We start from the raw sequence: 132,701 nt of genomic DNA, 5'->3' as shown, positions 1-132,701 counted from the left end.
TATAATAGTATTAATAGTATTTATGAGTTGTAGTGAATCAATCATTTGCTCTGTAATACGGTGCAAAATGACAATTTTTAATGAATGTGTCCAGACTAAAAAGAGCAAATTATTTCCCATCTTTATGGGGATAAACAGATGCAGTACAATGGCAGAGGAGAGTTGTTGTTTCGTTTGATGAGTAGGAACCGTGGGATTCTTTGCAAAGTTTCTCTTTAAAGAAAGAAATTTATCAGGAGATGTTCCAGGGAAATATTTTGGACAGCCTTTATGCTCTGGAACGACTTGTCTGTAACAGCTTTTAGAAAGGCTGGCCATGGGATCTTGGCTCGTTCTCAGGACTTTGGTGATGATGCTTATCATTCTTATTACTATTATTATTTTTATGCAGCTGATTAAATGTCATAACACTTGGAAATTAGTGTCCTGTTTAATTACAATAGAAGGACAGCTGTTAGGTGTAGTGATGACTGGTCTTTATTTCACTGCCTTTGAAGTTTAACTCCACCCTACAAAGCACCCTCTTCCTGATTTATACCCAGGATTTTCCCTGTAAAATGCTTGCACAAGGCTGGTGTTTGTTGCCATCGACTCAAAACAACACCAGAGTTACAACCAAAACTGTTTTGAGTCTGAGCCACCCGTGAAGTTGCCTTGTCACTTCTCTCTCCCAATGCTTTGGGTAAGATAATTCTGTAATACCCCCGTTTCTGCTCTGATCTGTAAAGAAATTACACAGCCTGGTCTGTGCTGTTCTGGAGTTATCTGACTAGAAACATTTGAATTATGAAACTAAATTACATAAACTTATTTTATTAAAATTAGCCAGATCACTTATGTGCAATACTATTTTATTTTGTAATTTTTCTATATTTTTCTATATAAATACCTTCATGGTAATTTCTGCCAGCTCACTCACTTTCCCTCTGTGTTGTATTTTGTCCAGTTATTGGCCCAGTGAGTAGTGACAAAACTACTTCAAACTCAAGACTTGTTTTCAAAGTTTGTTTGTATTTTAGAAATCCCAGGACCAGGTAACTTCTAGAAATTATAACACAGAATTAATCTCAGCGAGAGAAGAAAGGTGCAGAACACAGAACATAATCCATAATTTGTAAAGGTAAGGAAAAAAAGTTGAAGGTTCTCAACCTTGTGTTTTATTGTTTGTCTAAGGGTACTACAGAGAGTACAAACTATCTCCATTATAAGGATGCTGTGGGTTTGTTTATGAGATTATTGAATTTGATGTCTTACAGTCTTTGTGAGAGGAAATAGCATTTTTCTTTCTGTTTACCCCTAACAGTTCCAGAAATAATGGTCTTAAGTGGCAGCAAGGGAAGTTTAAGAGAAACCTGCGGAAAATATTCTGATGCCAAGAGTTAAGCTGTGGAATAGACTGTCTGCAGAGGTTATGCTTTGCTAGAAAGGGATTGCCAAAGGTTAAGATGCATTTAGGTGTAGCTGATCCTGCCTTGGCACGAGCCCACGTGGGACAGGACCTCTCAAGGTCCTTCCACCTTCCATTGTCAGGGAATTAAGACAGAAAATAAAGCTTGTCTCGTTCCTTTTTGGCCTCAGAGAGGCTGGATTAGATTCCTTTCCTTTCCTTGTCAGAAGTTATGACCCTGACATGCTTTTATTCTGTGGGTTTCTTGGGTTATCCCCTCTTCAGTTAGTGTGGCTGGAGAAGCAGGTTTTGCAATGGCCCGTGACAGAGACTGTCACGGTGCTTTGGAGTCGCCTTTCACTTTTCTTCCAAGGCTGACAAAGGATTTTACAGCATGAATGGAATCATAACGGGCATTCTTACAGGCTTGGGATGCCGCAGTCATAAAATACACACCAACAAACGTAAGCCCACACAGAAATGTTGAAGGACAGAGATGAGATTTCCATCTGCAAAATCCTGTCCCTCAAAACAGGACACTGGGGGCGAAAAAAAAAAAAACCACCAAAGTTTGTCCCTGGGAAGATATTCTGCATTTTTTTCCTTGAAATATCTGTCATAGGCAAATTCAGAGTTTGTCATTTCAGCTCTGAAATCCTGATCTGTGAAGCCAGCACAGTTTTTTCAGGTGCAAAGGTGTCCAGGTTGCTGAGGATGGGGGAATGGGTGGCTGAGCTCGTTTGCCAGAGAGCTCTCTCTTGTCCGAAATCCCAGAATGAAATTCTTTGCACGTGTTTGTGCATTCAGTGAAATCAGAGGTCTTTGTACTGTGTTTACTGAACAGCTTTCCTGAGATATAAATACCAGCACATTCTGGTGGGTTTCTAACAAACAGAATGGTCTGCTCAGCCCCAATATGGTCCTGTGTTAGAGCAGATTGGATGGTACCCTTCCACGATGGGAAATGCATTTAAATCCCATCCAATGGCAGGGATGGGTTATAAATTTAGAGGGGCTGTGGGTGTAGAGGAGCTGATTGTGTAGCATTATTCCTTACGTGCCTTGTATCAAGTTTTGGCTCCTATCCTGTTCAGTGATTGCACATTAGCATTCTTCTTGATCTTTGGTGCGTGACGCTTCCTGCAGGACTGGTTTGAACGAGTCCTCCTGCTTGAAGAAGATTCTTTCTTCTGCTCCTGTCATTAGAAAAACTTATTATTGATAGTTGATGGTTTTCCAGAACTCTTCCCAGTTCCTAAAACTCCAGACTGGATACTCAGAGGCCAGCCATGTCTCTGGAACAGTGTTGATAGTGGAGAGATGAGGGATGGATGGATCATTTAGGAAAGCCTCCTGATTGTCACCTTCTGCTTTGGCCACAGGTAAAAGGTTCTCCTGTGTCTTTCTGGCTGATCAGTTGGGTTGGCAGCTGAGTTGTAATTAAAATAATGAGACAATTACTAAATTGAGTTCTGGAAGTGATAGTGGAAATTGCACTGACCACAGAATTAGTAGCTTGTGAGGAACACAGTTCTCCCTCTTCACTCTCACCGACTGCAAAGCACCTGCCTCTTTCTACCACACTGGGTTTATTCCAACCCTGTGCTCTGTGGTGTAAAATACCTTCTTTTCCACTTTGAGGATAATCTTCCTTAGAGACAGAGAAGCTGGGCTGCAAGGAATGGGGAAACACCTTTTCTGACACAGTTAAATGGTGGTGGTGGTCACTGTTGTTAGTATTATTGAGCCAGATTTTTAGCAGCAGCTGTAACATGTGATAAGAATAGCTGAGAAGTGAACAAAGCCAGATATGGCACAGACAATCCCCAAGGACAAATACCTAGAGAATGAAATTTGCCACCTCTTATTTATCCTTTAAAAAAAAAAAAAACCAACCAAAACACAGCAAATAATTCCAATATTCTTATCTTACAATAATAAATCTTGTTTTTCAGACGGTATAAATTAGCATGGAAGACCAAAGCAGTGGAAGTAAAATGCCAATTTCCATTGCAAAGGAGGTACAAATGTCTCAAGCTGATTACTTCCAGCAGTCTCCCAAGCAAGGACCGTTCTCTTTTGGGTATTACCAAATATCCAATGTTGTCTTTAAGATTTATGCAAACAGGGTAGTCTTAAAATAGCCTCTTTAAAAGTTTTTAAGCCTCTCTTAATTTGCCTCAAAGCCCCAAGCTGTTTATGACTGAAGATCCCAGCTTGTTCACTGGTTTAACAGCAAGAGGAAGTGAGGAAGTTGCCCGATATTGTTGATTATTCGAGATATTTGTATCGATTTGTGTTCAGTGTCTGAAGTGACTAAATAGGAGTGAAAACTTTGCTGCCAACTCCAGCTGCCTTAAGGTCACTTCCTTCAGCACTGTGGACAGAACAAAGGTCTAACACAGCCCTTCAGTCAAGAGAAGCAGTTTAACTCCTGGTGAATAAATTGTCTGTGTAACAGATAAATTGAGATGGAACATGTGTCTTCCTGAACGCTGGAATGTGCTCCAGGCAGAACAGAACTGCAAAGTGCTCCAGAACCTGCTGCTGGCTGAGCAGTTGGTAGGAAGGGGTTGTGTTATTCAGGTTGTTATTTCAGGACAAAAGAAACTGAGTGTTAAAGCAGGTTCTTTAGAACTGAACCAATGCAGCAATTGCACATCAATAGGACATCAATAGGACATCAGGCAGAGGCTTGTTTTATGTCTCTGTGTCGGTAAACTTGCTTTTTAGTGTGTGTATGCCTGAGAAATTATGCAAGTGAAGACTATTCTTGACAAATACAATAATGCACAAATAAAAACCGCTGTAAAAGAACAGTTCTGTGTGAAGCAGTCAGCTGAAAGCAGAGCAGGGAAGCTGAAGTGTTACCTGTGTGTGAATAAGGAATTGTAGGAAAACACAATCTGGTGGTGCTTAAATGCATCTTTGTCAAATGGAAAAATGTTTGAGGAAACAGTAAATCATCTGATATAAACATAAAAGCACCAGCTAATTCAGGCTGAAGTAACAGAACAAAATGTTGGTGTTGTGCCCATGTAGACTCGTAAACCTCCATAATTCATCAGCAGTTCCACCACAGGGAACCTCTCCCGAGTGCTGCTGGCTTAGAACACCAAAATCCAGGGATGAGGGGAAACTGCTCGTTTGTTAAGCTGCTGTAAATGAGGAAAGGGAAGGCAATTAGTGAAAGCCAAGACTCTTTAATCTCTCACTGCTCCATGGACTTTGTTCTTCCTCTGTGGCTTTTATAGACACTGTGTGTGTCTAGACCTACCTGGGAGGAAGGTGCAAAGTGTAAGCTATTCCTAATAAACAAATAATCCTCCACATCACCACACCATGATCCTCCAGATCACCAAAGGGTGTTTGAAAACGTCATTTATAGCCCAGCTGAATGTGTTTGTCTGGGCCAGGAGGAAATTTATAGAGTCGAGAAAAAGAGTGATCAGATTGAGAGGTTAAAACTAGAAAGCGCTTTGAGTCAGGGGCGATACTCCCCAAAACGGTGAGGTGTGTGTCACCCCACAGGTGCCAACCGATTCCTGAAGAGTTAATGAGGGGGAAATAGTGAAGGAAGGCTGCTTTTGCCGCCAGCATTGGACAGGGGTGGCTTTGCTGTGGTGCAATTAATTGTTTATTCTAGTTTGGGTAGAGGGGCAAAAAGCAGACTGGGCAGCTGCTGTGCTTGCAGGGGGCACCAGCAAAGCAAGGGTGAGAATAGACAGTGGAACTGGGTCACAATAAAAATGCTTTCCTCAAAAACCCCAGCAGTCACGGGTTTAAACTGCAGTTGTTTGGATTGTGAAATTAAAATCAAAATACACATTTAACTGGAATGGTTTGATTTTGATTTTTTTTCCAACTTGAAATGTAAATAGAGTGGTTATAAAATTAAGTGTAACAGCACACTCTGTCCCTATCAGCACAAGGATCTCACTTTTGGAAGAATAAGTTAAAACTTGTCAGTTGGCTTGTGGGCTTAAAAAAAAAAAAATAAATACAAAACACACCACAAATCATCCAACACAATCAGGAAACCAAATATTCATCACTTTACATGAGGCTCCGCTCTGAATTCCTTTTTGTGCTAAAAGGTTTTAAAAGATAACAAAAACTTTCATGCTCAAGTGGGTGATAAAAGCCTTAAAGGGAGCTCTGGTAACCAAAACGCGGAGTCCCATTTAAAGAACTGTTTCGTGTTTACTCTGCCAAGTTGCTGATGGTGCATAAAGTTGTTCTCTTAATAATGAGCTGGGTAGAGGAACGCCCAGCACCCAAAAATGTGTTACCTCCTCGGAGATCTACATTTTAATCAGCTGATGAAACAGATGTGGGAGGATTGTCAGGAGCTCTGGCTCTGAAATCCCCGAGAGGCAACTACAGATCTAGAGGGGGGAGGGGGGGGAAACAAAATGATCAGGTTGGTTTCCTGCTTTCTATCTGCCCGGTAAGAAATAAACCAGAAGTTCAGCTTTTTCACAAGTGAAAGTCCTAATTTAAGGACTCAAATTGAATATGTATTTTTTAAATTGAATTCTGCGCAATGTTTTACTCCAGCAAAACCAAAAACTTGGTAAATGCATCCACAACCTGGAAACTTTTCCATGTTTGCATAAAGACTGTACTCAGGGAAAATTGAAATTTCAGGTATAAATTCTAGGAATATAGCAAAACTTTCATCACTCACAGGGAGAGGAACTATGGAAAACCCCTTGAATTTCATGACAGAAGGATGATGTTATGATATTTAAAATATTTATCCAAATAATCTGGTGTAGAAGAGAGGCCCTCCAGGTCCCAACACGGGACAAGGTATGTCAGTCAGCCTGTCTGGATGCTACAACTGTTAATAGTTACTAATGGCAGCATGGAGCAGGTTAAACCATCCCTATTCCTATTCCAGTTTCTATATCCAGATTGCCCAAAATATTCAGATATTTTGATCTAATCTGTGTATATCTGGGACATGCATCGAGCAAAGATTTCCTCATTACACTTTTGTTATTTTAAATTCCAATCACCCCTCATACTTGGCCATAGAAATCTTACAGCAGTTGAATAACGTGGAGATAGATGATGATGCATCAGAAATTAAGTATACCTTAAGCCATTCTTTCCTCTTGATAAGATTTTGGGTGGGAAAATAGCCTATGAAATCTATAGTAGATTTTATTTACAGATGTTAAGAACTTATTCACTTGCTTTTCACAACTTTATATTCTAACCATTTTTCTCTGTTCCTTGCTTAATGATTTCAGATTTTCTTTACAGACAGACCAGCTGTTTCTACCGTACATTTTAGTCATATCCAAGTAACAGCAATGAGAAATAAATACCCAAATACCTGCCTTGTTTGCCTAAAGAAATGCAGGGTACCAACCTCTATTTTAGTGTGTCACAATCCCAGCTCCTTTATCTCCTTTAATAAAGAGGATTGTTCCTCGGGGAGTCTGTCCAGGAGAGGGAAATGCAAATTGTTGCTTTGGAACTGAACTTGTTTCCTGCTCTTTGGTCATAATGAATGCAACGTCTTGGCGTGAAACTTGAAATATCTGAGTGCTCAGCTCAGCTGTTGTGTTCACATGTCTGCAGGCCCTGTCCTTTATCAGTCTGCTTGGAGCATCCCTGAACTAGAAATTAGAACTGACAGCATAACAGAGACACCACTGCTGGCTGCTCAGAGGGCTTCTGCAGTGCCATGAGGAAAGTGTAGCATCATCTTTTTATTCTGTACTAAGCCTTATCGAGGGGTAAAATCTTGTGTTTATCACACAGTGTTATCTCCCTGAGGTTTGGGGTTTTTCCTCGGTCAATATTTGGTAAATGATAACTGGCAGTGTTTTATTAAACTGAGGCTTTCACTCCTGAGGATGCTGAATAAGGTCTTTAATGGGTGGGAGAAAAGTTGCTCAGTGAGGGTTTTTTTCTGTTTGATCACCAATGTCCTGTGTAGGATCAATTATTTGAAACCAAGTAAACTGACTGGTTAAATAACCTCAATAATTCAAACAGGTAAATGGTTAGGAAAAAGGAGTGACTTCTGCTTCAGGGTAAGGACAGCAGGGTATTGTTTCACTTCCCAGAATGATGTTCCATCTTCTGAGCAGCTGAAGATCCTGACAGCCCTCACACAGTGTCCTCATGAAACAAAGTCATTTTATTCCATCTTGGCACTCCAAGTACTGTTGTTATAATATAATACAAAGATTATTTTTCCTCTCTGCTGGTACAGAAAAAGTAGAAAGGGTGTATGTGCATGTTCCTTGACAATTTTAGATTATAATCATCCTAGCTATTAATCAATAGATGCAATTTTTAAGTCTAGATTTTTTTTTTTGTATTTTCCAGTGATTTCTCTTTCTTTTTGAAGTGTATAAACTTCAACTGATATCACAATTTATTACAAGGAATATATTAATGGGATAAGAGAGTTTTCCTTCAAACTTCGTGGTCTGATAATGAGTTGATGCCATCAAGGTAAATAATAGTCTTTAAGCCATACCCTAAACTCTGCTCAACCCTTATTTTCTTACTACTGAATGTATAAAGAGAATTAAAATTCTGAAATCACATAAGAAACATTTCAGATCCAATCCTGCTAGCTGTACTGTGAGATATCTTGTTAAAATACATTACTAAAGAAAATCTAAAATGATACAGCAGATAAAAAGTCGTTGTGGGGGAGTGCACAGTGATGCTCGTGTGGAACATGGGAAATGATGAGCTCTGAGCAGCCTCTTGCTGCTCCAGTGCAGGACTCTGTGGTCAGGACAGATAATTCCAGGGAAAAATCGAAAAATCAAGAAAATAATAGAGAACAAAAAAAGTAAACATAATTGAACCATTGTGTAAATCCATGATTTTTCAGCACCTGGAATACTGTTCAAGGAACAATATTAGAACAGGAAAAGGGTCATGATAAAGACATTAATCATCCATTATATGGAATAACATATCTGTGTAGAAGATTGATTAGGGCTGTTCTTTTCTAGACTGGAAAAGAGAGGACTTAGTGGAGAAATTATGAAGTTGTGTGGAAGAACTGAACTGGGAGTCAGGATCAAAAGGAGGTTCTTAGTGGCAGATCTGCTGGAATTCCAGAGGACTGTGTGGGTGCCAGGGGTTTACATGAATACAAGGAGTGTACTGAGCAAGGCCATACATGTGAGACCAGAGGTTATTGGTGAGAAAAAGAACATATTGTCCTTGTGGAATACCCAGAGCTGAAAATAATTAATGAATGGGAAAGTACTGAGAGAGAAGTGTTACAGTGGCTCTTCCTCTTTGGACACTTTTTGGAATATACTGGTGGTTCTTTAGCTTGAGGTCTAGGTGGTATCTTGATCTGAACTGGTAGAGTTGTTCCTTTGTTTTTAATTAAAATATAAATAGCCAACTCCTGCTGTCCTAAAACAATTCGAGGTATTCCCATTATGCGCTTTTAAATTTTTTTCTTGTGGGAAATACAGTATGCTGTCACTGCAGAGGCACGAACCAGAAGGGCAAAGGATGAGGCAGTATGAAAAACAACTTGTGATCCTTTCTCTCAGCATTCCCTACCCTGAAATTGCCGTGGAAATGCGGCAGATGGGGCTCCAGGTGCCACAGAGCCAACACTCCAACACTAGCCGGGTTTTCCCCAGCCAGACCTTTGCTCTGTACTCATCTGGTGTTTCCCCTTCCCCACTCACCTCCTGCTGGCTCCTCTAAATCCCCTCTGCCCTGGGATGGACCCCAGAAAGCACAATCTGCTTATCGAGGCAGCTCCAGAGAAGGCAAGGTCAGGAAGCCTGAGCTGCAGAAGGGGGGACGTGGCCATCACCAAGTCACACAACTTCTGACTGAACAGAGCTCGGCTTTTTAAAAGCCAGTGATGTGCTTGTGATTAGAACAGCGAGTTCTTGACACCTGCTCTCATGTCTGGAAATGCCTTGCATCGTCCCTACAGGCATTTGATGTTGTTCAGCTTTAGCTGGTCCCAGAGCAGATCCCTGGAGCCAGGCTGTCCCAGCCACCTGGAAGGAGGAGAGAGGAATTCTCCTGCTTTGATTCCCCCTCTGCCAGGTGTTGTCCCACTATCAGCACAGCCCGATCCAGGTAATCCAGGGTTAAGAGGTTAACAGGGACACAGTGGCTGCACTGGGCTATCTGGATCAGTGACAGGCACCTTCCACCAAACCTCAGGTGCACTGATGGCTCTGCCTTCGAGGGGAGGATCACAACAAAGCCTCTGCTCACCAGCTGGTTCTGACTGCACTTCCATCTCTCAAGCCTTCCTTTCAGCTGAAAGCAGATTTATATCTCTGCCTCATCAAGCTGCTTAAGGGGTGCAGCTGCCTGCCAGGCTTCTTAACCCTCCCTGCCTCAGTCCTTCAGGCAGCTTCTCACCCCCACGTGACAAATAACTTAAATAATGGAAGTGTAAGTGGTCTGAATATTGTTTCTTGTAGTGGTCTTCCCAGGTGAGTACTTCCCCCTCCTATTTTATACCCAAACACAGTTTTATTCCTCCCAGCCCCAGCTGTCCCAGCCAGAACTCCTCCAGAACAGGCAACACCCCGCAGGACACAGTGCAGTACCACCCCAGGTTTGGATGTCACTTTGGTCACATTAAAATTCAAAAGCTTGCTTTGAGGTTCTTTTCATTACCTGGTAGGGACGTTCGTTACTTTTGTGATTTACCACTCCAGTAATCCTCCACATCTACAAAGCCTTCCGGAAGTTGTTCCGTATTTCCATTACAATGGGATGACTTGGGGCTTGCTTTGTGCTGACCCTTGTAGAAATGTCTTTATTAAGCAGGGCAATATGCTGCACACGGGGAACATTCCTGAGCTGGCAAACCCACAGTGTTCCCACATTTTATATTACAGCGCCTTTCTTTCCCCTGAGGAGCATTCCTGCAGTTTCTGTAGTTTCCTACTGAAGGATAGAATAGTTTCTTATGGTCTGTGTAAATAAGAGACTGGGCTGTTGTAACCATATTTTACTCCTTCAAAGAAATGGCCTTTTTTAAAAATTGTTTTGTGAAAAAACGTCAACAGCTTTTCCAAGCTGGTGAACCAAAAATAGGGGTTTAAGAGAAGGTTTTCTTTGCATGTAGTTCCTTTGAAATCAGTAGGATAGAATTTACCTCAAATGCTTTTTATACACACTCCTATGTAAAGTAGGATGTCTGTTTGGGTTTAATGCCTGAAGGAAGAGGAGAACTTTGTATATATGTGATGAGCATGTCTCCAGATTTCACACTGCCTTAAAATATTGAATTGTTGTAGGCCCTCACCCTAAAATACATGCTTCCCACAGCCCATTGAACAGATCTGGTGAGCACTTCTTAATTTCAGAGGCAGAGCTTCAGTGAGTGGCCAGTGTTGCTCTATCACCTCAAAGGAGTTTTGCCCTAACATGGTCCTATAGAAACTACTTTTTGTTCTGTGTGACTGTACTGTGTGACCTTACAGCACACTAAGCATGCAGGGGAAACAAACTGACAAAATTAAGAATCTTAAGGTTTATTATTAAGGATAATATTTATTACACAAGATTGTACTTGTATGTTATTGCTACATTACCTTGCAGAACAAAGTTATGTTCTCAGTTAGGGCTTGCCTGACGCTGCCAAAGGAACCCAAACCAAAATATGCTGGATTGAGAAACTGAGCTCACAATCTTGTCTGCACAGTGAGATTTTGAATTAGTAACCAAAGCCATCCTTTCTAGATAAGTGCCGAGTTGTATTCCATCTGTGATGATGAGGGACTTCTGACAAGGGCCTGGAGTGACAGGACAGGGGGAACGGCTTCCCAATGCCAGAGGGCAGGGTTAGATGGATATTGGGAAGAAATTCCTCTCTGTGAGGGTGCTGAGGCCTGGGCACAGGTTGCCCAGGGGAGCTGTGGCTCTGGCTTCCAGGGGTCTGGAAGTGTCCAAGGCCAGGTTGGACGGGGCTTGTAGAAACTTGGGATAGTGGCAGGTGGAACAGGATGGGCTGTAAGGTGCCTCCCAACTCAGCCCATTCTGTGATTCTGTGAGCAGCACCGTTCCCGAAGGTGGCCTGTGCTCTCCATGCAGGTGCAGGGTTTCATTTAGAGAACATTCTCCTTTCCCAGGCAGAGTTTGCTGCATGGAGGCCAAGGTGAAGGGCTCTGTGGGGAAGTTCATCACCTCCTGTGAAAAGTATTTAAGTCATTTAACTGAGCAGCAGACAACTAAGAATTTACACTCCCCCCACACACGCTGTAAACAGACAATAACAAAGGGCTTCACTGAATACAGCGGCGCTTTATTTTATTAATTTTTTTGCATTAGAGGTGCTCTACCAGAAGCTCGGGACCGTGGCCAGTCCCGGGGGAGGGTGGCAGGTAACTGTGCTGCAGCCCCAGCCCGGGACCCACAGCGGCCCCGCTCCGGCGCCGTGTGCCGTGTCCCATATCCCTGTGCCGTGTCCCATATCCCTGTGCCGTGTCCCACATCCCTGTGCCGTGTCCCATATCCCTGTGCCATGCCCCATATCCCTGTGCCGTGTCCCACATCCCTGTGCCGTGTCCCGTGTCCCGCCCGCGGAGGGGGAGCGGCCGGCGCTCCCCGCCCCAGGTGCGTCCCGCCCAAGGCGCGGCTCTGCAGGTACTAATCGCGTCCTGCCGCCCCGCCGCAGTCGCCGCCGCCGCCGCCGCCGGGATGTTCGCGGGGCAGCAGCAGCCGCAGCCGCCCGCGCTGCCCCCGCACCTCCCGCAGCCGCATCAGCAGCAGCACCACTACTACCGGCGGCAGCAGCACTACAGCACCCTGCCCGCCCGCCGGGCCTGCCCGGAGCCGCCGCCCTGCCCCGAGCCCCCGCCGTGCCCGGAGCCGCCGCGGCCGCTGCCCTGCCTGGACCAGCCCCCGGACGGCGCCGTCCTGTACGACCGGGTGCTCACCTACGGCCCGGGATGCCGCCGGCTCAGCACCTCCTGCTCCTCCCGGGCCACTTCGCCGCTGGACTGCGGCTACGGCTGCGACCCGCCGCAGGTACGGCCACCACTCTGCTCCCGCAACCCTGGGCTCCGCTCCCACACCCCGGCACCGCTCCCGCAGCCGGACCTGCTCCCTGCCCGGCCTCGGGCGCTGCTCCCGGACAAGCCCGGGATGAGCCGTTCCCGGGCTGCGGGCCGGGGCTGCGGGCCGGGCCGGGCCGGGCTCCCCGCGGGGGTGGTTTGGTTCCAGCCCCTCACAGCCTCGCGGGTTTCCTTGTGGAAAATCCGCTTGAGCGGCTCCTCGCCGTCCCCAGACCCGCCGGGCTGTCCCCGTGCAGAGCCCCTCTCGCCCCCGTGCCCGCCCCGCTCCGCAGCTCCGTGGCCCCTTTTGCCCCAGGACGCCGTTTTTGCCCGTTTTCCCCGTGGAACAGCAGCAATCCCGGCGGAGCCGCCGCGGGCACTGCTCCCTTCCCACGCCGGGTTGTCCCCAGCGCTGCTCTCCTGACTCGGTGCTGCCCATGTAAATACAGCGTAAACCTGAGTGCTCGGTAGTGCTCTCTGAATCGGTGATGCTCATGAGGTCCGCACCGAGGTGTTGGAGTTCAGGTTGGAAAGCCCTCACCATGCAGTTCAGCAGGTTTGCTCTGTGTGCGCGTTTCAGGACGTGGCTTGAAGGTATCGATGGAATTTAATGTAATTTTAACACATACAGTTGGTGTCTGAAAACTAGAAGCCAATAGTTTAAGAACAAATTTGACTATGAAAACAGAAAAAGAGAGCAGACTTTATTCTCAAACCACTTTTTCCTCGTACCTCAGTCTGTCATTAACATCAGTAGGATTGCTCTGCTATACTCATATGGCAATGTACAGTTGCTTCAAGATGAACTTCTACTGAATTTTCTTTTGTGTGGTAACTGTCAAAAAGAATAGGGATTAAGACCGATACAAGGTCTGATTTCCTTTCAAAGCAGTGTTTGCCTTCCTCTCTAGGATGGCTCAAGGACAAGAGGAAACAGCCTCAGGTTGTGTCAGGGGAGGTTTAGGTTGGATATTAGGAAAACTTCCTTCATGGAAAGGATGGTCAAACATCGGAACAGGCTGCCCAGTGAAGTGGTGGAGTCACCATCCCTGGAAATGTTTTAAAAACCATGTTGAGGATGTGGTTAGTGGTGGCCTTGGCAGTGCTGTGGGAACGGCTGGACTCGATGATCTTAGTGGGTTTTCCAACCTGAATGAGTTTGTAATATTTTTATCTGACTTGGTTATGGCAGAGCCATCCCCGCTGTTTCCAAGCTGTTAATCCCTCTTTTGCAAGATGTAGGGCAGGAGTGTAAACACTGGCGTCTCACCTCCCAGATAAGTGATCTGCTCACCTAGGCTGGATGAAAGTCTGAATTGCAATCAATTAATTAAATATTCATTGGAGTAAACACAGCAGTCCCAGGCTTCCTCTGCCTAGATAAGTCGAGCAGTGATTACAGACTCCAATGCTGTCGCTGCCTTATGAAGGATGTTTAATTTTCAACACCTTTTAGTCACTGAATCCATTAAGTCCTGCTGATGAAAACTAATTTCTTGCTGAAGTGTTTTGCTGGACGAGACTTTAAAGACAAGAGGGTGTAGTTCAGGCTCTGTGTGGGTTGCAGTTTCAGTGGTGGAGAGGGAAGGTGCCTAAATACAGATTATTAGGAAGTTAATAAAGAAGAAAACAGTAACAGGGAAGTCACACACTTGGTGCTGAATGGGAGTTGGCAGGGAGAAGCCCTGGGAGGGGTGTAGGACATTCCCAAGAGCTGGTTCAGTTGCCCTTTGAGCTGATTGAGAAGTGAATAATGGAACAACACCAAACTCACATCCGTGTTTTAATGGAACACGAGTGTTTTTGGGCAGTGACAGCCCAGAGCTGTACTTGAAGCTTTGTACTGCTGGAAAACCAAAGGGCTCTTGGAGCAGTATTTTATTTTCTCCTGCAGACCTTGTAGGGGATTAATGGTAAATATCTACATCCTTGCTGATATGGCCCTGCTGTTTAGTCGCGTGGTTGGTGTGTGCTCCTGGGTTCATGTATGTTTTTAGGGAGAATGAGAGGGAGGGAGAATTTGAATTTGAAAATTGTTGTGTGCACAGAGTACGAGTGTGGGCATTTTTTGGGGTTCAGGGTTATTTTTTTTTTTTTTTTTTTTTGCTTTTTTGGTGTAACTTTGTAGAGGCCAAATCCTGCTCCCAGCCACGGCAGGCTTCATCTGGTCTGATTCACAGCTAATTTTGCTCTGCTTGATCTAACTGCAGAATGTTGTTCAGAATGATTTCTCTTCCAGTATGGCTTATATGTATGAACCCCTTCACCATGGTCATGAAAAGACAATATATGAAAAGGCACATGCCAGTTGTTTGCTGTCAGTGCAGAGGGCAAAACCCTGACAGGCTTTGTAGGGGTTGTCTGGTTGTGTGAGAAATGTTGTCTTTCCCCATCAGGGCTCAGCTCTGTGACGTGCAAAGCACTCTCGTGAGAGTGGTGTAACATTAACCAGCTTTAAGGGTTGGTCTGTGTTGTAACAGCCCTCAAACACAGCCTGCCATTTCCCCATTTCACCTGCCAAATGGAACTCATAAATCCTGATGAGATGACTGGATTGCTTGTAATTAGCGAGACAATGTGTTATGGATAAAGGGTTTTGACAGAGGTGGAATTCTGACCTTCATCGCTGGGTTGGCTGGAGTGAAGGTAGAGCTGTTGAAATAAAAGTGAATTTACTGATTGCTTCTGCAGAACATTGCACACGCTAAGTGGATGAATCTATCAAATGCTTCTTTTAAAATTTAAAAATCTTAAAGACCAGCAAAAATATTTATGAAAGTGTTAATGTTACCTTTTGAAATTATCCTTATAAACCCGATGGCAGGGGGTTGGAAATGGATGATCTTTAAGGTCCTTTCCAACCGAAACCATTCTGTGATTCCATAAAATAGACCCAGATTGATTGGTCAGGCTTGTTAAAAATTCCAAACCCAGTTATGCCACTGAAACACCCAGCAGCACTGAGCTCTGCCCTTTGGAATGCCACCTTCCCCTTCCTTCTCCCATGTAGAAAATACTGCACCCCCAAAGCATTGCTGGAAATGGGAGAGTAGCCAGAGCTGTGGCCCTTGGGAATGATGGAAAAGGAAGTGGTCTGAGGTCCCCTCCCATGGTCCTGCCGAGGGAGCAGCTCCAGAGGCCTTGGAGCTGGTTGTGCAGAGTGAGGAGCCACGTGTGGGGCAGTCCAGGCTGGCACAGACACAGGGTCCCCTCCCAGCCTGCGCCAGCCCAGCCTGCTCGGCTGGAATGGGAGGAAGGGCAGGCAAATCTGTGTTTGTAAAGCGGCGAGGGAAGTGTATCTGCATCAAAGTTCTCTGGAAATGAAAGGGTTTGGGTATCTCAAAAATAAGCATAATTTTATCCAAGCAAAACATTCTTAGGTTCTGTATATTATTGCACATAGGATTAGGGTGTCCTTGTGAATATTATGAAGGCTTATTTAAACTTAAAATGCTCCAGTCTTCTCTGCTCTGGATGTGTTCCTCTGGGAGCACACAGGTAACGAGGTAAAATAACTTCCCTTGGTGTCCTCTCTAAACCAGTGAGAGTTACGTATCCCAGGGCCCTGTGGCAGCGTGGTTTACTCCAGACAGGTTTGTCCAACTTCTCAGTGAATTCAGAAAGTGTTTTTTGTGTGACACACAGTGGTTACCTGGTTCCCATGTGCCGTTCTGTCAGCGCTGAGTGGAACCAGTCCCTGCTCTCCCACGGCTCTCGAGTGTCGCGGCTCCGAGTGCTCCGGGATGGACGGAGCCAGTGACAGGCTCTGGGATCTGGGCTGTGCCTGCTCTAAGCTGGGCTGGAGGAAGGACCAGTGGGCGTTCATTTGTTGGGTATTTCGCTTTTCAGTTCAAGTCCTGCAGGTGTCAGTGGGTGCAGGACTGGGCTGTAAATTCTAGAGCTCTGTGTTGTGTCCTGGTACAGTCTGAGGGTTCCCTTCCATGCCAGACCTCCCTCTGGATGGTGTGAGAGGAGCACTGAGCAGCTTTCTAAGTTTCTGCAGCAGTTACTATTTTTAATGTTGTTCTAGCATTTTAATTTTGAAATGTCTTAATCACTATGACTGCTGCTAAAACAGTTTCTTTTCTACTTGGGCTTCTCTTTCCTGGCGCTGTTATGATTCACTTTTGGGAGGTTTGGAAAACTGCTCCAGGCTTCCTAAACTTATGCAACAGTTCAGGAAAGCTGACCTACTTCAGAGCTGCTCTCACCTAGTTGACAATGTCTCCAAGACAACTGCAGCCACATAAACTTCCCCATGGCTTTGGGAAGAAGTGATTTATTATGAAAATTGGAGGGTTTTGCTGTGAGGAAGAATAACCAGGATGCTCTAAACTAACAAGTTGCCAAATCCTTAGATTGGATTAAGTGGGAATTTTGCTTGCTTGGATAAAGTATTGGTTGTGGAGACTTGAAGCAATATGTGCAATTTCTTAGAACTGGTGGTGGCCCTCAGCATGGGAGATGATGCCTAAAATTGCTTCTGGACAGTGCTGGGGAAAAGGGGAAAAAATATGCTTGGAAAAATGCACAAAGCTGCTGCCACCTATGGATTTCTGCAATTTAAAAAGGCACTTCTCATTTTTTCCCCTCAGGACTGTGCAGATGTTCCATGTGGGCACCATTTCCATAGCTGGCATTTGTGAAGTTGTGCCCTCTGGATGTGAGCCAGTGGGGTTGGTGGGCAGCTCCTCTGCCCCTCCAGTTCTGAATTTAGGCAAATTACAAATTTTCTTTGTGAAACGTTTTCAACAAAAAGTGTTGAAGATGCACCTCCATTTACACCACCTGACCTTGGTATGTAAAATGAAAAATGACAAGTGAAGGAGGGTGTCTGTGGAACAGGGAGATGGAACCCATGGAGACCTCATCCAGTTTTGATCTGTGGCCTGTTCTGCTGCACTTAGAGAAAATAAGGACTAATTCCATCATACCTGCAGGGAAGTGATTGAGAAAATCCAAACTAACAAAAAGGAGACTGATGGAACGTGTGTTGCTGTGCTGTGTATGGGCTAATTCCTTTGGGGGGGGAAGGCTCTGGATTTAAAACATCTCCAGGTTGACTGTGGCCTGTGGATCCCAATATATTTACAGCCAGTGACTCCATCCAGATACTTTGGGAATCCATGTGATCCTGAGATCTGCCAGAAATGTTTCAGAGGTGGAAGTGCAGGAATACTGAACCTTTGCTTATTTTCCTCCTTGCAGGGCACTATTCGAAGGATCATCATCGAGAATCCTGATCAGGTAAGGAAGTGTTCAGTGCTGGAGTTCCCTCAGTTACCCTCATTCCAGAAAGTCCTCTAGGGATGAGAAATACTTTGGGATCACACAGCTCACACCTCTGATGGTGAGAGATGGCATTACTAGAGGTTGAAAGTGCTGGAGAATGGCCAGTCAGGCTGCCACCCCTCAGCAGTGAAGTTTTATTAAGATTAATTACTAACTGTTCCACTGCATTTATTTCACATAGTCTCCATGGAAATGGCCATGCACTCAAATGGACACATCCTAAAGGAATGTCTCACAGTGCATGTGTCTTCAAATCACAAAAACCCCTCGTCGTTTTTTAGTCAGAATTACACTAATCCCGAATTTGCTGTTTGACAACACTGATGGATGTGTTGATTTCCATGTTTTGCAGGAGTCATTATCCCCGTTTCTCAGAACGGGGAGTTTTGGTCCTGGAAATAATGTCATCTATGAAAAGACAATAAGGAAATATGAGCTATTAAATCCCCTCCAAGTAAGTTGGGTGTTTATATTATCGATTATTGATATTTCTGGACTGATTGGGTTCTGGTTTTTTGTTTGGTTTTGTGGGAATAGCTGCCAGTCTGAGAATTACCTTGCTGTGGTACAGGCCACAGTCTCAAAGTAAATGAACCAATATTTAAGGAGAGCAGAAACTGGAATGTTTGCTTTATATTTCCTGACAATTTATTCTTTCAGAGTAACAAACTGCTGTTGTATCTCTAATACTATCAGTAAACCTCTGAATATTGACTGAGAATTGTTTTCTTGCAGTAGCTCCACAACAGAACAACAAGGATAATTGTTTACTAAAAAGACATTAATAAGACAAATTTTTTTCTCAGTCTTAAAAAAATGTATTTGGCAAAACTGTATGAAATTTCCTCTTAGAACTGTTGTTTTGTCAATAGCAAAATAGTACTCTTTTTTTTTTTTTTTTATTGCTCTGAAACATTTCCCAAGGAAAATAATTGAAATGAAGGGTATTTCAGAATGGTTTAGATTTTTTTTTTCCACTTTGATATTTAAAACTGAAGTTTTCATGCCACTCTGGATTTTAATAGGTGAATGAGGTGTAATACCCATTCTCTGAAGTGGAAAAGGTGTTGGGGGGAGGTAATTATAAATTATAGTTTTTTCTTTCCACAGCTGGTGTGTAAAAAAATCATAAAAAATTGTAGTCATATTTTTTACTTCTGGGTTGTTGTTTTGTTTTTTTTTTTTTTTTTTTTTTTTTTTTTTTTTTTTTTTGTTTTTTTTTTTTTTTTTTTTTTTTTTTTTTTTTTTTTTTTTTTTTACCTGGGGTATATCTAGATTTAAGTCAAATCAGGAGTGTACTTTTGAAGAAAATTTCCACGTGTAGTGGAACACACCATGGGAAAGGTGTCTTTTCTCTGCTTCTCACTTGCAACCTCTAAAACATGAGGGGCTGATGAATTCCAACCCTGAAGTGTGAAAGTGTGAGGCAAACTCAGGGGAAAAAAAAAGCAGTTTTATTGGGATTATTAAAATATCTGAACCTGCCATCAGCCTTGCCGGTCCCAAACCCATTTCATTCCCCTCGGTGTGAGCTCCCTGAGCACACTGAGACGTGTCCAGCGGCTGCAAACACCCCTCTCTGTCAGCAGGAGAAGCAGTACCAGGTGTCCCAGCTGTGCCAGCAGGCAGAGCAGTGCCAGCCCTGCCCGGAGCCCGCCCCGGTCACCCAGCAGTGCCAGCACACACAGACCAGCAGCCCCAGTGACGCGTTCCCAGTGCCGGGTGGCGATGACTGCCGGGGACATTCCATCAGGAGGGTCTCCCTGCACTCCTGCGAGCAGGTGAGGGCCACGGGCTGGGGGTGCTGCTGCTGGGTTGGTTTGTGTGCAGAGGACACACCTTGGGGGGTGAACAGGTTTGTGTGTCTGTGATCTGTGGTTTTGATTCAAACTCAGTGTGTGGTGCTGAAACAGCAGCGTCCGGGCGGTGCTGCAGGTAACTTTGTGTGCTGATTGCAGACTGGCCTGGGACTGTCCAAGGCTTTCTCCTGTGCTGTTGTGGGGGGAAAAAGGCTGGTTTAGGTGTTGTATCCTATTTCTCGTTTGCACAGACCTGTGCTCAGGTGTACTGAGCATCATTCTGAGGTCCTTTAACTGGGTGAAGTCTTGCTGATTAGTTTGGTTTTGTTTTTCTTTATCTGGGAGCATTACCATTGCCTGAGTCAGGTTTCCTCTGTCAGTCTGTGTAACAAAGACTTGAGGGATGCACAACTTCTGCCCCTAGTTTTGGAGAAAAGACATGTTGTTCTCTAACCTTGACAAGCATCAGTTCAGGATTTCTTTCCCCCTGCAGTGATCTACAAGGGCTTTAAAATGTATTTCAATTCGATGCAGAGGTTTTTGACACAGACCCACTGGAAACACTAAATGAGTCCCTCCTGAGCACCCAGTCAGTGTTTGGGTGACGAGACAAACATCCTGGGGACCTTCATTGCCAGGCACTCCCATAGACCAGCGCGGGCACACTTGGCCTGTGCTGCCTCTGGAATTCTTTTATTGTTCACACAGGAAAACATTTGGACTGTGCAGTGCAAACCCCACTGCTGCCCTGGGGGATCCTGCACCCACCTGGTCCCATCTGGGTGCTGCCCACGGGTGTTTTATCCACCTCAGCTGTGGCAGCAGGTGTCTGACAAGATTTCCTAGTTCCCAACACTTCCCATTTTAGCATCCTGACGTTTACGTTGCTGTGGTAGAGAATACTTTGCCTCCTCCTTGTTGCTGTAAAGGGAATCATTAATTTTTGTACAGTTTACTGAGAACCAGGACACACAAAAGACTCACTAGCAAGGAAAAGCACAGTGTAAACAAACTGCAGATCAGTCGGAGCAGAGAAGCCCAAATCCATCACACCTGTAGCATTCTCATGTTCAGCTTTCATCCCAAAGGAGGGAGGTCCATTCTGACGGCCCTGCCTGTGTCCTGCCAGGTGAACTGCTCCCAGGAAAGGCCGGAGCAGCTGGACTGTCGCTACTTCGGGGAGCTCCTGGCTGAGCTGCACCGCAAGGGCAACGACCTGTACAGCTGCTTGCTGCAGCACGTGGAGAAGATTGGAGGCAGGTACTGCCATTGGATCTGTGCTGCCATTCCCATATCCCATTAATCTGTGCACTGCACAGCTGGGAGGACAGCGTTGGTTGAGAGTTGTACTTTTTTTTTTTTTTTCTTTCCTGATGACTGGAACTGACTGGATATTTTACACATGTTCATAATTTGCAGAGTAACTGAGGGTATAAAAATGCTGCAAGCCAAGGAAATTTATTGAATTTGATGCTTTTTCAAATTCATTAAGGAATATGTATCCTGTGCCCGTTTGCACATCGAGCAAACAAGTACTTACAGCACTCTCTGACTTATATTTAATGACATGATTCCACTGCTGTGTTCTGAGAAAACGACCCAAATATCCAAACTTCCTCTGTCCTGTTGTGCTGTTGGGTCATGGATTAAAAGACAGCCACCATGAGGCATAAAGCTCGGTCTCTACATGCAAATTAACACCAAGCATGTTTTCTGCAGAGCTCTGCAGACTGTCTGTGGGAAGAAATGCAGAGTCACAGCAACCAGTGCTCTGGGGCTGCACAGCCTTCCCACCCTTCCCTCCCAACCCCCTTCACTCTTCCCCCCCACTCCCAGTCTTCGTGCTTCCCAAAGCCACTGAAATAAGAGAAGTGGTCCCTATAGCAGGGAAAAGGGGAACTTAACCATCACAGAAACCCTGACACTGCCAAGTAAACACTTTTGGCATGTCAGTGGATTGCAGCAGAGTTGTGGGCACACCATTACCCAGGCAATTAATGTAATTGGGTTAACTGCCCATAATTGAGGTAACTGCCCAAAGAAATGGGCATAGTCAGCCTGTGTCAGCTGTGCTGCTGTTGGTACTCCAGGCTCCTCAGGAATTTCACCGTGGAGTGGTGTTTAACAGGTCACATTGCCTGGCACCTCCGAGGGAAGGAAACGGCTCTTCAGCTGATGAAGACCCTTCCCTGCTCAGTGTTTTATTGACAGTCTTTCAGTGTTGAATGCGGGTGTGGATTCTTAAGGTTCTCAAGCAGCTCCTTGTTAATGGATCCTTTGGATTTTGTGTTTTACAGGAACCACGACATCGAGTTCACATCTCAGGTGAGCACAGGCTGATGTCAGTGCTGATACCAGTGTGGGGGTGGGCTGCAAGGGAGTTAAGCTCAAGCCACTTCTCATAAAGCAGGCTGGTCTGTGTTAGTGAATGATTCCTGCTTGGCATTAACATTCAGAGCCTGACACTGCCAGGCAGGTATTTGCAAATGTGATAATGCCGAAAGAAAACTTCAGTAATTTGCATTATTCCAGTATGAGAGACAAATTTTGGAAGTCTTCCCTGCAGTGTCAGTAATGGTTTCAGAGGAAAACAACTTGCACAGGTTCCTGTATTTCACAGTGTGCTTTTGAAAAGGATCCTTCACTCTCTTGCCAGTAAAGCTGTGCTGAGCAGCACGAGCTGCACCTTTAAAGGCACTGTGTGTGTGGCAGAAATACTTGTCCAGGGTTCAGCTGCAGGAAGCAAATGCCACTGAACAGCTGGCACAACCTGCTGCTGGTCACCTCGTGGTCAGTGACAGTCTGTTCACTGCTCAAACACGAGATTTGCCCCCACCATAAACTGCTGGGAGTTGCTGTAGCATCAGCTGTTTTCCCTTGGGAGAGGATTGGTTTGAATACTGCTTTTAAAATCAACGAGAAACTTGAGGATTTGAATATATGCTTCATGTACCACTTCATCTCACTTTGTATCTGCCCCACATGTAAAAGACTGGAAATTTTTTGGATATTCTTTAATCTATTTTCATTCTTATTTGCCTTGTTCTAAACATGTTTTTCATAATAGAGCTGTTAATTAATGAAGAAACCACATTACTATCTACCAGGCAAAATTCTTAATCAAGATGTCTCCCCTTTCCTCCCTTCTTTGCTCAGACTGAAGATATTGAAGAATTAATTCCCAAAGGACTGTCTGAGGCAACAAAGCAGCAGATTCGTTATCTCCTCCAGGTATGAGTGTGTGGAAGCCAAGAGGAACTTCAGACAGCACTTGGCTTACTCATAGCAGGGCCTTTGTACGAAAGATACCTGAGAGTTCCCTCTGTATTCCCCTCATTCCATTTTTCTGGTGTGCAGGGGATGGGATGGTACAGGTAAGGGAAGTGTGGCAGCTGCACCCACAGTCCACATTTTTTAAACTGAGCTTTTGCTGGTGCTTTCCTGTAGTTTCACTGGAAACTGTCTTGGCTTTTGATCACTGACAGCAGAACTGAGACCTTTCATCTTTCAATGTTGTGTATTAGTACTTTGCTTTAAAAGCCAAAACCAAATAGCAGGTGCTCAAAACACATGGCAGAAAGTATTGCAGTGCTGGGAAACAACTAAATGCCAGGCAGGAGCAGAGCCTGCATCCCAACTGCTCACAGCCCAACCCCATGGCTGGGGAGGGACCTAAAGAACCAGATCAGGAGGACAAAAACCTTTCTAAATGGAACCACAGCAGGAGTGGGGCTGTTTGTTCCCCAGTGCCACAAGCACAGTCAGCACTTAGTGCTGCATTTGCCAGGCAGGAATGTTGGGGCAGGATCCAGAACAACCTGCACTGCTCTGCAGGTGTGTCCTGAGCCAGGCTCCCCGAGGTGGGGGTAGGGTGATCCTACCTGGAGCTGCACCTTGGAATTGCTTCCTGTTAGAATAATATCCATTGAAATGAAGTTGAGAAGCAGCAGCCTGGTCTGAGCTCGGAGCTGTCCTGCTTTAAGCAGGAGGCTGGCACAAGATGAGCTCCCAACTCCCTTCCAGCTTCTCTTAGAAGGGAGATGGACATTGACACCCAAGTCATTGCTGAGCGGGGTTTTACTAAAGTTTTTATAGTCTAAATTCAACCTTTTTGACTTAATTCCTTCTTTTAAACTGCTCTATAGTGTATTTCACAGTAAACCCAACAAAACCAGGAGTCAAAACTGAAATTCCACTTTAATTAAAAAACAAAGAGGTGAGTGACACCAGAAATGTGATTTTTTTGAAGCCTCAGTCTCACAGTGGCACCAGTGGGGATAAAAAAATCACAGAAAGGCCAGTGCCCACATGGATGGAACTGCAGCACATCCTGCAGTTGGGATGAGCAGCAAATCAAGGGAACAGACAGGAAGGATCACTTTGTCCAGACAGTAAAGAACAGCTTTTGCACAGAATATTCAGCCCTTCCAGGGGAGTCACAACTTAAGGATTTACTTGGGTGTCCTTTCAAAGTCTGTATTTCTTCTTTCAAATACCAAAAATGTATCATGAAATGCAACAACTTGTGTTTTCACCTGAATCAATTGACAGCTCTTACAGGCATTAAAATTAACATTCCAAAGGAGAACAGTGCTTGGCTGTGATGCACTTCTGCCTTTCTCTTTCATCCAGGTGACTCCTTTCATCTTTGGGATCTTTCTCCTTCTAAGGGGAGGAGTTGGTTGTATGAACTTTTTTAAATTAAATTTTTGAAAATGTTAATTAAATTCCCTCACCCTTGAGCCCAAAGCTTTGCAGATCTCAAACATGACTCATTCCATGGCTTCTCAGGCAGGGCAGTCATTTTTTTTGAATCAGTGTAAGCACAAAGCTTTGAATGCTCAATGATTGTGCAATATTAGCACGTTCATTTTTCCCTTTATTGGTATACAAAGGCAGTTCCTTACTCTCTTATTCCTTCCATTTTAGAATGTTGTCCTGTGTTGCAAGGTAGCAATTTAAAACTGTGGCACTTGCAGAACAAAGTGCATGAAAATGTGTTTCTTGTAGAAACTGTGGGCACTTCAAAGCATGTGCAGTGTTTAAAACTTATTTTCAGCTGTACAGCAGTTTCTGTTCTACCTCTTGTCAAGCATATTGTAAACAGAGCTAATGAATCCCAATTATCCATTTCATTTTGTAAACAGGGCTAATTAATCCCAATTATCCATTTCATTCTTTCCCTCCTAGATGAGAGCGACGTCGGATAAATCCCTGAGACTTGTGCTTTCCACTTTCAAGAATCTCCGTGAGGAGCTGTGCCATTTGCAGGATGACCTGGGGGTGAGCGGGTTCCTCCCTTCCCAGGGCTCATCCACTTGTTCTCCCTGGCAGCAGGAGTCCAATCTGACATTCCAGTGCTGGATCCAGGCTGGGGCTGCTCTGTTCACACAGCAGAGGAGATTGGATGGTTGCTGGTGGCTTTGGCAGCTCCAGAGGTTCTGTGGGTACAGCATCCCAGTTTGGAAGCTGGAGGACGTGGCTGTGGATACAGAGAGCTGTTAGGGAAGCAGGAATGTTCCCCACACCAGCACAAGTGCTTGGCACTGCTGGGAATGTCCCAGGATTCTCCTGTAAAATGCAAAGTTTAGGGAGAAGGTATTTTAACTGACATCTTTAACAGAGAACAAGATCTTAGTTTTAGGTTCCTTTTTTTTAATTTTTTTTTTTGGGGGGGTGGGAGTGGGCTTTGTGTTTGTTTTCGGGTTTCTGTTTTGGGGTTTTTGTTTGTTTGAGTTTTTGCTTGTTTGTTTTTGTTGGCTTCTGTTTAAATTCTTTCTGGGGCAGACTGGAAGGGCAGTGTCCAGGATCCCACAAAGCCACAGGCACTCCAGCGTGGGACTGTTTTCTCAGTTCTAGAACATCACTTCACTAGTGACTCAGTGTGTTGCACTTCATGGGAAGAGTTGACTGAAAACCTGCACCTGTTGACTGTGAACACTTTTGTCCCACAGAAGCTGGAAACGGACAATGTCTTGCTGAAGAAGGATTTGGCTTTTAAGGATTCTCAAGTAAAAGAATATGAAACTATGTTGGCTTCTCTAAGGGAGAACAATCGTCAGCAGCAGGTAAATCTAAATGTAATTCAGATTTCAGTGTAATTCTAGTCAGCAGTTTCCTGACTTTTGGGTATCCCCTGCTGCCTGGTGTGTGTGGTGCTGCTGCTCCCTTGAGGAACTTGTGCCCTCATTCCCTGTGTGTTTTCCAGCAAGGGCTGAGGGACAGCACTGCCAGGTGCCGCTCTCTGGAGGAGCAGCTCCTGTCCCTGCGGCTCAGTGAGGGCGAGAAGGACTGTCAGCTGAAGGAGCTGGAGTACGGCAAGAGGGCCCTGGAGCAGGAGATCCAGAGCCTCAAGCTGCAGGTAACACTCACCTGCTCCAGGGGCAGCAGCTGGTACTCACAGATAGATTCAAGTATGACAATAAAAATGTTTATTTCCTGCAGAGCTGCTCCAGCCCCACACTGCAGACCACCACGGATGAACTCTCCAGCCGATACGTGGAGATGATCAATAACCTGAGGGAGGACAAGGACCGGGAGATCCGCAGTCTCAGGGTGAGTGGTTCCACCTGGCACCCGTGTGGGAGAAGGGAAAGAGCTGCTCTTGCCCTTAACAACAGCAATGGATATCTTTTGGTTCTGCAGTTCCTTGATTCATAGACACTAATGATGGCTCAGAAATCCTTATATAGGACATAAAACCTTGATTGAAAAAAAACCCCAACATTCGTTAGATGTCGAAATTAGGGGTCAGTTCAATTAGCAGGGTTTCCTAAGGGGTTATCTTGTGTGTCCTGATAAGGTAAGAAATTAGTCAAAAGACTGAGTTATTAAACTACTGAACTGATACTGGGTTGAATTCAGTCCAGTCAGCACTTTCTGAATTTACTGTGCAGCTCATCTTTCTGAGTTGGAAATCACTGGGTCTTACTGTTCATGGTGGTAATGAAAAAATACACCCTTCCTGCCTGGAGTACACACTCCTGACTGCTCCCTGTCCTGTTCTGCAGTCCCAGTTATGCCAGTTCCAGCAGGACATCTCCAGGAGGGAGGGGAGCAACAGTGACTTGCAAATGAGGCTGCACGAACTGACATCGATGCTGGAGGACAAAGAGGCTTTTATTAAACAACAGCAAGAGGTAAAATAGTACAAGTTGTTTCTCTTTTAAGAATTTGTATATTAAAAACTCCAAGCCCTGCGTAGGTGGAAGCTCACTGGGAAGTCACTTGTCCTCTCCTGGCTCAGGAACTGGGGTTGGGATTTGTTCTAACTGAATCCTCTGCCAGCCTTCTGGAAGGACAGACTTTTCAGACTGTTCTCTGGGGGGAATTTCTGCAAATATTTTGTAGTGACTCTGTTGAACTGATACTTCAGAAAACATTATTTCCTGTGAATGTTTTCTGTTGGTTTTCTCAGGAGCTCTTCAGACTGAAGCAGGAGAAGTTATCGGGCAGTCAGTCCCCTGGAGTGACAGCCATCATCACTAAAAAGTAACGTGCTTATTCACCTTCCTTAAAAATACATCCTTTGGCTTTTCCTTTCTTTCCCCTCTGCTAACCAAGCTGTTCCTGCAAATGTCTTCATCTTGCCTGTTCAACCTAAAGGGGTAAAAGACAAGAGAGGTTTTCCTGTACAGGGAGGGTTCAGCACTGTAACTGCAGTGGGAGAGAGGTCCAGCATGTCATGGTGACACTGAGATGTCTCTGCTGGCTTTGAGCAGGTTTTTGGGGATTAAGGACTGGCGGGGCTGTGGGGCAAGGTCAGAGTTAGGGATTTGGACACAGGCCTGCAGGTATCACTCTACCAGTTGGCAATTCTCTTTTACAGGTACAGGAATCAGTATCCTATTCTGGGCCTCCTGTCTGATGACTACAAGGTCACATCACCTGTCAATAAATCCCAAACTATTGTCATTGAGAGGACTGGGGAGATATGGAAACATGTAAGTTTACCTGGAGGTGGACTATTCCCTCCCTGCAATCCCCAAGTGTTCAGTTTAACTCCAAACTGGCAGCTGAGAGAGGCTGTCACGTTAATTTAACTCTGCAAAAAGCAAAGTGACTGATTACAGTCAAGGAACTGTCCTGGCTCTTGCAAGCTGCAGTAATTGGTGGGTGGGGTACAAATAAAACCTTTTGTTGTTTTCTCTGGCATGTAATTACCTTGAACAAAAGCAGCAGCGCTGCTCTAACACCAGTCCCGAGGGTGTTGCTGTACTGGGCAGGGGGGAGGGACTGTGTCCCTGCTGTGCTCTCAGGTGAGGAGGGTTTTGGGTGGGCAGTGCTCTTTTGAATCAGCAGCATTAATGACTCCAAGCTATTACTAAAACATACTAAACACCACATCCCTGAAACTCACCTTGAGCCAGGGCAGTGGCTAACCCAGGAATGCAGAAGAGTGGGGACAGTTGAAGCAGTGATTCAGAGTGCAAACAGAAAACAGGGCTGCAGAAGCTATTTCTGTTTCAGGGCAGGGGCTCGTGGTGCTGAGTCTCGTTACACCACACTGCTGTAAAGTCCAAGGCTGGAGAAATATCAAAGTGCTGGTCCCCAACCAGGTGTTCTGGTGCCTGCAGGTGGAATGACACAGCAGCACAGGGACACAGGGTGGTTTTTGGGGGATACAACCAAGAGAAAGTTGAAGGGTAACACACCTGGTGTGCGTTACCTGCAGGAGGATGAAGTAAGTAAAAGGCAGAGGTCACTGGCAAACAGCAGAGTTTTATTACTGATGCCTAGAACTCACTCAGTTGCACTGCAACCTGCAATGTCAAGCAATTGAAAAATAAAGAGTTTGGTACAAAGGAAGGGCTCACTGGTTCCCACAGACACTCAGGCTGCTGGAGAAAATGAGTAAGATGCTTTATAGCAGGTAGTTTTGTTTTAAAACAGAAATAAGTTTGTTTCTAACAAGCTGCTTGTTTCTTTCAGGAATGAAAGAAACCTCTGGGTCATCAGAGCTGTTTGAAGGAGTTCACAGCCACTACAACTGCTTTACTTTCTGCTACTCTGCACCCAGAAAAGGTTCAGTCTGAGAGTGAGGAGGGCTGGGAACACATTGAGGACTCACTTTTCCCTCAGAAGAGCAGGATGCCATCCCTCTGTGGACTTCAGCTTTTCTTGACTAACTCTTGTTCTTCAGCCAGTCCTGAAGTGATCTAAGAGACAAAAGGAACACACCTGAAACCTTTTCCTCTTCGTCCTGGTACCCACGTTCCTCTGTCCTGTCTCCTCATGCCGAGAGTGGGAATGGCACCCATGTCAGTCCCACACAGCATGGGACTGCTTCCAGTGCAGTCCCAGGCTGCCCTCTGGAGATGATACAAATCCCAGAAACCACCTTCACAGGGAACTTCAAAAATACCTCACTGAAAACTGCTTACCTTCACCTGCCTCTGTGTGGGAAGCTCAGACACAAAGGACAATAACTTACACCAGCCACACAACTCCTCAAACCCAGCTTCTAAACTGGGTTACCAGCTGTAAGTATTTATTTGCTGTGCTTGAAATTTTCAAGAACTTGGTATATTTTTATATACAAGAACGTTGTATGAAAATAGCTCATGGACTAAATTTCCTTATCAGATCAACCTGCCTTTTACAATTTCTGCTCCTTCCAGGACCACAGAAATTCTTTCAAAATAATTTGGTATTCATGAGTAAGTTGTTGTCTGAGCAATACAGCACAGAGAGTCACAGGGCAAAGTTTAAACCAAAGGTGCTCTTTCTAGTGGGGTTCTTGCTTTGCTTTACTTCTGCAGCCATGTATTTCTGTTCACAAATACTATATAGCCCAGGCAATGCTGGAGGATACCTGTAACCATGAAATAAACCCAAGTGTAACTTTCTGAATCCCGTCTGTCTGTCCTGGAAACAGCTGGAGGGGGGAGTGAGATGGTGCCGTGTTCTTCCACCTGAATCTTGACAAGTGAAGGACCAGTGCTGGGTCCCTTCCCTGGCCCCTGATCCCAGGCCTCCCCAGAGGTGATGCAGCATGTCCAGCTGAGCTCGTGCTCTTCAGAAGTGGAAAGAGCCACAAGTAAAACCTCCCCCTGATGCTGCTCTTTGAGAGTGTCCAGGCTGAGATGGGCCAGGAATTTCAGAAACTAAGAGTTTGCACCAGCAACTGTCAACCACTTCAGCCTTACTCAACAGAAAGAGGATTTAATTACTTAAATCCCATCCTTGGAATGAAGATGGCCATGCCCATCTGAAATCAGTTATTATTCTAAAATAACCCCCCATTTCTGTATGAGAGGTGGGGTACATCTACAGAGCTAACAGAGTGACACAGAACTGACACAGAACACTGTGTCTTCTATCCCAATAAATAATCTTCCTCAGGCTGTCCTTAAATGACTTTCCACCTTTGGTGATCTACAAAACAGAACAAAAAAAGGCTTAAAAGAGGCAGAAGGCCATGTGTGTTTAAAGCTATCACTTACCTGTGCCTGACTGTGCAGGTGTCCTGACTGCAGGTGTCCCAGCACCATGGGTGTCTCGCAGCCCTGGAGAGGCTACAAAGAGCAGAAATGTGAGTTACTGATGGACACAGTTACTGGGTGCTGGTGTCAGCCGTGCCAGGGCTGTGCAGATCTACTGACCATGCCCTCAGTGACACCAAGCCCGTGTTTCCTCAATCCCTGGCACAGCACAACACGCTCAGGGAACGCCCCTGAGGACACACAGGCTCTCAACAGGAGCTCCTGGGTGTGGTGGGACAGTTCCCTGACAAAGGCCACCATTAGCTAATGATCTGTTTTGCATATGCAGCTGGCAGGATGGCAAATCCCAGTGAAAACACCGTGCCTGTTCCCCACACAGAGAGGAACGTGCAGCCTGTTTAACACCAGCCCAGGTTTGCTGCTCAGAACAGGTGGCTGTACTGGAGGTGCAGCAGCCTCAGCTCCTCGAAGGCTTGGGGTGTAATTGAAGATTGTGCACTGTAAATGCAACAGAGCACAGGTCATAACTACACACTGTACCCACAGAGGTGTTAAAAAGCTAAACTAGACCAGTAGGTAAAGCATATGACTGTTCATTTTTGTTTTCAAACCAGATTTATTTAAAAAGCAAATTTAGTATTTTTCATTATAAAGTACCTGTTACTTGCTGTGGTCTCAGCTGTTGCCTCTTTTCTGTTGCACTGGACCTGATTTACCTAAAAATGCTTTCTGCTGGAGTTTACAGAAACACATTTTTCTCATTTACTCAGCTCTGTAAATGCTAGTTGTAAACACTTTGCTTGAGATAATTTCCCACCTCAATGTCAGGGAGGTCCACCAAGACTGACATTTTTTTCAGGAACAAATTAGAAAAATCAGACAGCATTTACTTCGTATATTTACAACAATAGATATTCTGCCCTATTTGACTCTTTTTATCAACAGTGTTATTAGATAACCTCTGCCTGAACAGAGTCTGGGTTTGCACTGAAGACCACGAGAAAACTGTCTTCTGGTTTTTATGACTGACCTTTCTTTAATAGGGAAGTTTCTCTCCCTCAGCTGTGAAATAAAAGCCAAAGAGAGCCCTGGTTCAGAAGTTCCTGACAGCTCTGGAGTCACACAGACCACACCCAGGTAACTCACCTTCACCTCCAGAGTGTTGTGCTGCTCTTCTGCCCTCTTTTCTCTCTATTTTAGTTAATTGTGGGCATTTGAAACCTGAAGAAAGAAGAACACAGATGATCAAGACATGAGTCATTTTTTTAACTGCACCTGTCAATCTGTCACTCCAATAAAACTGCACCAAACAACCCTTGCACAGTTTGTGAACTGCCCTTGCTCGAGCCCCATCTGTCCATTGTCCATCACATCCAGGGTGGCAGGAGCAGAGGAGGGACACAAACAACAGCTGAGCTCCCTGCTCGTGCTCCCAGCCCTACCCACAGCAGGTACTTCACCCCACCCCTTTCCCACTCGAGGTTCTGTGGAGTGGCATCCCATCACCAACACTGGGAAAGGGATGTGTGGAAGTACTGACAGACACCTGTTACTGTGACTTGACAGGAAGCATTTTTAAAGTTGTGACACCTCCACGGTGACAACACCACAGCCACCAAAATCCTCTTCAGTGTGAACGGGGAAAGTGCACTGAAGAGGATCCAGGGACTGTGCCTGAAACTGCTGAAGACTCAGGTGACACTGCATTTCTTCCGTTTCAGAAGACTTAAAACACCACTTTCTAGTAAAATCTTATGTCAAGAACAGCAACCAACCTCTTGCTTTGCCACAGAACTATTACCTGATTATTCTATCCATCTGTATGGTGGGGAAATGAGCCAGCAGGGCTGTGGGCTTCGGCACAGAGCCAGGGTGATCATCCTCGGGCTGCTACAAAGAAACTCCTTCAGTTCAAGTATTCAACATAATGCTCAGGAAAAAAACATTAACATGGTCAGAAAAGCACAACTTTTAAGACTTTTTGAATGCTACCTCTGACTGCTGGGCGTGCAAAGCAAAGCAGCAGCAACAAGAACCAGATAAACACATTCTGCCTGCTTAATTTCTGCTTTTTGGTGCAAAACCCACAAGTTCAGTGGCTCAAAGCCTGTGGGAAATCCTTGGATGAACTGTTCATTTAAAATCACACTTCCTTCTTCAAGTGTTTAATCTATTCCTGATGTTGTAATACAAGTATCCTAAAAAGAGCAGGAATTTAAGGGTAGCAGCATTTTTAGTATTTCACTCTGTAAGCTGTTCTTATTACACAGATAAAAAGAGAAAAACCCACCTACCTGGGTTTTCCCAAAACACGTGAGAAGTTTTATGTTCTCTTGAAGGAAAAAAAATGTCAAAGGAATGTATCACATTTGAGAATTATTTTAGAAATAAACAAAGTAAGCACATTACCTGTAAGTTTAAAGGGTTAGTCAAATCAAAGCTAATGCTCTCCCCTCAACAGTCTGACAAATATACCTCCAGTAACCTGCTTACTTGAAAGGTTATTACATACTAATGAGCAAATAATGCAATTAAAAATAACACTTAAATTTCCACAGAGTGAGACTTTCCTAAACACCACAAATGAAAAGCAAACTCCAAAACCTTTGGAGTGCAAGAGATGCGTTTTATTGTATGCCCGTTACGATGAGTAACACATTTAGAAATAATAATCCCACAGAACAGTGACAATCTTATTTTACAGCGTGTACATCATTTTTTACAGCCACATAAAACACGTATTTGTCTAAGAGATTTCCCAAATTTAACTTTCTGAAGTTTAGAAATATAAAAAAAATTTATTCTCAAGGAACTGATTCTCATCTGGTGCAAAAAAAAAAAACCCAACAAAATATGAACATTATCTGGAACACAAAGCCACAATATAGCATGAAGTTACAATTTCTCATGTGAACAGCTGTGTGCAAACATGAAGCAACTAAAAAAGTAAAAAATACACATTATATGCATAACATTTATGACCAGGTTTTTCATTAAATAGCCCTAGACCAGCTCGTTATATAAGCGCCATTGGATCTGCAGCATGCTAACACAAAGCATTGTAAAGGGATGCATATTTTAAATGTATACACTGTAAACTCAAGATCCACCTCCAAACTCTAGTGGCAGCAGATTTTTCTGGTTAAATACTGCATATATACTTTCTTACAGATTGAAAAATGCATGTTTATAGCATGGTATAGATCTTTTTATTTTAAAAAGAATCCATCGAAAGGTGCAATTTTATGTCTATATGGAAAATTTCCTATTAGGAGGTAGGACAGTAATTGTCATACCTGTTAAGAACACTGCCCTAAAGAACTTCTAAGTACTCTGAATTTTAATTAAAAAAAAAAACAAAAAAAAACCAAAAAACCTCTACAGTTTTCAACTGTTTTTAATATTCTTTTTAAAGAAGATTTTTAAAGTAGCAAGAAGAAAAATTAGTGTTGAGTCACAACACTATGAGCTGCATCCATTTTATCCTTAAAAAAAAAGTCAAATTCAAAGTTAATTTTGTTATATGTGCCATACTGAACAACATTCAACTGTAGTTTCAGATAAAAAAAGGGAAATTATGTACATATATATCTTTAAACCCTAGCACCAGAACACCACCTCTGAGACCATAACATAGTGCTCTATTTCAAACATCAAATCCTGCAATAAAATAGGTTAGCAGCTTTGAAAACCAGTAAAAAAATGCTTCTTGGACCTAAACTAATAAAGGAAACCAAAAAGTTTCCCGATGAAATGTTCAAAAACAAAAACAAAAATAATAATAATAAAAAAAAAAACCAACAAAAACAAACCAAACAAGGGACAACCCCCCCCAAATTTGAGCAGTTCTGGAATTCAGTTTCTAGGCACAATTAAAACGTTGGGATGAAGTGACTGACTAAAACCCCCCCGTTCAAAACTGCACAAGAAGTGAGGACTGGGCTCCTTTGCAAACCTTTTGTAACTCCCCCCCCCACGACTCTGAACTGTTTTCATATTGGAGACAAATGTTACTGACAAAATGGGTCACACAATCAGCTCTGCTCTGTCTTCTGTACTTAGCCATGGGAAATACTGTTCACCTGAAGACATTCATCCATCTTTCTGCAACTTTTAGACATTCATCCAACCTCTCCATTCCATAGTGCTCTTTAGGTTCTGATAAGCAACAATCGTAGGGCTATGAGATCCCCTGCCAACCCTAATACTTTTAAGACTTTTAATACAAAGAATGTAAAGTTATGGTTTAATATCAAGCTTTGAAACCAGGAGAAACAGTTCGTGAGATTTATTTTTTTTCCCCAATTAGCATTATCACAGTTTCTACACCGCCTCCTCCTGCAGCTCCTCTGTCACATTATGGCCTCCTTGTGGTGCCTCATGATGTGCTGATTTTTCTCGGAGGGCCTGCGGAAGCCCTTTTTGCAATACTCACACCTGTGGGGGTAGTCCTTGGTGTGGATGGAGATGACGTGCCGCTTGAAGCCCGACGCGTCCGTGGTGCTGTACTCGCAGTACTGGCACTGGTACACCTTCCTCCCACTGTGGGTCTTCATGTGCTTCTTCAGTTCGTTCTGCTGCCTAAAGCCTCTTTTACACCGTTTGCATTTAAAAGGCAGGTCCTTGGTGTGAACTGAGAGGATGTGCCCGCTAAGTACAAAAGGATCTGAGGTTTTGAAGTCACAGTGCCTGCACTGGTGGATCTTTTTCCCTTTGTGGGTCTCGCTATGCTTTTTGAGCTCGGAGGGCCGGTGGAAGCCCTTCTCGCACACCTCACACTTGTGGGGGAAGTCCTTTGTGTGAACCGAGATAATGTGTCGCTTCAGGTCACTGGAATTGGTGCTCTTGTGGTCACAGTGGGGACACTGGTGGGTCTTGTGCCCTTGGAACAACTCCATGTGCTGCTGCAGCTCCTTCTCGTCGGCGAAGGCCTGGGGACAGTGCTCACACTTAAAGGGCAGGTCGGTGCCGTGTTTGGTTTTGATGTGAGTTTTCAGGTTGGACTGGTCAGCACACCTGAACACGCAGTGCTGACACTGGTATGGCTTTTCCCCCGTGTGGGTCCTCATGTGCTTTTTCAGCTCCGAGGGGTGGCGGAATCCCTTCCCGCACTCCACGCACACGTGAGGGAAGTTCTTGCTATGCACTGCCAGCAGATGCCTGTTGAGTAGTCCCTGCTCTGCAGTCTCATAGTCGCAATATTTGCACTTGTGTAGCTTGGGCTCCTTGTCCCTCAGGATGAGTTTGTTGGAACTCAAGGGGCTCGCTTCTCTGTATCTTCTCGTGTACTCCGTAAACTCGTGCGTTTTATCAACCTTATTTATAAGTTTATGGCTTTCCAGATGATTGTGGAAACTTACTTTTTTGTTAGTTGTAAAGTCACAGTCTGTACACTGGTACTTCTTCTTAATCATATGATCGGGATGGTTCTTCATATGCCTTTTCAAGAATCCTCTGGATTTAAATTTTTTCCCACAAATATGACAAGGGTAAACTGTTAAGGGCTGTCCATCAGGACCTATTATAACAGCTGTTTTTAAACAAACAAAAACAAGTTATGAAGGAAACACATTTACTGATGAAGTTTTAAATCAGCCAAGTGCTGTTCAGATTCATGCACTTACACTTGCAGCAGAGAGAGTGGTTCAGTAGTTTAAAAACAACCAATCCACAGCACCTATAGTTTATATAATTTTAGGAACTGCTCCAACAGATCAGGAATTATCACATGTGCAGTGAATATAGCCATGGTTACTTTCTAATAGCTTGCAACATTCCAACGAATTGCATCAGCCCTGAGTGTACTGACTCTGAATAGCAAAAATATGACATTTTCTCTGCACAGAACTGGAGGGGGGAAGGACACAGGAAATATGCAAATCATCATTTAGAGCTTTTAATTCTGCATCAGCTTAAACAAGAAAAAAGGAATAGCACAGGAGTAAGTGGCACTCCATGACAATACCGTAGCCATCCAGTGTTTACCTGTTTGCCATTGCCTGGCCTCTCCTCTCCTCCTTTTCCTGGCTTTTTGTTTGAGCACTCTATTAGTGCCAATGCTATCACAAATCTGCAGGTACTGTGTTGCATTACCGTTTTTGTTTTCTAATCGTGTATCCAAGTTATTTCCTAGAAACAAAAATTAGACACCATAAAAAACCTTAAACAACTTGTTTCTTTGGGACTGACGACTGGAATTGCACAGCAGCATTTTAAAAACAAACACTGCCCTTTCATCTACCATGAACACACATAAAGAAGAGCAGTGCCAATATAAAGCACTATCTCTCTTTCCTGGCAAAAGGTAGGAATATAATTGCTTAAATACTGATTAATTTTTAAATATATTCCTTGATTTCTCTTACTTCTCAAGACATTAATTTCTTATGAGTTACGCTGATTGTTCCCTTTTGCTTAACTTGTTTTTACTTCCTAAGAGATGCATTATCCCTTTTCTGTCTGCAAAACTGCACTAACAACCTGGCAGTGCCTCCCAACTTCCCACCCCTCCAAAGGCCTACAGACAACTAGAACTGTTTTAACTTAAAATAGCAGAGAAAGACTGTGGAGTCCTTCAATATAGAATTCCCTGACACATAAATGCACATATTTTCAAGGACAGCACAGCAGTTTTAATGTTGTTACAAGTTCTCACCTGCCGCTTGACCATCTTCGTATCTTCGGGGAAGCCTTCTTTCATCTCCTGCAGAAAATGGTATTTTAGTCATTATAAATTAAATTTATTTTTAAACATGACGGCTTTGAAAGTCTGATAATGAGAGAAAACTAACTTATGTAATAAATAACAGCTTAACACCACCCAAAGGGAGATGTGCAGCTCACAATCAGATCAGTGTTCTGTAATCACGAGCCCCAGCAAACAAAATCTCATCTTTGTGGAGAGTTAATATCCACTAAATCTGTGCTTGCATGGCTTGCCACGCTGGCTTTCCTGCTTTTCAAAATTAACATGCTTGTTTCTGCAAACTTTCAACCTCATCTCTCAGCTCAGATACCAATCCAGAGGTTATCTGCAATGTTCCTGGGATGGAAGCACGTTATCTTTCTGGAGTAGGACCAGGCTGATGCGAGGACTTGGCCTGATCAGCCTCTCATGATCTACATGAGGCCCTGTGAAGTTTTGGAAGGTGTATAAGGAATACCTTAGGAGTGTATTCCTCATTTTTCACTGGAAGTGTTCACTGCTATGTGCCAAAGCTTTCTGAAGTAGTTCTGAACCCTTTCATCAACCTGGGCTCACATCATCACACCAACAAATTTTAACTGACTTGATTACTTAATTGTAACATAAACCACAGACGACCCAATACCCTCTTAACAAACATTTAACGCATCAAAATCCAAGAAAATCATATAAAAGAATAGACAGAATTCAGAATATATCCTAAGACAGTTCCAATATTTGAAACTCTGTTTCTAACCTGAAGGACTAACAGGCCTAGAACATTTACATAAACTGAAATTATTAGGAGCATGCTTACACATTTATTTCTACTTCAGGTTTTCCCCCCTTCCTCCCAGCTAATGTAAAATACTTAAGGCTGTTCTTGTTGTTCTAAGATCTTCAACAGCCACCATGAACCATCAAACCCCACACACGCCTGAGCTGGGATCGGGAACAGCATAAAACCTCTCCTAACAGCTTTCCTTTCTACTCCATGAAACAAAGCACCCAGCAATGCTCTCCTTATCTGACAGACATCAGGAGTTGTTTCCAAACCCCTAGAACAAGGTGAGAGATCGTCACGTTTGCCCAGAGATTCTGGAAGCTGGATGAGGGGAGGGATTTCAGGAATGGGAAGGGATTTCAGGAAATACAGATTCCTACCGTAAGCAGCAGCCCAAGCAACAGGGACAAACGTTTTATTCACGCCAGAGTCCTCGAGCTGGGTGTCTGGAAGGGATGTAGCTTCTTCTTCACCTACAATAACTTCCATATAAACTTCATCTGCTATTTCAGCACAGCCTGGATGAGGGGAGAAGAATAAATCTTTAATTTTATTCTGCTCATCCTAACTTTTCCTTTATTTAATTTGCTCTCACTCTGCTTGATACCCATTATAAATTACTTTTCTTCCTCTGGCATGTAGGACCACCCCTGCCCTTAGGGGATCACTGTTTATTCAGACATTCCTTGAAGAGAGAAAACACTTACCAATAAATATAAATCCAAACCAAATACCAACAGAATTTCAAATATGCAAACTTACAAATTTGCAACTGATAGCATTTGCTGCTTTACCAGAAAACAGCTTAATTCACAGAGGGAAAACAGAAAAATGAAAGTCTGACTAACCTCATTTATTTCATCCATGGGAACGTTAAATTTAATATAAATAATGAAATGATTGCACACAGTATGCACAAAGTGCACTATCCACAACACTTTAAAATAATCATAGACTGCTTTTTATTTTTAGGGAAGATGAGCTTAGTTTTCTACTATTCCAGGTTGAAGAATTCTTCAGAAAAAAATTAAAAATGTCCTTGAGATGATGGTTATATTGGCATACAAACAGCAAGAGAAACAAAAATGTTTCTTGTTATGCTTACTAATATCTTCATCTTCCTGAGAGGAGTCCTTAACAGCCATGTAAACCATTTTTTCTCGTTGCATTCTCCCAACACCACCTTGCTCAATCACTCCAGCTACAGAATGGCCATTGTGAAAGTCACTCTCAGTGACAATTTCTGTCCCACCTTTAACAAAAAGAAGTCACAAAGTTACACACGTTTAGCAAATGTGAACAAAGCCACCGCTAATTTCACATTTAGGTATTTTTTTCCTATTTACAACAAAACTGTCATAAAGTTCCAATTAAGTGTTTTTACATCCAGGTCTGTCATAAAACCACACAGGTTTGATACTCCAGAACAGAGGAGGAAAAAGGTCTCTCGGTGTACCCTGAAAAATTCAAGCCCAACTGATCCCTTTGTCACGTTCTACAAAACACTCCACTCACTGGGTTACATGGAATTCAGAACAACACACAAAAAGACCCTGAAACTCCTCATACTACTGGAGGAATAAACAGAATTTAAAGGTACCTATTTCAACATCATCTTCAGCTTCAGCTTTAAATATGTACACTTTGATAACTTCTGAGCCAAACCCGTCATCTTTGGCAACGTCATCGTTCGCCACCTCGGTGCTGATCTTCAAGGGAGCGTTTCCCATGTGGTCCAACTTCTCCCCAACATCATCCACTGCAAAGAGAAGAGAACAATAATGAGGTTCAAACACGTTTTTAGAAGTCAAAGTAACCAGCAGCATGATTTTCTCCACTATTCTCCCCATGCACAGTAAAGGTTTGTATTCGTAAGTGGCTTTTACAAAACAGCTCATCTCAAGGAGATTCCAGAAGTTCAGTATCATTTTACTGCAACTCAGGAAACACAGCAGGAATTACAGAATGAAGGACACAAGAGGGAGCCTGTCATCAAAAGGAATGAGGTAACTGGTTATGGCTGAAACTATCACACTTAGAGACCAAAAATGTATCAATAATTAAACATCTATCCAACAATGTTAAAAACTAACCCAGAATTTCCTGTTATAGCCTAAGAGTCCCCAAAAGTTTCAGTACTCTGACACACTGGTGACTCCAATTTAGTAGCTGAAACTAGACAAGTGTGATGACTTGGAGTATATTCCCAGTTTAAGTGTGCATCAAAAATCTGACATCTCCCTGGAGGAAATTATGATTTTATCCACTTTATCACTTGAAAACATATTAATGAAGATTATGGTATAATACAGAGCTGATTAAATGATGCAGTGACAATAAATCCAAATACTGCCACGTGAGATTGCCTTCTCATCCTTTATGCACACAACTCACTGATTATTTGGTCTACATATTCAAAATGCTCATGTAGTTCTACAACAAAGAATACACTCAAACTACTAAAAGCAGCACTATTTTGGTAAAAAGGGCATTCTCATAGATGTCCTAAGATTTATCCCAAACTGCCAGCACAGAGGCCACTGAACTAAGCACCTTTCTGACATGTGTACCAACACACTTCTCTTGGGGGATAAAATTAGCTCCTGTGCAGATGGGCAGCACAAACCTGTGCGATGCTCAACACCCACTGAAGGGCTCGACACAGAGAATTCCACAGAATGGAAACCAAACCTGAATTAAACCCATTCCAGGGAAACAGCAATTTACTGCACAGGTGACGTTAAAATATGTGTAAACTAGGAAGAAACATTGTGGAAATGAGTGTTTGGGGAGAGCTGTGCTGGTCCCAGTCCCCTCCCAGCTCCCTGCCCCAGTGCAGCGGTGAACAGCTCCCAGGAGCTGCTTCAACCACCACTGGGCTGACCTGGAGTCACTGGGGCCTTTACCACTCCAGGCAGTCCCACGAGGGGGGTCAGAGCCTGCCAGGAAATGCCCCTCCTGCAGCAGGGCAGGAATCCACCCCAGCAATCCCAAACTAAGCTCTTCCTTCCACAGAACATTATCCAGCTACTGCAGCACTGAGAAACCTCATCTCTGCTTCACTAACCCTGGACTGCAGCACATGAACAAACAAGTTACTGAGGACACAACTAGGTAAGTACAAGGAAGTATTTAATTTCAGAACCTCTGTAAGGTATATATTCCAATGAAAATTAAATGGAAAACATTTTAAAAATGCTGTGGTATATAACAGATTAGGTCCATTGCTGAAAAAATACCAAACTTGGATCAGGAGAAAAAAAAAATTAAAAATCTGCTTGGCAAATTGTTGTTTTTTTTTTTTTTAAATAAACCCCATTCTAAATCTCCACTGAAATTGATGCCAGCAACATCAACACCTTTATCTGGGAGAGTCTGACATGCAGTGCAATGGTGTTCATGTCACCTGGCAGGACAGAAGAGTCAGAGTACAAACACCAGAGCTGAGAGAGACACAGAGACTGGAATATTCTTTTGACACTCAAGTCTACCAGCACCAGTATTAGAAACCCTTTATATCCACCTGCTGTAACAACCTGACATTTGTTATGCTGCCATGGTGGAGTTATTAGAACTCCAAAAGGAAAAGTGGAGATGCTAAAATATATTTATTTTGGAAAAAGTATTTCCATACATTTACTATTCTTGAATTTATTAAAGACCATTTTCTTTTCTGCCAGGTTTTTATAATAAAAAGTTTCTTACAAAAGTTATTTATAAAAGTTTGTCATCCATATTCTTCAAAATGATAAATGTTTGATTTTAGTCCAATGACCATTTCCACTGCATGTCTGAGTCTTTGAAGGACTGGAGGTAACTCAGACTCATACAATGCTGCCCAAACCCAGAGAGAATATTTCAAAGCTTACTAACTGTAAGCTGTTCCTGTAAATCTACAACTGGGAGGTGGCAATGAAGTTATTTTCAAATCTTCAACTCCAGCAACACCAACTTTTTCAAAACTCCTAAATTTTATGATATTGTAACATTATAATTTTATAACATTCTCAGTTTAACAGAAATGACTATTTTTTTTTATTGGGAGGTTATTTACCAATGGCAACTTCCTGCAAAAGAGGGGGGTAATCCCATATGAGATAAGTTTTCTTTATGGCAAATTTTCCAACTATTTAACCACCACTGTGTGCCAGTGACTGTGCACCACTGTGGAGCTGGTGAAATCATGTAAGAAAAAACCACACAATTTCAAATAGTTGCCTTAACAGGACATCAACTGCAATGCAACAAAGATTACATAAAGGGAAAAAATGAGGATTTTTTTCAATTTTTATAAGAATATTTTCAGGAAAAAAACGCCCAAAACATGAATAGAGGACGCACATTCACATACTGGGTTCTACCGTTTCAAGTAAAGCCCCCAGATCTTCAATATCCTTTAACAAGTGAGGAGTTCTGTCTTGGAGGGGCGAACTTACAACAGTACTTAAAAAATTTATGGTTACTCCCACACCATTAACCATCAGTCTTTACAATTTAAGCTTAAAAAAATGGAAACCTATCAGGAAGTCTGGGTATCCAGGGCCTCTGGAATGACTTTTCTATGAAAACAAATGCGTAACACAATGAAATTTGGAAAATATAAACTGGACTGAGAAAATGATACCAATATAGACTTATCTACAAGATGTGCCTTTTGTTTCAAATAACACCACAACAAAACACACTGAATTGGCAATTGCTGCTGCTTAAATTGCTGTCTTAAACAAAGGGAATTTCATGGTTTCCATCTATTTTTTAAACACATTTGTATAAGAGGAAAGCAACCGACACAGCAGGACAAGTAATCTTTGTCAGATTAGAAAATACTACTTTTTTAAAAAGCAGATCATGAAAATATTCTATTGTTTTAGTAATATGACTTCAATCACTGCTACCCCATGAGTGCTAAATTATCCCTGCTTTTCCCAGGGATGCCTCACAGCAACAGGAATGTTTACTTTCTGTCAATGGAATATCAAAGTGCCTTCCAGATCTGACTTATCCACCAGAAGCACTACATCTTATTATCTTGTCACTTAAAATCGAGTGAAAAAACACAGCAGAGAACCTTAATAAATATATGCTGAATCCTCCTGAATCAACAAGGTTTAAAGGAAAACTCAGCACAGCTCCAGTGTTAAACTTACCTTCCTTGGCTGTTTTCAGGTGTGTGATGTCCAGATTCACCGTGGATTGCCAGCTCCCAATCCATGTGATGCCTCAGCATGCACTATGCTGGTGATATCACACCCACCACAGGAGCCAGAGGGGACAACATGAGGGCAAGATAAGTCCCGTGGTTTGACAATTCTCCATGTTTTTCTAATGTCTGATCTACTCGTGTCCCGTAAGATAGAGGAGCAGGAAGACTAAAATGCTTAGCAAATTATGCAACACTGTACTGTAAGACACTAAAAAGGAGGTGTTGGTGGCACAGTACCTTACCCCCGGGGCCAGCTCCAGGGTGGATCTGTGGTGGGATGGGGGTCACCAGCACAGTGCATGCGGGGCCGGCACACGGGGCGGGGGCTGGCAACCCGCCGGGGCTCTGAATATCGCAAACCTGAAAAACAAAAGAGGGGATGCTTTCAGCTCCAGCCTGCCCACTGCCCCCTGCACTCACAGGGGGCTGTCACAGCCTGCCCACTGCCCCCTGCACTCACAGGGGGCTGTCACAGCCCACAACTGCACTCATCTCCTCTCCATCAAGCTATTCTGATGACTTAAAACAAGGGATCGTGAATATACTCTGAGGTATTCACGCAGAGAGGAGTTGTGAAGGTAAGCAAATAAAGATTTTTTACTTTATGCTTATAGAGCTGGTTTAAAAAAAGCTCAATTCATCTGCACTGAGACACAGCAGAGAGGTGATAACCTTGTGAACATTTCCAGTCACAAAGTCATATGCAGCTGGTCACACAACTATCAAGACAAACTTACTGTTCTCCAAAAAAAAGTATCATTATCAAAAGTGTATAAAGTCCCTGCATGGGAATGTAACCTCAAAATGGTGAAAAATCAATTTTCAGCAAGGTCCCTTCCACCCCAAGGTTCTATCATTTGAGCTGTAACTCCCAACAAGTTAGAATTCCACACTCAGCCCAGCTCCATACCCTCAAATGCAGTATTCTGGAACTTCCCAAACAAGGAATTCTCCAAATGATACACATTCTCCAAATTATACAAATAAACTAATTTCTGTTCCACAGAACAGCTCATGGCATTCCCTAAGGACATCATCTGGCATTTTATGTAAAGTCTCCCCTTTTCAGGTGCTAAAGTTCATTAAAAGACAGCTAAGTATTTTGAGACTCTTTAAAGCTATCACTTTGATGTGATTTACATAATGAAATAGTTCAACAGTCCTATATGTCCCAAAGGAAATATCACGAAGTTCCCTTTCTACACTATTCACTGAACATTTGACAAATTAAAAATATAAGTAAATAAAAAGAGTTTTGACCTGCTTGATTTTTTTTTGAGGTCTATATATTCTACACAACAAATTATATACATATACAAAACATATTCAAGGCTAATTCACAAAAACTTTTAAAAACACACCAAAACACAACTGCATAAGAATGATTCTTTTTTGCTGGCAAAAATACAATAATACTTTGTGGGGTCAGGCTGCCATACCCAGCACAGCCTCACAACAGCAGGAACAACAGACCTGCAGATGACACCCAGCTGGGGGAGTCCTGATGTGCTGGAGGGCAGGAAGGCTCTGCAGAGGCATCTGGACAGGCTGGATCCATGGGCTGAGGACAGCGGGGTGAGGGTCAACCAGACCAAGTGCTGGGTCCTCCACTTGGGTCACAACAACCCCATGGGAAGCCACAGGCTGGGGCAGAGTGGCTGGAAAGGACCTGGGGGTGCTGCTCAGCAGTTGCTGAACACAAGCCCAGACAGCCACAAAGGCCAAGGGCCCCCGGGCTGTCCCAGCCATGGGGTGTCCCTGTCCCTGTCCCCATGGCAGCCCCTGTCCCTGTGCTGGCTCTGCTGGGGCACCCCCAGTGCTGGGGCAGCTCTGGGACCCTCAGACAAGGACACTGAGGGGCTGGAACCTGTGCAGGGAAGGCAACGGAGCTGGGAAGGGGCTGGAACAGCAAGAGGAGCTGAGGGAGCTGGGGGGGCTCAGCCTGGAGAAAAGGAGGCTCAAGGGGGGACCTTCTGGCTCTGCAAATCCCTGGCAGGAGTGGGGAGCCAGGGGGGATCGGGCTCTGCTCCCAGGGAACAAGGGACAGGACAAGGGGAAACGGCCTCAAGCTGTGCCAGGGGAGGCTCAGGTTGGGTGTTGGAAAAAATTCCTTGCCTGAAAGGGCTGTCCAGCCCTGGCACAGCTGCCCAGGGCAGTGGTGGAGTCCCCATCCCCAGAGGGATTTAAAAGCCCTGTGGATGTGGCACTTGGGGACATCATTACTGGTGGCCTTGGCAGTGCTGGGGTAACGCCTGGACTTGATCTTAAAGGTTTTTCCCAACCTAAACAATTCTATGACTGCCTAAATTTATCTAAATGATTGCTTAAAACAAAATCCCAGATGAATAACAGCTTTCATAACTGTGATTATTCAGGCACATCACGATTATAAATATTATTTCAGTAATTTGCTGAAAACCAGGTCTCAAACTGGCTTTGACTCATTGCAAACACCATGGGTGGGTCTGAGAACACCTGACAAGAGCAGGAATGTGTCAGACACACCTGAGGCCAGCAGGTAACTGGAAGTTTAGGATGCTCTGGTCAAAGTGCAGCAATCACCAGCATCAATGACACTTTCTCTGTCTCAGAAGGAATTCCAAAGAGGGCTGTACTTACAATTACAAGGGTGCAGTGGGAATAGCGCAGTTACAGAATAACAACTCAGCAAGTACTCTGTCAGAAAGGAGGAATTTGTTCAGTGAAACAACTGACTGTGAAAATGGTGCTCCTTTAGTTACAAAAACACACAGGATTGTTTTGTTGTAGGTCTAAATTGCTTTAGAGGTTCATTTTTTTAGTTCTTTTTCAAAAAAACCACACCTACTAGTGACGGTATTGCAGTAACGATAGAATGCTGTAAAAATCATTGCTGTTCATCCCATACCGAATAAGTATCAAAAAAAATTTTGCATAAGGGACATAAATGCTACAAAAGATTGAAATCATAATCATGAATTAGTTGTGTCCTCTGTCATGAAATTTTTAATAAATGCAGTTTGTTGTGAACAGACTGACACTTTGACACACTTGGCATTGACTTTTTTCAACATACTGCTCCTGACTAAATAAAATCTGTTTTGACCTACTCACATTTCAGCAACTGATTTGGAGAAGTCAAAAATTATAAAATTAACTATCATACACTTTATCAAATTTGTGTAACAGTAACAACTGGCACCTTGGGTATAATTTAACCACTGAGGACACACAATACACTCAAGGTCCTCTCAGCAGCTTGCACTCAACAGGTAGCAGAGGACCATACAACTTCCTGGAGTTAATGCTGTGTGGGAACTGGAATGGGAAGCCCCTTCCCAGTGTCAACGAACCAATCAATTAATGCACATGACCCCCTAATGCCAAGTTCAGCCCAAAACAGCACAACAGACAATGAAATGCCAATTATAACTTTTTAATACACTAAACAAACTGTAGTTTGTGGACACACTCAGAAAACTTTGAAAGTCAGAGATCTTAAAACCCCTACTTCTTTGTGGATTCTCCTGATTAAACCCAACATGCTATTTTTACAGGAATCTGCATAACATTGTAATATACCTGTGGATTTCTTTTTAAAAGTGTCATACTTAAAATAAACGGAGCGTTTAGCTTTCCAAGGTGTTTTCCTTAATTTCCTGGAATATCTTGTTCCAGAAACACAAACATACACACACACACTCACTGAACAGCATGAATGTCCTTCTCTTTCTTGCTGTATCACCAATAAGGGATTTTGCACCAAAACACCCCAAATCCAGACACCAAGAACGAACAGGGCACCAGCCTAAGTGAGCATTCCAGGATGGAGTGAGGCAACAGTCCAGTTACAGAAACTTCTCCCCACCAGACCACTTGTACTGCAGCTACTGCCTGGTTGTGTGTACCTCTGTTGAACTTACAAGATATCATTAAGTAGTCTTCAGACGTGCTCTTGCCATCATCGTCATCCTCTGCTTTGATGGTCACTGTGGAGCCAGGCACAGTCCCAGCTGCCTGGATGACCGCTTCCGAGTCCGAGTTCGTCACCAGGACCTCCTCCGACACCACGGTCGGGGAGGTGGCTCCGGACACAGAGTCCTGCACCACGTGCTCCAAATGTCCCTCGGCGCCCGTGACAAGGTCGGCCACGAACACCTGGTCGGGCACTCTGACGGTTTCTGTGATGAGGTCGGAAGTCAACACGTGGTCACTGGTGTCCAAAGCCTCTTCGATGGCAACGTCAGCCTCCAGCACAGAGTCGGGGACGATGACCCCCTCCGTGACAACGTCGGTTTCCGTGATGATGTCGGGCCCCTGGACAACCTCGGCTGCCAGGCCGTGATCCAGAGTGATCCCGTCATCCGTGACGACGTCGGACACGAGGACAGCTTCGGGCACCGACACCACAATGTGGTCTCCATCGATGTGGGCAGTGCCAGCCATTCCAGCCACTGTGGAACAAGGACGAGCCAGGAGAAAAATGTTACAATCACTGCACTAGGAATTGGTTCATGTAAGGAACTGAATTATCACAGAGACAAGTTACACACAAATGTAAGAATCTGTTAACTTCTCAACATCCACATTTCACCCAATAAATATTATCCAAAGCAGCTTTTAAATTAAGAAATTTAAATTTAATTTAAAGTACCTTTTAAATTAAGAAAAACAAAACATACCACTTCAAGATATAATGTGAAGTTTTCCCCAAACTTAGGTCTGATAATACTGATCTGTTAAAAACTACAGGCCAGTTTATAATTTGGACTTTTTTTTTAGTTTTTAATTCCAGTTAGAAAACATTTCATTACAGCAGCAATTTGAACATTCACAGAATTCTTGCATGAGGCTGGAAGTGAGGTGACAAACCATTAATTGCTGCTACAATAAAAGGACTCTTCATCCCTTAGATTGCATGGGTTTTGATATAAATAAATGCTCAGTTGTATCCAATATTTATAGTACAGTTTCCCACAATTTGCCACATCAGAAGGAATGGCCAAAGGTAGAAGCCTGGTTTTCATTAACAGACTTGACTGGCTGACTACTTTTCTAGACATAACAAAGAATGCACAGTGAATTATTTTAACACACCCATAAATAGCAATTTTAATCTTAACGAACAAAACACTCAAGAAGATGGTTCTTATCAGAATGAAAAAAATAACCAGCATTATTCAGTATTGTACTGCAAATGCAATTATCCTGGTACACTCTGAGGGGTGTTAATTCATGAGAGAACAAAGACATGGTCCTTCCTGAGAAGGTCATCTCCTGGATTTCACTCATTATTTTTAATAGTTAAAATGTTTACCAAAATCCTGCATAATCATAGTGTGAGGCATTTTGGATTCTTGTGTTTGCAATCCCAAACTTCCGCCACCTGGATCCATATTCAGCTAAGTGCATTCACAAATAACTGCAATGAAACAAAAAGGAGAATTTATGGTCAGCAACGCTATTGTGTTATCAGCTTGACTGGATTAATGTGTCACACTGACACACACACAGAAGTATTTACCCAAAAACACAAGGAAAACATAAGCAACACTTTGTACAATTCAGTTTGCTTTATTATTTTGCTTTCTACCTTAGAATAATAATATTTTTTAGCTACTGAGCACAAAGAAGTCCCCTTTGCTCTGCCTGTCTGTCTTGAGGATGCTGAATCTCTTTGTCGAGGCACAGCTACACAAAGTCACTTCCAGAGCAGGAGAAAGCACGTTACCTTTCTTTGACAGTGTTTCCACGAGACAGCAGGATAAATCAGCATTCCAACATGCTATCTGCATTGCTACTAAACACTGAAGTGTGGGGAATCTGAATTATTTTGCAATTTGCTGCAACCCAAAGGACTTTTACCCAAGTTCTCAGTGCAGATGAAGTGACTCCAGGTCACACAGAGCTCAAGGCTTTCCCTTTCCAGGTGAGAAACCTCTGGCCTAAAAAATTCTCTGTTGCACAAGACTAAAATCTTGTATTGTCCTGCCCTCTTGTATCCAAGAGTCAGAAAAAGCGACAGTATCACACAGAAAACAAAGGGTTTTAGGAGCTGCTGGAAGTGAACAGAGAGTAAGAGTTGAACTCAGAACCACGAGGAGGATCTCGGAGTGCAATTCCCTTGTGAGTCTCAAAGGCATAGTCCTTTCATTGTTGTAGCACCAACCTTGACCTTTTGCTCTTCAGGATCTCATTAAAAAAAATATTACCATTATCCTACCACAAGAATTGATTGTGTCTAAGCATCTAAATCCAAACCATGATGGAAACTCCAGTGACTTTGGGGTAGAAAACACCTGACAGTCCCAGTGCAATGAGATCCACCCCAGGAGCCCAGAGCCAAAATGACCAAGGCAGGTGAACAATAAAACAAGCCAGGCTGTCAGAATAAAGGCTGCAGTGCCCAAACCCTGAGACACCTCTGAGGCAGAACCATGGGACCCAAGAAGGATCTAACACAGCTCCTGGACTCTTGCAGCAAAGGGAGCAGCAAGTGGTGCCCCAACACGGTAATTTCAAGGGGAAGCCACTGATCCACCCCAGAATATGAGACTGAGAACACAAAAGATCCCCTGACCGTGTGCTGTCAGCCTTTCAACACTTCCTCTCTCCCAAGGCATTTACCAAACTTACTTCTCCCAAACTGGCTTTAAAGCTCCAGCACTAACTCCTGGGGACGATGGGGTAACATCCGTCTTAGAGAACTACAAGAATTCCCCAATGGAATTCCCTGATGGAGCCATAACAGAGTAAGTCAGATCCACAGATCAGGTAATAATATAAACACAAATGTGAAACATTACCAATAAGGAAAGTTGCCCAGGATTTCACTAACTCAATTCCGCTCCAAAATCAAATTCTTTCACTATTTTAAGGATTACAAAGCATCTTCAGAACCTCAGTGCAATGCTCCATCACTCCCAAATTATGCTCACAACCATCTGAAATTCCTACAGTAGCAAATGAATACCTGCTAGTACAAAATATGATATAGTTCTAGACAACAACTGGATAATTTAATGTAACTATCCCGGAATTAATGCAATGCTCTGGCATTTCCTGACCACAGCCTTTACATTCGGTTCATCCTTCTTTTTTAATGTAAATGGATATGAAGAATTATCTTAAATTATATCAACCTGAGATTACAGGAAGACTATGCCAGACTCTTCTTCCTTTTTTTTTCTTCCTTATTTTCAGATTAAATAGTTAGATGCACAACCAAATTACATATTGTGCTACATGAAAACATTCAATATTAAGTAAGACTATAATTTAAATTTAAATTTCTGCAAGGAAAGCAGTTTCACTAAAATAGGCATTTTCCCAGTAGTTAGCAGGACTAGAAAAATTCCCAAAGTTATGGGATGGCACCTTCTGTGCATGGAGACTATGTATCCCTTAGCCTTCCCCTAAAACCAGAGAGGAGGATGACACAGTGGCAACAACCACACAGAGGCTGTACCAGCCCTACTGAAGTCTCATCTTCTAGACCCTGACTGCAGACAAAGGATGGAGCTGCATCAACCACACAATCACAAATGGGTTTGGTATTTCCACCCAGGGGTCTTGCAGGACAGCAGTGACAGCAGGAAGAGCCCTTCCAGCTAAAGCTGGAAGAATCCCCCATGGATAAGGCCCAAGATTCCCCCCTAAGAGGGTGGGTTTGCTACCAGGTTGCAGCAGTGCAGGAGATGCAGTTTCACAGCCACACAGGCAGGGAAATCTTGTAATTGGAAGGAGCAAAAAAATGCAGAGCAGTGATTAACTGTGGCTCTTCACAGCTTCCTCCTGTAGTACACCATGTTACACACCCACACAACCCCAGACGGATCCAATCGTGGGTTTCCAGCAGAGAAATCAGGCACAAAGCCACAATTCCATACATAATCCAAACTTATCCATTCCTCTCTTGCCTCTAACTAGTAACATCTCAAGCTTTTCCTCTCAATTCCCCTTCTCCTCTGGGTATTTAAGACAGTGAAAACACTTGATTAGCATCAGCTGATAAAATATTCACTTTACAACCTTCCACTAATATTTGCATTGATTTTTTTTAATTACAGCATGTTATCCCGGCCTGGGAAGGAGCAGGTTCCCATCAGATCCCAAAATGAAGTATTTCATGAAACCTACACTGGGACTCCCAGAGCAGCGTCTTGATGTTAAATTTTTTAAATGTGTCTGTATCTGAAGTGGTTTTGCTTTTCTGAAAAATAACAGTTGTCTTTCTAATGAGCTTGAGCTGATTTCAACCTCTTTCACTCGTTATGCCAAAGCTCTTGCTTACGCAGGGCTCAGCTCAGACAAGCAATGAATCTGAGAGTAGAGGAAGGGGAAGGATATTTGACCCCTCTGTCTACAGACAGGAACACCACTGTAAATTACTTCTGCACATGGAATTTTTAAAAATCAAAGATAATGGCTGGCACTTTGGGACGACCTCAGAATACACAACAGCAACGCTCAACCGAAAAGCTGGCAGAAGTTCCCAGTAAACACACTGATCTATTCTTAGCTTACCCCTCCTATAAAAATATCATAGCCATTAATATTTTAATTTTTGGGAAAGTTTAAGAACGCATCCTAAATGGAGAGATCTTCAACAAAGCATTTTAAGGAGGAGGGATACAAACCATTGCTTCAGGACACACGGGGTGTCATTCATGTACCCAGAGGTGCAAGGAAGCTCCCAGTTCCTGCACTGGCTTCCAGACACTGCTGCCCTAATTGAAACGTGTACAACATGAACAACATTTCTGCAAAATGCCACTTGCCACTTAAATGCATGCTCTTATTTATGTAGAGTTCTGAATACATTTTGTTATACCCTAAACAGTGTGGTCGTGCAAATGTTAAGCCCCAGTTTACACATGTGATTATTCCCAGTGTGTTCAGGTGAGGCATTTTCACATAAAGCCTAATTCCATGGTCAGCCCTTCAACTCTCCTTTCAAGGAATAGATTTCTTCTAAATAATATTATTATTTAGAATATATAATATTATTTCTTCTAAGTAATATTATTATTTCTACTAAATAATATTTAGGTCTTGTTTACATGTTCTAAAGAAAAATGCAACACCGTGTTTTGTCGGTGTTTTGGATATTCACAAGCTGCGCAAGCTTTTGATTAAACCAAAAGGACCAGGCTCAGATACAGAGCCATGGAACAATAAATAAACCAATGTAACAATAAATAAACTTACACGCAGTTGAAAAATACAAACCAGCTGTTTCGTAATCCTCTTATATCTTAAATAGTATTTAACTTGAAAAGGAGAATTATCTTCCTCTCATGACACTTCATGGTTTGGGGATTTCCCCCCTAATTTTTAATGCAGTAACCGACAGAAACGCAACGAGAAAACCTTAAGCAGAAAACCCAATTAATAAAATAAGGTGCAGATTAACACAGACCCGTCGCAGAAAGGGTATGAAAAACCAACATATCCATTTAAAAATCCTTTATTGTGTCCACCTACAACGCACCCAGGCACCCAGGGCAACTCATACTCTTAAATCCATTTAAAACGACACAGACAAAACCAGAGAGCGAGATTTTGTCTCGCTGCCTGAAACGCCTTAAAGGCTCTTAATAAAAAACAATAAATAAAAAAAAACCCACGGGAAAAAAAAAATGTACATCGGCGGCAGTGACAAAACTTCCCCTGGTAAAGAAAAGCACAGTGACGGCCGCGGCTGTTTGAGGGCCGGGGCTGCCGGTCCCCGAAGGCACGAGCGGATCCCGGCGCATCCCTCTTTCCCTCCTTCCCTCTTCCCTCCCTCCCTCCTCCCGCGCGTGCCCGGCGCGGGCGCGCCCGCGGTGCCGCGGGGCGGGGGAGGCGGCGGAGCGAGCGCGGGGACAAAGGAGCGGGAGGGAGCCCCGCGGCCGCGCAGGATGGGGTGCGGGGATGGCGCTGGGATCGGCCCGTCCCGGCGGGAACAGCCCCGTCCCGGCGGGATCGCCCCGTGCCCCGGCGCGGAGCCTCGGCCTCCCCGCCCCGCGGGCCCGGCCCGGCCCGGCCGACATCTTGTGTTCCGCCATTTTCTGCCCGCCCGCGCGGCCCCTCCGCCGCGGGGCCCGCCCGCACCGCTCGCCCGCCGCGGCACCGCCGAGCCCGCCCGGGGCTCCCCCGCCCGCCCGCCCAGGGCCGCCCGCGGCCCGCGGCGCCCGCGGCAGCGGGCCCGGAGCGCCGCCGGCCCTGCCCCGCCGTCCCCGCGCCCGTGCCCCGGCTCACCTGTGCAGGCCCGGGGTGCGCCGGGCCCGCGGGACTCGGCGCCGGGGCCGGGCCGGGCCTGGGCCCGCTCCGCCCGCAGCCTGGGCCGGGCGGCGGCCGCGAGCGCGCGCGGCCCCGCTCCGCTCCCCGCGCACGTCACGCGCGCCCCCGCGCGCCGAGCAGGCGCAGCCGCCGCCGCCCCCTCAGACCCCCCCGCGCCCCCGGAGCCGTGAGGGGCAGCGAGGGGGGACCGGGCGGGACCCCGCACACACTACGGGGGGACCGAGGGGTGACCCCGCACACACCCCGGGGGGACCGGGCGAGACCCCGGGGGAACCCCGCACACACCCCGGGGGGACCGAGGGGGAAACCCGCGCACACACCTTGGGGGCACAGTGAAAGAATGACGGGAGACCCACCCCCCCAGACATGTTCCCTGGAGGGCAATGAAATAATCTCCAGAATAAAACACCCAACCTTTAAATAGCCCGGGGCATGGTTTTGGTTCTGTGGAGCTCTTCTATCAGCATGGAAATCCTACTTATTTTGTTAAACGCGAGGATTCAATATGAAGTTGAAACAACAGTATTTTAATATATAAAAGTAGTTAGGATACAGATATGAACCTTCTCGTGACAAGCATAACTTTTGGGAACTTTGTACTCCTGTTTGTCACAGGGTTCAGAGCCTGCTGTACAAATTCGAGCAAAGGAGGACTTGGGCAAGGCTCGGTGCCTGCTCCATACCTTTTATTCATTGGCAGCCAGGGAGAAATCCAGACCCTGGAGCTGCGTTTCCAGGTAGTTTGCAGGGTACAGATTGCAGAGGTGGATACCTGAGAAACGTGACCCCAAACCCTCAGGTGTTGATCTCCACAGGAGTCAGAGGATGGTGCCAGCGACAGGATGACGAGCAATGGCCATAAACTAAAACACAATAAGTTACACCTCAACATGAGGAAGAACTTCTTCCCACAAGGGTGGCAGAGTCCTGGAACAGCTGCCCAGGGAGGATGTGGAGTCTCCCTTTCTGGGGACATTCCAAACCCACCTGGACATGTTCCTGTGTCACCTGCTCTGAGTGACCCTGCCTTGGTAGGGGCTTGGACTGGATGATCTCCAGAGGTCCCTTCCAACCCCAAGATTCTGTGACTGCTGGGAACCTCCACCATGTCCCGGGGTCTCCATGGGGGCAGAGCCGTGGGGGTGGGATCACCTGAGCTCCTGTCACAGACCCAGCACCACAGTGGGAGCTGAGGAGCACCATGGATATGTGACAGCATTGCCTTATCTCTTCCTCCTATTCCTTTTCAAAGCTGGGGTAGAATATCAAACTGAACACTCTTGAATCCTGTGGTCACTCTGAGGCTGATAAAACAATAAAACAGCTGGATCGAGGTCATCAACAACCACAGTTTGTCAGATTCCTGAGGCTGAGAAGGGACAGAGAAAGGCAATTCACTGACACAACTCTCTGACACCTACAGATCTGAATTTATGAGGTCAAAAGGGCTTAAACTGATCACCTGGGATCTAAACAGATGTGCCAACACCATTTCTGTGTGTTTCTGAAGATAACAGAGAGGGAACCACTCTCACCTCTCCTATTTCTGACAGAAACTGAAAAGCAGCTGGATGACAGGAGGATGCTGTTATGGACACGCCTGTTAAAGGACCCTGGGTGAGACAAGGAAAAGCAGGGCCACCCTTCCCTCTTCCTCCTCTACTGACTCCAGCACAAGGTGCTGCTTCAAAGCTGGCTCTGCAGGTGTCACCACTATGAACATTCAGCTCTTTTGTGCTTTAACCTGCAACTAAATTCTCAACACTGATAAGCACGAGCATTGCTTTAGGCTGCCTGCACTCTCAGAAGACATTGCAATGAAGGTCTGCAAGCAGTCCACATCCAGAAAATCTTTGGATTCTTTTTAATGAATTTTTTTGCCTGTGATTTCAACTATCCATGAAAAGTTCCTCTGACAGCATTAGTGATTTAACAGTTGGCAAATCTGCCCTCAGTAGTTTCAGACTTGAGTGCCCACAGGTGTCTTGCAGCAGTAGAAATAACACCAGTGAAACTTGCCAACTTTGTGTATTTGTGACTTTGGGGGAAAAACAACAACCAAACCAAACAAAAAAAACCCCAACCTTTCTAAAAACCTTACGATACTTGTTTTGTCATATACTTTCACATATTACCTAATATTAAGGCAAAGAATCTTCTAATATAAATCTCAATATAATGTACTTCAGACTTTTTGGAAAATGGGCAATAAATCCAGGACTTCAGTCTCTTTAATTTGTTAGTGGCAAGGTAGTCAATCTTCCACAGCTTCATTTATTTTCATCATTTGCAGAAAAAGTTACAAAGAAAGCCACGGCAGTTTTAAAGGCAAAAACCGTTCTAGCTCAGAATTATATATAATTTGTTGTTTTCTTTCTTTAAATATTGGCTTTTAAGGGGAAAAGCAAAGCAATGTCAGTCAGGGCACAACAGACTCTACTTGCTACAATGCCCTGAAGAATCTTCAAAATTAGAGCTAAGAGAAATTCATGGCCCTGTAAACAGCATGGGTGTCTTCTGGGGCAGCTTCTTGTGCCAGGGACTTCTTGTCATTTAGGCACAGGACGCGAGGTTAATCCCACAGAACCCGTGTCCCAACAGATGTGCAACCACCTCAGCAATCCTGAGCAGCAGCTCTGGGAACTGTAATGTCAGGTATTCACAAGGAGTTCTCACCAATTACACACTAAACAATCAGGTGCTAAGATCATGCAATATCATGTTTTGGTTTATAATTATCTTTTGTACCTTTTCTTTGCAATAACTTTTAGTGCTTTCTAATGAAAGTGATGGCCATTCCCTCTGTATCCCGATCCACAGGGCCTCACTGCTCTCTCAGCTTCTGGATTACCTGGTGTTCAGCAGCATTCCAAGATATTTCTGATATAGGAAGTGCTTGTTCTTAGTATTTCTGTAAAGAGATTAGAATTAAATTAATAGCATGAAACACACTCCTGCTGGCTATTAAGATAATTGGATCTAATCAAACTACATTTATATGTATTTATTAGTATGTGCTGCTTCTGAGCGTGCACTCACCAGGAGCTTTGGGAGGTGATTTTCATGCAAATAACTGAATGTATTAGGACTGTGTGCACACAAACTGAAACAGGTTTTGAAACATTTAAAAACATTTCAGCAGGGCCAGTTCCTGTAAAATTCCCGAAGAAGGAATTTTATATCCTCAGTGGAAAAGGTGGCTTTGATTTCTATTCAGCACCAAGATAGACAAATAATCTCTATGCATAGGTATATAATTAATATGCATAGGCATGTAATTAATATGTACCTGATACTGTCTCCCCCCTGCATAATCAGGATAAGGCAAATTCCTGCTGGGATAGTCAAATCCTTCCTGCTGGGGCCTGGGCTGAGAGAAACGGTCTGGGGCTGGATCTGGTGTCCTCAGGGGCTGGGGATACACGGGACTGTGCAAAGGAGAAAAGAGTTATTAAAAACCTGTGTTATAATACCCTGCAAATTGCATAGGGTGTTCCTTTCAACTGAAATGTAAAAATATTAAAGCTCACTACTGGACTGAGGCAACATCTAAATCTTCTTTACCTTCCTGCAAACACAGAGAAAAGTGATTTTACAGAAGAATTTACAGAACGTATTCGAGTTTTTATTGTCTCTTCACTGACACACCAAACAGTGCCATGGTATCTAATTTTCTATATTCCCATGATTATTTTCAGAATTTTTTAACTGCATGATAGCTATACTTTCAGCATTTTCAGTGTTTATATTAAAAAAATCAGACCTTCTTGATGGACTGAAATATCAGCAAGCTCCAGTCTGTGCCTGCAGCAGAACCCTGCTACGTGTGAGGAAAAAGTTCTGCTGCCATTGAGCTCCAACGGGGCAAAGAAGTGCCCTGCAAAACTTGCAGGGAGGAGCTGCAAGAGTTGTCTGGATAATGGGGAGGGTCCAAGTGAGGACGCCCAACCAGGGAAACTGTGCTTCTGAAAGTAATGAAAATGAAGACATTTGGAATTATTAGAGGAAAACCATAGAAGCCCCTGGATAAATCAGTACTTTAGGATTTCTGTATGGGAATGTATGTGAATAGTCCAGTCAAAAGCTTTGCCATGTGCTGGACCTTTGCTGGTTGCTGTGCCGCTGGCAAAGCTACAAAGTCATTTGCAGCCTCCAAACCAGAACATAAAGTGAAAATGAGCAAGAAATACAGAAAAAGAGCAGCATACACGTAAGTCCCTCTTTGGCTTGGGATTGAGACATCAAAATCTTGTCTTCTCAGTGAAGCTTTTGGAATTTGTCCACTCCAGCTATCCAGATCCTGATGGAGAGGATCAGGTGGTTACACAGAGCAAAATGACAACAAATGACAAACCCCAGCTCACCAAGTACAGTATGTTGGAAGTTATAAACCAACCTAGTATTTACAAAATATTTGTTATAGACACATTTTCAAATGTATAAATTCAATTTATCTAAAAGACTCAGTAGAAAAGCCTTTATAGACTGTATATTATATAGTCTATATAGATATAACAGAGAAACACCCACCCACATAAGTCTTTGCACAATTAAGTAAACCAGTTTATTAACCTCGAAAACAGCATGAGCTGAACCAAATTCAGAACTAGTTCAAAATTAAACAGCACCATCTCCTGGTGAAGGCAGGCTCAGGCTCCTGCACTGCCAAGATAATGATGCTTCACAGACAGATTTAACAGGAAATAATGGATCAGAAGAGATTCCTTTCTTTTCTCAGGCAGCCCACAGTGTACTCTTGTCACACACTGCACACTCCTTAATATGCAAAATAATCACCTGAACTACTGAATGAGCAAATGAACATACACAAATATATTTCCTTTCATGTTTCTTTGTATTTCATGTTGGTTTTTAACTGTATTTACGCATCTTTTCTACTGCATCAAGCAATGATCTCTACTACATCTTGTCTAATGGACAAAACTGGCCCAGCAGAGCATGACCCTGGCCCAAGAGGCAGCAGCTGGTCCTCTGGGGACCAAAACTGAAATCCCACAGACTATAAAGGTGGTCCTATAAAACACTCTACTCTGTCTCACAGCAATCTTGAAGAGTTTCACCTTCTCACGTGCATTCAGTTGATCTCACAAATCAAATACTAGGGAGATTTTAAACCTGGAGTACCTTTAATTTTACCAGGTGACCTTTTCTTTTTGCTGTTCATATACTATTCTTCTGAATGCCCCCCCTGCTGGCACCCCCCAGCCCCAGGCACCCGTGGTGTCCCAGCTCTCTTACCCTGGGTGGCTGTGGGTGCCTGTGCCCCCCGGGAGCAGGGGAGTCAGCACTGAAGGCAGGGTTGTGCTGAGCCTCACGGTAGGGAGAGTTTGGCTGCTTCCTGCTAGGGGGAACAGTGGGAATTTAGAGCTTGAGCAGTGCTGAGGGTCTTGACAAACCTTTTAGTGCTGCAGATTGGTTCAACAGCCGTGGCACAGCTTCAGACGTGGCACTGGCTATACAAGAGCTATGCATTATTACAGCTGTTCTATGACACACATTACTGGGGCTCAGTGAAAGACAAACCCCATCTTGTCTATGTACTTGGGAGAAAAAAAAGTGTTGGAAGCAAAAAGCAGCTCCAATTGCCAAAGTCTGAGACCAAAGAATGGGAGGAATTGAGTTTAATCGCCCAAACTCTTGTCGATGTTGTGGCCTTGTTCCTTTTTTGTTAAACTGGTGGAAAGCAAGCCAATCCTTAAGAGCAAATAAATCACAAAGACACATTTGGTAGTCTCGGTTTTAAGTAGCAAATGGACTTATTGATCTTTAAAGCTTGTCTGGTGAGTCCTAAAGGAAAGAGGCAATGACTCAGAGTAAAGTTCTACACGTAGTAGTAAAATGCTGAGCAAGTGTTGAGTGCTCAGGGAAGATGCTTTGATTTAGTTCTAAATTGTACAAACAGTATTTTGGCAGAGGATGCTTCAGGGCAATCTTGTCCATTTAAATATCCAGAGGTTAAAAATTAACCAGAATACCAGACTCCTTTTGCTTTCTTTCCATTTGGGTTATAACCTCCCTCCTACCTGCACCCAGAGTCACTTACCGAGGTTTTTCACTTTTACAGCAGTAGAAATAGGAAAATATTACAGTCACTATGAGAACCAGTGTTAGTGCAGGAACAGTAGCCACTAAAATGAAATCTAGAGTGTTCCAAAGGTGGTTACATTTGGGGCCCATGTACCAGTAGTCCTTCCAGCCCACTCTGAAGTAATTACAACTGCAAATAAAAATATTCGTTTTCAGCAACATCATTTTAATTCAAAAGTCAGTAATACAAATAAAGGGTAAAATATTTCGCTATATAACTGTTTATTATTGAATACTGCAGGGGCCAAGAGATTCACTATTTTTACAGTTTGTCTGAAGGTGTTACTTTTCTTAGTAACACACATCTTTTTCCAGATTTGATGCAAAAGCACTTTGCCAGGCTCCAGGTTGGCATTTCAGGAGGAGATAAAAAGCTTTGCTGGGAACAGGGTGCAGTACCAAGTCATGGCATGACTGAGGGCAAAGATCCCTGTGCCAGCTCTAAGTATGACAAAAGTGCTGAGTTTCCAGACCCTGCAGATATAAGTGAAACGTGACAGTGACATCTGTCATTATGGTAGTGATTTTTTAGAAGGAAGAAAACAACTATGTAATGGAGAACAGAATATTAAGATATCCCATTTGGGTTTTTTTTAACTCTCAAGAAAATTTGATCAGCCTGGAAAAAAAAATAGACATGCCATTACACAGATAATGCAGTTCTAAAGTAGAATATCTGAGACAAGAAGGAGCATGTGAAAATTCAGGATTACAGTGATTACCTACATTAGAAATTAGTTGTTTTGAAAAAAGAAAATTCTGAGCCCAGATACTTTGTACCAGAGTTATAAACTTATGCAGATTGTGAATGAAGATCAACATTTACTTTCACAGATCACATTGCAGGGTCTAAATTTAGTTCACCGTTAAGAATATATTTGACATTTACACGGTGTATATTTAAACAAACAAACCAACCCCACACCCTACCTGCAGAAAGGCTCTTCATTTTTACACAGACAAGAAATATCGCGGGGACAGAACTTAGTTGTGTTACCCAGGCAGGCCTTAAAGTCCTTCACTCCAGTGCAGTTGGCTGTGAATTAAAACAAATCAAGTACTTAATGCAATTATCCAGTAACAGACTGTCACTGGGCTGGATTGCTAATGGCACCAGAAATTTAAGCTTCATGACATACTCAAGATGATACTAAATCATACTTTCCAGTGCCTTGCCCCTTGATATTTTTGAAATTATTTGACAAATAAGGATTTACCTGCTTTAATTACTTTACCCTGAATGTGGACCCGTCTCCCAGTTGGCCAGTAAACTGCGCGTTATTATGATTTTTATCACATCATTTAAGTGTGGTTGTATCTGAATTCCATTGTATATTATCTCTGGATTGCTGGCAAAGGCTGAAAGTCATGAAATCCATTGGAGATTCCAACCTTCTAATTATAATCCCAATTAAAACCTTTGTGTGTGCTTTGCATTGGGTTTATTCCTCATTTTGGCCTACAAAAGGATCTGGTTGGTGTTAATGTCAGTTCTCATCTGTCTCTTTTGCTCTGTAAACATTGTGGGCTGTAAATCATGATCTGGAAGCTGTTTACACATCCACAGGTGTATGACTGGCTAAAATACCTTCCCCAGCAGCCTCAGTCAGACATCAAACATCAGCAGTTTTGTCCCTCACACCCTGCACTCTTTCCTACCTGTTTCTCTCCCATGTAGGACTTGGACTCCACACCAAGCACCAACCTGAATACTCAAAAACCCCCAAAACAGCCAACATAGCTGAGTATAATTTGTCATAAGTGTTCTCAGTGAGAGGATACACATTTAGAATGAAGCCAAAGAGTCAACTGAAGGATCTCTGGGCAGATCCTTCTGAACTCACCAGAGAACTGACTGGAAGCAAGGAATGTCAGAACTTGGGGCATTACTGAACCCCTGACTAAAGCATTATTAGCTGGAGAAACTCTGCTCTGAGCAGTCTGGATTTCAAAAAGAGGTGGAAGCCTCCTGCCTGTCCAAGACAATCTAATCCAACATTTCCTGCTAAGCAGAGATAAATCTAAATGATTACACAGTGAATCAAGGCTTGCATTTGTACAAATCTATTTCCATGTACTGCAGGCCTTTCTCTCAAAAGGGCATCAGCACTGAAGCATTTTCCAAGACAACCTCAATACAGATGCCATGTTATGCCTATAAACACAGAACAATGAAGTCTCAAGTGGCATTTGGCATGGCTTGGGAGATAAGCAGCAGTAACACAGTCACAATTCTTTCAGCAACCTTAGAAAACATACTAAGGGAGCAGAAAATAACCAGCTGTGATTGTGCTGGGGAGGGAGGGAGGGAGTGGGTGCCCTCTGACATTAGTGCTCTAATATTCCATGTCACTGAGGAACTCACTGCTCTCAAAGCTGTATCAGTGCAAAGTTAGCCTTCAAGGGGGAAGTTGTTTTGGCGACTGAAAGGCTGAAGTAGCATAAAAAAGTTCCTCAGATCACAAACCAAAACTAGTAACAACAGTATCTCCAGCTGGTTTCCATCACTGGGAGGTTAGTGATGCCTAGTTACCAGTAACTGGTAGCTACCAGGTAAAGAGCAGTGATGATAAAATAAATAAATATATAAAATCAATGAATAGAAAATCCTCCCATTAAAAGAAATACCTGACCAATACTGCATACTGCAAGAGAATCAGAGACAGTTCCATATTAATTAGCTTCTTATTTAAAATTACTTTGCTTTCAATGCATTCTTGTTGTCATGCTCTTAAGTACTGATGATTTTCTCTGTTAGTATCAAAATATCTAAGAATACTTCTTATCAAAAGAATTGTGTCATTCTTTAATCTCTATACCAAGTACTTCTTCCTACTGAAAAAGAACCAAGGCATTCAACTCATTTAAAAACATCCTTTTGACCTGGAGAGACTGACTCAAAATGATTCAAAGCCATCAGAACCCTGAGTATTTCAGTTGTAACCCATATGGTTGGGCCCTTTTTGATGTGCAGAAGGACACAGTAACAGGTGACAGCCACAGCACATCTAGGCCTCCACAGAATATGCTCTTGGCAGCACAGAACTCAAGAATTGTGACACAACACAGGAAAGCAGCTGCCAAAAGTTCTCCCATTTACATTGTTTTCCTGTGATTTAAAATAAACTCCACCTAAGCCATAAGGAGAATTCCCATTGGGACTGCAGTGCCACAGCAGCACTCCCACAGTGGATGGACATGGACACGCCCCTGGCCTGACAATTAAATCAAATCCCACCATGTCTTACGTTTTGGAGCTCCTTGTTCACCCAGGGATCCGCTGGCCAGGAACAGGACACAGAGCACGACTGGAGCCAAGGACATCCTGGAGCCAACTGGGATAAAACACTGATTCTTCAGACTCTGCCAGCAGCAGAATGAACCCTCCTTTCTGCTACCGTAGCAGAGTCAAGGATCATGGATTTTGAGCCTGTTTTACAGCATCCTTCTCTATGAAGAATTACTAATTAACTTAAAACTGATAGAAGCTTCCTGATAACTTATCCAGCATATTTTCTTTTAGGAAAACTGGATAGTTCCATAAAAGTGTCTCATTAATCTTGCTACTTCTGAATTTTTGAATACATACGTAAAGTTTTTATTTAAGGACATTAAGTTTCAACAGACTGAGGTATCTGTCAGGAGTATTTATCTAATCTCCTTTGTGGGTTATGTTACCTTTTTCAGATAACAAACTTGGAATCTGAAGACAAAGTTCCTGGAACAGATATTGTTTTTAAAGACATGCCAAAGCCATGATCCTGAAGCCAGCTAACAATGAGACAGGAGCCAGGAGGGAATCCTGTCATTGTATGCATCTGCCATTAAGTTTTATTGGTTAATTTTTCACTCTTCTGAGAAAGGAATGGAAAATCCCCCTCTGGCAAGGATGAATGACAACAGAAACTGATACATTAGCACACCCTCAAACTGTCATCTGGCCTTTTTATTATTTAAAGATTGTTTCTCTACTATTCTCAACATTCACTGCAGGAGGTCCTCAATATGTGGTCGCTTCTGTGTGAATGATTTGTCATCCTGAACACTGCGTGGGACAGACCCAAAGTTTGTGGGAGATGACCTGTGTTGCAGTTTCAGTTGGCACAAGCATTGTTTTTAGGATGGTGCCCTCCAAGTTTCTCCACAACTGATAAAATCCCAGTGTGGATTTCCTAATTTGACAGGGGCTGGCTACTTATGCAAACATGCCAAACACAGTTGCTCTAACAGCAAAAGGTAAACTTTAACCTTTACCTCTCAGAGGATAAATAATGATCTCTAAAAATCAATGCCTAACAAATTCTTGAAAGAATACTGCTCTGGATGAAAGCCCAGCAGCAGTTAATTTTACAGCAAGGGATAAGAGATTCTCAGCTCTGCCAGAAGATTGCTGTACAACACCCAGGAACAGAGAAATTACACAGACCTCAGTAAAGGAAATTGCATGATCCTTCTTCAGACGAAGGCAGGAGTGTGAAGAACCAGCTCATACAGATGCTTTGTTCCTGAGGCTCACAGGGAATTCTGCTCTGGCTCCAGCTCACAGCTGCTGAGTGCCAGTGCTTCAGGCTGGGTGATGAACAAACACCTTGACCTGGGGCTTTGAGGTTTCATTCAAAGATGCAGAAACGCAATTTGCAGTTTTGACTTAGGTGAGATGTTTTAATGGAGAAGATCACAAACCCCAAACTCTTGACTTTGTTACACCCTGGCGTTTATGAACACAGCAGGTTTGGACATGGTCCCATAGAAGGGCTGCACAACCCATCAGGCTTCTCTTTTTAGTGCTCACTTGGGTAACAACAAATAGAGCCAGTGCCAACAGACCTAAACAGCTGTGAGCTTTTTATTTCACAGCACACCCATTTCCTTCTCTTGTCTGAGTTTCTGGAACACAGCAGAATCAGGTGCCAACTTAGGCATTCTCTGACTAGACTAGGTACAGTACATCTAGGCTGATCTCACTTCCTCAAATACAGAGCTACAACTAAAGCAAAATTACTGGCCAAAGTTCATGGTGAAAGATGCTCAACTGCTCATTAGCTTTACTCTTAACTGATGTCAGATCTGGTTCAAGATGGCTTTGGAGAACACCCTCCTTCCCTGCAGCACTGCAGGGGTTCTGAGGGTGGTGCAAACAGAACACGAGCTGCCGAATGCTCAGGTATTGGGAGTGCCCCAGATACGGCACAGGAGGGGTTCCCACACTTACAACCAGCACAGGCTCAGTTCAGATCCACTCCCTGCTCACAGCAAGGGAAACACGAGCAATTCCTTTCAGTTGTTGCACCAAAAATCCACCTCCCACAGCCGCTCACTAAAGAACCACGCCCTGGACAAGCGTGTGGGGACTCTGCCCCACAGGGACCTCGGGACCCCCTCTGGTTTGGACACTGGCTCTGGGCTGCAGGAAGAGCACAGCAGTGCTGTGGCAGGGTAAACAAAATCCTCATTTCTGCAATGTGTTCAATCACAGTCTTTCTTGACTGCAGTTTACCATCAGCACAGGGCTAAGCTTTGCTTCTTAGAATCCCTGCAATTTAAAATAAAAACTACACACCATCTAGTGCATACTGATACTCCTTAATAAACAGCAAAGGCTTTGTGGGACCCCACTTTCATTTTGGATTTAAAATACATTTTCAGTATTTCAGTGTGATTCAGAAACCTCCAAACTTTCACTACAATGTAACTACACTGATATCAGCATTAAAATACCTTCACAGGAATTCCTTCCTAAGTTGTTGAAGAATCACAATGACAATCACCAAGGAAAGAAAATGGAAGCATTTCTCAAAATTTAGCACACTCAGCATTAATAATTCCTGTCTGTTACTTCAGTGGTTTCTTCCAGGAATGTTTCAGTACTTCAGGGGTGAAGTTGTTTCCCCAGGTGTGACTTGGCCATGTTTACCAACTTAACTCTTAAAGAAGAAAGGAACTGACAATTCATCCTACAGATGAGACAACAGACAGAAGTTAAACTTAATTTTTAAAAAGTCTCTTATCACCCTTTATTTCCAGGTGCTTCACAGCGATATGACAAAATAAAGTATCACAATCAGTTTTATGTAAATAAAAAATTAATATCAACAAGTCCCAAATCTCCCTATATCGAATACAATCAATCATAAATAAAAAAACATGCATTAAATTAAAGCTATTCCTGTATTATAAAATACATGTGACCCAGTTCTTTAAGACACTGAATTTTTCACAAATATATAACATATAAAAATTACTGGATATGTTCTTACTTTTATGTTACTGTATTATTGCATTATGAAACAGACTTGAAGTGATACATTTGAATGGCATTTCAAACTTTCATTGTAAATTAATAAACCCATGTCTCGCAGTGCAACTTTTCCCTTGTCTTACGTTAATTTTTCATTATAACAGATTTGCCTGTTGGGTCTGAAATCTTGAGGAGATCAAGTCAGGCACATATTTACACTGAAGACTCACAAGCCATGGCATCATGGAGATCTGAATTTGCTTTTTCAAAGCCCTTGCATAGCACCTTTACTAGAAATTACTAATACAGACGTGTGGCTACAGTTGCTTGCAGTCACCTGGAACAAGTCAGCTGTAGAGTATTATACAAACCCTGGAGGCTCAGATGGCTGACCTGAAAGCACAGAACACACCACACAGAATACAAAACCTTCCAGACTTTTGTCCCACCTTCTCTGGCTGCAGACAAAGAAGAGTTTTCTTCAGCTGGGTGTGTTTCAGTCCCCAAAGCCGAGCCTCTAATCTTAGCCCAGCTTTTCAGCTGCGGAGGGACATTAAACAAAAACTGCTGACACGAATGAAACAAACAGAACATTATCCTGCCTTGTAGAGAAGGATGAGGAGAAATCTCAGCTGATGAAAAAACTAAGAAGTGACATTAATATCATCATTACCATGATGATAATGACACTTTGGGTTGGAAAGGACCTTATAGACCATCTTTATTCCATCCCCTGCCATGGCAGGGACACATTCCACTAAACCAGCTTGTTCAGGGCCCTAAAGAACCTGGCCTTGGGCACTTCCAGGGATGGGTTTCCTGGGAAACCCTGGGCTGGAATAACCCTGTGCTGGCTCCCTGCTTTTACCCACCCAGAAATGGCTGAGCACAGGGACACCATTCTGTGGGCTCTGGGGCTGCACCCCTCATCCTGCTCTTTCATCACAGCAGGCAGCAACAACAGTTCTAGGTTATGTCCCAGGAGATGTAGGTAAGACTTCTGAATGCTGAGTTAACTCTGAGATGTAGATCTACTACAGTTTTGTCCTGAGCAGTAATTTGAGACTCAAATACAGCCTGAGGACAGCTTTGTGTACCATGGCCATGCACAGCACGAACACCTGCAGGATCAGGGGGTGTAACACAAGCTGTTTGCATAGAACACCTGAGTCCTGCCTGCCCAACCAGCCAGGAGCTGAAGGACCCCATGCAGACCAGACACTGCAGCTGGAAATGCCCTCAAAGTCTGGGAAGGCCCAAAGCAGCTTTTGGCACTTCTCTTTGCCTGGAAAGGGCAGACACGCTGGTTCCCTAAGAGCTGTCCAAGGTGGCTTCTCTCCCTGCTCCCAGGAGGCTTTGTCCCAGTTATATTATTACTATTACTCTTAGTCCCAGTTTTTCACTATATCCTGAAAAATGTCACCACAGTAAACTCCTACAAAATCCAACCAAATCTGCATCACCTTACCTTTCCTGTTGACTTGTGGCAGCACATCATCAAAGGGCAGTTAGAATTTAACAGAATCGAGTAGAGGAGATGGCTTTTCCTTTATGTTTTTTATCCAGAACCTGATCACAGGGAGACATAATACAATTTCTGCCATCCAGTCTTAAAATTGAAAATGATAATTTCTTCACCATTTCCACTTCCTGCCTTATGTCTTCACCTGTTTCCCTGGAAATGGTATATGAAGCCCAGCCATCTAATTTTTCTACTCCTCTGTGATGAAACACTAAATGTGTCTTGTCCAGGAGCTCTCTGAAGATTGATTTAATATCCTCTGATTGCTGCCTGAATTCCTGGACCTTAAGAGATGATTAAAGAAACAAAACACATCAAATCCTAAGTCAGCTGTCCCAAGCAAGCTGAACTAATAGAATTCCTCTTCTTTAAACTTCACATTTACTGACTTCACCTTCCAGTGGACTCTGTGTAACGAAGTCCGACACTCTGCCTGAAATTTGGATTTTAAAATATCAATACTTATCCATTTCTCAACCATCACAAAAGATTTACTACTTCTTTTGCTCATTCACCACTTGTGCCTTGTGCACATTCCATCCTGCAGCATTTCCTCACAACTCCTGCTGGTCCCACAGGGACACTGGGAATTCTGTTTCCCTGTACGTCACCAGTTGTTTCTCTTGGCATCAGCAGCCTTGGAAGAAGGAATGAGGTTGTGAGATCTCTTCTCATGGAGAACAGGAGCAAACATTCCCTCACATCCCAGTGCTGAGAACACAGCCATACAAAGCAGCATTTCATGTTTCAGCCTTCCAACCAAACTACCTGCTTGTATAGTTTGTTCTTGCTTCCACCTCTGCTTTAGAGCAAAGCCCATATTTGCATGAAGTGACAGATAAAAGAATGAAGAGAAATGGAGGATGAACAGAATTAGAGCAATAAACACAATGAAAAATGTAATGTTTGATAGTTTCATCATTAAGGACACAATTTCTATTTTCATTCTTATGGAAAAAGAATGTCACAGAAATCCTCCCAAGGTCAATGGGTATAGCATACAAAGTTCTGGGGAGAAAAAGTTGGCTGTCTATTACTTCTGCATTTTTAGTATCTCTCAGCACTTTAAACCTTGAAATTACAGAAGGTTTACAACTTTCTGAAAGCTGCTAATGGATTTTATATAATCTCAGTATCACTTTCATGGATTGAGCAATTTACACACAGTTCTTCAAAGTATTAGAAGGAGGTGAAAAGTGATTCATGGTCTATAAAGGATGTTTAGAGATCAGTTGCGTGGTTTTCCCACCTTCAGTGACATTTAAAAACATCAGAAGGAGGACAAGGAGCTGTTTCCATTCACCTCTGTGAGAGAGGCAAACAACAACAACAAATTATTTTGCGAGGAAAAAAAGTTTACAGAAGCATTAAAAACAATGCTGTTCATACAATATCCTCACGAGGTTTCAGGGGTACTCAGACCAGTAAGAAGCTGCACTTCATTCCAGAGCTGAAAGAAAAAAAGGCAAAGAAGCCTCTGCAAACCCCATCATTCCTCTTTCAGATCAATGAACACCTGAGCCGAAGCAGAGATATGTTTACATTTCCAAATATCCTTTGTGAAGTGACATTTATTGACAAGTTTTGGCACAGAGAGACCTCAGTGGGAGAAGACACTGACAAACCTCATTTTCTCCGTGTCTCCCTTCATGGCACTGACACTGAGTGAATTCTGTCAGGAATAAAATATGCACTAAGCAGAATCATGGAAGTCAATAATGCAAACTGAGATATGAAAATGTCTGATTAAATTATACCTCACAGAGTGTGTACTGTAAGGATTATTCCTTCCCTTCTTCCCTCCCCCTTATCTGTGACATTTTGCAGTTTGTAAGCAGGCTTGGCTTAGCTTCTAGTGCTGTACATATCCACATCTTCTGGGCTGGACTGTCCATGGTCCATAAGTTTGGGATCAGGCTTAAATTTTGGTGTCTTCACTGTCCCTGTGAGAGATGTTAAAAAAAAAATAATTAAAAAATATACATGTGTTTGAGTTGTAGGGGAAAAAAGCTTACTGACACATTTTGAGAACTGCTGTATTATCAAACACTTACAAAAAGATCAAAATCTGTTCTAGTTCTGCCTCCCAAAACCAGCCCAGTCAGGATCTTCCCTGAAGCTGCTGCCAGATGGTAAGAATTCCAGATGAAGACAAACACTCTTACCTACTTTCACTTCATCACTTCCAAAAGCCATGAACTAAGTTTACTAAACATTGAGCCCTCACACTCACCCTGAATGATAATGCACAGACTGACAGATTTAATGACACTGCAATTCCAGCTTGAAGGGAATATAAAGGCAGGTTTTCCTGGGCTGTGCCTCCTGCTCCTGGGCTGCTTCTTTTCCAGTTACATCCCTTGGTTTAACAAAGGGTGTTGTGTTCTCCTGAAAGCTTTGCCCCATTTGGACTAGGGAGAATAAACATCTCTGACAACACAGATTAATTTAGGGCATGGATATTTCTGGCTGTATTAGGGACATGAACTAATTCCACTCATGAAAGCAGAGACAGAAGAGATCTACATACATCAAACCATTAAAGACAGTCTGGCCTGAAGCAAATGTAAAAGCACATCAAAGCACTCCACAAACTAAATCAGAAAAAACACAGGTGCAAAGGAAAGATGTGAATGGAACTAAAGTGAAAAAAAAAAAAAAAATAAAGCCCCCAATCAAATACATTCTGCTCCTTTTCCAGGAAAAAAAAAAAGCTTTGGTAATAAACAGATAAAGAGAATAAAGAGAAGTAACAGGTTTTGGTAACAAAACTCAAAACTTGCCCTTACAAAGGTAACAGTATTTTAAAACAATTTTAGTTCTCCTTTAATAGGCAATTCCACTACTTTTTTTTTAACCAACTGGACTATCAAATATTTGTCTGTAAATTGGCTGTCACATGATCTAGTTGATTATCTCAACCACTCGAGATGCACAAAGAACCTCTGCAGAAAACCTGCAAAACAAAACCCAATGCTTCATTTCTCAATTACACATTCCTCTTTTTCATTTCACTATGTATCACCTCTGGATTGTTGGCAAAGGCTAAAAGTCAAGAACTTATTTGAGACTTCAACCTTCTAATTATCATCCAAATTAAAACCTTCCTGTGTGTTTTGCATTGGAATTATTCCTTATTTTGGCCTGCAAAAGAACCTGGTTTGCATTATTGTCAGTCCTCAGACATTACTGAGAACAGGAAATATATAAGAATTCTGATACTGTGACAGGGTCCACAGTGAGAAAATTATCCCCTCCCTGAGGCTCTGAAATATAAATTAAATGAGAGTGTGTACAATATACCTCAAGAATAATCTGCACTGACAGTCTGCTCCATTTTGCAGCAAGAGTAACTACAAAATTAAGTCAACTAATTGGATTTGCAAGTTGCCCTGAGATTACACTTGAAACATTTAATTCACCTGATGAAGGCGCTGCATCTTTATTACTCCAAGACTCTACTGGAGAAGATTCTGTTCTGTTCAATGATCTTGACTCAACAGCAGACTCAGGTTTGGTACCAGAAACTCCTTTCTTCTTCTTATCTTCTTGTGGAACTGGTTTTGACTCTGGCTGCAGGTGTGAACCAAACATTAGTAACAGAAAGCACACCGGGCTTTGCTTCAGGCATTACTGCCAAATCAAACTTTCCATCTGGAAGCTTCTCTTTTACGAAATTATTTTCAGTTTTGACATCATCCGGTGCTATTCAGCCAGTCAGCTGCACACAAGGAACACAGCTGGGAGAAATGAAAGGCCTGAAGAAGCCCACAGATCAGACAGAATAACTTTATTATCATGTGAAAGGGAATTTGTTATGAGTATGTATTTAAGTCTGATACTGTGTTCTCACCTGAGACTCTCAAAGTCCTTCCCAAGTTCATTCACAGCCCAGGAACCTCAAGCCTTACACAGGGCTGAAATAGCATTGAGTTTTTACAGAACACTTACTACCCCTAGTTAGCAGGAGAAGGAAAGATAAATCAGGCTAACAGCCTAGTAATGAAAAATAATTTGTTTCGGGAACAGGGTTCACTCAGGGGAAAAAAAAATGAAGTTAACAGAAACTGTCTGTACCACATCAATTCTTGTTTCACTCTCAGTTTAATGCAGTTATCTGAATGTCATTTTCAAAACTCAGGATTCCATTTGTGCTCCTCAGAGGAAATAAAAGGTGAGGGTTACATAACAAAGCACTATAAATTTATAGCGAAATTCTTCTAAATGTTAATATAACTGAGAAACTTTCATTTTCTTTGAAAAGGGCAAAAAAAAAATTATGTGCAAAGCTGTAATTTTACTCAGGGAAGTGCTACTTCTATCAAGGGTTTCTAAGTTTCCACTTGAGAAAAAAACCCTTTGAGGTTGCAGAAAACCAACACATTTAATTGTGGGATTACTAACCCAAATTCCAGATGTGATTTACAGGGGGTTAATACTCCCCTCTACTTCACAAATCCTACCTTGGTGACAGGTTCCTTTTCTGCCCACAGCGATCTCACAGCCTCGTAGGTCTGACGACTCCCACAAAGTAACTTTTTCCCCGTCACCTATTTTTTTAGAAAAACAATTTTACAACAGCTCTGAAAATACAAAGATACCCAGATACAAACAATTCTTATGGAGCAGTGTGTGCTTTTCTAAATAGGGAAACACTGGAAGACTTTTCAATTTGCTTTTTGTGTAGAGAAGTACAGGGTGCAAACAATTCTTGCCTACAAAATAATAAATAAGGTTCTGCTTTTCTACATAAACAGCTGAGCCCTAATCAGGTAGACAGTGGCAAGATGACTAACTGGAAAACAAGGAATTCTGACAAGGGCTGTAATTGTGCAGCATCTCAAACTGCTTCTCTGTGAAGTTCATCAAGGCTTTATTTTTTATTTACTTTTATTTCAGCAGATAAAATAATCTTCATTTATTTGAGAAATGAGGGTTAAAAATCGAGAGACTGTACTTTTAAATTCAGTTATTTGATTGATTTTTATAGCTATGCAATTAACACTATGTATTTTAATGAAGATGCAACGTGGATTCTGACACCCAATCCCACAATGCTTGATTCAAATGAAATGGGAATGCTATGACGAAATTCAATGTTAATTCAATATTCAAATACAAATAAACTTACCTTAGCAATGACCACTGACTGAGCTGGGTAACACACAGAGAACCCTACAGTGGTAAGTCCCAATGGGTAAAAAATTTTCTTAAATCTAGAACCTGTATAAAGCCAAAAATTAGGAATAATAATTAGACAGTAATGAAATGTAAAGTTAAGTAATTGCAGCAGTTAAACACAGCTATTACTACAGACACATGTGCAGAACATCCTGATATTCTGAACTAGGCTTTCCAATACTGTGAAAAATAAGAACAACTGTGTCACTAATCTGGCTAATCCTGCTCTGTGAGCTCTTAGCCAGCTTCTAAAGGTAGTATTGAATAATGTCCCTCCAATTTACCAGGAAGGAGGCTTTTCATACAAGTTACACAGGCTTTTGGCAACGTTTCAGAAAAGTCTTCTGACCATTGAAACCCCTCCATGCTCCACATTCATCACACCAATAATGACAATAAGCAAACTCCTACCTTTCCTCGCCAGTGCCGCACCAGCCAAGCCTGAGACCGTGATTACACCGACCTTGGGGAGAAATTCTGGTGGGGGGTTCTTCAGGTAAACATAAGCATCTTAGAATTAAAAAAAAAGTAAAGAAATACAGCAATTCAATTTAAATCCTTTCATTTCCCTGCTTAAGAAATAAAGATGGAAGTAAAATTGTGACTATCCAGAACTGCAAACAGTCCATGACTGGATATTTTTAATGAATGAGAACGTGCATTTTCCAGATGCACAACATGCAGCCTGTGTTATCAGAACCAGAATCACAGCCCTCAAAACACAGCAAATTTAACAGTTTTTCTCCACAGGTACTTTTTTTTGTTTGTTTGTTTGCAAAATGTTAGTTCTTAGTAAAGAAAAAGGAAAGCTTAGTTCTAAGTTTTGACTGTACTGTGAGTTAATATAGATGAGAGATATGTGACTTGCTTTGCTTACCTTTTCCAAATTGAATTGAATCCGTTATTCCATTTTTAACAAAGACATAAACAGTCTGAAAAAACCAACCAAACAAAGAGTAAAATCTCTGCAAAAGTAGATGTTTATACATGGCTCAGCACAATGAGACAAAGAAATATTGTGGAACTTTAAAAAAAACCAAACCAGATCAGTGACCTTCTACAGAGGCTGTGCACAGATCTACCCCCTTTGGGACAAACATGTTCATACTTATAAAACTTCCAGTGGCAATTAATTAAAAAAACCCTCTTTAATGTAAGCTCACTTTCAAAATTGATTGACATCTCAGGATCAAAAGTGTAGAGTAGGAAAAAACCTGGACACTGACTGTACAACCTAAGAGAACTCAATTATAAAATACAGTCTTCTCTTCCCTAGAGAGACTTTCCCAGGAAAACTGACTTTTCCTTTTAGTCTGTAAAAGCAACAGGGAATTTGTGCCACCAGAGGTCACTGCTACTCAATGTCAGGAACTCTCCCTCAATGATCAAGGGCATGTAGAAGACTGATACAGATTTATAACCAGATTATTTCAGCCATGCAGTCACTGACAAGATTTTCCCAAACCAATGGAATCATAATTTACAGAAAATACAGGAAGACTTTTTTTTTGCTTTTTTTCAAATATTAGGGCCTAATTTGTTTTTAAGAGCAAAATACAAGTAAAAAATCTATTAACAAAAGCCAAGGTGAAGCTGCTGTTTATCAGCAGGTAAGAGAACAGTGACAGGTATCACAGTTCTACACCTCAGACATGCAGTAACAGCTGGGAGGTGTTTTGGATGACTAGTTACTAACAGCCTATTTTAACAGGTACATGGGATGCAGTTCGCCCTCCCTAAAGTCTATTAACTTGCCCTTTGGAAGCAGCTCACTCCATGGACTGGAACTGCAGACTCCTAAATGCTACCAAGTTCTGCCAAGAACCGACCTACTCCTGCCGTAGAAAAATGGGTGGTTTTCCCACTCTAAATTATCAGTGTATGCCAAGACAAGGTACTGCACAAAACCCCGCAGGGTGAACTGAGCTGCTGTGCAGGGTGTGGGGCAGCGCTGGCAGAGCAGGGAGCTGTGGGTGCAGGTGTTCCTGACCTGGCACCAGCCCAGGTAGCGGCCGGTTGTCTGTCGCACCGTCGAGAGGTGTCTCTGCAGCTGCCCCGGCTGCTCCTCCACGTACCTCGATGTCACAGGGGGTGCACTGTAAATTGGGAGCTGCAAAACAGGGAGATGGTTCTGTGTTTTCATAGCAGGTACAGTGAAGAGGGGGTTTCAAGCCTGCAGACCCTCAGTGTTCCCATTCAAGCAAACAAAGCCCCCCCTCACGGAATTACGAACTTTTAGAGTTACAAACTGACTCTGCACAAGGGTGACCTCATCTTAGTCTTTAGAAATTAAAACTGAAACCATTGTGCAGGATCTAAGAAACAGAACTACTGAGCATCACAAAATATCTTTTGTTCAGCAGAGCATGAGCAAGAATAGCTGGAAGATGGATGTGTGTATTACTAGAAACTGCACAGTAGAAAAAGACTTTTCTGGCTTCAGCCTGGATATATTGTAACAAAGAAAATGTGATAAAACTTTACTAATTTAGTATTGCAACAGTTCATGTTTTATTGTTGTTGCTTCCTAGCCCAGTGAATTTCTGGTCTGAACAGTTTCTCATTTGTTTGTACTGTCAAATTAAATATATAATGCGGTGGTTTGGTTCCCATCTCCCTTGAAAATGAGAATGCACACTTAGATATGTTTAAAAAAATTGGCTTTAATGATCCCTGATATTTAATGTACTTGTATATTTTTAAACTGTGTACCAAAATAAATGTACTTGAGGCTTTTTAACAAACAAACAAACATTGAAGGGTTGGACTTGATCTCAGAGGTCTTTTCCAAGCAGGCTGACTCTGTGATATGATTCTCTGATTTGAGCTATAGTGGTCAGCTGCTTTATTATCACATATTTCTTTGCTGTGTGTTTTATTTTCTGGGTAATACAATTCAATGGAAAAAGCTGGCACTCTGCAGGTTTTTCTAGCACTGTTTTAAAGATGAACAAACAGTAAGATCTGTACCTGATCTGGCTTCACCAGCTGACTTTTTGATCCCTTCTCTGCTGCTGCATAGACAGTGATACAAATAAAAGGCAGCCCAGAAGAAACAGCTGCCAGCTTTGCCACCTGGGACAGACAGAGGAAAAAAAAAAAAGGAAGTCTTAATGCAGAGATAAAAATTCCCCTTGGGCTTTATCAAATATTGGATTAAAAAAGTCACTTTTAAAACCTTTTATAAACTTTATGCCTTTTAGGAACTTCTGACTGATACAATGATTTTCTCAAATGACAGTGGTAAAGAAAAGGTTGAAGATCACTGACAACAGTTCTGTCTAAAATACCAGGAAGAATTCTGTGTTCAAAGCCACACTGATGCCTCCATCATCCCTTAAGGAAAAATAAGTTCTAATCCATTCAGCACAGAGGTACCTCAGGTCAACTCTCCCAGCACCCAACAGCTCCAGGACACAGAGAACAGGTGAGAGAGGAGGGGGATAATCAAAATAAGTCCCAGTTGACACAGTAACTGTCTTTCTGACAGTGTTCCTTGGAGCAAAATGCCACAGCCTGAGCTACAGAAGAGTCTCTGTAAGGAATCCAGAAAGGGATGTCCATCACAAGAAGTCTGTATTTTTGAAGGTTTATTGAAAAAAAAAAAAAAAGTTTAAAACCTATCATAATTCAGAATGCTTATTTCAGTACAAAATGCTACCAGGACAATACCAATTTTCTGGAGCTACAAGAAGAAAAACTAAACTTAAAAGTGAGAAAGCATGAAGAGATTGTATTTATTTCTCCTGTTCCTTATTTAACGATCAGGTGCATTAAAAACACCTCGATTAGCTGAGTTGTTCCTAGTATCAAATTTATTAAAATGACTTTATTAAAAATTACTTAAAAGTAAAAATTACTTAAAAGAATTACCAGCCTGAATGTTCTGGAGGGAGGGAAGGTCAATGGCAAGAGCTCAAATATTCCCTGTGACACCACTGCCACGCTCCTGCCACTGCAACCCTTAGAACCGGCAGGTTTATTTTCCCCAGGCATAAAAAGCACACCAAAGACAAACAGACATGGTGTTACTTTTGATGGGAAGAATGAATTGCAATTATTTGCTGAAGAAATGTATTACACGCTCTCCCTGCAGGAAATTGTTACAGCTACGCCTCTTAACAGTAGAACTGGAGTAAAACTAATCAAAATTGAGTAATAAAACTGTCAAAGGTACCTGGATAACTTTGGCTTTAAGTCTTTGCATTTCAAGCAATCTGCTTCAAAGTGTTGGAATCTTATCAAGTATCAAAAATACAGATTCTATTAAAGTTAAAAAGCTGCATCACTACAAAGAATTCAGAGTCTTCCACTCAAAAGATGCAGAACACAAGCTAAACCATAATAAATCCACATATTTCATTTATGCTAATCTCCAAGACATTGTTTCCCACTGAAGCTGTAAATTCTGTGTGCTTGCTTCAAGACCTGGAGCAGGAGACAGGAAACTCATCCTGAAGGGAACAACCAGGGTAATCAAAGAGTGGAGGATACGCAAAAATCTGATGCATTTATATACAGAAAGACACAAGTTCTATCACAAAAGGAGAACCTACTAGCCAGATTAAAGTAAGATTAACACTTAACAGGTACCTCATATTTTCCATGGAAATATTAATTAAAGAATAGTATGGCCAGTCTCTTCGCGAACGAAGATCCGGGGAAGGTCTTTCCACCTTCCAGCCTGCGCATTGGATTTTTTAGGTGAGACACAGTGTGCGCGGAACTGAGCCCACCCTTTAATCCTGAGGATCATCTGCCGGGGCCAAGCACGCTTGGACGGTGGCAGCGAGGTCCTCAGGACGTAGATGGATTGCCTTACAGGGCTAACGAGCTCCATCTGCCCGGGGAGCCCCCGGTGGTCCAGGGGAAAATACACTGCACTGTCACTGCAGAATTAAAGAATAAGAATCACGAGTTTATGGCTATTCTCCTGCCACTCAGATGTCTTAATGTAGATCACAAAATGGTCTCACATCCTTTTGCTTAATTATTCCCAGCAGTTACAAGAGACTTAAGGATTGCCAGAAGCTTCTGTGCCAACTCCAGTATCCTGATTTGGGTACCACACACAAGGGGAGCAGAGCATCCTCCTTCCACTTCAGCTCAACTCACTGCCACTCCAGGGATTTGTTTATAATCTTGGTGTGCCAGATGGGGACCCACAGAATGAAGTGCTATTAATTTTTCAGAGTAAATAATAAAGAGCATACGTAAGGTTATGTCACCTCACTAAAGATACTGAAGCATTCAAATTTATGTACTGAACTGTAACAGCTCAAGATCACCCAGCCAAACAGCCAAGCCAAAGACAGGTCCTTTTCCCATAATACACTAAGATAAAATGCTTATTTTCATTTCTCTGGCTGTCCTCACTTGCATCAACCTTTTCTTTGCGGATACAAACACATTTTAAATGCTCTTAGAAAGTAAATACGAAGATTCACGTGATGAGAACAACCTATTCATCAATTTAACCAGGAACACTGCAAAACCTGCAAAACACTTGAGTAAAAGCCTTACATGCACGTTTTTCTCTGTTTAAAGACACCGCGTTATCCCTACAACTACAGGTATTTCAGAAACTCGTTCGTTTGTAACAGCGCTATTTCACAGCCTTGTTTCAGTGATGCACAGCGCCACTAACACTTCACAGCGTCACTGCCCAACTATCGCCCCGCTATTCACCTCTCCGGTAAGGAGCCGCAGGTGTCTCAGGAGCTGCAAGCGGGCGGAGAGCAACCGGGAGAGAAACACTTACTTTATTCCCTGCCGCACAACTGAGCCACCCTCTTGAACCAGCCCCTTCCACCTACGGAGCCCTGCCAGCGCCCAACTCCTTCACCTGACCCCGCGTTCCGCAGCACCCGGGGCTCCTTCCCGGCCGCACCGGCGGGGCCGGGCGGTTCGGAACGGCCCCGCGGAGCGTTCCCGGCTGCCCCGAGCCCGGGAGCCCCTGAGGGGAGCGCGGCCGGGCTGAGGGCGGCGGGAGCACAGCGGGCTGAGGGCCGGGGACACTCACCTTGGCCGCCATGTCGGGCAGCGCCGCGTACGGCGGGCGGGAAGGGCCGAGCCGGGCGGGGCTCGGGGAGCGGGGCGGGATCGCCATCAGGAGGGGCGGGGATTGCCCTCAGGGGGACGGGGTTTGCCCTCGGGGGACGGGGTTTGCTCTCGGGGGTACAGGGATTGCCCTCGGCCGGGGCAGGGATCGCCCTCGGGGGTACAGGGATTGCCCTCAGCCAGGATCGCCCTCAGGGGAACAGGGATCGCCCTCAGGCGTGGCAGGATCGACTTCAGCCGGGATCGCACATAAACCCCCACAAATACCCCTAAACACACAGTCTAAGTGCAGATAATTCGTTTATTGAAGTCCAAATTTACAACTGAAGTTTACAACTTTTTTCTTTTTTTTTTCTTTTTTATTTTTCCCCTCCCCTCCCAAAACAAAAGCTTTGTTTGAATTTAGGAAGAATAAATGTTTTTTTTTTCTTCTTCTTCTTTTTTTTAATAATGTACAGACTATATCTCTTAAATAAGTTAATATCTTTGAAAAAAGAGCAATATGTTCCTTTTTTTTTAATGTTGCAGTGCAACTTACAACTTACACGTCTGTGCAATGTACCATGAGGTATATGCCCAGTGAGCAACACACAGTGAAGTTTTCCATTCATAAATTTTCATTGTAGACACACAAAAAGTTAACAAGGTAATAATCTGTGATAGAAAAAACGCAGCCAGTTACAGTAATTCACACAGAACTCATCTGGAAAGAGGGAAAAAAAGAAACCTAATGTTCATTGCCTATAGAAACTATTGGGTCATCTCTCAACATAGACAAGTATAAAATTAAAAATACTGTTGTGAAACTGAAGAAATACTGTATTATCCAGGGGTTGAAACCTCGTTTGACCTGTATTAGTCTAAGCAGTTAATTTTCTCTCTGTAGCATCTTGAGCTGAGGATTTACTGCAGTATCGGCGGAGTATCTGCTCAGGAAAGCGCTTAAGCAACACGGGCATTATAGAAAAGTTGCAGAATGCTCAAAAACTTCCAACTCCGACGCTTTCCCTGGCATGGACAGGGGGGTTGCCTTTACCTCTCAGTTCTGATTAGAAAAACAAGGCTGAAACATGGAAGATTGCTCGTATTTGAAGCCTGACACTTCAAATGTCTCAAGATGGCTCTAAAATACTTATTTTTTCTTAATGACAGAAAACATGTATTTATTTAAGACAGAGTCATCCACGACATAACTTTGTGATAAATAACAGTTCTGCCTCTAATACATATATACATACTGCTTGTAAACAAAAATGCTCACAGGTCATGGAGTCTCCATGATTTTTATACAAGGCGCTATAATTCTTTTTTTGTTTGTTTGTTTGTTTTTTGTTATTGAAAACAGTCCTAGTGAAAGTTTGGTTTACAACCTCCTATTGCTACAGAAACAGTAAGAATGTTTCTATTTACAAAGAAACAAAGACCATGGAGACCCCAGAGCGTTATTTGCTAAAGGTTGGAGTTGGTGGGGTTTGCGGAGCACACGTGGGACAGGTTGAACACCAGCAGTACGAGACTCCAGTGCTTTGGCATTTCAACCCCTGAATATACAAGGACATTACTACAGCCTACTTCACAGTTTAATGCAAGTAAAGTGCAAGCCATAGTACAAGGGTGTCATACATTTTCATACATGGAAGCGTTATCTAAAAAAGGCTCTATACAAGGTTTATTAGCTAGTTAGTAACCTAGACAGAAGTCACCTATGGCCCAGCAATTAATGGTCTTACAAGGATATTGTCTTTGTAATACAGTATGTGTCAAATGTAAAAAGTTTATTAGTACTAGTGCATTTCTCTTATATCCTAACCTGTTTTCTCATCAGATTTTTAAGCTGAAGTCCTTGTTTCTCAGTAAAACAGAAGTCTTAACTGGTAACAGGGTCTTACTGGTATTTTGGCCAGTGAACACGGTTTGTTAAGATGTATTTTCTCCGTGGTTGCTAGTGAAAAAATGCAGTAGTTAACATGTTTAATGTGACATCCTTAGTTAATCTGCAGCATTCGGACAGACGCATTTACCGTCAGTAAAAAGGTCTGTATTGATACCCTCACCAACGCCTGAGGATGAACAATATTCTACAAATGTGAGGACAGAAGCTAGAGGGCTTGGCTGGTCAAACAGCAGGTTGTCGACGTATTTTGTCATTTATACAACATTGCTTCCTTTCAAATACTGCTCATACAGTGGCATTAATGCATAAAGTCACTTCTAACACGTGTGTGTGCCCGATGAAAATAAAGATAGATCTGCCTGGCCTGCATTGAGAGTGAATGTGGTTCTTTTCCTGAAGGCAGTATCTGTCTGAATTATATAAATAACTTTATTAAGAGTAGCTCCCAGCAGTATATCACCTATCTCAAAACCTGATAAAAGCTTAAACAATATTATTCCTAATCCTCCTCCCGAATGTGCAAGTGTGGTATAACCCGTAACATGTAGAAACTAAGCTTTAAAAACCTGTTTCTTTGTTTATTAGTTATATCAAGAGTAGAGAGTCCCCTGCCTACATATTAGTGAGTGGACCTGATGAGAAACACAAGACTATGCTAGTATGTAATGGCAGTAAAGAAAATAATTATAAACATCAATTAAGAAAATACAACTTACTAGTTTTGGTTTAGATAGCTGTGTATTTTCCATACATCAGCTGATAGAGCTCAGGGGGGATTTTCAGATGTGATTTTCAGATCTGTGCCCACTTTACCCACTGAGAGCCTCAGCCACGCAGTGTGAATTCCTCTGGGATGGGACATGGGGGACCTGTCCTCACAGCATTTTGCCTGGAAAACCTACCCTGAGCCTTAGCTTTAATGGGGGAAACATTTCAGAAGAAAAAGAGCTTTTTTATTCCTGAATATAAATTAATTGGCTAATATTGCTTCTTAAGTATTTTCTGTTATTACCCATTTTGTCCTAGTGGTAAATAAACATCATTTGGCAGCAGGGAAGACGCTGTGTTGCCTCTAATGAGATTTTAGCTCAGTGGCCTAAGGCATGTGGTACGTGGAAAATCTGCCATGGAAAACCCGTGCCCTTCTGTCTTCCCTGGAAATGCATCATTTCCCTTCTGTGAAAACTAAGGAGAAATTAAAATCCTTTGCGAGACCAAGTCACCACTTATTTCTCAAACGTTTTTCTACAGGAATCTGGGTGTACCATAAAGGGGATGTTCAGGCTGAAGCCCAGGAAATCAGACAGGCCTGTGCTCTCGTCCTTAAGGAATCTCCCCAGGGCTGGATCCAGAGACAGAGTCAGGATCTCTTTGTGTTGCAGTTTGGGGGTAGTTGCCAGCTATGGCAGATGGGGCTGGTTTTGTTGATTTACATTACTTGAGACAAATGCAAGAATTTTCTCCACTCTCCTCAGATTTGTGTGAAGTTAAACAATTCTTACCAGATTCTTCATTTTTCTCCCAGAAGTCCTGTTAACATTTCAAGTGAAGCCTTTTAAAGGTCAGCAGCAGAATTCTGCAGTTTTTGAGGAGGCTTAGCCTTTCCCAGGACCTTGGAGCAGAGGGAGGGCTGGGACTGCTGAAGAGTAAGGACAGAGTTAAGGGCCATGTACACAGAGCAATTCTCTGCAACACTCCTTTCTTTTTCCTTGGAAAAAGCCAGTGGAGCACCACAATTTCCAGCTTAAAAGGCAGCAGCCTGGAGCTGAATATACAAACTGGTGAGAAACCCCTGCTCCTCCTTTGGTTCTTGTTCATATCAAATAGGGCAAACTTAGGGAAGTTCTCACTTAAATTAATGAAACCCAGAAAAAGGTCTCAGTTTTCTCAGGAAGTGATGCTGACAGAGAGCTTTCAGAGGTCTGAGATGTCACTGAATACAGACCAGTATTAAAACAAGAGGGGAATCAGTAGCTCAGGGGGAACATTAAATCAGTTGTAATAAAAAATAGCCAGTTAGAAGAAGACTCAGCTTGTGGAGTCTCAGGAGAGTCTGTGGGCTGAGACATTTTACCTGCAAGAATTCTGAATGAAGACACTAACTTTCATAAGACCCAGATCAATAAAACACATCCAAGTAGTCTCTTTGTGTAGTTGTGCATGTTAAGAACCAAGTTTAACCTGAGCATTCAGGCAGGAAATCTTGTAAATTACTAAATGTATTGTACTGGGACTGTTCATTTCCCTTCATGAGCTCAACAGCCAAGACTTGTTTTTTTCTAATTGAAAAACATGGGATCCAAACTACCACAACAGTTCCAGCTGCTTTGTACGGTGTGTTTAAGTACCTGTTGGTGCAGGAGAATTGAACATTTTCTAATACAGAAGCAGGATGTGGTGCATGGATTTTTAAGCAGAGTGTCTCTATTGCACTTTGCTTTCCAGTGATTTCAAAGGTGGTGAAATTCCAGATAACTGTGCTACAGTGATTTTGGCCATTACTTTCTGCAGTACAGCCAGATTGGTACCTACAGCCAGGAGGAAGAAGAAACTCATGGTGGGGAGGGCAGGGCTGCAGGTTGGAGCTGAGTTCATATGCAAGAAGTATGACAAGTTCTTGTGAAATGACTCCCAAAAGCCAGCTGGCATTTGGGAAAGAATAAAGTCTTTGTATTGCTTAATTTAGCAATTAGATTTTGCTTGCTCTAAGGCACAAGCAATGCCAGATAAATCTTTCAAACTTTTCTCCCAGTTAATCTTAAGCCCATTACAGGAAATTTCTCTGGTGTATCTCATTTCACCTTATGAATGCCCTGGATAATTTATCTGGCCTGTTCAGTGCAAATCACATTTGCTGAGAGCTGCTCTCCAGGAGCAGAAGGCAGACTCACGATTCTGAGAATTTCAGAGCGATCCTCTCATGACACTGAAAGATTTGAAAGATAAGCTGAGTTTAGGATGAACTCACAACTATTTATCTCTTCTACTCGCATTGCAGAAATCTCGTTTAACTTAAAATTGAGATCATCTACTTTCCTTACTATCTGTGTTAGTTCTGAGAAACAGATCTTCCCAATCATGTTTATAATTTTCAGCTGTATCTATAAGTAGCATTTTAGAGGAGAAATACCTTGTTTCCCTGTTTACTCAGCCTTCACTGAATAGACTCAGTGGACAATTGTCATTTCTGTCTTGAGTGACAATACATTGGAAAGCTATTTTAAAATAATATAGAAAACATAAACCATCTTTTGGGTTTGAAACAAAAGGCATATTTAATTTTCTTCAGGAATATTGAAAGTTCCATCTATTTACCTAATTCTGTGAGCATCCATCAGTGCTTGCATGAAAGTATGAATTGGTTTCTAAATAGAATCTATAATTTATCCAGTTGCTTGCTGGGAATGAAGGGATGAAATTGAGCCTGGAAGGAAGGGAGGAGGCAAGGGAAAGGTGTTTTTGTCTTTTTTTTTCTCACAATGCAACTGTATTTGAAACTGTCAGTAAATGAATTTTCCCCAAGTCAGGGTTGTTTTGCCCATGATAACCATTAATAGGTGATCTCCTTGTCTTTCTCTCAACCCAGGAGCTTTTCCATGACATTTTCTCCCCCTGCCCTGTTGAGGAGGGGGAGTGAGGGCAGGTGGCCAGCCAAGGTCACCCCCCATCAGCTGCTCTGTGGAGACAGAGCTAAACACAGAGGACACCTTCACCTTTAAACCATTAAATCTCTTCCTGGAATCTGGGACATCACTGAGATAACATTTTAAACTAAGTTCAACATTATATTGAATGGCATGGATTTATACACCTTGATGTATGGGAGACAACTATGGTTATCTTGAGCAAAAATTCTCAGTGAATGTCTATGTTTCAGTGAAATTACATCAGTTTTGTTCACATCCCCTTCCTTCTGCCTTTCAGAAATATTCTGGCAAGCAGAGTCAAAGAAAACTGTGAATGTGTTTGAACTTCATGTTCAGTAGCATTCAGAACAATTTTTTTTTCCCCCCAAGAATACAAGTATTTTCCCCAAAATCTGATTCTTAGAAACAGTTCTTCACCCAGGCAAGGAAGTGAAATACCCCCTGTGACTTGTGTGTCTTCCCAAACCAATCCATACAGATTGGTTTTCAAATGATGCTTTGAATCACTTCACCCACGTGCTAAAAGTACTGCTACCAGGTAAAAATTATTGCCAGACATTACATAACTTTGAATAATTTACTCAGCTATAGATGTCACAGAATGGAATTGAGTAGCTCAGGAGATTTTTAAACTTCCTTCTCATTCTCCTTTTGAATTTTGTGACTCACAGTCATGTGTCACTTAAATTCACAGTGAAGAAAGGATGAAAACCTGCAGTAGGTACCTTACTCAGAGCAGATGGTTTCTTCTTTCACCATGAAATACTTCAGATTCTATTAAAACCAGTTGAAATTGCAGCATTAGTGAACAACCAACATTGTTCCACCTCTGTGCCTCACCTGCTTGCTCCTGTTCCCTCCCTGGGAAGGCAGGCACAGCATGTTACAAACACAGTATCTAATGGCATGTACAGAGTGCCCATAGGGCTAGACTGGGGTCTATTTGTTTGATGTACAGTGTACATTTTAAGGCACACTATAGGGATTGAGTTTACATTTTGATAACTCTGTCCTTTTATTTGCAAAGATGGTCACTACCTGGAAATGTCGCAAAAATAAACGGTCAGCGGCCAATGGATTTATGCCTTCATTTTTATATATTTTTTTTTCCTCAAGGAAAAGTGTGTGAAAATGTGAACTGTAGGGCATTTTAAAAGGAAATGTCAACTACCATGTGTTACATTTTATATACATAGATATGTGTTTATATATATCTAAATATATAAAATGATTGTAGGAGCTCATACTATAAGCTTAATTTTAGTACAGTACTTTAAATATACTGGTATTGATTTTCAGTTACACTTCTGCACCACTTCTTCCTAATGCAGAGCTTGATACGGACATTGGTTGATAATAGCAAACAAAAAAAAAATCCATTTAAAAGAGTATTGTCTTCTCATGCAATGTAGGAGGCATCCTGTGGCACTATTCTCTTACCCAAGTATTTACAGTACTGCTGAGTGTGTTACCAATAAATATGCCAGTGTTTGACTCGGTGTTCAGGGCACCCAGCAGCTGCTCAGGCTGAGTCCTGTCACACGTGGGTCTCGATGAAGGAGTGTGTGTGTGTCAGCATTGGGGCTGAGCTTCCCAGTTCAGAGGCTCCGTTTTGGGATTTCCCAGCAGCACTGTACTCACAAATGTCCAGGAAAAACTCGTAGTTCTTTAGTTTCCAATCTTTGAACTTCTTTGATGTTAAGTTGGGATCGTCCAGAAGGCTGTTGATAACTGTGAGGTCTCCTTCCTTCGCCTGGCAAATTCCAGAAAGACATGTCAAAATGGAATCTTGTATTTCAGCACTTTATTTCTTCTTTCACTTTAATGCAAAGTGCCAGGAACACTTTAATATTTTACCTAAATTCAGGAACCGTTACAGCTTAAACTATTTGACAGCTCAGTCCATGGCACCTGGTACAACATGCCTATACAGAGTGCCAAATAATCATTCTTTTTTTTTGCTTAAGCTGGAACATGTTTGCTTTCAAGGATTTTTAGTTTATTTGCAACTTAATTTTAAAGCTACAGAGAAAGTCTCATCGCTGGAAACCATTAAGAGATTTAGGGCATGGAGTGACAGGACAAGGGGGAATGGCTTCCCACTGCCAGAGAGTAGGTTTAGATTAAATATTGGGAAGAAATTCCCGACTGTGAGGGTGTGGTGAGGCACAGGCTGCCCAGAGAAGCTGTGGCTGCCCCATCCCTGGAAGTGTCCAAGGCCAGGTTGGACAGGGCTTGGAGCAACCTGGGATAGTGGAAGGTGTCCCTGCCCGTGTCTCATGGGGTGGGACGGGGTAGGCCTTAAGGTCCCTTCCAACCCAAACCTTTCTGTGACTCTATGATTATACTTTCACTAGGTTGTGTTCCTTATCACAGAGCCAGTGCTAAAGCCTTACTTTTAAAGTGCTCTTGAGAACTCTGATGTGGTGAAGCTTTTCATTGATAACGGGGTCGTTGCATCGCTTCACGAAGGACTTGCGGAACTCCTGCTTGGTGGAAGGACGCTGCTCCCCAAAAGCTGACAGACTGGCTTCTTCCAGGGTTTTGTACAGCTCCTGCAGACCATCTGTGATTTCTTCAATCTCTTTCATGTTTTCTGAAAGAAAATAAAGAAACCTAACAACAAATCTAATTGCTTCAGCGAAGTCTCTAAACCCAGCAATACTGCAGCTTCATGGATAAATTAACCCTATTACACAGTTCCCCAGTGTTTGTTTTGATAAAACAACAACTTTCTGATCATCCCAACACTCTATTCTAGTGTTAGCTCCTGGAATTTCAAATATGAATTCCCGTGTAGTGATGGGTGAACTTGCCAACATCCAGCATTTCAACCACAAAAAACCTGCTGGGAATAAAGGCAATACTGGCCTGGCTTTGATGGCAGTCAAGAGGATCGTGGCACCTCCCAGAGCTTACCTTCTGCACAGAAACTGTTGTGCCTCCTAATGGGAACTTTCTCTTCCAGACTGTCATCCATCCCTTCAATGGACTTTCCCCGGCCCTTGCCCCTGACGTCTCTGTTCCGGGGGAGGCTCTGGCTGCGCTGTTTCTGGGGCCTGCCATGGGAGCTGTGTCCCCTGGGACACTCCACCAGAGGGAAAGGCCCGTCCTGCTCGAAGTTGTGTCTCCTCTGGACGGGCAGCGTGGCTTGTCTCCGCTTGTCCGGGGACATTCCGGGCCGGCCGCTCGAGTACTCGGCTTCGGGAGGAACAGTCTGCAGGAAGTGCAGCCCTGAACTGGTTAAGGGGGTCTCGATGAGGTCCTGCCACGAGCGCCGCTCTCGGTAGGGGGGTCTGCAGCCCGAGGAGTGGGTGCTGCCGCCTGCATCCTGCCGGGAATCCTCGGCAGACGACTGGGAATACGTTGACTCGCTTGAAAAGTGTCGGCCTTGTTTGGCTTCGGGGAATGGGCTGGAGGAATTCACCTGGGGAGACACAGGAACACCTGACCATGAGACAGGGCTTTGAACAGAGCCCAGCAAGGGACTGCAGTGGAGAACATGATGTGATACACAGTAATCAATGGACTGATGTGCTTGATATGTCATAACATGAACCTCTGGAAACAGAAGATAATTAGAGGAAACAGAAGATAATTAGCAGTGAGAACTTCTATGCAAGTGCTATATTTTAACCACTCCCTATTCTCCTTTTGCACATTCTCTGCCCACAATCAGCTCCTGATGGAAAGAACAGTATAACACTAGGCAGGTTTCCTGAAGACCTGCCCAGCTTACACTCATCCAGCAGTGTGCCATGAAGACATGGCAGTCTCCAAAAGAAATCATAATTGGATTTACTTTCTCTTTTTAGGGCGTATGTATCCAGCCAAAGGAAGAAAAATAAAAAACTAAAACCAAGCAACAAAAGGTTTTTGACTGGGGGACCACTGAACTTGTGGAATTATTTTAGTTAATTCTGCTGGGTCTGTGTGTAAATTTAATTGAAAAAAAAAAAAAAAGAGAAAGGCAAAAATGTGGAAAAACAGAAAGGGAGGGGCTTAACCTGTATCCCAGTTGATAAAACAGCATCACATGGGTGAAAATCAGTCTGAACTTCACCCATGTGATGCTGTTGTCTCAGTCACTCTTTCTTTGGTTCTGGCTGTGTGAGGATCATGTCATTCACGCTGAAGAAAAATCTGAAAGAAAAATAGAGAACAGTCCTATCTGTGTTTAGAAACATAGAATAATTATCACAGCCTGTCTGTGTTTTGTCTAATAGAAATGTTCTCTTTGCAATACTATCACTCCTATGGTACTGTGCACAATATTGTAACAAAAACCCCTTGCCTAGAAAGGTTTATTCTGAGAAGAAGAACTAAAACATGATTACTGCGTGAATGTGAGCTGACCTTAATCTCTATCCCCCAGTATCCAATACTGATACTTGAAAAACAGTCTCTTTTAATCCAAACTATCTCATCTACCACATTCTTTTCATGTTCTGCAGTGAAGTCAACATTTGAATATTTGTTTCTGTTATCAGGTGTAGTCTCACCCATCCTACAAAAAAAAAAAAAGGTCATATTTACAGTGTGGTGACAGATCTGTGTCAGGAGATATTTACCTCTCCTTCCTTTGCAACTGACTTGCTATGGAAACATCCAGGTCTTGGCTCATGAGGAACAGCAACAATTTCATTCTCACAATGAGATCCGGCTTTATTCCACCTTTACGGCAATTAAATATTCCGGAACGGGGAAAGCGCAACTCAAGGCACACAGAGATTTTTTGGTGACCTACTGTCAAATGCAACATTTGGGACTCACTGAGGGTGTTCGATGGTAGGTGTCACACAGTGTGGAGGAGCCCTCCTGCTTCAGGGTGAGTGAGCCGTCGATGTCGTCCTGGTCGCTCTCGCTCCAGTAATCTGCTAACAAAACATTCCTGGTTTCACTCCTGTGCTTTTCTACGACAAAGCAGGTCCCACATTTTAAAAACATCATTAGCAGGGCAAGGTAAACATTCCCCAGTCACCCACAGGGCTTGGCAGCCACAAGGAACAGGCTTGTGGAAATGTCTGGCACTGAGATACACAGATCTATCTGTATGTGAACCTCCAAACGCTTTAGGGCAGAGTTACAGAAAGCAGGTTGGGCACCTGACTCCCACTGCATGGGAACCCCAACTTCAGGCCACAGACTGTCAAAGACAAACTTCATTCCAGATGCCAAAGTAGAGCTGAGCCTGAACACTTTATTGTGTCAGCATAACTCCACCGTGGGTGGTGGGGAAAGGCAAGGCTGGCACTCGAGCTCAGGAGGCACAAAAGGCACGTGTTACCTGTGCTTGGGGTGCCTTCACTTGCTTTAGGGGGATGATCATCCCTGAGGGCTGGGATCTGAGAGATCACACCTCACCCTGAATTCTCTTTATCACTTATTTTAAATATTTCTTAAAATATTTTAAATATTTCTTAAAATTATTACTCAGGATTTTATTTTCTTTGGTAGTGGCACCAATAACTGGAGTTATTCAAGGATAAGGATTCTTATCAAAGTTGGCATTTGAAAAGATACGACCATATGTTAATAAAGGAGTCAGTTATGACATCTCCAGGTTTGCTGAGACACTGAACAGATCTGTGCTGTCTGCTCTCCTCTCCTAATTACAACCACTGAAACATTACCTTCATCTGGATGAATGTCCTTGTCATCAGGTGTGTAACCAATTGCTGCAAGACCCAAACGGTTCATCCATCTGATAGAACGATAAAAAACGAGAGAGAGACACTTAAAAGGCACATCTCATGTAAATCTGAGGGCATACAAATTCCTATCTTCTGGAAAAGCCAGAGACAATGGTTAATGCAAAAGCTGAGCACTGTTCAGGCTGTTAAAAGCACAGTCTGGGCGTGTTCAGAGGTGAATAACTGCGAGTGAAGGACATCCCAGTTCAGGCCACTGCAGATGTTCTTCTGGACTCGTGGTCACATCTGCTGGAGGTCTTTACCTTGTGCAGGATCAGACCTTGGCATTTTATTCTGCTGCCTGGAAACCTGAAGGACCAGGACATCAATCATCCCCCTGTCACCAGGAAAGTGTGGAGCTCACACACAAACATGCCAAATGCAGCAAGGAATAGGTGGAATTTTTACAGCCTGTGGAGAGCAGAGAATGTCCCCCTAAAGCAGAACCAAACCCTCTCTAAGCTGCTTCTGCAAATGTCTGGAGAATGGTTTCCAGAGACATGGTGTGCAGGAGCATATCACATTTGTTCTGATTGCTACTCCTATTAATTCCAAGAACTTGCCTGAATTTCCAAAATCCTAGAAAATAGAATTATGATAATGATTGTATGAAAACCTGTATTAGGGAATAACTTGTATTAAATTTGTATCATCAGAAAGCTAAAACAGGTGATGGCAGAATTCCACTGACTATTTGCTAGTTTGGATTCTCAATACTGGTGATATAAATATTTAGTCTTGTTGAGCTGTGACATCAACTTCATGTTCCTTTTTTTTTTTTTTTTGTCATGGAAACTTAAATTTTCTAAATGTCACTTTACCAGGTTTCTAAACCAAAACTTGGTGAATTGGCATTTCCCATTAGATGTTCTGGTTTCTTTCGTTATCCCAAAATTAATTAGTCTGATCAAAGATAAGATTTTCTGCTTCACTGGGAAAATATTATAGTTTATTTTAGGTTCAGAGTTTCTTCATGTAAGATTACTGGATATTCATACAATATATAATTGAAAAAGTAGAAAAAAGGGAAATGAACACACAGAGGGAAAGTCACTTTGTAATGTTCAGCAAATGGAAAATCAAGAATTAGCTTATTTTCATCAAAAAGGAAACATAACCAAAGAAAAAGCCCTTTAATGCCATCAGTAATGGCTGGGATGTGTTCTTAAGCATCCCCTTACTCTGTGACTAAATTATTTACCATGTGATTAATTTCCCAATATATTGCACGTGAGGGTTTTCTAGGAGCAGCTCTTTTTTCCTTTTTTAACACTGCAACATCAAATTTGTTAATAATTATGTTCTTGGTTAATGAATAAGGACAAAACCATCTTTCAGAGACTTCAAGAAAGACATTAGGGAACAACCCATGTGGTACCATGAGGACAAGTTGTTTTGCAGATTAAAACAGGGAAAATATCCAGGGTAATTCTTCCCCACTTGTAGTAGAAGAGAAAAAAGGAGATGTGTGATTATTATTGTCTAAGAGGGGCGTGTGGAAGGTGGGAGCCACAGCAAGGAGGCAGAAAATGAAGGAAGAGTGAACTGGCCACTAAAAATAGCCCCCAGTTGAGCACTATTGATCTCCTGGTGGAGGCTCTGCAGAGCTCAGAGCCACGATCCTAATCTGTGATATTGGAGAGAGCACTGACTCACTGCAGCCTTCAGCAAACCCCTCCACTGCTCTCACGGCTTTCCTAAGCAGCCAAAGGGAACAGCAACATTTCCTTCTCACAGGGAATTGTGAGAGGGTTTAGTTTACTTGCAGAACTATGAAAATATAAAGCACTGTACAATCACATTGCTTTGCCTTTCAGGAAAACAGAAGTGAGCAAATTGGAACTGAAACCGGGAATGATGATTAGTTTTCACAAATACCAACTGCAGGGTTTTAGCTCTGCTTACAGACATTGTTTGTATCAGCACATCAATAACTCATCTTTATCACCAAGGCAGTACATTTAAAATGGATTAACAGGTTTGCAGAGCAGCTTTTCCACAGTGCTCACCAGCATCATTTCACTCTGCAAACAATCGTTTGGCATGTGCTGCTCCTGCAAGGCAGATTCTTTATGGCAGGACTGGAATGACATCATTCCCTGGGCATTATTAAGGGTTTGTATTCACTAGCTTTTCAACAGTTCCCGAATTTCTGTACTCATTAGCATTGGAGCAAAATAGTTTTAGTCATACTTTGCCATATGCCTCTGGCAATTAAGCAGGATGGCTCAGTGCCTTCAACTGAGGTTCTGCTTAAGCACCAATGATAAATTAGGACTAATTACCATTTTCCAAGTTAAAACAGACTCAGCCATTTGGGTGGGCAGTGGATGGAAATTCAGATTGTCTTAAATTTCCTCACCAGATTGCTCCTGTTGCTTATTGTTAATTTGAAAGTTTCAGATCTCAGAAGCTCAGGTACTGATCTCCCAGAGCACAGGGGGATCCTTAGGATATACAGAGCATCAGCTTTGCACATGGCCAAAGCTGGAATTAGCTGAAGGTAATCTTCTTCCTCTAAGGCTGCTCAGACTTTTCTCTTTCAAAGGCCAAGATGATCCCCAGCTATAGTTACAAGGACTTTCTTACCTCATTTACCCCAGTTCAGAGTCAGCTCTTTGTCAAGCCGACATAATGGGTTATCTGATGACATTCAGTGGCTTATAATGATAAAATCTCTTCTGAGAAAAGAAGTAGAATCTCCATTTTAGGCTTTGTGTTTTAAAAAAAAAGCATGAGTGAATGTTTTTGAGGTTAATCAGGAGTTATACAAGTGCTGAGATTACAGATCATTTTCTTACAGTTAACTTTTTTTTTTTCCCAAGGAAATGCAAACTCAGTTCAAAAAGAACGCTGCATAAACTTGATGAATTTCCTTGATGAGCAAACCCACTTACATTTTCAGGAAAACTGGCAGTCAAGGTTATCAAAAGTTCTTTATGGGGAGATTGGAAACTCAGGAATTTGGTTCTGAACTGTAGGCACTGAAAGCCTTGGGGGCAAAGGGCAGGTGCCAGGATGGCAATGGGAGCATCCACGAGGGATGAGCTCCCCAGGGATGGATGGGGAGCACCTGTGGGAGTTCTGGGCACGTCTGAGGGAGGGTCAGGCAATGCCAGGCCGTGTGTGTCACACCTTACAAGCAGCTACAGCAAAACCCCAGGAGATGGTTGGTGTAATTTGGTTTCTAAACTGTACCCCAATAGCTCTTTGACTGCCCCACGGTCACAAGCAGACACACATGTTCTGGCAGGTGCCCTTTGCAGTCCTACTGGAGCTCAGCTTCTCTCCCCACCACCAAACCACACCTTTTTTCTTTGGTAATTTCAAGCCTCTTTTGGTAAATAACTTAACCAACATGTTTCACGAAGTCTGACTCTAGGCCACCCAACAGAGCACGGGGTTTGCACTCCAGATGGAAATTGTGATGACATGGAACGGCACTAAATAGCCCAGGGATCCTTTGCCTCAACATTCCACCTTCAATATTGTACAAGATCTCCATGGATGTTTAATCTCTGTCTTACCAAGGCACGTTGTAACAACCTACAGGGCACCAAGAAGTGGGTTAATTACTTTTTATTGCCCTGGTGAACCAAAGGCAGGGAAAGGTGAGCCTCAAGTAAAGTCATCAAAATGTATAAATAAGGTTTTTGCTTTGTCTCAATTAAATTCTAAATAAATCAGACTTGGCTTTAATTAATTCTGTTGGTTACAAACAGGCACTGTTGTCATCGCTTTGGGAGAAAACAGAGCTGCCTGGTAGGATGTAAAGTTAAATTTACTGAGATAATTCTGGTTAGAATGAGGGGTTCCAGCCCAGGCCCTCCAAGAGTCTGAGTGGCCCCCAGGCTGGACAGTGATGAGCACGAAGGCACCCAGGGCAGAGGGACTGACGAGCTGCTGCAATAATCACAGCCTGGTTCTGAAGAGTGAATCACTCCTGAAATGCCCCCAGTTGTCACAGGAGAACATTTGCCTTCTGATCTCCCAACAAAAACACTGGAAAAACATTAGGGTGGGACAAACAATTTCATATGGTGGGAAACCATTTCATATTGCCTTGCTCTTGAACACACTGCGTTACAAACAAGAATATGCCATCCCTCAGTGTGCAAATGCAACAATCTCTGCTGCCTGGCTGCTGGAATTTACTCCTGCTGAATGTGGGGCTGAGCCAGCCCGAGGTCAGTGAGAGGTTCTGGCATTAAAGGCAATTACAGTTTTCATAGTGGAGTCACAGTCACCCCCTTTCCCACTCTGCTCCTTTCTAACAGGCCAGAGTAAAAAAAACCCACAGTTAATAAAATAAACCAACTCGACAATCTCAGTTATCATAAATTAGAGAGAACTAACACCTTTAGTGCACAAGAATAAAAACCAAAGGCAAGAGGGAAAACTTTTTTTTTTTTTAAAAAGCAGTGCCAGAGGTTTCATAAACTGACGGAGAACAGGTCAGGAAGAGGTGGGTTTCTGAGGCACAGATAAGTTTTATTTGCTAATATCCTCTCGATATACTTACTGCACATACCAGATGGCTGGTTTAGTGAAGAAACTGTTTAATTCAAGTGGAAAAGTAAATAAAGAGCATATCCTGAGAAGGTGTAAATTCAAGAAAAATCCACTTGCTTTCACTATTTCTTTCTGTTAAATGTTCCTTTAAAAATTAAATCAATGAAATCCTGAGGCATTAAAGGATAGAATAAACAAATAGTTATATATTTCCTAAATAAATAAATAAATAAATAAATACAACTTGAATGCAAGAACTGCTTTCTTGCTTCTTTTCATCAATAATTCTTGCACTCCTTTGTCACCTCATGTTTGAGTTATACGTTTCAGAGCAGCAGTAACTCTTCCTTTACTTTTGAGATTGCTTCTAAACTTAGATTATTTGATTAAAAGGAAAAACTAGAACTGCAGTGGATGCTAACTTTCACTTGCATCAAGTTACCTTTAAGTCTATTAAAATAGAGATTCCCTTGAACCATTTATTTCATAAACAGGATTCATTCAGTGCAGTTTATATTTAATTTCTAATAGAAAGCTTTGTATTAAATTTCTTTTTTACATCAGTGGGATAATCATATTTCAGAATTCACTGCAAAATTCTCTGCAATACAGAATTAGATTTCAAAATTGATTTTGTACTTGTTATGCTGCTTCTCCCTGACCATTCTTTCCTGCTGGACACCTAAAAAATCAATACATTTCCCATTTGGGTTCCTAAGGTACATTATTTTCACTATTTCCTAAGGTTATGCAGGTAATATATTCATTTAACAGGATAAAGGTTCCTGTGATAGGGATGGTTGAAGCAATGCTTTGATTTTCCTCAACACAAAAGAAGCCCAGAAAGGTCTCCCAGTGAAATACAGAGCAGAGTGTTGTCCATGAGCTCATCCCTCCCAGTGTATCAACTCTCAGCAGCCCCTCTTTCCACTCTTCTATTTGTCACACTTGCTGGGATTTGTTAAGTAGAATCATTCATGGGATAAACTGTAAGTACTCTCTGATTTGATAATTTGACATGACTGTTGATCTTGTTTCATGCATTGTCTTCTTAGATTTGTCAGCCTGGAAAAACAGGGAAAAAAGCCCCAGACAGCTCCAGAGTTGACAAGTGAACCGTGGCAATTCATGCCCTCTTCGCCTGTGCATCCACTTCATGCACTTAGTGGGATATTTATTTTTGTTTTCAATCTTTTTTTCAGCTTCACCCTGTCAAACAAAGGCATAATTATGCCTCTCTGCTCAGAAGTCTGGTTTGGTGTGGGGCTTTTATTTTGTTTGGTCGGTTTTGGTTTTCCCCAGTGGGTAACAGACAAAAGTTTATTATTACTTCTGTAGCAAATAAATTACCCTTCTGGTAATAAAATAGCCTTTGTTGTATAAATATAGTCATGTAGCACAGAGAATATGCACACAATAACTGATAGACCATAATTCCATATAAAACCAATAGTAATCCCTAAGAAAATCTACCAAAACAGTCACAAAAACTCACTCAGCTGGAACTTTTGACTCATGTATTCAGATCTTTGCCCCAGCTTTCACCAAATGATTGGCCCAAAAGAAAGCTCTGAAGAAAGGAAACATTCCTTATAAGCAACAGAACTGAGTTTAGCATGGCCTGAAGTTTGGGTGGGGTTTTTTTGGGGGATTTAGAGGGAAATTTTTTTAAGAAATGGGATGATTTACTTGAGAAATTATGTAATTCTACTTCCACATAGTCTTGAAGAAATCAAATCGGCCAACCAATCCTCTTAAGTGCCCAACTACTTAATTATGATATTACTTATTTCCCTTACTAAATCTTTAGACTTGGCAGTGTTAGCCCAGTGTCTCCCACCCCAGTCTAGACTGGGACACAGGCAGAGCTGGAATCACTAAACCTGCAATATCAAATGCAGCTGAAGAAAACCTGCAATATTAAATGCATCCCAGAAGAACTGGATCAATTCACAGTGGTATTATTTACAGCAGAATATGATTAAGTTAATTTTGTAATTTAAATTAGCGGAGAAAACCAATGCAGGTCCTGCTCCTGCACCAGGGAGGAAATCACACCTGAATGCTAATTTGAGTGGATAATTGCAATTGTGGATTGCAAACTCCTTTAGTGCAACGCTATAAACCAGAGAGTCTCAAACTGAATTAAGGGGGGAATGGAAGTTCACAGCTCTACAGTAAGTCATCCATAAATCCTAGAAATGAGGAGCTGGGTGACAAGCAAGGAAAGGAGATTTGGAAGACTTACTGCTCACTCTTAGGAATTCCTGGTGTATTCCTCCACTATTGCCCTGCTCACTGCCATAAACATTGTGGTTTCCCCCCCTACCTGGGCCTGCAGCTCATTCTGATCACAAAATTGTTCCACTTGTGCTGCAACTTCAGAGCTTTTAATGTGAGAACAATAAATCAGAGGGCTGACATGGCCTCGGGCAGGGGTTTGAAACAAGTTTATGGGAACATAAAGGAAGGAGGGGAAAACCTGCTCTTTATGTCTACTTACAGCACCACTGGGAACTTCCATTTCAGGGATATCTGTTTGAAAAGCTCCTTCCCTGTTCTGCAGAATTCTCTCCTTGCTTTCCATGGGGTAAGAGCTCTGCAGTAACTTACTCTGCCCTATTGTTAAATTAGGTCAGGCAGATGTGCCACTTCTCCAGGAGCTCTTGGTTAAGAGGGAAAATGTCTGATAGGGCCACATATATGAAACTTTGAGTTGCCAAGACCTTTTCTGAGGTGTTGGGTTATTTAAGGTGAAGACAAAGTACATTGAAACTGTGAAAGATGTGTTAATCCTGGCTCACCATCTGATTTGGCTGAGACCTCTCAAGGAGATTAAACCACCTCAAATTTAAGCTAAACAGTTGAACAAACTTTAGTAATAAACAGGATGATTTAGGGGAAGTCTGGAGTAACTCAGTTATACCCAATACATAAAAGTAGATGGGAGACACCATAAAATTTGCTTATGAACAATAGAGACTTAATTCAGAATACTTCAATGTTCAAGCAGTTTCATTTTAAAAGAAATATTGAACTATAATATTTCAGGTCTTTCCTTGAAAAATATTGGGTAACCCCTATAAAAATCAATCATTGTTCTCTTTCAGGAGCAGATATTTGTTATGTGTTTTGAATGAATGCAAAAGATTTATGGTAGTTATTAAAACTGCAAAGTTAACCCAGTTATTCAAATCAAATGTGATCAAATTATTCAGCCTAAAATAGAAACTTTTTTAAATTTAATATTTAGAGCCCGTGAGGAGGTTGCAAATGCACTGCACTGCAGACTTCAATGACATGGAAGTTTTAAATAAAGTAGATATTGTAAAACAACCGAATATTAAATTCAATGCTAATTAAAGCCATAAACAGGTTATGTGTGGGGCGGTAATAGATGAAGCACTTCTGGGAAATAAGGCCTTTAACAAGCCTGGAGTAGCAAGCAAAAGATGAGCTCATCAATTCCATTATTAATTCATTTCCAAGAACACGGCTCTGCTCGTGTAAGACCTGACAAAACAGCACGAGCATTAATTTTGCAGAGCCAAGAGTGTCTGGACTGGAAAGCACAGCAGGAAAAGCTCAGCTCCAGCTGAGCACCTCGATCTGTACAGACAAATCAATTCCTGCCTGTTGGGTACAACCCTCCCACCAGCAATGCTGGGTCAAAGGCAGATTAAAATATTCTGGAGTGGGGAAAACTATTAAACAGTGAACCTGATGTAAGAAAGTCTAAAAAGAGCTGTTAAAACAAGAGCTGGTGGCAAAGGCAGTTGAAAAAAGAGCAAACATTCCCCACATAGTGAATAAAGGATGTTCCTCTCCATGTTAGAACTCCCTTCCTTTTCAGCATGAAGGATCTAACCTTCTGACAGCAGGGAAAATCCAGTTAAATTTTGTGGTGACAGCAGGAAAGGGAGATGCCATGCAAAGCATTTGCCCTATTTCCTCACATTACATGGTCAGCAATTTGCTGGGAAGAGGGAGATTTGTGAAATTAGTGTTTTAAATGCGCTTCTCATCTATGAATCTTGCGTCCTCATTTTGAAATTCACACAGGGCATGTGGGAGGAGGAATTCCAGGAAGCGTGGAAAAGCTGCAGGGGATGCCCAGGATTTCACAGAGGTAGCAGAGTCATCCATCATTTGGGTGAGGAGTGAATTACAAGTGTTTTACAGAAACAGCACTGCTGAAGGGAGAATACTGCACAAAATACTTGAAGTGGAAGTTCACCCTTTGCCTTCTCCCGTGGGAATCAGACCCAAAAAATCAGGAAAGCGGCTCTTGTAAATTCCAAAGTAAAGGATATGAAGTGGGGGTATGATATGAAAAGACATGCTGGCACCTTCCCAGCTGCTCCTCTGCTCAAAGGCTGTACACTGCCAGAAAGGCAGCTCCCTTGGCTCCCCATGGAAAAATCAATGGATATTATAAAAGCAGCTTATTGAGCTATGTCAAGACTTGCAGGTTTTCCTTGAGTCAGAACCTTTTATGTATAATAGATAAATGTGATAAATGGCTCTTCAGGAAAGGAGAGCTCCCACAGTAACAAAGGCCAAGGCAGAGACCACGCTGAGTTAAACAACAGAACATCCTCACTTTGGTTTAGTCCAAACAAACCTGAGCCACACAACTGGACAATGGAATGTGGACAACATGGAAAAAACACGTTCCAGCAAATTTATACCCTTAAAGGATCCCAGTAACTGAACCTCATCATCCTTCTCAGTGGACAAATATTGGCCTGAGCTGTCTCAAGCCAGCAGGTCTCCTACACCAGCACACTGTGTCCTGTAAACCTTGCAACAGAAATGGTCAATGCAATGATAATTTGTAGGCACTAATATTCCAAAGAAAAATCCAGCTGTATCCTGATGTAGCTCTGTCTTTCCAAGCTGGCAAACAGTAAGAACAAACTAAATCTCAAAGTTTTAGACAACTGTGCCAGGAAGGATTTCAGACTTCCCAGTGTGGTGACATTGTCCCACCTGTCCTTGTTTTCCACCTCAGCTGGGAATACTCAAACTCCTGGTGTAACAGGGGGAGGTAGGACATTTGACTGAGCCTTTTGGGATCAAAGGCACTGTCCCACCTTTCCTAACCTCTGCTTTCATCACTCGATCACAAGAGAAGCACAGAGTAATTTGGGCTAGAAGAGCTCTCAGGAGGTGTCTGTTCCCACACCCGCCCACAGCAGGTCCAGCTTTAATGTGGGATCAGGTTGTCCAGGGCCTTGTCCAGTCACAAGTTTGGAATGTCCTCCCAGCACATCCAAGGATATCTGAAAGCACACTGCAGCCCCCCAAATGGAACTTTGCTGGCCTCTGCTCTGTGTTGGGACAGTGACGTGGTGAACAAAATTAGTTACTTCTGATTTCCAGTGTTGGGGTTTTTCCTTTGGTGTGGGGAGGAAGTTGATTCTTATTTCTTTTCATACATAAAAAATAAATGCATGTCAATTTCAATCCCATCCCTCTTACAAAAACTACTCCAAGTTGATTTTTTTCTGGTTTTAGGTCACGTCATGTTACTGTAGATTGTCACCAGAGCTATCTTTAAAATGCCTTGTCCCATCACTGGGCATACTCTGCATGAGCCTTGGTGTGCTTGCATTGTTTTTATATAACAGAAACATTGATCCCACTAAGACTTCCAGCCTTGATTAACAAAAAATCACAAGTGTGATAAACCTTATGCCCATTAACAAAGCCCAGTTTCTAATTATCGTAGATGAGACCAACACAACTGACTCTCCTTTGCAGGAAATTTCAGCAAAGTGAGCCAGAGAATATAATGTGCTTACTAAAATTAATGGAAGCCTGAGTGGACTAAGTCCTGAGCAGCCCATCAGCCAGCATTACGTGATCTTCAAGAGTATATTCCTGTGGAGATGAAATGCTGAAGCACCAGGAGAAAGAACATCCCCCGATCAAGAGGAGACACAACTCACCTGTTCATTTCTTCAAGGCAGTCGGTTGCGAAGTAGAAGCTCTTTATTTTGGGGTGACATGCTTTGAAGGCACTGTAAAAAGAGCACAAAGAATAAAACCCACCTTTTTTCAGCTTGTCTACAAACACACAAGGCTGCCCTGCTCGGTGATTCCCCAGCATGGGGCAGGTTTCACAGGCATTTGTAACCTTCAGGCTGAATCTTGCTGCACAGATTTATAGCTGGATTCCTCCTGCTCTGATTACATCTCCATTTGTGAACCTCATACTTTGTTGTAAAAATTCCAAAAGCCCTTGAAGGACTTAGAAATATGAATCCTTTCAGTAACCGCTGATGTTTCACATCTAACAAACTCCTGAAAATCCTGAGTATATTGAAGTACATCTTAGTTGTATTCCAGAGATCAGCTGGAGGACTAAGGGTCTGATTCCCCCTCCACTGCTCATATATTTAGAAGAATGTTTTGTGTCCTACAGAAAGAAATATAGAGGGCTGCCAAGTTCTGTTAAATTAGAAATCACTGGAACAATAGATAATAATCAGTCTGACAGCATGGGTGATTATAGTTCACATAAAATGCTTTTTATTAATGCCTTTATGTGATATAATCCCTGGGCTCTCCCTCAGCTAAGAACAATAATCATATATTCACAAAATTTCTGTATGGGTATAATGAAAAGGAGCGTTGCTATCAAGGAAACCACAAACTCCCAGCTTTAAAGACTATTAATTTGATTAGCTGGCAAATGTTAAAAAAATGCCACACTATCATTCATAACATTTATGTTAAAATACTGACATTTAGGCAGTAATTGCCAGATGTAAGAATTAGATTAGGAATCATTACACGTGTAATTATGAAGAACCTGTGATGCAACGTTTCCACTATTAATAGCTTAAATGCAAATGAGTGCTTTATTAATTACTACAATTTCTTACAGTTTTCAGAGACAAAATGAAAGCTGAAGAAGCTTCCCTTGGTCACAATGATTTTCCTACATGTTTTATTGATTAAAATGCATCCAATAACAGGCTTTCTTAACAAAAGTTGTATTTATGTGCGATTTCCTTTTCCATGAGATTAGAGGTGTGAAAGGTGAGGTTATCTTTGCACAGAGGGTCATCACAAAACATCTAAATTCCATGAAGAAGACTGGAGAGGTATTTCAGTATTGTTTTGGTGTCTGGACAGTGATAATTCCAACTGCAAAGCTTCATCCCCCTGCCTACTTCTATTTTGCAAATAAAGGCAGTGAGTAAATGAGAAATCCCACACAGGGTGGAACCTTTCTGCTGCCCACTAGATGGCATAGGCTTGTTAATTATAACTACTTTGGATCATTATATAATTGGAGTTTTAAGGATACTCTGATCAAACTGAGGATTTCTTTGACCCAAATGATTTCCCCGTCAAAAATTCTTATTATTAGCGTCCTGCTTCCTGTTGCAGAACTTTTTACTCCCCTGTGCCCACCAAGCGCCAGCACCTTCAAGTGATTCTGTGGAAACAGCTGCTATCTGTCTGGGGGTGAGAAAAGGGGAATAGTTTTGTGCAAGTCTTTATACCCACGTGAATTAGAGCAGGACATTACACATCATTAATTACACAGTAATTAGCAAACACTGCACCTTCTTAAAGAAATTCCTCACAGAGCTAAATTTTTAATGCTCAAAACAGAAAATCATGATTGAACAAACACTCCTGCATAGTTATATTTTTGGTCTGAACTCTGTGCAACATCTACACCTTCTCCTGTTCCATTTGCCCGACATCTCCCAGTGCTGAGGTGTAAGGATTGGCTGGAATTGGGGAGGATTATGTGGTGGATCTAAAGATTCTAATCCTCTCAGCTAATCCTGAGAGAATATCACATGATGAAGTGCCTGCTTGTAAATAGGATTATTTTCCCAGACAGGACATTTACATACATAAAGGCATTAAAATGCCAGTATTGGGGTTTCAAATTAACCTTTTAAAAGTTAGAAAAATGTCAGAGTTAGTGTGATAAACACAATTCAATTTGGTTCCACTGTGATGTCATCTAATCTGTGATCGGTGGATCATTTTCTAGTGGAAGGTGTCCCTGACCATGGGCAGGGAGTTGGAATAAGGTGATCTTTAAATGATCTTTGAGGTCCCTTACAACCCAAACCAACCTGTGATTCTGTGATTATTTATTTCACTGCTACATTCTCACAGTAACTCTACCTCAGTCAAGGGACAGGGAAGTGATGTCAGGACTGTGCAACAGAAAAGGCACCACAGGCTCCTGTCTCAGTTGGAAAACAATTTGTGAATGGCTCATAAAATGCAGAAAGAGCAAGAATTTTGTCAAGGGCAGATAATTTAAATGCTGCAGGTCCTCCTGCAAAGGAGTTCTCACATGCCAGGTCCCAGCAAACAGACATAATTGGTTACTATATGAATGTTCCTTAAGATCTTGTTGCCTGACATTGTGTTGGTTCCCTGAGATGGTGAGAATTCCAGCTGCAATAACAGATTGCACTGTTACATGTTCACAGACTCAGAAAACAGCTCCTTATTGTTGTGACATGGAGATCCCAATTCTGTGCAAACTCTTCACTGAAATGTTTTGCAGTTCTGTGTCAGGGCTGCAAAACATGACAATAAATCCATCTTCATCATCTCCCAGCAATGTCACAGAGATTATTATTAGGGAAACATTTAGACACACCAGCATTTGGAACAAAAGAAAAGTCTCCAGGGAAACAATTCGAGATGTATAAATATGAATAATGCAAAAGAATGATATCTATATATTTTACATTTTGCTTTTTTTGGAATGCCCCAAACTGGATGCAGTGATGTAGGTGTGGTGTGATGAGTGCCAAGGATAAGGGAATAATCCCTTTTAAGGGGAAGCTTCTTCCCTGTGGGGACCCACTGGTTGCTCAAGTGGGGTTTGCTGGCTGCAAGACTGTCAAGTTCTTTGCAGAAGTAATAAAAATTACTAAAACTGTAGTAACACTTAAGCTAAAACTTCATGTCTATGTTATTTAAAACTTCATGTCTACTTGTACCACATCAATGACATTTGTGTAGAGTAACTGCACAGTTTCAATACAAAGTGCCAAATTATCCTTGATAAATTTAAGACCTAAATTTGCATTAACCAGGCAATGAAAGTTCTCACTATGTGCAAATTGCTGAAGGTTCAGGCAAAGCACTGGTTAATAATGATTAATTGTATCACTGGTTCAATTACTCTTTATATCTGGGGATCAGCTTCATCATGGGGCATTATAATTACCAGTGTCTTTGAAAATAACACGATATTCATGTCACGCCACAGCATGCAGACTGAAATAACTGTGGTTCCTCATGCAGTATGATCATTGCTAATCAGGAAGATGCAGGTGTTGCCTAAAAGCAGTGGAAAGGTTTTCAGTGTCAATGCAAAAAGCCTCCTTTCGTAGGGATGAGGTCATTCTAGGTCCAGATATAGCCCGGAGAGCTGAACCAGTCTGAGATAATAATCAGGGTACCTTCATTAAATGCATTACTGAGGCAAATCATCAAACCATACAGAATAATGCAATTACTGTATGTTCTTGTGAGAGCTTTCTTAAGGCTATTCTGTCCCCCGTGTGCTGTGGACATCAGGAGCAGTGAGGCTGCGGAACAGAACTCTCCATCCAGCACAGGAAGGGGAGAGAGAAATCCATTAATTATCCCAGTAAGGCTTCAAATCTTTTTGTTCAAAGGGGTTTGAACATTTCACATCAGTGGCTCTGAAAATAAGAGAAATCTGAGGGGAAATCCAAGCCGAGTCCCAAAACGTTCTTAGCTTTGCTTTTGAGAGAGCTGAAGGAGCGACACTGGGATTTTAGGTTTTCAGTGGAATCAGGCAATGGAATCAGGCTCCTGTCCTTGGTAAGACAGCACAGGACAGGGAAGAGCTTCCCAGTGTGCTCCCAGGGGCTGTGGGTTGGAGCTGGCTGGATACAAGCAGGACCCTCCACTCCCACATGCTGGATATACCCGATTTAAGTGAGCCTGACCCTGCACTTACATCCTCTGCAGTTTCAGAGGAGCAGATAAAGTAATGGCAAATGTAAAGTGTGGGTTTTGTGATGGGGGAAATACATAAATGATAGTCCATGAAGGAAGAAATCAAAGGGAAATTCAGCTCAGGAATAAAGGGAATATACTATGAACATCTTCATTATAGTTTTACCCCTGGACCTGCCTCTTTCTGAAAGGATTCAAAGCCCGAAGGTTCTGAGCTCTCAGCCGTGTGCAGAGTTTCGGTTAATCGGACTTTTTCCTGAGCACACACCCTCCAGAAACGGCTCTCTGAGCAGAGCTCTGAGGGATTGTGTTCTCCTGCTTAGAGGAAAGCTCTGGAAGCTATTTCTAGCTATGCACAGTGACCTCCCGTTTGATCTTGCTTAGTTCACTGAAATCTGTTAAGTGCTTCATATTCTAACAAAAGGGTATTATTTTTCCTGTATTTTTTTTTTGTTCAATATCATTATTAATATCTACTCGTTGCTCTGAGGTATTTATAGTGCTCAGTTCATGTGTAATTTCTATAGTGATACCCTCAGCTGAAAGGAGGAATAGAAGTAGAAATTGCACTCTCTTGTACTTCTCAGACACAGTAATAACATCTCCAGAAAAGAACAGGCAATGAAGAGGTTTGATTTTCTGATGAGCAGACTCTTTTGTAATGCATATCTTCAATATTTCCACTGTACATGTGTTCATAGTTGTAAGACTTGTGTTCCTCAGATCAGACCTGCATTCAGTCATTGGAAAAGCACACCAAAAATCCAAGATGCTTATTTAAAAGTAGGAAAGTGTAAAGAAAACTAATGCAAATAACTGAGGAGATACCAGCAAAGTGCTTGTCTGAAAGCACTGGAATTGTTCTGTTAAACATGTTAATTCCTATTCCAACACTGCTTGGAAGCAATTTCCAGTGAGTGTCTGTTATTAAATATGCCTTAATTATGGAAAAGCTTATAATGTGCTTTTTACTGGGAGCAAAATGTAGAAGTAGCAATCTGCACATAAGCAATAATGCAGTGCTCATTTTGCATATGGAACCTAAATATTTTAGCAGTTGAGAACAACACAATATTGGGTATGTAAAGCTTCCTCCATAAAGGAGAAAATTAAGATTCTATTTACCATCCATTGCCATGACATTTTTAATGCTGTTTCCTATGGGCATTTATTGCACACTTGATTCTTACCAATGTGGCTGTTGTGAACCTGAGAAAGTTTTATCTCTTGGGTAAAGTGTTATTTGTTTTTTACTTTACTTGCTTAGCTGAAGTTGTAACTGGGCTGTGTGGCAACCTGAGCAAAGGGTTACTCAATTCACTATAATCCAGCTATGAAGTTTACAGTACATTATATCTTCGATAATAAAGAAAATGCTGTGCAGATATCAAGGTTTTTTCAGTAACTTCCTTTGGTGGACTTTGCAAATGTTTATTCCCATGTACAGTAAACTTCCAAGAGCCATCCTTTGGTTTACAAACAAAACTGACACTTGTACTCACTGTTTTCGTCTGCACTCAATTGCTCTGTCTATCCTGAACTCGGGTAAGCTGATGAATCCTTCTGCTTTCTCATCCTGCCAAAAGAGAAGGAAAAAGTGATGGTGAGGAAGAACATGAAATTAAAGAAGCGAGAAATGAGCAGCAGCCATTTGGGTTTTACACAAAGAACAACCACCCAATCAAACAAAATATTGAACATATTTTCCCTGTACTGTTTTTACTCTGAAATGGGTTTAATTCATCACACAATGTCAATAACTTTGTGAATTAACTCAACTGACAGTTTCTTAGAGGAGGCCCAGCCATTCTAATCTCCCTTTGCTGAAGATCATAGAAAACCTTCCAACCACAGACACAGCATCCAAAAATTGCATTTAAGGCCTTACCAGCGAAAAATTCTCAGTTTCTTTGTGATATATCTGCATTTTACAGGTGTTTGGTGGATGTCTCCCTTTAAAGGCACAATTATCAGCCCATCTGCCCTGCTGACAGTAACTGAGGAGGCTCCTGCAGGGACCTCACCGTGATTAAATGGAGATGTAATACCTGGGAAGTGCATATTGTCACTTTTTTCGCTTCTTTTGAAGTAATTTAGCAGGAAAAGCAAGGAGCTGTATTAACACCTGTCAGATTTTTGAAAAGTATTGGCGAGTGCACGATGGAGTGTGGCTTGGATGTACCAACAGCCTAATTCTCAGTGGGTCCCCCCCTGTGCAAGCACCCCGTGAGTGGCACTGTCACCAACACGTACAGCACAGAACCCCAGGGCCTTCATCACCCACACTGCTTTGGCTGACAGAAAAATACAAAAACTGAGGGTAATTATTCTACTAAAATTGTTCTCCTGAAGAAAATGGGAGATAAGGAGTAAAATGCCCAATAATCACTGCACCTGCACTGTGGGGCTCCCTGCAAACAAACGGAAAAGCAGCATCCAACCATTTGGGGCTTCTCCCCTCTGTTATTTCCTCCCACATTTCTGCAGATTGTGCCAATGGTTTTCAGTAAAATTTCACCAAGAACAGCATTTTACACACGAGAAACTGCAAACTCCAGACTAATTCAGCAAAAAGCAAGAGGAGCATCTATATAAAAATAACTTTTAGATAAAGAGATCCACACATTCAGATTTTCACATCTGCTTCACACAATGCTTAACTAAGACAAATACACTTTATTCATGTCACATTTTAAACATCCCCTCACACAGCTGAAACTGAGGAGAGCTGAGTGTGAACACTGTGTTACTCCAAATAAATACTACCTGTGGAAAAGTATTAGCCACTGACCTATTGATTTCTTTGAGAGCATCAGGAACATCTGCTGTTTTATTAAGCTTGAACATGGACTCAGAGAACTTAAAAAAGAATTTCAGTTGAAATATTTCCAGCTGGAGCCACCCAGCCCTGGCAATTAAAGTGGCGGTTCAGGCTCACAACCAACAGCGCAGCAAAACCAGACTTTAGCCAAAAGAATTACAAAGCCCAAGGTTGCAGTTTTCCTTCCTGCAATACTTACATTCTGGTTTGTGTACCAGTACAAGGAGGAATCCTTCAGAATAAACCAGTACTTTTTCCATTTCTGGGTGAAGTAACCTTTGGCATCCTTTTTCTTCCAGAGCCAGCCCTCGCAGTCGCCGTGCCCCAGGTCCTTGCAGGAGATGCGTCTCCTGCTCACGCTGGACAGGGAACTCCCTGAGAACACCACGAGGGAAACGCTATAAACACACCACTCCTTTTCAGTCATGGCTCAATTCAAAGCCCTCCAAGCCAAATCCTCTCCAGCTTCTGGGAGAGGAGGTGGAATGAACAATTTCCCAAATTCCACAGCGCTCTGCAGTTTTGGTTCCAGCACGAACACGAAATAAAGGGGGTTGGTTTGTGCAATGGTTTAGTTAATCCCTTGAGGTTCATCCCTGTTAGGGCTGCACTTTTGTTTGATTAGGAGGGGCAGCATCATTCCAAACTAAAAATTTGTATTTATTTATTTATTTGTATTAATTTAGGTACTTATTTAGCCTCAGTCAGAAACTCAGAGCATGACACAATCTGTACACAAATATAAACCTTATTTTTTCATAAATATTTCCTCTTAGAAGCAGAAGGCCTGTCGAATTCTGGGATTTTTTAACCCAATTTTTATAGTCAATAAAAAAGAAAGATTTCTCACTTCCATAACAATGCAATGTTTACATATCTTTTATCCTGAGTTTAAGTGAACAGCAGTGTCTTAACTTCACAACATTCTGTTAAAGGCACAGCACCAGGAAAAGGTTTTTCCCTTGGTGTTATTTCACTAAATCCTAATGGAGAGGCATAGAACTTCAGTATGCCTTGTAAATATTAGAAATCAGGGGGTTTAAATTATAGTATCATTCTTTCCTGAAAAAAACTCTGTAGGAAATTTCATATTTTCATAGGAATGTATTAAGTTATAACTATTTTTCTGTTTATTGTTTGATGTCTCATACAGGCCACAAACAAAGAAGAAGGAAATAGAAAAATATACAAATACTACCTCTGTTCTTCCTAGGACAGAGGAAACTGTACCACCCAGCCAAGCAATATTATACCTTAGAACACATTTATTTTGCTATTTTCCTTTGGTGTTTGCTATCACACTTAGAAATATTTAAGTTGATCTTTGGCACTTGACTGAGCTCAGTTGTTACCAGAGAAGGAGCCCCGATTTGTACATTCCAAATGTTCACAGAAATCAGTTACCTTTTGACCATTTCCTGCTCTTTACCCTGAGGGAAGCGTAATGGAATGACTGCAAGGAAAAAAAGAAGCAATGATGAAACACCAAAGCAAGTAAGAGCAGCGACATGTACCAGCTGCCATTGCCTCCCATCCCCAGGCTCATCTTGGGCTTAGTTATCACAGCACCACTTATCACAGAATCTCCTTTTTTGGCATTTTCTCTTCTTACTGTTGTAAGTGTCATGAAGAAAACAACACAGTGCCAAAACTGCAAATTAAAATTCAATTGTTTTTCTAAAGTTACTTGTTACTATCACAATCAAATTGTTAAGGATTATTTGCATGAATAGCTATGAAGTAGTTTGAAAACTCACGTGCACGATACAGAAATGACTGATACTTGAAATTTATTGTAAGTATCAATCAAATAATCATATAAATATTCATTCAAAAAGAAATATGAACCCCAAACATTATCTAGGTAATGTGGAAAGTAATTTGTTCAATGACATGTTGAAGTCAGGTTCTTTAATTGTTTCCAGCCACAGAAACAATAAAGTTTGTTGGGTTGGTAGGTTGACAGAATAACTCTGAGGAGAAACAAAAATAATTCTTTCTTTCTTTCTTTTGTGGCTGAATTAGAAAATTGTTACAGATTCTGAAGAAAACCCTCAAGGCATTTCATGATTTAAACCTTCTAAAGACAGGGTTAGTACTCAAAAACTGGTAAGAATTTCCCTCAAAGATGTAAATGTTTAAACACTCTAGAAAATAAACAGCTGAAAACAAGGCTCCAAGCAACTGGAGAGACCAAGTTTGATTTTAAATAAAATGAGAGGAGGGAGGAGTGGGTTTGGACATTTACAGACCTATTTGTAATTTAATCTGTTCACAGCTTTGAACATTTTCTAGCGACTTGCAGAAATCAGCAGTTCCTGAGCACTCGAGGAGACAAAGGTTAATATTGTTCCTGTGCTGGAGGAAATGGAGTAAAATACAGCCAGCAAACCAAAAGGCAAAAGTCTGTGAGAAGGTATTAAATGTGCACAACAACAACCTTGGGGTTTTATTGGTGTATCTGAAATCACAGCAGCAGCACTGGGCAGTCACGTTGTGTCAGCTGCAGTTCTGTGGTGACTGGGACTGAAACAATCTGCTCAGTGCTCCTGCCTCTGTAAAAACGCATCAGGGCAAAGCAGAATCCTTTCTGAAAAGGACATCACCGAATTCTGACACAATTTAAATTAAAGAAATACAGTGATGGAATAAAACCCTGTAATTAGACTGCAGTTTTCATAGGTGATTAAATTTAAAGAACTGCCAGACAAACGGAACATCTGGAGGAGATACACATTAGGATACTCACCAGAAACTGGTGTGCCATCATTTAAAAAAAAAGTTTGAAAAATAATGAAAACACAAGCACAACAAAAAAAGGAGAGCTGAAAATATTAGTTCTTCTAAGGAGCCAGGTTAATTAGTCTTACTCTGTTTTGTTTCTGCTCACATACAACACATTCAAAGCAAAAAAACCGGAGGAAATGAAAGGTTTGCAATACCTTGGGAATCAGTAGTTAATTAGTACTGCTAATGTACAAAATTCAAGCTCCATATTCTGAGAGATAAAGGAACCACTATAATATAATTAACTTGGTGGCAAACACTGTAAGAAAACAGTCAGAACTCACAGACTCTGAGTGACTCAGAGTTGCCATGGGAGACAGGCAGATGAGGGGAGAGCTCATCATCCCCGGGGCTGTCAGCATCTCAATCCTGATCTCAAAGCCACTCCACAGAGGGGAATGTCACAGAGTGCCCACCCTGCCACCCCAGCCCAGAGCAGCACAGTGGGGGAGGGAAAAAACCAGAGGGGTGGAGTTGAATCTGTGCCACGTGAAGGTGAATTGATGAGATCTCACTGTAATTAGGGGTAGGAGAAGTGCTGTCACCGAAACACCAAATGAAAAGCAAAACCAGTTCCTTGGACCTCCACTAGCTTGGACCTTGGGAGTTTGTAAGGAAAACTATTAATCAGAGAGTTACCACAACCACACAATGGTTTGGGTCAGAAGAGACCTCAAAGCATATCCAGTTCCACCCCCTGCCATGGACAGGGACACCTTCCACTAGACCAGGTTGCTCCAAACCCTGTCCAACCAAATCACTGTAAAAAGTGCCAAGTCAAGGTGAAGAACTGACATCCTACAAGTGAAAGTTCTGGGCTTTGCCCTTTGTATGAAATATCTGCCAAATACTAAAAAATAAAACAATGCCTGGCTATTTTCCATCGACGAATGAGGTACCTCAAAATTGGTACCCCCAAAATAGTTGAAAATCTTAATCCCATCTCTCCCTGTCATTGTATTAATAGTGTTTAAATATTTTTAAAAGTTATTTTAAAAACTTTCTTTACCTTCAGGCCAACACCCCTTCCAGAGGTGCCTTCTAGCCTAGACATTGTGTATGGTTCTTTACCCCAAACTAGCACATACTTCAGAACTCACACTAAGGTTCCTAAATTTACCTAAAGTACTGCAGCCACACTGACCTGCTGTGGTTGCAGCAGCCAATTTTCTGAACATGGAAATTATGTCTAGATTTTTGTTTTCAGCTGTTTCATGACAGACAAATGTCAAGATTTGGGATACCTTAAATGTATTCTAAAAATATGACAATGAATTAAACAACTGAGAATTTTTTTATTTGAAGTACATTTATAAATCATTACCTTCCTCATGGATGTGCTTCCTGGATGGTCAATGGCAGAACTTGCATATCTAGGACAGAGAGATGAAAGATGTCAAATGACCACAGGAAAAAAATAATAACCTGAATATGTGGTGCATATACACAAATACTGTGCATTTACAGCATCCTGCAGTGGAGAGTTCGTAACATTTTGCTAGAGGATGCCACAAACACAAAAATTTTACCCTTCAGAATGCAAAAATACTTTCTCTGGTATATCTGAGCTTTCTCTGGAGAATGGAGAACAAAGCAGGGCAACATCACCAGAGGCCCTTCCTTGTAGAGTGCAAACAGTGTTGGCCACTGATGGAAATAGGACACTGAATCAGGGTCAAATCTGTCTGCTCTGGAACAGAAATTCTTAAACACATTTTGCCCTCGTGCTTTCAAAAGCAAGGAAAGGGAGAAGCCTTAAAACTGTGCCTGCCTTTCCCTTGCAGGCCTGGCTGGTGAGCAGAGCAGGGAGCTCTGCACCCCCGGGGGCTCCGTGCTGATGTCACGGTTACACTGAGAGCTCGTGGAAGATGTCAAGGTTTCCTGTTATCAACTACAAACGTCTCCTAAAGTAAAACGAAGATGAAAGAATACGGAGAACCCTGCTAAGCACAGAGTTCTGTGAAGAAGCCGCAGCAGTGACTCCAGGGTGTGTGCCCATTGCTCCTTTCTCACCTGTGAACACCCAGCGGGGCAAAGGCTCCTGGTAAACAGGAAAGCAAAGAGGCTGCTGCTCCAGGAACATTTAGTTCAACTCGCCTTCCTAAACCTCAGAACACTCCCACATTTAGTGATTCCACCTCCAATGGCAGACTGTCATTTCCTAAATCACAACAGAAGTGGAGTCACAGCTTCCCTGTATCATTTACCAGAAGAACTTCTTGAGAAATCTTAGCGTGCAGGAAACCACCTGCACGTTGTGGTTTGGGTTCTGCAGTGTCTTCTGCAGAAAGCAATAGCATCTCATAGTAAGAAAAGTATCTGAACATCATAGTTGGAGACCAGGAAGAGGTTTGAGGTAAAGCATGTTATATTTACAGAAAATTATCTGTTAGATAACTTAAAAATTGGTATTAGCGCAAGAATTATAAAGAGATTTGATGAAGGGCTTAAAGCACCACATTCAGTACTAAAAGGAGGTTATGCTGAAAGGGGAAATGTAATAATGGAGGAGGAATAATAGTGAAGCTGCTCTGTTGAGGTAGTAACCAGTTTTATTTTGTATTTTTGCTAAGAACTGTGGACTAAAATGAGGCCCCAAGATGGGGAAGAATGAATTCCCAAAGGGACTGCAAATGTATGAGAGGAGCTGAACTGCCTCTCTTGCAGAAATGCATTTTGATTTAGTGATATAAAGTGATGTGCCAAGTCCTGATTCAGGTAAGTAAAATGAATGTTTGCTGTCAACTCTTCAAATTCAGTAGCAGGGAAGACTCAAGTAGGACAGACCTGACTGTTTGACGCAGCCCTGGAACTTCTCCAGCCACAAGATGGGTTTAAAGCAGAGCCCAGGATTCTCTGCCTGCTGTGCCATTGAGGGGCAGGGTTTGGGTGTGACTGGACCGTGTCCTGCCCCGAGTGGGAGTGGTGAAGGTCCAGCCCCGTGCCAAGTGCTGGGCCAGCTCTGGGATGTGGGTGTGCCAGAAGGGTTTGGTGCAACCAGAGGTGGCAGGCAGAGATACCTCACTTTTATCCTGCTCGAGGCTGTCCCAAAGCTGCTGGGCTTGCCCTACATTCCACTCATCCCAGGAGTTTAAGCATCTCCCTATTCCCAGTGACACTCTGCAGTCTTGCATTCCTCACAGAGCTGCTGGTGCTTTCCCCTGCAGCCTGGGGGACGTTCTACTACGGACAAGAAATTACTTCGGTTGTTTGGCTTTTTTTTAAGCAAAGAATACAATATCACAGAAACTCAGTAGGTCTCTGAACAGTTAAAATCCCAGAATCCCAGCCTGGTTTGGGTGGGAAGGACTTTAAAGCCCATCCAGTGCCACCCCCTGCCATGGGCAGGGACACCTCCCACTAGCCCAGGATGCTCCAAGCCCCATCCAACCTGGCCTTGGACACTTCCAGGGATTCAGGGGCAGCCACAGCTTCTCTGGGCAACCTGTGCCAGGGCCTCCCCCCCCTCACAGGGAAGAACTCCCTCCTAGTATCTAACCTAGATTTCCCCTCTTTCAGTTATTGGAGATAATGTTATTTCATCCAAATATATCAATCTCTCCACACAGTTTGTCTCCCATTCCCCAAAGCCTAACTCTATGGGATAAATATCTGAGGAACTGTTTTTATTTTGGTTTAAGCTGTTCAAATCACTTAAAAGAGGGTTATTAGGGGGGAGAAGATCTAATTCTGCCTCTTAAGCTATTTTTCAACATATTGAAAAGATATAATACGGTTGTGTTTGGGGCTTGAAATCTGTGTGGGAAAGTCATTTTATAAAAGAATATAAAAGAATAGCCTTTTGCTATGAAGGTTTGCCAATATTTCATCAAGTCATATGTCCCTGGAAAGTGTCTGTTGGCAGATGTCCTGTGGAGACGTGTGTCCTGTCCACCAGGGATGTTCCATCTGGATTGTAACGTCCCTGCCAAACTGAGCATGTGCAACCCTCAGAATAACGAGACACCCTTTGCTCCGTGAAGAACAAAATTCCCTTGAAGAACAAAATTCCTTTGCAGCTCTCCCTTGTGGGCTGCACAAAACTGTGGCTTGGAGAAGGAAATAAAAAAGGGGTGAGATGTGTGAAGGGTGTCTTGAAGGGTCTGTGGTTTCTTTCTGATACAGAAAGTCGGGGTGAGGGACCCAAGGAGGGCACAGCCAGAAGAAAGGGGAGAAAAGGGAGCGACTGAACACAAGGAGAAGCGAGTGTGAGGGAAGGACAGGACAACAGCACCTGGGAAAGAGCTGAGAGACCAAGTGAAAACAGTAAATAATCTGGATTTACAGACAGCAGCAGGTTTTGAAAACTCAAGTATAAGAGATAGGAGCAAAAGGGGAAATCCAATTGTTACTTGAAAAGAGACCGAGAGCGACACTTTTCCCCAGGTAACCCTGCCCTGCACAGGATGGGGATGCTCTGGGTAGGAAGTGGAACAAAATACTAAGCAGGCCTATATTTAACTTACTGCAAAAATACCCCCCCATTTAGCTGAGGTAATGATGGTGAGATAACACAATATGCCATGGGGAGAATGGAGAGACCAGACTGGCTTTTATAAGGAGTTTTATCTGTCCCTCCCTTTCCTCTCTGATACCAGTGCTGCTTGATTAATTAAATGCCATTTTAACCACGAACAGCACCTACACCAGAGAAACACCAGCACATTCTCACCACTAGAACTGCTTTTCAACTGAACTGCTCATGTAAAGAGGCAAAAATGCTGCCAGTCCTGAAAAGTCAGGCATGAGGTGACTCGTGTTTGGTGATCAGCAACTGATCCTGTTGTACCTCAGATTTCAGCTGTAATGCAGAGGTGTTTGTAGCACTAGAGGAAATCAGCAGCAACTGTAAAACCTTTAGACTAGGCAAAGCACTCTAAATGTGATTAATTTTTTTATATTCAGTGCATGGTTCGGCTTCTTAAATAGGTTTAGGCTGTATACAGGGTAAAAATAATGTAAAAAAGAACAAGTATCTGTATGAACAGATTCCAATTAAGCTTAATTAGGATGGATGATGATACCAAAGTATCTTTTATTTCAAACTTATTCTTTTAATATGACTTATGGCATGCAACATGAATACAAACAGGCATCAGACAAACTGCAAAGGAACAAATGAAAACCAAAATCACTATTTTCTTCATTATAATTAATTGATTTGATTCAGATATAAAAGCCAAACTAAAGACCCCATTCTTAGTCTCTATCAAATATGAGCCACAAATATAACCTGTGATTTTGTACTGACTGAAGTAGCCTGTAGGTGTCCACTGAAACATTCTGCCCATTGGTTTCAAAAATCATGTTAGACACACATTGTGCTTTTCATCCTCAGAGTGAGTCTGAAATAGTGCATTTCAAAAGGAACAATAAACAGTGGGGCAAAATATATACTACTGTGTAGAGGTATAATTTCCCCCTCTTAATAATATTTTATAAACTTAAATCTGCACCTTTGTAATCTATATTTATATCAGATGTTGCCATATGAAACTTCTGACATCTACTAAATTGTATTAGTGCTGATATCTCTAACCCCTGAAAATTTATTGCTCAAATACTGCAGCAAAGCTTCTGAAAGCAAACCAGTAAGTACAATTCATAAATATATTGTGCATATATCTAAATACAGAATAACAGAAGCATTTACCTTTCGGTATCTCCAGTGACTGTGTCCCCTGCTCTCTGTAGAAGGAAAATAAATAGTATTAAGCACGACTATAAACCAGACTTCCTTGGTGCTCTGAGCACATCAGTGTCTGCAGTGAAACAAGTCACAGAGGTAAACCACAGTCATTCTGTAACTCTGAGGCAAAGGAAATGGAACATTTAGTTCAATTTCTAACTAAATGTTATTTTAAAATGAAGATCGTGTTTAAACCAACTTGTCTCTGCACCTGTAAATTAGTTTAACTGCTGTACAACTGTGAGTAAAGCTCCTCAAAAGAAGAAATTTGTTAGAATGTCAGTGTTTGCAGAAATGTTAACATTTGAAAGGGAGTTGAAGTGTAAAGGGCAAATGCCACCATATCGAATAAAGAATATCAGAAGGATGAACTGGCATCAAAAGTTTCTTTTCTGACAATCTCACACAGCTTTACAGAACTTGATTTACTACACCAATTACTCCTCTGAGGTTTGGGAGTGAACATGTCTTTAGTGGTAAGCAGTAACTGAAACCAAACTTTATATGGTAGAGGTGTTCTATCACAGCTGAAAAATTAAAATTTACAAAACCTGAAATTACAAAAAAAGAGAGTACTTTTAAAAATGAATATGTATTTTTTTTACAAATGCCAAAACCTCTACTTGCAAAATCTTTGACAATACAGTTGTCTGAATGACCAACCAACAAACAGATCATTTTTAAGCATGATATTTGTGTTTTAATGTCACTGCTCAGGCCTGCAGAAGGTATTTAATCACTCGTGGCTTCAGGGCACAGCTACAAACCCAAAATGTAAGAGGCAGGAAGTTTGCTGGGGCTGTTTGACCACAGGGCCCTGCACAGGGATATTTTCTCGTATTTTCTAAGAAACCCTTAAATGTGCAGGGACAAGGACACTTTTTGCCACCTCCTTCTTCTTGCACCCCACTGGGGGACCCACCTGCAGAACCAGTTACCAGCTTTTACTGCGCTGTTTCTACTGCAGGAAGAGAGGAACTGCCACCTGGAGCAGGTAAAAACCCTGAGGTGGTCAATTAATCCCAAAAATAACCCAGAAGTTTGGAGGGGATTCCACAGTGATATTAAAATACTTCATCCCCTGCTTGCACCCAGTAAGACTGAGGGCAGAACGACATTTCCATGTAGATCCACACAACTGCTTTCCTTCTTGAGCATCTCTGATATTCAAAGGTTTCCTCAGATCCAGGGGAGAACTGGGAACATGGGGAACATGTTTTTACCTTCCACAATAATTGGGATGCTACAAATTTTACAACTAACTCCATTTCCTCCCATTGCCACATTAAATACCAGCCTTTTACTCGTTCTGCTGATTGCCTCAGCTAAAATATCCCAGCCAATGTGAGTGTCAAAGATGGAATCATGCAATAAGAGACCTTATCTGATGAAAAATAATTAAATAGTGCCCTTGCACTTAAAAGCAGGGAGTTCTCTGACACACCTTGTTGAAATCAGGCAGAGTAGAAACTCCCCACTGAGTGACTGGGTACACAAAACTCTTAACAGGCTTTCCCAAGTGCTATAAATACCTCAACTCTCCTTAGAGGACACTGAAATCCAGCCCAGAGAACTTATAAAAATGAAATACCATCTCGAAATATTCCCATTTTCTCAGTGCAGACTGTAAGAGGTAGCAGCACACACCTAAAGCAAAATATCTGCTTGAAGAGCTCTTATTTTGGTGCTGCCAATGCAACTGCTAAATACCAGTGAGCCAGCCTGATCATCCCTGGAATGACTGTGGACAGCCCAGGCAAAGACTGTGTGGCCAAGCAAGCAAAAGCACTTTGACAGCAGCACTCCCCATCCTACTGTTATAAAAATAGAACTTTATTCATACCAGAAGGCTCAAAGCTTCTCTTATCCCTCTGACTCCTAGAGTTTCTAATTTTAGCAACTGAAAGTGGGATTACTAATTCAGTCAGGGTTGCCCATTCTGTTGCTTCAGTTTCTTTTTCCAAACCGCTCCCAAATGGTTTCAGAGCAGGGTTTATTCACCCTCTCTCCCAAACGGACTCATCCCACACTCCCTTCCCTGACAAGGCTAAAACAACCCCCCTCTCGCTGTGCTGCCCATTAGCTTTTCATCACCCATGTTACAAATTTTCCCTGCTGAACTAACCCAGGTATTTATTTCCTTCCAGATAAATGCACAAGGAACACCCACACCACAGGTGATCACCTTGGATCGTGGTTCCCGAGTTCCTTTTGATCAGATATATTCCATCAGCTGCAAACATTCATGAGGATGATGTGAACCTGCATTTACTAGGCTGAAAAAAAGCCATGCTAGAGGGAAATGTGCTCCTGTTAATAAAGCACATCTTTCTAGAGGTCAGTCTTTCAACACCCCTAATTTTCTGCATTACCAAGCACTGATTTTTAAAGATACTGAATAATGTAATATAATTAACTAAAGCATGGTTTGTAGTAGGGAAATATAAAATGATTCCATAACATGGGGAAAAAGAAAAATAGGAGTTAAGCACTATGTAAATTTTAACTGTTTATTAGTTCACTGCAATTTAGAAGAGAGTGAAGAAGAGCATCTACATAAATACAGAAAATAGCTGATATGAGTACTTGAAAGGTAGAAAACCTATTTATGACCTTTTAAAGTTTTTATCAATAAAGAATTTATTAAGAGAAAAAGCTCTGTTCCTGACTAGCTGATTACTAACATACAGATTATTACCAGTGTTTAAGTATGGACACTCAGGTTTACTACAGACCTTTCTCACATATTTATGACCTTTCATTTGAGTGATTTTTCTCCCCAAAGAACCCGCCATGGGAGTACAATCTAGTTACTAGCAACCTTTCAAAAGGATTTCTGACAGTCTTTATGGAAACACCCCCACACTGACATTTCTATAAATGCCTACATGCAGATATAATTAACTTCCTCGTGTAATTGTAATTACATGCAGACCCAATACTGACAGTGACTTCCACATGGAAGGCTCCTACCTGCAATTTCAGCCACCTCATGGATAATTTTGGACCAGTTTGTGACACTTGAGAACAAATTGCCTTATTCCTGTTCCCAAACTAAAACTTCATCTTTCTAAAAGGCCACTTTCCTGACTCGTAGACGTGTGGGAGGCTCGGGAGGCACAAGTCTTGTCGTGCTGTCAGAGGCTGTAAAGCACAAATTCTGTGAAATTCAGGTCACTGGCACCTCTCAGCCTCCTTCAGTCAGCTCCACACTTAGGGAGCTCTAGGGATTCCCAGGGATCTGCTTCTGCCTTGCACGAGGAGAAATGAAAGGACAAAAAGCCTGTATGGTCTCCCAGGCAGATTTGAGGGTCCTCTCCCAGAGGAAATCCTGGAACTTCTATAAATAGCTTATAACAACAACAACAGAAATGGTTCCCTCGAATCAGAATGTCTTCTAAGAAATAAGAAAATCACACAAACCACAGAAAACAGAAACCCCAAGTTGCAGAGATAGTGTGGAAAAAGTCATTCTTTACTGTAGGAAGACACTGGAATGCTTGTTAATGAGATTAGAGTAGTTTGATAATGTGTGTTACTAATCTCAACTGTCAAATGCAATCTAATCATTCCATCTAGATATGTCATTTATTCAGATGCATTATAAACACTGTTCTTCCATTCTTCTGATCTCAGATACTGGATTATTCATAATAAAAGTAAAAAAGCAAAAATGTTTCCTCTTCTGCTTCCTTAACTCACTCATTCAGTATCCTAAACATTTCCTTACATGATGTGTGTTCAGAAGTGGCCTTGTTGTCAGCTCTACTTATCTCTCCACCTCAGTGAGCTGATGCTTCAGCCACTGAATATACTCTCAAAATTATTGTGCTCATCTAAAAACGAAAGCGGCCTTTGAGGTTTTCATTCCCCTCCCTCTGGTTGAGGGGAGAGATAACAGAGACAGGAAATCATCAAATGTAATCTGCACCTAGGTACAGTTCAGAGGGACTCAAATTCACGCCGAGGAAACCAAAAGGGCAGGTGAGAAGATTAACTGGAGGCAGAAGAAAAGTCTCGGGTCGGAATTGGTAATGATGTGGCAATTCTGAAGGTTATGGCAGCTCTGTAGGTGAGAGAGGAGGCAGCCAAAGGTGAGGGAAGAGGTAGAGGGGAGTGGCTGAGGTTAAAGGGATGTCGTGAAGCTCCAGAAGTTACACACACCAGGGAAAACCAGTGAATTCCCTCCCCTTTCTTTTCTCACTTCCCTTTTCTGCCGGGCAATGCTTCAGTCCCCCAAACCCCATCTCCTGCTGGGGAAGGGAGGGAGCCTGAGAGGGGAGGGGGAGAGGACAGGGAGCACGGACTGAGCCAGGGACTGCAGGGGCAAACTCAGAGGAGAGTCTAAAACGAGCTCCAGCCGGCTCCCTGCACACTGATCCTTCCATCATCATCATCAGCAGGAGATATTTGGGTGATAATGGAGATATTTGTATTTCGTGCATCTTCTGGATGATGAATATTGTAATTATCACAGCAGTAATATCAGTTGTAGCCAGTGTTTATCAACAAATGCAGAGTTGTATCAATCTGAATGGCTGTTAAGTTTAGCTTTAGGCTACATATCCCATAAACCACTTTTTTTTTTTTTTTTTTTTTTTTTTTTTTTTTTTTTTTTTTTTTTTTTTTTTTTTTTTTTTTTTTTTTTTTTTTTTTTTTTTTTTTTTTTTTTTTTTTTTTTTTTTTTTTTTTTTTTTTTTTTTAGAATCCTGGTGAAATAGTAAAAACAAGCCATAAATTCGTTTGCTGCAATAATACAATACAGTAAAATTCAGTTCTGTTGGGGCTTCTGGAGTCAAGAACTTGAGAATATTTTACAAATGGCAATTTACAGTTGAAGGTACAGCAGGTTAATGACTGCTTTGATGGCTGACCTTCATTAGTAGTTTGTAGTAGTTTGTTTGGAGACTGCAGAATGTCATAATTTAAGTATGCTCTAATACAGCAAAATTACTTATGGAAACACTGCATATGTTTGGATACAACCAGCTCATATTTGTTTTGCTGTAAAGTGTCCTAATATAACTACCAATTTAAAGAATTCCAAGCCAGCAAGGGAGCCCAAACATTTGGAAAATGTCCCATAAAATCCCTTTTTCCTTTTGAACTGTTTATAGACCAGTGAGGAGTGCAGTTTAGAGAACCATGTCTGAATAGAACTGTGAGGAAACATATCACTGGATGATGCTCCTCAAGGATCCACCTTACAGTCTGAGAGAGATACTTGTCAGCTCAAGCTTTCCTGTGACTGTTCTGGTACAGTGCAAATGCAAAATAACAGTATTTCACAATCAGTGCAGCTGGACAGAATCAATCTGCAGCTACAGAAGCCAGAAATATTTCAATTAGTTTCTCTGAGCAGCCAGAATCCAGACAATCATCCTCAGAGTGATCCCCCTGCAGAAATGCAAGGCAGGGAAAGAAGGTTTTCCATGTTACAGGTACTTAAACAAAAAGCCAAGGTAAAATTTATCCAGCAATCCAGAAAGGAAATAAAACTCTGAAGAAAGTAATTCTCCTCCCTGACAGCACAGTTTTGTTTCCTCCTGAAAAAGCAGGAAGGAATAAATAAAACATAAGCGCTTTTCCTGCAAAATTGGCAATAAAAGACTCCTCCTTCAGCCAGAGGAGCTGAACACACGATTCTCCCAGACTATCTGAATTAATATACTTATCACACCAGCACTCAGACTGCCTCTCCTCCCAAAAAAGGCATCTGGAACATCTGGCACATCCCAGCACGCCCACACTGCAGGAGAACCAGCCCTGCACTGGTTTTGCACACGTTTTAGTTCTCAGCATGTGCCATTAAACTTTATGTCATTTGTCAAAGCTGCCTCTGCAGCTCCAGGAGCAGTTAAAGAGCATTTCCATCACCCCGTGCTAAAGGAATGCATTTCCAGCTTCCTGTCAGCAGCAAGAAGGAAATAAAAAGCAAGTTAAGCCAGTGCTGTGTAACGATGACTAACCCTAAACTACTGTAATGCTTCAAATTATCTTCACAATCAGAAGTGACTGCTGGCACAGCACTCTCAATGACTACCCTAAAGCAGCCACTGTTTCTCTTTTACTATGTAGGGAACATTGAAACGAAATAATTGATCTTAAAATTCATTAATAATTAAGTCTTTCTACACAGTGAATTCTAATTCACACACACACACAAAATAAAATTAGGAGATTCAAATCTATACTCCAGTTTCTTAATATATGATACTACAAAGCAAAGTATCCAATTACTTTGTAGATAACAGGCCCAGAACATTTATTGCCAAGTAAAACCAGGTCATTATCCTATTGGAAAATTTAATGTAGGAACCAGCAAATTGAATTTCAGAGCTTCAGAGACTCGTGCAAATCTGAGGCAAACCCACAAATTTGAACACCAAGTGGGTTTCCAGCCTGGATCTGGAATAAGAACTTCAATATTCTTTCTAGATAGGAGCTGGTTCCCACAGTGCAAAGTGGAACCAAGCAGCAGAAAGTGCACGGTTTTCTATAACTTTTTAAAATCATGAAGACTTTTTCTAGACCTTTTTGTGTGTTGTGTCATGGGCAGAAATGAAAAATGAAAAATTCCTCATGTACATCTGGTCTAACGTGCAGAAGTCGTACGTGACAAGTGAATTTTCTTCAGAATGAGCCCTGGTAATAAAAAAACAAAAGCATGCTCAGATTTTAACTCTGTTTTTATAGGCCCAGAGTTTATTCCAATAGTGCATTCCAAGCAAACTATAGTTGATATACTTTAGTGATCTTTACAGGTACCTCACTATTTAGGCTGAACCTGGTGAGCTCTGTCACTCCAGAAGTGAAGCACTGATAAACACAGCGAGTCATGTTCTAAGAAACACTCTATTAATTATTAATTATTTATAACAGCCTTGCTAATTGTAATTGACTCTTGCTGAGGTTCTGTGCCATGCATCACAGAGCTGCATATCAATTCAATTAGAGCTGGAAAGACACCCTGAAAGGGGGCAGTGTTTCTTGACAGGAATATTTTACTGCAACGTGGCTTCATGCATCAGTTTGTATCCTGGGCAGACTGCCAATATTGCATTACCTAAATATCCATTTTATATAGGAACTCTGCATCCTCACAGCAACTTACAAAATCAGGCTAATTGTTTAATTTTAGGTTCCAAATCAACATTCCTTCCAAAGCACTAATCTAGTGGTGAATCTCTGCAATTACCAATTTTGCGAAACTTCTTATGTCTGATAATTTAAACTACTGTAAAGTAAGTGCCTTTTTTTGTTTGTTTGTTTTTTGTTACATATTTATGTAAGTGCTTAGAAAATGAAGCCGTGGCTAAGTGAGGCTCAATTTTTCCTGCCATCAAGCCATCCTTGTTTGCTGTCAAGATATTTTGATCTACACATAAAAGTTGTACTGGGCATCTGTTAAGCGGAGAGGAATTCATGGAAATGTGATTCTGACAGTTCTGCAATTCTGACTTCCATTAAAAAATCCAGAACAAATGCAAAAAAAAAAAAATCTAAATCAGTTTTGTCAAGTTTTCTAATACAAATGTAGCAAAAGCTGATTTAAGGTGATTTGGTTGGGTAATGTTTAGAGGTATCTTGTTTTGATTAACCTTAGCCTTGTTGTAGAATGGATTCTTGACAGAATAAAATCTCCTTATCCAAATAAGCAAATATATTAAAATGCTTATGAAAATTCTGGCAGCACCTTTAGATATTAAGGAGTTGAGCTGACCTACTTAAACCCTAAATTTCTACCTAAGAACGCGACACCTCTGATACTTTTCTCTTCCTTTTGGATACCAAGCTGCCATGAAATGTTCTGAGATATTTACCATTTTCACTCAGGGCAGCTCTCTTTCAGGACTCATATGCCAGTTTTTTTTTGCTCCGCTTTTCAGAATTCTTTCACTGTTGCAAGTGGAAAGACATTAATGTGGATGATTCTGTTCTGGCAAGAACCCAACAAATCTGTGTCAGCAACTCTCGTGTGTTTGTCGACTCAGTTCCTCTTGTGCATCTAAAAGGCAGTTGACGAAGTGCCGGAGATATTCTGATTCCTCTGATTATCTCCTGAAGGGCTAAAAGGGTCTGTTTTAATGTTGGTTGAAAATTTATGGTGGTAAAGGAATTAATCCCACTCTGTCAGTCCATGAATTATCATTTTCCATGTGCCCTCCTCTGTAGTTACTGCCCATTACAGCAGAGTTTATGGGACAGCAACTGCTCTGACGTGTAAGGTGGACCAACCACCACGTGGAAAGTTGTCTCCTCCCAGAATAACACCTGTTTTCCAGTTTCCTGCACTTCCTTCACACCTTTGAGAGTTGACATATTATGTCATGAGGGTATATTTTAGTATTATTATGCTATCAGACAATGTCATACTGCTAATTTATCAAGGCTGTTTCAATTAGTTGCATGATGGTGTGGAAATCATGCAAGAAAACATAACTTCAGTTCTGAAATCCAGGGTGTAATTAGCATCTTATCCCACAACACCCATTTTCTTTTCATCAGAAGTTAGGGGAATCAACAGAAAATCCACAGTCTTACAAAAATCGACTAAAGCCAGCTGATACATCTACCAAGTTATGAAATATTGTTGGGTTTTGTTGCAGACTTGTCTAATAATTTTCTCATTCATCCTAGTAAATGAGCCACTGCTTTCCTCTCTGGGTTTGAAATCCTTTGCTTTGACTTTGTGGTACTGACAGTCTCTGGAAGAGATTTAAATCTCCACAATTTAAATAAATAAATTTAAATAAACAGTAACTCCATTAAGCTCATCTGTTTTTGTAAGACATAGTAATCAAAGTGGAAATACAAAAGCTTATAAACTAATCTATAATAAATTATTATCAGAGGCTGAGTATAGGATCCTTATGAACCTTCAGAGCAAATACAGTCAAATTAAACTAAATCAGTGAGACTGAGTAATTAAGAGCACTATTTTATTAAAGGATGATAACAAATCATCCTTGCCTTGTGTTTTTCTGGGTTGTTTTGACTCTTAAGAGAAAGTCACGATACTGGCACTGAGCAACTTCCTTGCTGCTAAAATACAGCATTAGAAGACAAAGTAGAAGAAAATAGCTGTATCAGTGCTAAAAATTGGAGTGTTTTCCGTGTAGATTATGGAGCAGTGGCTTGCTGAGGTACTCACATGATAAAGTGGGACTGTGTTGTTCTCTGCCAGGGAGAAGTTGAGGATGTCCTGCTGTGCGGGCTCCAGCCGGACGTTCACGGTGGGTGTGAGCACAGAGGGGCTCAGGGGGTAGCTGGGATTGCCTGGGGGTTTGCCCTTTTTCCTTGACCTCCTCCCCGTGTCCCTTTTGTTGTCCTTCTGTGTCAAAGGCTCCTCTTGGATCACCAGGATCTTGTCGTCACTCAGGTACCGCAGCAGGGAATTCTCAGAGTCAGTTGTTGGAAGGGAAAAGAAAAACAGAAAAAAAAGAAAGATTAGTAAGAGGAAACAAACAGAGAAGCCTTTTGGTTGGCCAAGGACCAGCACTTGGGGCTTTTAAACTTGGGAAAGAACCACGTGAATGTCGAGGGAATTGGGGGGGGACTGCCCTGGGCTGGGTCCCACATGTACTGCCACCACCCCCTGCCATCTGAGGGGACAGGGAGTGCACAGAGAAAACGTTCCTTGTGGTGCAGGGAACATCTCTGGCACCGTTCCAGAGACCAGGATTGTCATGTCAGGGAACCTGACAAACTGCAATGATGGTCTTAGGGAGATGTGCTCTGTACTTGGGCACAGTTTCAAAATGGGACTCGGCCAGGCAGCGAGCCTGAGGAAAGGAATCTGTAACAGTGGAATAGAAACTGAACATAAATCAACGGATTTGGAGTAAATCAGAAAAGGCTTGTGCCTTAAGTGAAAGTTATTTCCGCTTGGAATGGAGGATTACTGAAAAAGCAGTTTAAAATCTTGTACTGATTTTTAAGAATATCATTGTTTTTGTCACATTTAAAGAGTCAGGTTAAACTCTCAGCTACCAGACTGGGCCTAAAAGATTCCGAAAAAAATAGCATTTAAGAATCTTTAGCAATTGGCATCACAATAAATATGTTTGTATATTTGATGAATATTCTTTTGATTTACCCAATCGTTTTTTATCAGGGGAAATAAAAGAAAAAAGGAACTTTGCTATCATCATGGTTCTGGCAAAGCTGATAATTCCCAATGGAATCAGTAGAAGTTTATATGACTAGAACTGCTTGTCTGAACACTGACAGTACAGTTGCTGATTCTTGTTCCAAATTTTCATTCATACTAATCAAAATGTGTCTTCAAAGGATTGTTTTCTAGAACTGCGAAGATTTATAACTGATTACAATTAACATATCTCCTCCTTTAGAGTCTTCTAAGTCTTTTTTTCTTTGATGTTTGCCATTCTTTATATAAGAATTAAATTCCTCCTACTAATACAAACTTTTAAACTTTCAGAAATAGAAACACAAAAGCACAGATACTAAACAGGCTCTTTCATATTCTCAGAAAAACAGATTTGGTTCCTGTGATGCTCTCTATGTTAGAAAAGGAAAAAAAATGTTGGAGAACAGCAGAGAAAATAAAAATACTCACCTCTGCTCCCCCTCTTGTACATGTTCTGTTCTTTGGACTCCCCTATCCAGCTGTACTCAGTGGGCATCGAAACGGGCCTTAAATCTCCTGGAAACAAGGCAAGAAAAAGGATCTAATATTTAAAAGCTAGAAATAGAATCCTGTAGAGCCAGTAATGCCAGTAAATTCCAGGCATGACATGACCCTCCAGAGCAATCCGTTCTTGGAGCTGCAGCATCCAGGGCCAGTTGAACGTCACGTGTGTAGTGGGTTCTCCTCTTGGTCACCCCCACCTGAAGGGAAGGGCCACTGACTCTGGTGAAATCACTTCTGAATGTAAACAGATTGCAAATTTATTTTTAATAATTTAGTAATTTCTTTCATTGCTCACTCATTAAACAGGGGTGGGGTTTTTTTTGGAATAAAGAGAGAAGAAGTTTTTCAAGTGGACTAATATTCTTTAGGAAAACTAGAAAGACTGTTAGTAGAGGTACAACATCACAGATCTATCAGTGAAACAGTAAAACTCGACCTGGAGAATCCCACGGTGAGTAATGGGGGGATCTCATTTCAAGGAACATTAATTTCAACTGGCTTAAAAAGCAAACGTGGAGCACAGGTTGGCAACAGCAACCACAGCAGAGAAGGTTCAGCCACTGGGGTTTTAATCAGTAGGATTTTAGGGCACTAAAGCTGTAAGATCCTAATGGGGCTCAATCATTCCCTAGTGGAGCATCAGCAGGGCACTGATGGCATCAAACCTGGAGCATCCAGAACTGCTCAGAAAGCATCAGCATCCCAGAGAAACACCCTCCAGATCATGGGTTAAATTTGGATTATTTGTGTGCTAATGCAGTTTTTGAGTCACCATTCTTCCAAAATATAGCTTTTTAAGTACTAAAATGTTAGGGGGATTTTAAGAACAAGCAGGTATATATGACAATTATTCTTCTGGATAAACATGATTTCCTGAAAACTGAAGGGGTAACATGCAGACTACTGAGATTTTCCCATATTACACTTTGGTTCATACTTTAAATTCAAATTCCCTCCGGATTTTCAAAGTTCCAGAAAAGCAGAGCTGTCCATCACAAACAAAAGCAAACTCTTGTGTGTTCCTGGGACCAGGCAGAGCGCCCAACATTCGAAGTCATCATGCAGCAAGAATTTATGAAAGCAAGCCAAATACCTCCATCTGGCTCCAATTTTAATCACAGTTGAGATTTATCTTTATCTTTCATTCTAATTTTATTACAAAATACTGTCACTTAACAGGGAGATAAAGTCTCAATATTATTAGTCTTAAGAGGGAATCCTACTCTCCAGTGCCACAGCATCAAGTAAATGGCCAAAGACATCACTAAAATATCCCGTATATAACAAAGAGTTATTAAAATTTCCCAATTCTGAAAAGGTTTTGTGGATATATACGTGATCAAGTCCATTTTATGATTGATATTCTGCCCTTTTTTACCATAAATCCAGCAAAATTCCAAACCAGGAACTGCCCTTGGGATTTGCTCTATTGAGTTGCAGCACCAGTGTATTGCCAGTGTTCTTCACAGACACATCTCCCTTGACTGCTCTGAGCCTGTGAGAGGTTTTCCCTTTCCTAGATTTCAAAGACAAAAATTTAGGAACTTTTTTTTTTTTTTCCCCAAAAAGAAAATGAAAGGAAAAAAAATCCTTTGTCAGAGAGTAGGTTTTCTATATACATATATATATTTATATGTAAAAAAAGATATCAGCTGCCCCTAGGGAATACTATGACGATTGCATTCTCTGAGGGTCAGAAATAATGACATTTTCAAAATCAGATATAATTGCAGTTTTTAAAAGAAATCTCTTATTTGAAACCTTCAAACTTCATGAAAATGTCTTACTGCCTTGAAAATTAAGCCACTGAATGGAGAATAAATACACTGCTGTATTTCAGTAGTATTTTTCTCAAATTCACCAAACACCAACTAAATCCGTTTAAACTGATAATTCATTTTCAACAGTAGCTTTTATATAGATTCATATACACAATCACACAGTTATATACTTGTACACTGAATATAGATTTACACACACTGGAAATGTCAATGTAAACCAGAGTTAATTATTGCTTTAATAGCTTTTTATATATTTAAGCAGTCCTCATTTTAAGATTCTGAAAGATGGTTCTAGTACTAATAAATGCACTGCAGGAAATTCCTCTTGCATTTAAATCAGCACTGAATTTTGGAGGGCCCTAAAGCTTAGAGACATTTTCATACCACGAGTCTTTCCAGGCCCTTCACTGAAGTTTAACAGCCCAGAACACTGCAACGAGAAACATCTCCAAGAGCTGGGGGGGGGACAGTGAGTAAATCAAGATGCTGGCTGTCCAAACAATAGGAACTGAATTATCAGTCAGCATTAAAATATGTACAGCAGAATAAATGTATAAACCCCTACTCCTGATCATAAATGTTAAAGTGTAATTATACTGATTATTCCTTCACATAAGCTTTTGTCTGGTATTCAGAGCCAACAGGTCTAACAAGGAAGGACAGGTGCTTGGGGGTGTCGCAGTTTGAACAGCACAGTTTGTAAATTTAGCCAGTTAAGGAGGGGTGAAGAAGAAATGCAGCCTTACCATGGGTGGGGGTTTTCTCCCTTCTCCTCACTCCTGCAGCTCTGCTCCTCTCGTACTCAGAGCCCCCAGGGGGGCCTTCACCTTCAATCAACGTGTAGTATTTCCCACTTTCGTGCTCCAGGAAATAGTTTGGAGATTCAGAGCCTTTCATCCCAGACTTCCCAAATTTGCTGATGTCGTCACAAGACATTATTCCAACTTCATCCCTAAAAACAGCAAACCAGAAGATGATGGAGAAATGACCCATTTTATGATGAAGTGCTCACGTACAACTGCCTCTCCCAAGCACTACAAACCAAACATCCCTTAACTGAAATGCTCCGTGTGAGAACTTTTGTAGAAGTGACAATATTCAACAAACGTGCATGAATTAAATAATGATAGATATTCAGGAATTATCTATTATCTGAAAGGGAACATAAGCAATTGTTAGAGGTAAGCAGGCAAGAGTTTCCTTCGCAGAAATGCTTGAAAATGAAATACAGGTGAACATGTGAAAGTAAATAAAACTGATTAAAGACTTCTACAAATACTTCAGTTAGGACTAAAACCAGGTTCTGCTCAGCTAAGTGAAAATTAAGTCACTCAAAACAATGATATGCTGTTTAATGTATCTCTGGACCTTTAATTTTACTAAATAGATTGTGGGGATATTTGGTTTGTTTTGCTTTTATTATTCTAACGAAATCAAAATATAAAATTTTATTTTTCAAACCCTGAAATGAATCAGGTCATGGATACCTGGGGCCATAAAGTCCTGACATAGGAGACAGAATGAAAACATCCTGGAGCGCCGAGTTGTCCATCTTTGAGGACATGCCCATCGTGCTCGTGGGTGTTGTGGAGCTGCTTGTTGGGCTGGTTGGAATCACAGGCTGGAAAAAAAATCAAGGATAAATTGATAAATGAATGATTTCTGTGCTACAAGTAACAACAGAGTCAGTCTGCAGAGTTTTAGGGATCTTGACCTCTTTTTTTGGATTAGATGTTTCTTGAATTCCTGAAGTTTCCTCTAAAAAAGATGTTTAGTGAAACACTGGGGTACCAGAGAGCTCGAGACTAGTTATGAAAGAAACTGATAAAAGACCATTAAATTAATTTAAAAGCCATCTCATGGGAAGGTCTGAGACTCAATCAGAATATGATTTTTAACCAAAGCAGAAAATCAATTATATAGGGAGGAAGGACATACTCTGTTAGATGCCATTAATACAAAAGTTAATTAAAGAACTCTGGAAAACTTGAACTGAATGAAATGATAATGTTGGTTTCAGTGGAAGATTTATTGTTAACAAGGGCAGAACACCTTGGTTTTTTAAAGGAAACAGAATTCCTATTAATTTGGTTTCCACAGCTTTGACCATTGTACCACAGCGATACAAATACAGGTTCTGTGGAAACTAGGAAAGAAACACAAATTAACCTCAGCAACAAAAGTGAGCATCATAAATACTAGAAGTAATAATAAAGTGGGAGGGTCCTTTCACATTTTTATTTCTTAAACTTTTACATGACATTAAACACCATTTTTTGACTCAAATGTCCTGGGGAAGCTCAAGTCAGTGGTTGACAAGCACTAGAAGGACTATAACCAAATATTCTGTGCAGGATAGAAAGGAAGAAACAAAGAATATTTTCCAACCAAGGTACAACCTGTGTTGATGTTCAAGAAAGAGAAAATCTATTTATTTACAAAAATTGTTCTTTGATACAACCACTTTTCTATGGGTGGAAGGAAAACAAAGTGACCTAAAATTTGGTTGAAAGCTGCAAAGACCAGTTCTAATGCTTTTAACTACGAGGCTTTCAATCTTCTAGAAATAAATACTGAAATTACTTTTGTGTAATAATAAAACTGTTTAATCTGCCCCCCAACAGTGAGATAACCAATAGGTTTTTAGAAATCTAACCTTATCACATGATTTCCAAAATCTGAAATGAGCTACTTAACAAAACTTATTCTGAAGCTGCTTAGAAAGTTGCAGAGCATAACAGGTATTTTCTAACACGTAAGAAGAATTATGAAACTGTCACCACTGACAGAAGCTTTTCTACTCATATCACCTGCCAGATTCTGTGTCTCAGGCTAAATCATAAACAGTGCAATGTTCTGGATCAAGTAGTTGAGACAGGAAGGATTATTCCAATTGGAAACTTTGTGCAAATAAAAAGAAAAAAAAAATCCAAGAAATGTTGTATTTTATTGGAAGGCAGTTGCTGGTGCTCACCCAAAAAACCAGAGAACAATTTGTCGCCGCAGATGAAAGAACCGTTTTTACTGAAGTGGGAAGATAATCACAGAGGTTAAAAATTCAAAAAGTCTCCTTTTGTCACATAATACCAACTAGAGACAAAAGGAGAAAGTGGTGTCACTGATGTGTGTCACTGACAGATAATGCAGCACAAAACTCTGGCAAATGTTACCGCTCTGCTCTTGGTAATTAAGCATCAAGGGAAACTACACAGCAAAGGAACTCTACAGTGAGCCCAAGAAATACATTTTACAAGGATTCACAGATTCCGTGTCATCAATAATTCATAAATTAACAATGTGGTATAATTTTAAACATAATTATTGTGGGGAAAATATTAATAACGTCTCCAAATGCCTTAAGCAACAATAGAAAACATGACAACTCTAATTTAAAAATTCCTGCTGTGCACCAGCCTAAGGTAGCAAATATTACTCCTGGCCTCTGAATTTCAAGTTCCTAAATCCTGTTTCCTTTCTGCCTTCCCTGGTTATGGACTGCTTTTGTTTTGTTTTGTTTTTTGCCAGCACTACATCAGAATGGAAAAATTGCTCTGCATGTGGATATGTAGATAAATGGAGTCCACCACGAAATAACAATGCAGAGCAATATCTGTGGGTCCACGTTATGTGACACACCATGAAATATAACATTATCCTGCCCTGGGCCAGTCTGACATTTGCTGAATTGTTTGCAGTTTTGGTCTACTTTCAGTGTGATATTCTTCTGCAGATTTGCTTTGCTGGCCATTGCACCTGCTACTTTTGTCTCAGGATAAACCTCCTGTCTGTGCTGAGTGAATTCTGCTCCTTCCCCAAAGTCTGTCAACAACCCCCGACAGCGCCTGTTCCCTGAGAGCCAATTTAATCCATTAGTGGTAAAAAACTCCATAAAAAAACCCAAATAAATAAAACCAGAAACCTTCCTCCAAAATGAACAGATTAAACTGATCTAGAGGGTTTAAAAAAATGCCAAAGTCGAGCAAAGGCGAGGGGCACTCTGAGCCAACAGGAGAGGGAAGTGAGATCACTGCTTCCAGCAGCAACAAGCTGTTGTGTCAGCTGTCCAGGAAGCACAGGCTTTAGAACCATCTTGAAATTCGATCCTGCTAGTTCCAAGTCATTACTGACAATAATAAACAATACCAGATCCAGGTGAGAGCTGCAGGGAACAGGCAAACCCAAAACCTGCGCCCTGAAACGGATCCAGGTCCGAACACTTGAGCTTGGCTCTGTGGCAGGAAGAATAAAAGACCTAAAGATGCTAAAAAAGACCTAAAGTTGGCTTTCAACATCTTATTACAAAATCTACTGTTAAGAAGTAGCACTAACAATGCTCTTTTCATTTTTCAAAGTGATTTATATTTTAATTTAAATCCCTCTGCTGTCTGGTACAGAAGAAATACATCCCCGTAAGGGAGGACACTGAAAGCACCCTTTGATCCTCAGGGCTTTTGCAATCGGGGTGATCAGGAGAGGACACATCACAAAACCAGAACTGCTGATAATTCCACACAAACAGCTTGGTGCACTTCCACTTTTCTGGCTACCACTCCAAAGGTTGGCATGCTTTGTGAACAATACCGTGCCATCTTTACAGTACAGACTGTTCTCACACTGAGAAAGCTTCCAGAACTAGTTCTGCTTGGGAATTCTGATTCTTTAATATGTGAATATAATGGGAGGGTCTCTATGGAAGCCCTGTGCAAATGCAATTCCCACTTGGCTGCCCCTCGAGGCTCCATATGAGGTTTGCAGGTAGATCCATCATGATCTCGGCAGAGCAAAGGATGCTATTCCTGCAGCACTGGGACAGAAAAAGCCCCGTGGGTGTCACAGGGCCCCTTCCTCTCCCCCAGAGGCAGGCACAGAGAGAGGAGAGGTGGCCCTAAATCCCTGAGAATTCCTGCAAGGATTTACACAAACTCTTTAAGCGAAGCCACCACGTAGGATTTGGGCACTTGGAGGAAGGAAAGATTTAGGAAGTGCCAGGCAGGGAGGAAATTTGCCTGGATAGGCTTGAGGGGGTTGGTTTTTTTTCATTAATTGAAAAATCATTCAGAAACACAGTCATGTATTGTTTGATCCAAACAAAACAGCTCTGAGAAGCCTCCACATTGTGGATGTGCTATATGGCATTAGTGACAAGCATGAACAGCTGCTGATTTACTGACAAACCTTTCCTTGAACAGTGACATTTTTAGTTCAGGGTTTCACTCAGGTTCTCCTACGT

At 42.0% G+C, this 132,701-nt stretch overlaps 5 protein-coding genes and 1 long non-coding RNA gene across 15 annotated transcripts in view; 1 reads left to right on the top strand and 5 right to left on the bottom strand.

The window, feature by feature from the left end:
• The first annotated feature begins 12,067 nt into the window (after positions 1-12,067).
• POF1B (POF1B actin binding protein) lies at positions 12,068-28,555 on the top strand. Its single transcript, XM_027911460.1, has 15 exons — positions 12,068-12,397; positions 17,632-17,670; positions 18,068-18,169; positions 19,305-19,496; positions 20,659-20,774; positions 21,812-21,839; positions 22,671-22,745; positions 24,705-24,797; positions 25,469-25,582; positions 25,723-25,875; positions 25,959-26,069; positions 26,525-26,653; positions 26,932-27,005; positions 27,343-27,457; positions 28,446-28,555. The coding sequence occupies exons 1-15, from the start codon at positions 12,068-12,070 to the stop codon at positions 28,449-28,451; spliced, it is 1,677 nt and encodes a 558-aa protein (XP_027767261.1). The 3' UTR covers positions 28,452-28,555.
• Positions 23,769-30,020, bottom strand: LOC114073721. 3 transcript variants are annotated; one of them, XR_003574376.1, is made up of 4 exons: positions 29,960-30,020; positions 27,678-28,672; positions 27,468-27,558; positions 23,769-24,996 (listed from the first exon to the last, which is right to left on the bottom strand). It is a non-coding gene; the product is annotated as an uncharacterized LOC114073721 (long non-coding RNA). The 3 variants fall into 3 exon arrangements; XR_003574375.1 differs by lacking the exon at positions 23,769-24,996 and adding an exon at positions 26,644-27,113; XR_003574374.1 differs by lacking the exon at positions 23,769-24,996 and having other exon boundaries at positions 26,641-27,558.
• Positions 30,021-32,564: 2,544 nt separating this feature from the next.
• Positions 32,565-52,916, bottom strand: ZNF711 (zinc finger protein 711). Of its 3 annotated transcripts, none has more exons than XM_027911457.1 (9): positions 52,853-52,916; positions 47,928-48,032; positions 46,534-47,064; positions 39,029-39,187; positions 38,534-38,680; positions 37,809-37,946; positions 36,615-36,662; positions 35,945-36,088; positions 32,565-35,489 (listed from the first exon to the last, which is right to left on the bottom strand). In XM_027911457.1, exons 2-9 carry the CDS (start codon positions 48,004-48,006, stop codon positions 34,312-34,314), a joined length of 2,424 nt encoding a protein of 807 aa, XP_027767258.1. In that variant the 5' UTR covers positions 48,007-48,032; positions 52,853-52,916; the 3' UTR covers positions 32,565-34,311. The 3 variants fall into 3 exon arrangements, with proteins under 3 accessions (XP_027767258.1, XP_027767259.1, XP_027767260.1); XM_027911458.1 differs by having other exon boundaries at positions 36,053-36,088; XM_027911459.1 differs by lacking the exons at positions 46,534-47,064; positions 47,928-48,032; positions 52,853-52,916 and adding an exon at positions 42,576-42,858.
• Positions 52,917-55,271: 2,355 nt separating this feature from the next.
• LOC114073717 lies at positions 55,272-63,540 on the bottom strand. Of its 2 annotated transcripts, XM_027911455.1 has the most exons (8): positions 63,428-63,540; positions 62,251-62,398; positions 59,933-60,038; positions 58,959-59,132; positions 58,154-58,253; positions 57,107-57,194; positions 56,184-56,326; positions 55,272-55,805 (listed from the first exon to the last, which is right to left on the bottom strand). In XM_027911455.1, exons 1-8 carry the CDS (start codon positions 63,446-63,448, stop codon positions 55,797-55,799), a joined length of 789 nt encoding a protein of 262 aa, XP_027767256.1. In that variant the 5' UTR covers positions 63,449-63,540; the 3' UTR covers positions 55,272-55,796. The 2 variants fall into 2 exon arrangements, with proteins under 2 accessions (XP_027767256.1, XP_027767257.1); XM_027911456.1 differs by lacking the exon at positions 63,428-63,540 and having other exon boundaries at positions 62,251-63,208.
• A 1,444-nt stretch (positions 63,541-64,984) lies between these two features.
• Positions 64,985-78,008, bottom strand: APOOL (apolipoprotein O like). Its single transcript, XM_027911454.1, has 9 exons — positions 77,966-78,008; positions 74,914-75,018; positions 73,934-74,053; positions 72,821-72,875; positions 72,355-72,453; positions 71,894-71,985; positions 71,226-71,312; positions 70,185-70,341; positions 64,985-68,705 (listed from the first exon to the last, which is right to left on the bottom strand). Exons 1-9 carry the CDS (start codon positions 77,975-77,977, stop codon positions 68,608-68,610), a joined length of 825 nt encoding a protein of 274 aa, XP_027767255.1. The 5' UTR covers positions 77,978-78,008; the 3' UTR covers positions 64,985-68,607.
• Positions 78,009-83,130: 5,122 nt separating this feature from the next.
• Positions 83,131-132,701, bottom strand: part of LOC114073715 (connector enhancer of kinase suppressor of ras 2-like) — a 176,284-nt gene continuing 126,713 nt past the window's right edge. For 2 of the 5 annotated variants that reach the window (XM_027911449.1, XM_027911448.1), the window contains 15 exons: positions 128,959-129,092; positions 128,218-128,423; positions 125,616-125,702; positions 124,188-124,441; positions 114,998-115,032; positions 110,669-110,717; positions 107,962-108,010; positions 106,757-106,932; positions 105,239-105,312; positions 99,704-99,775; positions 89,178-89,248; positions 88,318-88,421; positions 86,464-86,971; positions 85,941-86,140; positions 83,131-85,297 (listed from right to left, as the gene is read on the bottom strand). In XM_027911449.1, the coding sequence (XP_027767250.1) occupies positions 85,082-85,297; positions 85,941-86,140; positions 86,464-86,971; positions 88,318-88,421; positions 89,178-89,248; positions 99,704-99,775; positions 105,239-105,312; positions 106,757-106,932; positions 107,962-108,010; positions 110,669-110,717; positions 114,998-115,032; positions 124,188-124,441; positions 125,616-125,702; positions 128,218-128,423; positions 128,959-129,092 (2,235 nt within the window). In that variant the 3' untranslated portion in view covers positions 83,131-85,081. Of the gene's footprint in view, positions 85,298-85,940; positions 86,141-86,463; positions 86,972-87,585; positions 87,688-88,317; positions 88,422-89,177; positions 89,249-99,703; positions 99,776-105,238; positions 105,313-106,756; positions 106,933-107,961; positions 108,011-110,668; positions 110,718-114,997; positions 115,033-124,187; positions 124,442-125,615; positions 125,703-128,217; positions 128,424-128,958; positions 129,093-132,701 lie in introns of those variants that run through there. The other 3 variants (XM_027911451.1, XM_027911450.1, XM_027911452.1) reach the window with 3 other exon arrangements.

This window comes from Empidonax traillii, unplaced genomic scaffold, assembly GCF_003031625.1.
Source record: "Empidonax traillii isolate 1590-97213 ecotype Southwest subspecies unplaced genomic scaffold, ASM303162v1 scaffold32:size1966603, whole genome shotgun sequence".
In the NCBI taxonomy this organism is placed as follows: domain Eukaryota; kingdom Metazoa; phylum Chordata; class Aves; order Passeriformes; family Tyrannidae; genus Empidonax; species Empidonax traillii.
This window is presented reverse-complemented; position numbering and strand designations above follow the sequence as displayed.

What these genes read in the sequence shown, in the direction of transcription:
- POF1B (XM_027911460.1), top strand. Translation starts at nt 12,068, where the DNA reads ATGTTCGCGGGGCAGCAGCAGCCGCAGCCGCCCGCGCTGCCCCCGCAC. An exon ending in CCCTGCACTCCTGCGAGCAG is followed by an intron (nt 19,497 to 20,658) that starts GTGAGGGCCACG and finishes AACTGCTCCCAG; the next exon opens with GAAAGGCCGGAGCAGCTGGA. An exon ending in GTGGAGAAGATTGGAGGCAG is followed by an intron (nt 20,775 to 21,811) that starts GTACTGCCATTG and finishes TGTGTTTTACAG; the next exon opens with GAACCACGACATCGAGTTCA.
- ZNF711 (XM_027911457.1), bottom strand. Translation starts at nt 48,006, where the DNA reads ATGGATCCAGGTGGCGGAAGTTTGGGATTGCAAACACAAGAATCCAAA. An exon ending in TATGATTATGCAGGATTTTG is followed by an intron (nt 47,065 to 47,927) that starts GTAAACATTTTA and finishes CTTGTTCCACAG; the next exon opens with TGGCTGGAATGGCTGGCACT. An exon ending in GGCCAGGCAATGGCAAACAG is followed by an intron (nt 35,490 to 35,944) that starts GTAAACACTGGA and finishes GTTTAAAAACAG; the next exon opens with CTGTTATAATAGGTCCTGAT.
- APOOL (XM_027911454.1), bottom strand. An exon ending in TGCGGCACTGGCGAGGAAAG is followed by an intron (nt 71,986 to 72,354) that starts GTAGGAGTTTGC and finishes GGCTTTATACAG; the next exon opens with GTTCTAGATTTAAGAAAATT. An exon ending in AAAAGGAACCTGTCACCAAG is followed by an intron (nt 70,342 to 71,225) that starts GTAGGATTTGTG and finishes TTTGGTTCACAC; the next exon opens with CTGCAGCCAGAGTCAAAACC.
- LOC114073717 (XM_027911455.1), bottom strand. Translation starts at nt 63,448, where the DNA reads ATGCAATTTCCTTTACTGAGG. An exon ending in AATGAAGAGCCTTTCTGCAG is followed by an intron (nt 59,133 to 59,932) that starts GTAGGGTGTGGG and finishes TTTTATTTGCAG; the next exon opens with TTGTAATTACTTCAGAGTGG. An exon ending in TGTAAAAGTGAAAAACCTCG is followed by an intron (nt 58,254 to 58,958) that starts GTAAGTGACTCT and finishes TCCCCCTAGCAG; the next exon opens with GAAGCAGCCAAACTCTCCCT.